Below are 144,179 nucleotides of genomic sequence, written 5' to 3'. Positions count from 1 at the left end.
GCAGGAAAAACACGTGATCTGAATTGCGCACACACGAAACACTAAGACGACTTAAAGGACACATGCAAAGGAAAAAAACATTTTTTTAAAGGCTTAGATGGAAAAAGGACGCCATAAAACGATTTTACAACGAAGAAAAAAATTTTTAGAGCTATATTTACGGCGCAAACCGAATTTGTAGTTGGCGCCCGCGGGCACCGCGGAAAAGTGGTCCGTATTTATCACGTGACTGGTCTCTATTTATCACGTGGTGCTTGCGTTCCTTCGGAAGCTTCCTATAACCTCTAAAAGTAACTTATTCATCTTTGTTTGAAGTATAACAAAAAACTAAGATGAACAAGTAACTTTTAGAGCCCAAAGGAAACTCCTGAAAAAGCGCAAGCAGACGTGATTGACCTGTGCGCCGGCCAGACGACGGCGACGGCGCCCCGAAGCAGACGAACGTGTGCGGCGGCGGCGACGGCGATGTGGAGAAACGCGTTGAAGCGGCGTTCGCACAAGGCTCAGCGTGCGGCGGCGACGCAGCGCGGCGGCGCGCGGGCCTACCACGTGACCAGCGGCGGCTCCCGCGAGCGCCGAATACAAGTTCGTATAGCGCCGTAAATATAGTTCTAAACATTTTTTTTCTTCGTTGTAAAATCGTCTAATGAGATCCTTTTTCCATCTAAGCTGTCTAAAAAAATTTTTTTTTTCCTTTGCATGTGTCCTTTAAAGGAGCTGTGCAACGATTTTAACGTTGAAGGAATTGGCATTTTCTGCTTTTGATATTGTTCACTGTGTCACAAATGGCAGAAAACACACCTCTTTTCATCGCAATGTTGCGATTCCGCCGCGTAATAGCGAGACAAAACTTGGAATATTTCCCGACCTGCAGCCACGAGCGGCGGCCATGAGAAACAAGCGGCGTGACGTCACTTGGGTCGTTGTAAGAAAGATAGCAAGTTGTGCGAATACCTGCTCGATAAAAGGTAACTCTTTTTACAAATCTTGTCGTTCCAACATATATATAAATGCGTCAACACCCTGGTATCATCGACAAAACTTTTATTATACGGAGTTTTAGTGGCGCCATCTATCCTAGGTCCACAAAACCGCAAACAGCCGCCAGAAGCCGGAGGGGGAGGGGGACAGCGCCACACTGGCAAGGACGGGTGGTCACGCGGTCGGCAGCGGATGAGTTCTCGCTGCTCGCTGATGGCTCTAAAGAGAGAACTTTTCCGGAACTCCGCGCCTACTCTAGTGACGTCACTGTGCACGTGACCCGGAAGACGATGCACGAGTTGAGAGGCGGCAAAAACCTGGATCTTTTTCATTTTTTTAAGTAAAAACTAGGGTATCCAGGCAAAATCTGTTTTCTGTAGTTCACTGCAGAAGTGTCAGGCATCAACTTCCACAATTATTTAAGCAAAGCCCTGAAATTGTTGCACAGCTCCTTTAAGCGATCTCGGAAGCAATGTGCTCGTAGCTCAGGGGGTAAAGTGTCGGGCTTCTGTGCGAGTTCGATTCCCAGTCGGCCGCCTTGTTTAGCGAATAAAAGGGGCATTTACCACGCAGCGATTCAAATTCAAAACACGTGACCGTCATGTGATCGGAGCGGAGCGCCATCTTTCGGATGCTGCACAAACCCTGTGCGACATCACGTGAGCGCCCTCTGTCGAACCCAGCGCGAACCCTGTGACATCACACGTGAGACGCGCCGCAATTCAAATCCTATAGCGCCCTCTGTCGAACGAAGCTCGGACCGTGACATCACGTGGTTGTTATCAGGTGATGACCGCAGCTGTCAACACCTGGTCTGTGGTTTGAGGTCTGAGGTTGGAGGTCTGAGGTGGTTGTTATTAGATGATGACCGCAGCTGTAAACACCTGGTCAACAACAAGCTTGTGGTTTGAGGTTTGCGCTCTGCGGTCATGGTAAGTGGCACGCGCCTGACACGCGACGCGGACGTGACTTCACACCTACACCGAGCACGTGACTCGAGGGCGGGACCTCGCTGAGCTCCGATTGGTCAGTGACCAATGGTCACTGGCTAATGACCTGTGGGCGGGGCTGTGGGCGGGGCCATCGATGCCCACTGCCTAGCATTGGTCACCGGGATGGGAGAGAAGGAAATGGCCCCGCCCTACTGTGATTGGTTGGATTGGGTTTGGCCCCGCCCTCCTCCGCTGTGATTGGTCGGATCGGGTTTGGCCCCGCCCTCCTGGGCTTTGAGTGACAGCTGTGCAAACTGGTACATGTTTCCTACTACTGGCGTACGCAATCCTGCCGCCGTACTTCTCTTAAAGGAGCACTGCAGTCGATTCTTAGATCGCCCTTTGTGGTGACAACTCAATCTAGACGCTCTAAGCATCTCGACAAACCCAAAATAATAGTCGTGCGTAGCTTATTTCCTCGTTAAAAGCGTGTTCAAATATCGCAACACGCCCTTTTTTCGGAAGAATTTTCTTCCGAGTGAAGCGGTCGACGAAGTGCGCTTGTCGGCGAGTTGAAAGCGATGGCTTCGCCCGCGGAGAAAAATGGGAGTCTTATCCGAATGTGTGCCTATCAGACTCTCTTCGAAACGGGTTATAATAAAATCATTCGGAATCTGCGAAAATTGTAGGTCCACACAATTTAATCCGCGATAGAAAAGAGTCCACATGTTTTTCTATTGCCCTGAGAAGAGTAGGCGGTTTTGTATTATAAGGCTTCGTATCTGTGGGAACTAACATGTTTTCAACAACACAAGATTTTTCCAATGACTTCAAAGCCCCTTTAAGTTCAAAGTGACGTAACGACATTCGGTTTATACCTTTTAAATACTGTTTTTGTGTCTTTTCGAGAAAAATATTTGTGTCTCCGTGGTGTGGCACCAAACATGGTTTACATTTAGACAATATAATAGACGAAAAACGTCGTCACAGTATACTGAAACCAAGTTTGTAATACAACCGTAATTTATTATCTTAATTTTTTACGAATTTGTTTGTCAGCGACAAAAAAATCTTTCATGACAGCCTTTGACAATTGAGTAAGTTTTCATACATTTTAATAGTCTATTCGAACACTGCATAGTTGTTAATTACAACTCAATACTTATTTGGTACCGATTGACTTCGTGCACATTTTATAAATAAGAATATGAATCATGAATACTAATGGATCATTTACATATAACCTTGCTATTAAATGATGATATGTACATGTTCTCGATTTAAAGTATATGCATCAAAAGTAAGCAGCTTGATTTTAGCATCTTTGCGTCTGTTCCGACCAAGAAACATTACGTATATTTCGAGGGCACCGAAGAAGAGACGAGGCGCCTCAGTCGGCTGCTATTCAGCGCGGCGGATGACCTAATAGCTTTACGAAGCACGTGCCACAGAAAGATTGGAAACGACCGCTGTGTTATGGTTGGTTAGGGCCGTCGGACATCCGAACTTCACATTGACCCTAATATTAACAATCAAAACGCGTATAAAAAAGAAAAGAAACCTGACTAAGTTGACGAATCTTGATTACCTGTTCGGTATAGTTTTATGTGGCACTTGAGTTATTTGGCACATGTTGGCCATATCTGAGGACGATGTTTAGAGCACATGCTCAGAACGAGCTCACATTAATAGTCTAAGACCGGCAATCTTGATGGTGCTGAATGCACGTGGCTGAAGAACTGTGGAAGTTCGCCGTCAGCACGTGCTCAGCACTAGCGCACACGACCATGACCGTCAGTGAATATTCGCTATAAGTAAACCAATTTCAAGACATTATTTCCGCCGCAAAACGGAATTAATCAACGTTTCTCAGCAGGGTGGGCACGATGGCATCGTCAAGATGACGCTTCTAAACCACTTCGTGTTTATTGCACAGCTGCTGCTTCTGCCGCTGCACCGGGATATGGGCGTCTCCGAGCACTATCAAGCGGGTGATCATCGCAGCGCCTTCGCCGTTCCAGCCGATAACGCGGAGCAAAGTGTGACGGATCAGGACAACCTTTTACTGTGGAACTTCAACGGACATTTGAATTATCCGCGGCCCATATCGACAGTGACATCATCTACTCCAGCGCCACTCGGCACTATAAAAGACTGGCAGCAATTTGCACTTCTTCGTGGGCACGGTGGCATCGTCAAGATGACGCTTCTAAATCACTTCGTGTTTATTGCACAGGTAGGGAAACAATAACCTTGTTGCCTCCGCCGTAACAATATTTGTCTCTTCCTGCTAACGAGTCCACGGAGCTGTTTGAGTGTGCTGTGTGAACTTGGAATGTTGCCGAAAAACCTACTTGTGTTGTGCGGTTACGTAAAAGTAAATCCCGGGCATACTCTAGAAACAAGATTGCAAAAACTAGATATTATCTCCGCTGACGTCAGGGAAATCAAATTGAGCCAAGCGGAAACAAAATCCAGACTAGATACCATAGACTTGCAAATTAAAAGCCTTGAAGGTCTGAGATCAGTTGTGATCCAAAACCAAGAGGGCAAAACAAATCGAATCTACTGTTGCATCACTCGTGTATAAGATTGATGACTTGGAAAATTGCAGTAAAAGAAATAATCTCAATATTTTCGGTCTTTCTGAGCTGCTAAACGAAGACCGCATCAAACTCGAAGAGCGAGTAATAAAGGAGGTCCTTGAGGACAAACTGTCCGTAAAAACCAATGGAATTGAATGCATACATAGCCTGGGAAAACCAACTGAAGGTAAAACTCGTCCAGTGATTCTCAAACTACTTGACTTCAGAGACAAGGTGAAAATTCTACGTTACTGTAATAGGTTAAAGAATGAACCATTATCAATCAGTGAGGACTACTCGAAACGAGTTCAGGGAATCAGAAAAAAACTGCTCGAAAGCTAGAAATCGAATAAGCTTGCCGGTGAAAAGGTCACTTTTTTGTACGACAAAGTTAAAATAAACGGAAAAGGGTATACTTGGGACGACGTTAAAAACGACAAGAGTTTGATAGCTGATGTTGCACAGGCTTCAAATCCATGACTAAAGCCTAGCCGTACCAATAATGATTGCGAATTTCGCCTGCTCAACTTAAACGCGAGGACTATCGTGAATAAAACTGATAAACTTGCAACTGCTGTTCTGAACGCCGAACCCGATATTGTTGTAATCACCGAAACGTGGCTGTCAGACAGTATACAATATAGCGAAATCACGCCTCCCAACTACAAAATCTTGCGAAAAGATAGGGGATCACGTGGCGGCGGAGTTGCGATTCTTGCTCGAAACGAAATTTTATGTACATTGCTGCCCGATTCCCAGAGAATTGAATGCTTATGGTGTAAAATCAGCTATGAGAACAGTTGCTGCTTCATTGCTGTGGCCTACAGGCCCCCAAACACAGCCCCAGAGTTCTTTCGTAATATGTATGATTATATACGTAAGAATCTTAACATGAGCAGTAAGATCATAATAGCAGGTGACTTTAATTTACCTCTAGTTGATTGGTCCTTTTCTAAACCCAGAAATTATACCATGGTTTTGACATTCTTTCAGAACTATGTTTTCATTCTAACCTAACTTAAATTGTTACCGAAAACACTCGTATTCAAGGCTCGACACAAACAATGCTTGATTTGGTTTTTGTTAGTGATCATTTTCTGAGCCACGAGTACAGCGTCGACGAAACTAAACGTATTTTCATGCTTTTCTCACCAACAATTTAGATGAAGGCACCGTTTTTTAATTTGAAAATATACATATACTCTAAGAGGAAAAGCCGGATTGCTTAGACCCTGCATTTAAACTCGGATTGTTTCTCATAACTATTGAAGCCCTACACTGGTTGCGAGTCTTTGAAAATAATAAACAGAATAATTTATTGGTACAGACAATGCACACGTTTGGATAAACAGACGCATCGAATCAGAGACTGGGTTGTTGCACGTCGCATGCCACAAATCACTTTCTTTTGTGTAAAATTATACTCGGAACACTTAATAATGTTTATCTTCATTCCATGTCTTCTAATATGTTCTTGTTAAGTGTTGTTTGTACTTTACTTTTCGTTCGAGGATCGCTCTCAAGTGAAAAATAAAATACAAACCACACTTTGCACGAAGGAAAGAATAAATATAGAATAAAGGCAAACATTATTAAATGTTACTTATAACCTTCCAGTAAAGAAATACACTCTTAAGGTCATCCGCCCTATAAAAAGTATGAAAAGAAAACATCGGCATTGACTTTAAATATTTAAATATGAATTTTGAAAAATAAAAGGAAACTGCCATAAAATAAAGAACAACTGGTAATTACCAAAATAAATATCGTACACACTAACACTAGGCCAAGTTTCTGGGACGTTCCGTGGCATAAAAAGCTTTCAACGAAATATCGAAATTCTAGTTGATTCGTGTGCTATTACACCCGGTCAATTACAGTCCTCGGGAAAATTACAATATTTTGTCAAGAAAAGCAAAAATTAATAACCAACAATCAATGACTTTGCAAACTCCGAAATGCTGGACAAATAGTGAAAAACCAACCATACGTGACGTGACTGCATTTAACTGCATTATAATTATAACCATACGTTATGCTTTATCGTTTTACTCGAACGAATATTGTGATCAAAACACAGATGTAGTAAAAATATCAAACAACAGTATACCCAATTTGTGTGTTAATATTTAAGAATGTATCCCCGACGTGCGAACTATATTTGCATCGCCTATTGGTGAAGGGGGTTTATTTATGTATTTTTTTGTACTCCGTCGTAGCTGCTGAGTGGGGGATCCAGGAGACAAAGCTGCATATCTGCAGCTCTTTCTCCGGCTTCCCATTTACCACATCTGTCTGTGCTGGGAATAAATTTTGTATTCTATTGTATTGTATTAGATTGCATTGTATAATTTTCTGACTGTAACCGAATAGATTCAATGAAAAAAAAAATGTATAACAGGGCAATAAAATTTACACGTGTCCAAAAGTTTAATTACTACTTTATGATATTTTATGATTGTGTCCTAAAACATTCTCTGGGAACATTGCGAGATTTGTTCTTGTCCAGTTGAAATTATAATTTTAGAGCATGCGCCAATGTCCAAGAAAGTTCACGACGAATATAACCGTCGGGGGATGCCCAAGGATGTCCAAAAATGATTGTACGACATTGTTACCCGCGGTATGTTATAAATTTAGCCAGCGCAGTAAAAGCGTTAGCTCGGAGTCTTTAGCGTGCATCACGTAGTAGTGATACACGATCGCACGCAGGTGCAGATAATGATAATAATTGGGTTGTGTGTATGTTTATACAGCCTAGAACTTGGTCTGCCTCACAGGGGCGGCGATTCTGCCAGCTGTAGATGAGCAATTTAGCCATTGCAGTACAACCGCTAGCCTGGGGTCTTTAACGTGCACCACGCAGTAGTGATACACGACCGCAAGCCGGTACGATGCTCATCCAGATCGAAGCGGGCAGGGGTGGGGATCGAGCCCAGGATCCCTGGGTTCTGGAGCGCGAGCTTTCGCTCCACGTGCTCCGAGCTGGTGTGCGCTAGCCCACTTGGCCACCAATCCCCCCAGGGCCCGTTACTTCAAATCTTTTATAAGTGGAAGGCCAGCGCGCGCGGACCGTATAATCACACTTTCAGCGTTCTACTCGATGTTCGGGTAATTTACTAATAGGTCAATTTTCAGTGGAGCCGAGTTGCAGGTTTTTCAATTTATGACGGTGTTATATACAGTTCTTTTATGCTGGCCAACCATGCTGCCGGTGTACCGCCCGCCTTTTTTTTTTTTTTAAATAACGGAAGTAAAAACAAACACGTTAGCCCTGAAACTTCCGGGGCTGGCTACTTTGCTTTGGGAGAGGGAAGAAAGGGGGAGAGAGAGTTTTAGTTCTGGAGGCAGCACTCAATGAAGCACTACTTTGGATGTAGATCTTGATGGCGCACAGCACTTTAGAGTTATTCACTCAGCACACTTGAGTTCAGTGTAATGCAGTCATGGCAGTCTACGTTAAATCACTTGTCGCGTATTGAAAGTTATGAACACGAAAGTGTATTTACAATGGAAATGGTATTGTAGACGATCAGGGATGGGCAGTATTTCAAATACAAGTATTTTAAATACGTATTTCAAATACTTGGTGTATTTTGCATTTGTATTTAATTACAAATTGGGTAATGTATTTGACGTGTGTTTTTAAATACTAAAACGTGGGTATTTCAAATAGAATTGTAATTAAATACAATTTTGTGGGCGAAAATACATCCCTCAAATTTATTGTCACTACTGTCCAGAGCAGTAAGAAAGCTACGTTCTGCATCGAATGCAGTGTCTCTCAATCAAGCACACGGGTTTAGTGCCTTTGTGATTACGGTGCTATTCCAGGGCAAGAATAGTGACGAAATCGACGTTCACAGGCAGACTGGTTAAATTAGTGCCTGTAACAACTTGTGATGCTTTCCAGCCTGATTTCCATCCATATTTTTGCCTGGAACATTCTAAATGCGCTGGTCGTCCAGATTTTCGTAACTGGTGCGAGTTGCAACAATAAAACATTCTCTAGCTAGTGCTGCGCGTCTTGGTCGTCTTGGCTCTCTGTTGGTCTATACCAAAATGTAATCGACAAAAAAAGCTGCTTGAAGCTCTGTAGTTTTTTCACCTATTACGTCCAAGCTGATTACATTTTTTTGTGGTTATATTTCTATTACGTTACTAGAGCCTCGCACACTAACTCCCGAGTCTGCAATGCAAAATTAAAATGAGATACCCAGAAACCCGTTGCAGGTGCACTGAAGTCGATGAAAGTTTTGAGGAATGTATTTGGAAAAGTATTTGGAGGAGACCAAATACATTTGGTTGTATTTGTATATTGTAGTTAAATGCTTTTTTGGAAATGTATTTAGATTTGTAATTAAATACATTTTTGACGAAGTATTTTGTATTTGTATCTCGATACACATTTGCATGTATTTTGCCCATCCATGTAGACGATCGATGAGCCCTGTATTTTGAAGAATTATTTCCAATGCAGCTATAGCCTTTTGCTTAAGACGCGGAGTGTCCCACGAACCCAAGACCCTCTCTAAGCTAAAGGGCTTGCTGTCTAATTCTTGAATATTATTTATCAATATCTGCCTGTCTTCGTCGAAAAGCTCACATTCATAAAATATATGACAGTTGTCTTCAGGCGCGTCGCAATGCTGACAGTTAGGGCTGGTGACGAGACCGAATTTGTGCCTTTGAATGTTTGTGTATGTGGCATTCAGGCGCAGGCGATGTAGAAGTGTTTCAAAATTTCTTGGCGAATTGCATGGAAGTGCATGGTGGAGAAAAGGGGCAATCGCATATAGCGGTTTGTAATGATATGCCGGTGATTGCCATAATTTTTGGAATTCCGGCTTTCCAAGTTGTCGAATAAGGGCTCGAGCGTCGGTTTTGGTAAATGGGACTACATCTGGTACTCCAGTCAGATGGCCTTGTGCCCCCGCCTTATCTGCTGCTTCTTTCCCTTGTAGTCCCGAATGGCCTGGAACCCACTGGAACACCACGTCGTGTCCACGACTCTTGGCTGTGGCGTGGGTAGCCAAAATTTCGAGGATCAAACAAGGGTTGGAAGAATTCGCAGTAGAATGCTTCCGAACCTGTAATGCAGCACGCGAGTCCGTAAAGATCACCCATTGAGTTGGAGCAATTTGATTTTCAATATGTTGTAGTGCCTGTTTTAGTCCATGGAGTTCAGCAGTCGTTGAGGAAACCCTGCGCAGTATCTTGAAAGCAAGAGTTTTATCCAAAGTTGGTATCACCACTGGAGATGCCGATGTTTCAGCGTATACAGAGCCATCCGTGTATACGTGTATATGATTAGGATATGTGTTATAGATGTGGTTCAAAACATGCTGTGTTATTACTGGTTGCGGCTGTACTTTTTTGTCAACAAGACCGGGTACATGGAGATTAATTTGTGGAATTGAAAGCGTCCAGGGTGGGCATAATGGAGCTTCATGAAATACAGCTGACGGTGGGATTTTTGGATATAATAGTTTTATAGATTTACCAAACCCGGAGCATGGTCGCGTGTGAGTTAAGTTAAGAAGATGGTGATGCTAATGACGGACTTTATATCGCAAATGTGTACGAAGGGTCTCCTGCGTGCGCATGATGGATATAGCAATGCGCTTGCTTCAGCAAGTATACCGGTTACTGATGTATTTCCAGGAACACCAAGAGAGGTTCTAATAGACTTGTTGATTCCTGCTTGGATACTTTTTGTGTTAGTTACTGAAAGTGAGTGCAAAACGGGCAGGCTATATCAAACTAGGCTGTTGATTAAGGCTTCGTGAAGTTTGAGCATGGGTGTGCAGGACCTCCCCCACGTTCTTCCAGTTAAGTAACGAAGGGTGTTGCACGCAGAGCCAAGCTTGTTTTTCATATAGTTAATATGTGGCGTCCAAGTTAAGTTCTTGTCGATTACAAATCTCAGGCCTTTGGTTGAGGGAACATAGGGTAAACAATTACCAGATAGAATCAATGGGAAACGTTTCATAGACATTCTTGTAAAGGCCATTGCGACTGTCTTTTCGGGTGATATGCACAAACCTCGGTTTCGCAGGTAATGGCTGACTTCAGCTAGAGCTCTCTGGAGCGTTCTCTGACTGACGTAACGGTTGGCGTTTGTGGACCATAAACAAAGATCGTCTGCGTATATAGAGAACCGAATTTCCTTGGGTAGTATCTTGGTTAGAGAAATAAGAGTTATATTGAAGAGCGTAGGGCTTAGGACTCCCCCCTGTGGGACTCCCCGCTCTGTGATATGTTCAGTAGTGTTGCCATCCAGAGTGGTCATGAAAATAGTACGGTGACTGAGATAGTCTTTTATCCAGCTAAAGATCTTACCACAAAAACCGTGTTCAGCCAATGAAGCCAATATAGCCTGATGTGTGACAGAATCGAAGGCCTTCTGAATGTCTAAAAAATAGCTAAGGTTGTTTTCCGATCAGCAATACCTTGTTCAACTGAACTGACGAGGTCAATTACACTGTCAGTGGCATAGCGTCCAGTTCGAAATCCTGACATCTCCTGAGGATACAACCTTGCTTTCTCGAGATACCATGTCATCCTTGACAGAACCATGCGCTCCATAATTTTGCATACGCAACTTGTAAGAACAATCGGTCGAAATGATCCAAGATCAATTGGTGACCTTCCGGGTTTTAAAATGGGGGTTACCTGGCCTCGCTTCCATGCACGTGGAAGCACACCAGTATTAAAGGACTCGCTATAATATTCCAGAATTCTGCGCTTCGAGTGCTCGTTTAGACGGGAGAGTGCGCTATAGGTTATAGTATCTGGACCAGGAGATGATTTCTTTTTAGAATCTTGCAGGGCTTGGGAAAGTTCCTCAACTGTGAAGGGCAAGTCTAAAGAAGGTTCTTTTGATAACGTGGAAACGATTGGGATAGTTTTTGGATCTATTATATGGCACCATGTTTGCACAATAAGACGGCAGAATGCCTCAGCGATTTCAATGTCGGAGGTACCATGATATAATGCAAGCGCTCGGAAGGGATAACGTTGCTGAGCCGGAGTTCGAATTCCACGCACTATCCTCCATAGTTGAGCAATATTTTTTTTTTGCATCCAGTGAGGCACAAAGTTCTCGCCATCGTCGTTTGCCTAGAGCGTCTAAATGCTTTCGCACCATCTTCTGGGCCCGGCGTGCATTACGAACATCATCGCGCTTTTTCGTTCGTCTGGCTTTCCTTTCTGCTTGTCTTCGAGTTCTTCTCAACCTTTCATATTCGATGTCAATTTCAGTACGATTGCAAGGCAGAGCTATGTTTCGTGTAGCCTGTTTGAGGCAATGTGTAATGAAATGTGCTAATTGTTCATTACTGGTAGCTGCTGTAATTAAGTTTTTTGAAAGTTCAGAGAATTTGACCCAATCAGTTACTAAAACGGAGCGTGATTTCTTATTGCTATCAAAACCACGGACAAAAATCAGGACGAATATGTGGTCACTGCCCCTTGCCTCAAGATCAGTTGACCAGGTTACGTTTTTTGCATAGTCAGCTGACACAAATGTTAAGTCAAGGACGCTGCTTACAGTTTCTCCTCTGTAGAAGGTTGGAGTGACAACGTTCAGCAGGACTAAATTTAGACGCTCTGCAACGTCATTGATTTGCCTTCCTCGCTTGTCGTTGCGAGTACTACCCCAAACTTCGTGATGGGCATTGAAGTCACCACATAATATATGTGGGGAAGGTGTGTTCTGTACAATATGCTCTAGCCGTTGAGAGTCGAATGGTGTCGTTGTCTGAATGTATGTAGAGATAACAGTGAAGTGACGTGACTTGCTCTTGACAATGGCACATACGTATTCATTTGTGTCGTGGGGTGTTACATCGTATATATTCTGCATAAGTGAGGTCCTTTCGTATTCCTAATAAAGATCGGCTGCCTCCAGATAGTCTTTGGAGGTGATAAATGAGTAGCCTGAAATTTTGAAATTTGCACCATCACCAATGTTAGCTTCGGAGATTGCCAATACAGGAAAACGATACTTCCGAACGAGTTGCCTAAACTCTGAAAGTTTCGATCGAAGACCATTACAATTCCACTGAAATACTGTTGTCGCACTTAAAGTCTCTTCAAAGAAGTTTGCCTGATCCAGATAGACAGGAAAGGTGTGATAAAGTCAAGTCCTTTCTCTGATAGTCTGGCCCGTTGGGAATCCTGAGTACTTAGAAACTGGCGCAGCATTTTGATGATCATTGTGAGTTAAATTTAGAAATGATTCGTCCTGCCCCTTTCCTTCAGCTGTCGTGGATTTTTACTCTGTATTCCTCTCTGTGCATATGAATTCGCTGCGGGGCTTTTTTTTGTTTTGTCTCTTCGCTAGGGCCTTGTTGTTGGGACGTAAGATTGATGCCATTGGAAGTTTCATGAGCGAGCCTTACGTTAGACATTTTTAAGGAGTCACTGTATGTACGCTTAGGAGCGTTTATGTGTTTTACACTAGGTACAGTTTGATTGACCTCTGTGGGAGAATCATTGATTAGCATGGCAACATCATCTGAGGGATCTTCTTGCAAGAACTGATACCTGTTTGACATTTCGTATCGCGCTGCCCCGTCAGTTCGCGTGGATGATAGCATAAAGCTCTGTTTACGGGCTTCCACGAGTTGTTTATGCTCGACCCGCTTAAGGCAGTTAAGAGCAAGAGCATCATGGCGGCTACCGCAGTTTACGCAGCTTGGCTCTTCTGAATGACAGGTGCTTCGACTGTGTTTCCCGCCACACCGACTGCACATTGCTTCTTTGAAGCAAGCTACAGTCTTGTGACCGTATCGGACACAGTTAGAGCATTGCAGCGGGCGCTCTTCGAACGGAAATACCTGATAGCGGACGCGTGATATTAGGGCATATTCAGGCAGTGTAGTTGACGCAAACCGGATTTTGACTGCACTAGAATTACCCAGTCTGCGCGCATGAATTATATGCGCCGGATCAGCGCGTAGTTCAGTTTTTAGTTGCGTGTCAGTGATATCTTGGTCCACACCCCTGATGACACCGACAGCAGCCAAGCGTGGACCGGGTTCATAAGCTTTCACTTGCACTTTGCATAGAGAGGTCACCTTGAGTAAAGACGTCGTAGCTTCTGAACTTCTGGTGTCGACTGCAATTAAATTGAGCCGCGTATTGGGGCGAATCAAGACGATAGAGTCCTGGCATTTTTCCTCGAGTGCCTTGGTAAGCCTTGTCGAATTGAGCTTAGTAATATTGACAGTTGGATCTGTTGGAATAAAGATGACTGTCAAACCTGTTTTTTGAAGTGGAGTTGACAATAGTTGTTTCTCTTGTGAGTCACCACTGGTCTCGAGTTGGCGGGGGCGTTTTCTTGACACAAAGGTGAATCCGCTTTCGTCGTCTATGTCCTTGTTTGAAGAATGATCCATAGTTTCGATGTTGTCTTGCGGCTCAGGCTGTGCGGGGGTGATTTGGTCTTGTAATGAGGAAACACTGGGGTTCAACTCCGTTTCATTCTCCGGAAGCTGGCCTGGTTCTGCCGAGTAGGCATGATCCTGGGTGCTTGGTGGTTGCTGAAGTGGCAGAGAATTATTCTGCTGACATTGATCCATGCCTTTTAATAATAATAAGAATAATAATATTAATACTCTTTATTTGCTCAGGAGACGCTGTGAGCGCGGAAGCGCTCTGCAGGTTTCCGCTTGCTGATATGTTGGTGTGTAGGATATTTAACTGAATAAATATTCCCGGAAACAAATTTCTGAACGTCAGCTCACTCAGTCGTCGCCGTCCTTTTCCCGCCCGCCTTTCACTGCTCACTTCTTTCTCATCGTTTCTAGGACTCAACTTCGTCGTCCTCTTTCGAACTCGGAAGGAAATTTCAACGAGGCTTTTCTTCACTTCATACAGCCACACATTAGAAAACTTACAAACAAGGGTTAATTTTGTTTTTCCTTGCCGATTATTTGTACCACGAGCAATAAAAATTGTTTTTTAAGCTGGAATGTATGCCGCGCTGCGTCGCGAAAACCAGGCAGCGCACATTTTCTGGGTCCCCCCATTTCGGGAACCTTTCCACGGAACCCACGTATACTCGCTACAGCCAGTAGGTGACATCAGCTACCACCCCATAATAAAACACGGAGCTATCACTCATCCAGCCCTCGTCAAACTTGGCTAGGTACTTGTAGGTACTATCGGGGAAAAATGAAATGCGAACAGAGGAGCTCGTGACTCGCGGTACAGGCTGCAGCGCCTGGAAGTGAGCCTAGGAGCGAGGGTGCGTGGCCTACTCCGACGTGTTCACGCCCCTCCTTCTGCGCTCCCCAAGCTTCAGCAGTACGCCTCTTAGTGCGCTGAAAGCTATCACCGCTCTCTTTGCTGGCTCAGCGCGTGCGGTGCAAAGAAGCTCGCCGCACTCGCCGAGCAGGCAAAGATAGCGGTGACAGCTTTCAGCGCACTGAGAGGCGCACTACCGAAGCTGGGGGAGCGCCAATCGAGGGGCGTGAACACATCGAAGTAGGCCACGCACCCTCGCCCCTAGGTTTACTTCCAGGCGGCGCAGCCTGTACCACGAGCCACGCGCTCCTCTGTTCGCACTTCATTTTTTCCCGATAGTACCTAGTAGGGAAGGGCGGTTAAATTTTAACCGCGGTTAAAGTTAACCGGCTTCGAGCAAACGGGCCCAGTTGCAGATGGACAATCGAACCCAGAGTCCCTGCAGGCTCTGCAGCGTGAGATCCGTGCTTTGAATGAAGCTCGCGCTAACGCATTTCTCCACGTGTTCTGATCTCCGGTGCGCCGACATAATCGGTCAATGATCTCCCACCGCACATGGTTTAGTCGATCCTGGGGAAGTAGCGCCATTGCCTTCCCTACCTGCTAGCCGGACATAAACGGATACTAACATACAGACGACCCAAACCTAGCAAGGCGATTGGCTAATCGGTCTATGTTGCCATGGAAATCGCCATCTTGGTCCATTTAAATCTTCGAAGCTTCCAGAGGGTCGTTCTAAACCAGTCGCGCCAAGATTACCATGGAGCATCATCGTACTATAGGCGTTCCTCGCCAATATAAAGGTCTTTGGCACTTCGCATGCAATCAACTTATTATTCATGCCCATCTCCATGGATCTCTTAGAATTGTATTGTTCTTCTTGCGTATTTCAATACAGTAAACTTATTTTTCAGTGCCTCCAAGCACCGACACAGCATCTGGTGGTGGTACAAAGGTGTACGCTTGTTTCGCCGGTGTGTGGTTAGCAATATCTCGGTATACAAAAAAACACTCCATAAAGCTACCCGTCACCAGCGAATCTAGATCGGCTCACCAAGAACGGAGGGGTCAAGGAGAAATAGCTCATTTCACGGACCAAGATGGCGACCACACGGGGAGCTTGGCGTTACTTTCCAGGGATCCAGTGACTTTAGTTTAGTCTAGAGCCAATAAATGAGATACGCGTAGAGTATCGGAACTCTTTCCCCGATATTATTGTGGGTGCCGCCAACTTTGCGCTTGGTACAAAATAGACGTAACTGCCGATAATCATGATTTAAAAGTGCGACTTTCTCTGCATTACATTCGGTGTTGAAAAGCTCATGTAATATATATTTGCTTTCTCGCTAACGGTATGTTTAATGTTTATAGTATAAACATTAATGGAGGACGAAAAAGCGTTTTCCGTGATTTCAGACACAGCTTCGGATAAGTGACAACCATGAATTTAAGCACCAATATCCGTAAGTGTATTTACTCTGAAGCGTAGCTTATTTAGTTGCTCTAGTTTAGCCCGACCGCACGGGCACAGAAAGAGAACGAATAGACCATTTGCAGTATTCCCAAGCGCCCGGCCCGCACTTAAGGAATCGTGGGAACGGTGTTCCTTCAGCCCTCTAGTGATCACTACTTCACGACCGGCTCCATGGTTACACACGTTTTGAGCGTAATTCGAGGTCACCCTGAACAAGCACCTGATATACCCCAAGGACCTGTCATATCACTTTTAAACTTGCTCGTCAACGTCAGCATTTTCTATACTGCGCATGCGGTCCACCTTTCAACCTGGCCAGAGCTGCAGAAATCTCTTACACTATTATCATTCTCGTGATTGCTGTTTGAGCAGAAATTGCTTAAAAAGCCGATAATTCGCAACAACAAAAACCAGGATTTAGCCCGGAGTCCGCGTAGCTGTTTATAACATTTTTAGCGTGTGTAACTTAATATCAGTATGATAATAATGTAAAAGATTTCTGCAACCCATCCAGGTTGAAGGGTGGACAGCATGCACAGTATCAAAAACGCTGAGATTGAGGAGAAATTTTAAAAGCGAAATGACAGGTCATTGGGGTATATCAGGCGCTTGTTCAGTGTGACTCCGAATCACGACCACTCGACCTCGACTATAACAATCAGATCCGATAGCCAGGCGGCGCTGCGAGCAGTTGAATGTCAAGGCCTGCCGGATCACACCCGCACTACCCTTCAGGACTACATGGCCACTCACCCTCAACTCCACGTTCGTCTCGAATGGGTTCCGGGCCATCAAGGCATTCCGGAGAATGAGCGTGCACACGCTCTGGCCCGCGCAAGCAATCCTCCGGGCCCTCCGAAGCCTTGGCCGGAACCATACAACCCCCAGAAGCTCGCGCCTCCAGTCACAGGGAACGAAGAGAACATCTCCGGCTGCTTCGGCACCAGCGATGCACCCTCTCATCACCCTCCACCATCTTCAACAGAGCAGACGCCAGCCTCATTCGCCAAGCACAAACTAACTAAGTCCCTACCCTGCGATCAATACAATCAGTACATACAAGGCCGCCCCGGACAGCCTTCGTGTCAGGTGTCCGGGGGATGCCCATCAAACGAACACACATACTGGATCTGTCCAAGAGCCACGAGCTCCCCCACTCACCCCACTCCTCTGAGCTTCCCTGCCCACCTCCCCTATTCCTGGGTAAACTGGGCCGCTCCTCCTCCTGACCTACAAAACGAGCTCTGGCCTCTCATACTTCTTCATGTGCGGGAGATCCTAGAGCCTCCGCAACGAAGAACCCTAACCCAAGTTGTAGAAGACGATTCCTCCTCCAATGCGGACGATTAAGACGGCTCGGACCTGAGCTTTTGAATAAAGTTTTCCTCCTCCTCCGAATCACGCTCAAAACCTGTGTAACCAAGAAGAGGGTTGAAATTGCCGATCATTAAGGGGATGAATAAACACCGTTCCCATGATTCTTTTAGCGCGGACAGGGGCACTTGGGGGATATAGCAAATGGTCTATTGCATGACCTCGCGCTCTTGGCGCTACCTCAGAGGCTTTTTCAGCCCGTAAGGTTGGCTGCGCTCTGATCTAAAAGGTAAAGCGGATCAAACATTCAGATCTTAGGTTTTACAAGCCAACCCAACTACAGTCTTCTGGCACAACCCAGCCAGTAAAAAATAAATAAAAAATATCGCGGGTTTGATTTGACCATTTCGAGACCTTTTGACGTGCAATTGAAATCTCAGATTGACCACTGTCAGGTTTTGGGCACTTCGGTCGGTATTCTAACCCGACAAATAGTGACTCATAGGCCAGTGTGTTGGTCCAAAGTCACTGAGACGTTTTGATGTTTTGTTGTTTTTTTGTAGTAACACGGCCATGTAAAAGCCACAAAGGTTTACTACAGGTTTCTCTTGAGCTAGTTTGTACATATGGGTAGGGTCAGCTGGTACCAGTATTAGCGGCGAGATGTTTTGGTGGCGCCCTCGTATGGTTACTTTTCGTGACGTCATTACCTTGCAAACAACGAGTTCGATGGTGCTTGTAATTAGCATGGTGGAAGCTTGAAATCATTGCGCTCTCAAAGCAACGCTGCCAACACCGTCAAAAATAAAGTTCTTACATTACACTTATTTCCGTCGATGACAAATCCTTTCCTGACGTCAAAGTCAGCATTCCACCAATCGTGTAAGGCCGATCACAGCGACGCTTTCGATCGCTCACGTCGCCAATAAAAGGCTCTGGCTGGTACATATTGGATAGGAGAGACAATACTCAGGGTGTGGCACGAGCCGTCAAATATTAATATCCTAATGGGTGCGGCGTGTGTATATGGGGAATTGTTTTATCACTAACTGCAGTAGCAAAAAAAAAAAAAAAAAAAACGTTCAGCTTTTCCACTCTCGTGAAGAAGGAAGAGCAGCGGACCTGTACTATGTGCCGCCATCTATGAGCGACGGCTACAACCAGACAACCGGCAAGCCGGTTGTCTGGTTGCTTATATATAGCGGTATACCTGTCGCGTATATATAGCGGTAGCTGTCCAGAAGGTTGTGTCGAGATTTATTTTTCTACGGACACGAATCTGGGAAAAATAGCACTTAACAGCTCCGCTGTAAAAGGAAAAACGGTCTACATTAGATGAAGACTTAAAGGGGCGGTGCAACGACATTAAATTGGAATATTTTTCACTTTACACGAGCTTGCTGGCACTAGTGGGACTCAAGGATACTCGCACGCAACACCACTGACCAAGAAACTCCTTTGTTGCGCTCTAATTTCGTGGACAAAACCGAGTGTTTTTATTCAATCTCTCCTTCGAAAAACCTGATGACGTAGCTGGGCGGTAGCAGTACCGCCCAGTGACGATATTTGAATACGGCTCATAGATTGGACCCGAGCATGGCGTGGACATTCGATTTGGGCTCGTGATAATCAATAGCTCGAGAAACATTCGGGTAGTGTCCTGTGTCCAATCGCTGCAATGACGACAACAGCCGAACCATAACAATGTCTGGAACTCAGCGCGTGTCCTGTGCCATGCCAACTCCAGCGCATGGCTATGATCAACGTTGGCGGCATATAATCGGCTCCAGATCACGGGGCCGCTTGTTCTGGCTGCGAGTTGAGGGGGTGAACTCTGCTCGTTTTTTTTTATTTTTTTTTTTTTTCTGCGACTTTGATTGCGTGTGGTGAAAAGGAACGGGTATTTCACAGATCATTAACGTCAGGGATTCGTCCTAAGCGGTATTTGAGCAAAATACAAATATAAGTGCATCGCCCCTTTAAGGCCGGTTCACACATACAGCGGAGCGCTCAATTAGCGTTTCATGAGCGCTGGAAGCAGCGCTCGTGTGGCAGCGACTTGCTCGTGACGGAGCGCTCGGCTAGCGCTTCAGAAGCGCTCTAGTATGCGCTCAGTTAGCGCTCCAGAAGCGCTTCAGTAGGCGCTCGGTTAGCGCTTCAGCAGCGCAGTGTAAGCGCTCTCACGCTCGTTGTGCCGTGCTTGGTGCTGCGGAACAGCGCGTGCACGGCGATTCCGTTGTTGTTTTTCTTTTTTCATTGAAAGAAGAGGAAGTAAAAGAGCCGCTCTCCAAGCAAAGGGTCTGGCAGACGAACCAGACCCTTTGCTTAATGATGGACTCTGAGCAACTAATTGATTGGGTACGACCTCATCTATTTCTATTCGATATGCATGCCACTGGGTTCAAAGACACGCAGTTAAAAAATAATTAAATTCGAAAGAGCTCTGTGTCTCGGACCCTCAGCCTGGGAACAAAGTTCGCCTGAAATCCTTCGGTTTCTCGGTGGCGAAAGATTACGCGCATCCAGAAAGCTCTTCTGGGCGTTAAGTCGTCTACACACATATGCACTAATTGTGCATGCAAGACCATTGCGTCCAACATGTCCGCCATGGTACTGTTGATGCACACCCAACCACAGGGACCGGAACCACAGTGCACGCGCTAACTGGCAGCGCCGCGGTACAAGAAGCGCTAACAAGGCGCTGCTGAAGCGCTAACAAGGCGCTGCTGAAGCGCTAACAAGGCGCTACTGAAGCGCTAACAAGGCGGTACTGAAGCGCTAACAAGGCGCTACTGGAGCGCTAACAAGGCGCTACTGAAGCGCTAACAAGGCGGTACTGAAGCGCTAACAAGGCGCTGCTGAAGCGCTAACAAGGCGCTACTGAAGAGCTAACAAAGGCGGTACTGAAGCGCTAACAAGGCGCTGCTGAAACGCTAACAAGGCGCTACTGAAGCGCTAACAAGGCGGTACTGAAGCGTTAACAAGGCGCTGCTGGAGCGCTAACAAGGCGTCACTAAAGCGCTAATCACGCGCTATATTTGAACGAAGTCACGCTCTAGGAAGCGCCACATGAGCGCTCGTTCGAGAGCTCACAAAGCGCTAACTAAGCGCTCCTCTGTATAAGTGAACAGGCCTAAAGAATTAAAGCAAGCAAGTTGATAGTCAGCAATGAGTATGTCTTTTCCTCTCTCGGTTTTTTCTACGTTGAAACTGTTCAGCTGACCCTATCCCACAAGAGCGGTTGTGAAACAAAATATAGTCGAACCATTCCGACAAGCACAGTTCGATTGCAAAGGTAATTTTTGAAATTGATAAAAAAAAATTCTATTGTTTTTTGCGTGGCGGAATTGCAACTGGCGGTATCGCTTCCATAAAGCCCATTGCATTTAGATCGCGGTAGGTATAGACGCTTTACACACGCGCCAAATTACAGCCGCCATTGCTGACCTTCTCTTCTCTTACCGAAATGCCGACCAACTGAAACAGTAGTTGACGATCCTCTACAAAGGCCGATGCTTTAGAAAAGGAGTTGAATCTAATGTGGCAATAACCTGGCCTGCTATGGTAATTATGAAGTGAAATAAACGAAACAAGAGGAAACAAAAACTGAAGGTCAGTTATGGCGGCGTCCATGCACAGCTGCTGCAAAGCGTGTATATGTGTATGGACGCACAGTAGAACGCGCGCAAAAGCAGCTGTGGTACACCAGCAGCCTCGCGCTTGTTGTTCTAACATCCCCTGCTCGCTCACTGCGGGCATCCAGGCATCTGACACCCTGACATCTGGGGCTTTTTCGGTTTTTTACGTGGCGTACCTAGCAGCACATGACGGCAAGTGCAGATCAAGCTATTCTTGGACATACGTCGCCATTTCTATTTTATATTAAGAAACTGCTGCCTGCTCAAACTGAATGGGGAAAGTTCGAGGTCTAATAAAATTCTTCACGTGTAATATATCGACATGGAATCTCTGGACAATATAATATCGAAAAGTGTTCTGTAAATTAATATCTCGTAATTTCGATTTGTTGACGTGATTCGATTCTTTAACGCGGAAAGATGCTTTCGATCTTATTTTTTTTATTTTAAGATCGGCATTATGTGTGCAGTACGTTGATTACTTTTCAATTTAGAGCATCAAACAAACCGTTTACGGAAATTATCGTGGACGATGGAACCTTATAACTGGATTTTTTCTTCATATTAGAGAGTGTGGTTTATTAAAAGCTGAATCACAAGGTAAATCAAAATAATCGTAATATAGAGAAAAAAAACCCCAGTTGAAAAATAGTTACTTCGTTTGACATTAACTTTATGACAGTGGGATACATAGAAAAAAGTTGTAAACCGTCAAAAAGGGGCCAAAACGTCATGCGCTGTGTGGTGGCACCTTAATAAACGATGTGAAGTAAGTTTTAAAAAACTCAAGCTGTAGAGCAACAAAAAAAAAATATGTGGAACATTGTCACCTAGCGTACTGTTGCATTATCGTGTCAAAAAGAAAAGAAAAAGGAATTTAGAAAAGACGCGTAGGATGTAAGACTCGAGGTGGTGAACTTATAGTTCTGTGTGATATGATTAAGTAATACCTCAATAATGTGTAAATATACAGTATTTAGAAACGAGGCAATTTGCAATACTCAATGGGTATAATAAATAAAATACAATCTGTAAAGATAATAGTATTTATACTAACATTTTACGGGTTTGAATTAGGAGAAGCAGGAAGGAGTAAGTACATTCACCAAAAAGCTAACGCCAAGATTATTTGATGAAGCGTTAAAAATAAGAATACTTTTAGACCTGACCCTGTCCCCTCACAATACACAAGGGCATTCAAGTGGCTATGAAAATGGCAATAGCTGGCATTTTTTTCAAACCAAAGACAACAGTACCTGGTTCTGCAGACGAAGAATACGCAGAACCAGCGAAACCAACCAAAAATAAGGAAGAAAAGTGCAACATAAAGAAGAGTAATTTTACGTCAACTTGCGAGTGATTGCGCCAGTGTGTCGACTGGAGCACAGCCGTCTTACACATGGTTGGAAACGACCCATCAAAGGGACGATACCCGGTACGACCTCAATCAGACGCCAACTTCATTGTGATTAAGATCAGGTAACATTAATAATTTTTTTTAACCCTGATGACAATTAACATTAAGGTCTTCGTATTAGATTTTCGTATTAAGTTGGCTATAAATCCTCCCGACGTTTTTTTACTTATTTATTTTATGGATTGACCCGCTTCCCCCCGAGGGAAGCGGGAGAATCAATAAAATAAATAAGAAAGAAACATCGGGATGATTTATGGCGAACTTAATATGGAAATAACACCGCGTAGTTCGTGCCTCCTCTCTACGCCGGGAGGAAGGTGACGCTCCTTAGTTTGGTGTGGTTCGATTTCAGTGTGCTTCTTGTCGTGTTTGTTCAAGGTTCTGAAAGGGATGTTTTATTTAATATACATAACCAACGAAACTGAGCCAGATTGTCAGAAGCCCAAATTGTTGATTTGTTTTATTTTTCTTAGAATCCATCATGTTCTTTGCTCGGCGGCGAAGATGATGCTGCACGAGAGTCACCAAATAATAACTTACAAGATAATAGTTCAAAACACTGACTAAACCTTTACTTAATGTCCAAGCGCATATACACACACACACACGAGTTAAATGTGCACCACTTGACTAGTTCGATCGCCAAAATTTTCTTTACATCTCAGGGGAAATGACGTCGCGATTCTAAAGAAACATGCAATCGTTTCTTTGCCTATATCACTGTCACAGAGTCAAGGTCAAATAATAAAAATAAAGCAATGATCCACTCTAAGAGTGAACAAAAAATACGTGAAAAATGAAACAAAAAACTAAGTTCGATCGGTAACTAGCGCCAGTGTTTTACGCCCGGTGTAAGTCAGCAGAGAGAGACGACTACACGTAGAGGATAAACAAGCAAAAGATTAAATTTAACAAAGTGAAAAATTAGCCGCGCGCGGCAATAGAGCACCCAGCGCAAACCACACTCCAGCTAAACGCTACGGAGACCTGCGAGCCAGAAACTACTACTAAATGGCTCGACGTTCATAAAACAGCATCAGCCAACAAAAGAGCGACGAAAACCTGACACTAACCAACAACGAGACCAAACGGAGATTCAACACGAACGCTATCGCTACACCCATGGAAAAAAAAAAAAAAACAGTCACGGCAGAAAATTGTACGGCGTATAAATCGTCCCAACGTTCAAGACTTCGTACTTAAGAGCCAGATAACGAAGTAGCGAAACCAAATAAAACCAGACTGAGCATTCCAGTAGGTGTTGAGTCCACAGCAGTTCTTAACTTGGAGTTGCCGGCTGAAGAACGACGTCTTGGAGTTTGGCGGTCCGGTCAGAAGCTCGATAAGATCGACACCGCGCACCACACAGCCGCGCACGCTCCAGCACAACAAACTCAAACACTGGCCAGACAGGCTGCGCAGAATCCGAAAATCATAAGTTCTATGACTCATGTGCATGGAGGAACCGCGTCGAGCAGCCAGCCGGCACGTTCGGGGCTCGACTACCTCCTTTGTTTCCAAATACTCTTTTTTAGCCTCTTCTACCGACCAACATACAAGTGGCTGACCTTTCTGGTCAGCCACTTTCCCAGAAAGACAAACCTACCCGGCATCGACCCAAAAACCTTTTAGATTTTTCCGACAACCAAACATACGTGCACATCCCTTCCCCCGTACGAGTCCAGAAACCTCAATTATCGCGATACACATAAAAGTACGAGGACTCCTAAGCACTTCTTATGAGTTGTGAATGCGAAAGCATGAATGTTGTTCTTCCGCTCCCTTAGTTTGTCTGTGACGTAGTGGCGTGGGCGGCCACGTTTCAGTACTGCCGAGGTTGCGACCGTCGGTCGAGCGCGCGCTCTCATGAGCCGCGCTGAGTTCGGCTGTATAACCCCCTCCGAGTTCGCCCGATCGGGCTCTGTGGCCAGGCGCCAGGCGGCGAGGCCAGCGAGGCTCGCATCGCCCCGCCGCACATCGCCGGGCCACCGCGTGCGCTGCGCCGCCATGAAGAGGGCTTCTATGGTGGCGGCTTTTGGAATCACGCCGCACGAAAGCGAATGGGAGCCTTCTTCCTCGGTGACGCGCGCCAGCCAATGGGAGCATAATCCATCACTTCGCTCCTGTTGGAGAAGTGAAGTTATCTGCCGTTTCGCGTGGCTTTTTGTGCGGCTTCAAAGCTGGAGCGCCTCAGGTCGCGGCTTCCACTCGCCTCTTTGGGACAGGGGAATTTGAGTGCCGTTCGGTGCGGCTCATGACGTCGTTCTGCTACATGGGATAGTTAATGCCTTCGCATTAAAAAAACTACAACCAAAACAGTTGGTAGACTGAGTAAAGCAGCCGCCTCCAAGAAGCGCGCTAGCCATCGGAAACATCTTTGATTAGGGAACAAAAGAGAAAAACGAGGATAGCTCGCCGATACTCAGTTAAAGCCCCTCTCTCCTGGGAAAAGTGGCGCCATTCTTTTTGTAGAAATGCTCGAGGCACGTGCCGCACGCCACTTCTGGGGAATTCATTGCGTCTGAAATACAGCTCAATGCGGCGCTGTGCCGCCATGATCTTCCCAAGGGCTGCACATTGCACCGTGCCTCGTGCATCGACGCACCTTGCGATACTTTTGAAACATGAAGGGGCTTCATACCGAGTATCCCGGCGGCGCCCTCCCGTGCCGAAGCGGCACGATACGCGGGTCAGCACACGCACCCCTCTGTCTGCGAGGTAAACGCCACAAACTGTGCCCCAGGATGAGACATAATCCTCGTCGCCCGCCAACAAAAACCAACCACCCAAACGAGCGAACCCGTTGGTGACCAAGAAAAGAATAACGTCTGGAAGAACGGAGATTAAAAGCGGCACCGCGGTCCCCAATCAATGACATAAAAAACGAATGAAGAAAAGCCTGAATTTGTGACACTACTCCAAACTTCAAGAATTTTTCAAGCGTGAAAATACCAACACAGCACGAATCCAGACCCATTGTAGCCAACGCAGCTGCTTAAAAAAATACAAAAAACACACACACACACCTCCAAGCGGTAAGGAACACACATTCAAACGAACAAGAGAGAGCGCTTCGACACCCCTGAAAACAGGACCCTACGAGGAAAAAGGAACAATAAATAACAAAAAAAAATTTCTCCTAAAGCCGATATCCATAATCGTCGCCAAAGTTTTCGTTGCCCTTTATGCACTGAACCCTGGAATCAAACTCTGAGATCTTCAGGCTCCAGCGCATGACCCGTGCGTTTGCGTGCCTGGTTTGATTTATATATAGGGTGTCACAAGTCACCAGGCTAGATCTAAAATGGAGCGTAAAAATCGGCGCCTCCATGAAGCAATCTAAACTTTTCGTCAAAAATGTGTTTCCAAATCGTTTTTTTTTTTTTTTTTTTTTTTTGTAAAGTTACAAAGATTAGCTCCCTTTCCGTAATAAATAGGGTAAAAAAACCTGCCCTGGTCAACGGCGGATGGCGATGCAGACGACCAAGTCGAGCTGCGAGGCGCATTCGGCGCACGCATTGATAGAGGGCGTCGGAAGCAGCGTCCGAAGGTGTAGCCGACCAGCGAAAGAAAGCAGACGACACGCGTACAAAATCCGTTGGCACCAAAAGCGTCGGCGTTATGCAAACACGTTTTCTTTTTTTACTCGAAGTGTGTTTTTTTTTCACATTAATTTTTATACCAAAGGTGTTTTACAAAAGATAATATTCATTTCAATGTGCAGCGGTGGCTGCGAGCAGTCTTGATAAGGAGCTAGCGCCATCTATCAATACGAGCGTCAAACACGCCCCGCCAGTCAACTTGGTCATCTGCGCCGCCGCCCGCCGTTGAACCAGGCAAATATTTGGCCCCATTTTTTAAACAAAGGGAGCTACGCTTTGTAATTTTACATAAAAAATACAGACCTGTGAAATATACATTTGACGAACATTTGGATCTCTACGTGCCGGTGTCAATTTTTACGGTCCATTGTAGATCTAGCCTGGTGACTTGGAACACCCTATATTGCAAGGGTTGGTGGTCAGTTTGAAGCAGGAATGCTCTTCCGTACAGATATGGCTTGAACTTCTCAATCCCCCGCACTAACGCCAAGCCCTACCGCTCAACAATTGCGTAAACTTCCTTTAGGGGCAGGAGCCACTGACTGCCATAGGGTACTGGGTGGAGGATCTTTCCGTGTTTTTAAAAGAGGAACGTCTCAATACTGCATGTGGTCGGAGACGTTCGTTTGGAGCATGAACATCTCTTGAAAATCGGGGAGCCTCCGAATGGGGGCCTCAGTGAGGGCCTTCTGAAGTTTCTAAAAGGCTGCCTTATGTGGGGAGACCCACGTCACGTGGTTCTTCTAGACCTTCTTGGTAAGATCGGTGAGCGGAGCAGACTAGACCTTCTTGGTAAGATCGGTGAGCGGATTTCGGCATAAGCCGGACTGAACTCTCAGTTTTAACCTGTGAGCCCGATGAATGTCCGCACTTGTCGTTCGGTCTCAAGTCGCTTCGCGGCCTGAATCTTCTGCACGTTTGTTGGCAACGGTGCAGCGTCTCACGAAACCATTAGGTGTCTAAGAACGAAACCTCTTCCAGTCCGATTTCGCAGTTTTGTAGGCCGGACGGTTAGTCCCGCCTGACAAATCCTTTCCATCCCTTCTGGAGGGTGTTGAGATGCTCAGTCCTCCAGCTTAGTCATCGGAAACAGGTATTGCTTCCGATGAGTATGTCGTCGCAGTGAAACGACACTCCCGACACATAACCCACAGGAGTCGCATCAACCGGGTAAACACCGCGGGGGCTTTTTTAAGGCCGAACGGCATTAACCGAAACTGGTACAGCCCGCTCGGCGTAGAAAACGCAGTAAGTGGGCGCGAGGCATGGGCTCGGAGTCCACTACAAGTGAATCGTTCAGCCGACGGCAATCGATGCACATTCGATGCGTCCCATCAGTCTTTTTCACGACAAGAACAGGTGAGTTGTACAGCGAGTTCGTACGTTCAATCATCGTTATTTTTAACACGTCATGAACTTCCTGTTTGATGACGCCTCGTACTGCAAATGCTATGCTTCGTTCGCACCGGTAGATCGGTAGAGGTCGTTCGACCACATCCGAGGAGATCGGTCCTTCCTGGAAGGTTCGAGAAGATGCTGTGGTACCCCTCCACTACCGCGTAGGCGTCCGGCTTTTGTTGAGCGCTAAGGCCTGTCCCCGACACAACGTCTTTCGAGCTATCGCTTGCTTTCATTCGCAGCAAACGGATATTCCGTTCACATTCCTCTTCTTCGAAAGTTACTGGGTTGGAGGCTTTGGCCGCGCTCCCACTGTGTGTCGCTCCTAGTACTTTTTCAGCAGGTTGCCGTGAAACAACTTTGTCGAGTGCCCCAGGTCTACCCCATAGTTCAATTCGCCTCTTTTTGGGGTGGTCGAAGACTACTGCATAATTCTATTGCATAAGCAATCCTAATGTGGTCCGTGGGGAGCAAGATAAGTACGCGGACCCCCATAACATGAACTCGGCTGCGGGCCTTCCGATCGAAGCCCCGACGGTAGCGGTCGCTGGCGTGTTTCAAGTTTTCATGCGCGATCTTGCAGGTTTCTTACAACTTGTTGTGGAGCTCGAAAACGAACGCGTAAGTCGTCTCAATTGGTTTCTCCGTCAAGCGACGCATAGGTCTAGAACTCGTTTAACACAGAGAGTGTTACCCGCACATTTCGTTCATAAAGAAGTTCGAACAGAGAAAAGCCCGGGCTTGTCTGAGCCACCTCTCGAAGGCGAACAGCAGTGGCGGAAAAGAGCAACCCCAGTTTGTCGTTTTTTTTTTTTTGTTTTTTTTAACACATACGCTTTAACATGGTTTTCAGCGGTCCATTGAACTTCTCGACGAGGCTATTTTCCATTGGGTGGTAGGGGGTGGTGAATAGCTGCGTCATGGACAGCAGCCGTGGCACTTCGCTCATGACGTCCGAAGTGAAAATGGAGCCGGAATCGCTCAGTACTTCTCGGGGAACTCCCGTTCTGGCGGACATCTCCATAAGTCTGTCCGCTACCCGTTCATTCAAAATCTCAGGTAAGGCCACGGCGTCTGGGTACCGCGTAGCGTAATCAACCATCGCCAGTATGTATTTCTTTCCCTTCCTGGTGGTCGGCGCCAGCGGCCCCACGATGTCAACGGCTACGCGTTGAAACGGCGTCCCGATGAGTGGCACACTTCCCAGCGGCATCTTCGCGACTTTCCCTTTTGGTGTTTTTTCGTTGGCTAGCGGTAGCAGGATTTGACAAAACGCGTCGCGTCCGCTTCGATGCCTGGCCAGGAAAATTATTCTTGGACACAATCCATCGTTTCCTGGGTGCCTTGGTGTCCGTGTCTCCGAACCTCCTCGGCGCGACCAGCTGGTGGTGTTCATTTGCTGTATTTGTTGTGTAAATCCAATATTGAATACCCTCCTTCATAACGAACTAGCAAGAATTTCTCTTCTTCTTGACAGCCATTTCCTTGCCCTCGTTTTGGAAACGACTCCGGACGCTCTCGTCCTGATGTTGTTCTGCCCTCACAGCTTAGGAGGAACGGTTTCACTCTGGATCTCCGGGACCTTTAGTGGCTTAGATCCAGCCGTCTAGCTGCCCTTCTTTTAAAGCCCGGTTTCCACGGCGGCACTAAGTTTATACTCGACTTCCTTTTTTGTGTCGTCTTCGGTGGTGATCCTGTCATCAGCTGCTTCAACATCCCACTTGAAATTAGGCTCTCCCGCTGCCAGAGTCCATGCGAATGTTTGCCAGAATTATGTCGTATAATGAGCTCTCCATGCACAGTGCCGTTACCTCGGTGCTGAAGAATGGAGCGTGCATCCACAACTTGGCTTCCGGGAGTACCTTGACAGTGCCATCGACCAGGTAAACCGCTTTAGACGTTCCCGCGAGGTCCTTATCTCCGATAAGGCTCCTGCGAACGACAACGGGTTTGCACCCGGTGTCGCGGAGGATCGTGACGACTCGCGTTCCTACTTTTCCAGTTCGTACTGGTACTCCATCTGTCAAGTGCTTCGCATCGGCCTCAATGGTCGAATTTACGATGGGGAGTCACTCCCCATTTTTCAGTTTCTCGTACCCGTTCTGGACAAGCCTGTCGTTCATCTGGGCGTTCTCAACAGCCACGCAGCAGAAAGCTTGAGAACGCCCATAGGGTCCTCCTTGGGAACCTTCCTGGCAGGAATTTGCGGTGTGGCCCGTCCGACCGCATTTCCAGCAGGCGGGAAACTTCGGGCCTTTCTCTCGGCAGTCAGCAGCCCGGTGTTTCACGCGGTTGTAGAGAAAGCATCTCAAGGGCGGCCGTCCTTCTCCCGCAGGTTCCTTGTCGACATGTAGTGAGACATCAGAGTTCGGTCTCTTCGCCTTGAAACCAAGAGACTGGGCATTTTGTTCTTCCAAGAACCGGACGGCCAAACCGGCCATGTCCTACAGAGCCTTAGATCCTCTCTCCTTGATGAAGATGGCGAGCTCCGGCGAGCACCTCCTAATGAATTGCAAGGTGAGCACTAGGTTCTGGACAGTGTCGCACTCCTTGACCGTCCCGGCAAGTTTGACCAAACGGTCGAATAGGCTCGCCAGGCGTGGTGCAAACTGTGCTCCCGCTTCCCTGTATTTTGGTTTGGCGTTCCAAAACAATTCGTGGAATCCCTCTGCAGTCAGACGGAACCGTCTCATTAATGCGTTCTCCAGGGCTTCGTAGTCAGCGGACTCCTCCGGTGTGACTCAAGAAATTACCGAAAACGCCTCGCCCATCGAGCACAAGGCGAGGATTGTAGCCCATTGGTAGCGAGGCCAGAGTTGTCCCAGGGCTAAACGCTTGAACCGAAGGAGATAGGCGCATAAGTAGTCCTCCTTCTCAACAGAGGCCGCCATCCAGCGTTGAGGGCTCGTAAGAAAGGCGCCGTGAAAGGCCAGAGCCCCGCTTGTATGACTCGCATTTTCTTCCTTAAGCCGAATCTTCAACTCTATCATTTCTTTTGGTTTGACTTACCGCTCGTCCTCCCAATTCATCTCATCTCTCTCCAAGTTCCGCGATTCCACCCCCTCGTAGCCCAGCTCTCTCCCAAGCGCGGTTAATTCTGCTCGCAACATGGTAGTAACAATAAATCTCACATTCAAAGCAAGAAACAAACGATTACTCAAATCGCCCGCCCTCGTTCTCCCTCGCGGCCCTCCTCCGCAGTGCGGTCGTCTTCCAAAGCTTACACCAGCCACCGGTCCTGTCGCGGACGCCTGTTTGTGAGAGTGGGGGTCAAATTAATAAAATAAAGCAATGATCCACTATGAGTGTAAACAAACAAAATACGTGAAAAGTAAAAAAAAAAGTACTAAGTTCGATTGGTGACTAGGGCTAGATCCACGCCCGGTGTAAAGTCGGTAAAAAGAGACGACGACACGTGCAGGATGAACAAACAAAGGATTAGATTTAAAAAACTAAAAAAGTTAGCCGCGCACGGCTATAGATCACCCAACACAAACCACACTACAGCTATACGCTACGGAGACTGCGAGCCTTTAGCTATTACTAAATGGCTCGACGCTTATAAAACAACACCGAGCCAACAAAACAATCACGAAAACCTGATACTAACTAACAAACAGAACAAACGGAGATTGAACACCAACGCTACCCCTACACACACGGGAAAAGCCCCAAAAAAGTCGCGACTGAAAGTAGCACGGCGTATAAATCGTCGCTACGTTCAACACTTCCTACTTCACAGCCAGAGGATGAAGTAGCGAAACCAAACAGAACGAGGCTTAGCTTTTCGGTAGGTGTCTAGTCCAGAGCATTTAGCAGCTTGGAGTTGTCGGTCGAAGAACGACGTCTCGGAGTCTGGTGATCCGGTCAGAAGCTCGATGAGCTGGACACCGCGCACCCCGCAGCCACTTACGCTTCAGCACAACAATCTCAAACACTGGCCAGACAGGCAGGGCCGAAGCCGAAAATGAGTAGTTCTGATACAGGCCTGCAATGGAGGAACCGCGTGGAGAAGCAACCCGGCCAGCTCCGGGGCTCGACTACCTCCTTTGTTCCCCAATCCCCTTTTATAGCCTCTTCTACCAACCAATATGCTGACCCCGTCGTTCGGGTCAGCCACATTTCCAGATAAAACAGAGCACCCGGTATCCATTCAACTGGCAAAACCTATTATATTTTTCCGACAACCAAACAATCGTATACATCCATTCGCGGTACGAGTCCGAAAAAAAAACAAAAAAAACATCAATTATCTTCGATACACATAAAACGAAAACCACGACAGACGGCAAACTGAGTAAAGCAGGCGCCTCCAAAAAGCACGCTAGCCAGCGGAAACATATGTTTCCAGTACGTCATCTGTTTTTTTTTTCTTTTTTTTTTGTTCTTTTCTGTTCATATAAGTACGAGCAGACGGTACAAAAGTGCTGAAGTTGTTTTCTGTAGGTGAGTGTCAGGGTTGGTTTTCGTTCAATATTTCAGTTTCTCCTATGGATGCCAGGAAGGTGCACCCAGTCGAATACGCCATTCTTGGTCTTTTAATTGGACTTAACTTCGGTGTAGGCCTGTACTTCTCCTTCGTGAAGACTGGCCCCAGAAAGACAACGTATGAGGTGTTCTTCGCAAGTCGAACCATCCACATATTTCCGCTGGCAGTGTCCATGTTGGCGTCCGTCATGTCAGGAAGTGGAGTGATCGGATTTGTCGCCCACTACTACGCCTATGGCCTGCACAACGTGTGGACTGAGTTGACCCTGATCATCATTCTTCCCATAATTGTCTGCGTTTTCATTCCTGTTGTCTACAATCTGAGGGTCACCTCTGTTTTTCAGGTATGACTGTCCGCTAAGATTGCTCTGCATTGCGTTTTTGTGATCTGGTGAAGGGGCTTTACTATAATATTATAGAATACTATAATGCAAAATTAATACTATAATAATAAATAACACTATATTAATATTATATTACTATATTGCTATAATACTATAATAACTATAACAAGCTCAACTCAAGCCCGTTAATCAGAAGGGACTTTTTTTTTCATTCCTTTGCGCGGAATATGGCCGCAACCCATTTCGAAAGTCGCATTGCGTGATTCTCTAATCAACAGTAAGGGTAAGCGACACGGGTCTTGTACCTTTAAAGTTTATTTTTATAATCATTTATCCGTTTTTTAATTACCGGTCTTATCTCCTTAAGCATGAATAATAAATGTGTGTACTAAAATGTCGATTTTCTGAGGAGAAATATAATCTTAAAGCTGTTAAGCACTTCTCAATTGGTAGATCTCTTCTACTGGAAACATACTCGGAGCAAAGGCGGTAGGCGGCGTAATAGGTTTCATATTGTTTAAGATAAGCACCTTCTTAAATGCGTTCTAGTTCCAGCTGTAGTGACCGACAACGAAGCGCAAAAAGGGTGTGCATTGCGAGCCTATGTTATTACCACTCCATGGGCAATGCGAATCCGACATTATACAATAAGAAAGCCATATGAAGAATTACGAAGCTAGAAGCGTAAATATAATAGGGCATGCCATGCAGTTCCTGAGCTGCCAGCAATTATAGCTGTTTTTTTGGGAAGGAAGGCGAGGGGGGAGGGGGGAAAGGGTAGGGGGAGGGGGCACCACGAGCGGAAAGGATTGCGAGTGGACTTTTCTTTTTATTTCCGGGGGCTGCACGAAGAATAATGAAAGTACAAAGTGAAACAATACCCAATAATTCTAAAAAAAAAAAATAAAAAAATCGGGGATAGGGATGCTTGCAACATACCTATCCCCGATTCGTCAGCCGTGGACCGTATGCGTTTCCACCGGGGTACCAGAAAGATGGCGTGTATACTAGCATTGCGCTAGGCTAAGGCACGCTGGGCGAGCGTGAAATGAAACTAACAAATATTTACTCATCTCCGTATTTAATGTCCGCGGTCGGGGACATTTCTACGGCCAAGTAGTGGCTGTCAAAAAAGCGTTGACAATAGAAAATGTTCAATATGAACCGAGTCCGCACGTACACGAAATCGGCGAAATCGTATACATTAGAGACAAACAAAAGCTTCTCTAATAGACGGGCCAAAAAAAAAATAAAGGAACAGAACAGTGTCTTTTGTGTTTGAAACCAGCTTATTCCAGTCATAAGCTGCCAAAAGAAATAATGTTTAAAATCTTCATTTCTATATCGGAACTGACGAAGCAATTTATCCGGTCTTTGCATTCTGTCACTACGTTTGTGAAGTGTTACACATCCGTTAAACATCAAACCAGACTTATCATTAAAAAAAAAAAATGGTGCGGAAATGTTAAATTTTTCGCTTTTCTACAACTTAATTTTGCGATGTACAAGGTTGCTAATTAAAGAGTGTGGTTCCATTTGAATTGGACCGAAATTGTCGAAAAGCGGAAGATTTTCCACACTTTTTTTTTTAAATTGCATGTAGTTGTTATATTTACGATAAACAAACGCATTTCTTTGAAAAATTACAACAAAACGGTAAAAACAAATTAAACCTGAAGTGCCAGAAGGTGAAATGCAAAGCTCAAGCGGCAAAATCTCAAGTGGCTGACATATTTTTACACTGCGGAAAATGCTAGACCATTTCTACGAATAAAATATTAATTGTTCGGCCTCTAGTTATTTCCGTATAAAATAGCGAACTTGCTAGGTCGAGCCATTTTGTCTCCAATTTGGATTTGGACCGTTGAAGATAATGGCAGAAAACAAGTGTCAGTACAGAGCTATAATACTAAGGTATATGGTGATATTTTTACTTGATAGCCCGTAAGTTCTAGAAATACTGTATATAAGCGTTGGGTGTAGTAGTTCGTTGTATTTTGGGGACAACATGTTAAAGAAATTCAATGTTAGCCGTGCCACTCAATCCTTGCTTCTACTACACTGGCTTCAAGGCAATGCTGGTGGCGACTTCAATAACAGTATATATTTTGGGGATATATTAATACGATTTATTTGATGTTATATATAAGGCTGGGCAATTGATCGATTACCCTTAAGATTAATCGATTAGGGATTTAATCGCAATCAAAATTGTGCGCCGGTTTTTTAATGGGAATAAAAAGGGGTCAATTAAATGCACGCACGGCTCTATCTTAGACGACGTGACCGAACTAGGGGAAACTCATAGTGCCCCCACCCCCTCAAAAGAAAAACGCTGCGTAGCGTGCATCCGGTCGTTCTCTCCCTAGCGGTTTTCCGTTCCCAGCCAGATGCTATGGACAAGGTTATATTCTCGAGCTCGCGAAACGTGACGTGTTTGAGGATATACATTACTGTTCTGCGAGGCCAGACAAACAGCCGGGGCCGCAATTGATCCCCGCGCGAACGCGAAGTGTCACGTGTTGAGGATCTATTACACAGCCTGCCCAGGCAAAACAAACAAGCAGGCAAACAAGCTGGGAAGCTAACAACACCATCGTTACTTGTTCCAGTATTCGGCCCGTAAACATGGACAAGTTCACGAGTATGAAAGGCAACCTCGCCGGAAAGTTTGGGTTTGAAGTAAACTCCAGCGGGTGAAGTCTTCAACTCGAAAAAAGTCCACTGCGAAATCTACAAAAAGGCGTTTTCGTACAGTGGAAGCGTAAGATCGCTTCAGTATCAGGAGCGAAGTACCCAAGTATGCCGCTGCAGCAAAGTTAATCCGCAAAAACGCGGACAAAAATTTACGCCCTCCCACGAGGCTCCTTTCTCTAAAAAAAGAAGAAAGCATCGACCAAGCCCCTACTTCTTGGCTTGTCTCTGCAAGCCGGCCACTGAACATTGCTGAAGTCCCAGAACTGAAGAATGTGCTTCAGAGAGTCTTAAGCTCTCCGTCCTACCAGCCGGCTTGGAGGTAATCCGTTACAAGTAACGGGATTACTTGTAATTAATTAATGTTCTACTCATTTACTGATTAATCCGTGACTTTTTTTTTAATATGTAACTTGTAGCGTAATTTCATTACTTTTTAGTAACGCACGTGTTACTGAAATTGCTCGTAACAATTTTTCAGTCCCGTAAAAGGGAGAAATAGAGCGGAAGAGGTGCGATGCAACGGCCTTCGCGCTTTTAGCATAGTAACACAAGACTCTCGTGAGTTGCTAGCGTGGGAAAGGAATGGAATTCACGGAAAGCACAAGAGCTCAGCCAGAACCCATTTCGGTACTCGTTCGTACTGTCAGCCAAGCTGAGCGGATTGGACTGTCTACATAAAGGCAACAAGCCTCGAATTCTCGGAAAACAAAGGGAGTGCTTCGAGCGCACAAAAAAGCAGAAAACTAATGGCCCATAAAGCCGTCACGTGGGGTTCGTAAGGCCTAAGTCCATGGACACTGGACCGTGATGCATACGTCGGCTCCCACCACCCTCACCCCTCCTCCTTTCTCGCCCACCCCTGTGCATTTTGTCCCCCCAAAACCAATTCGCGTTTTTTTATTATTTTTTATTTGTTTTTGTCACTCGAAATTGTTATTTGCCTGTCGATGTTTTTGCCTACACACGCCCACCCAGCAAACACGAAAAAAAGCTCTAATGAGTCCTTGTCCCCGCTCATCCTTGACAGCGCTGTTAAAACTACGTACCGGCTGGACCAACCTGTTATGTGGCGTCTTTCACTTGACGTCGCGCTAGCGGATGCGTAGGGCAAAAATATAAGGGGTGCGACGGCAGCGGTTCATTGGAAGAAAAAAAAATCTACCATCAACCTTGCTGTTAGTGTAAACTGTAACTTTTGACAGCAGGCAATAAGCTGGTCGGGGACCAAACCAAAACCACTGGGGACATTCAAGCTGAACCCCTTAAATCTACTTAGAAACGAGAATGCTCGTGTTGTCGTCAGAGGATTTTGTCTGCGGGGACTTAGACCGAAATTTAAGGGAAGGAAACGTAACCCGAGGTTTCTGAGAATAAACGGTGGCTGGCAATTAGTTCAGCTGAGAGATTGTTCATTGATATTTCGTGTGGTGTTGTGGTTCTGATAACTTAGGGGATCAAGAAAGATCAAGTGGGCCATTCCAACGAATAACAAAACAACTTTCATCAAGCGGAAGTCTTTAAAATGTACCCAGACGCAAGTACCGCATTTTGGTCTAACAGCCAGTCCATTTTAGTAGGTAAACCAGCCCCTGTTTAGGCAACAAGCCTCTGTTGCCTAAATCTCTGTGACAATTTTTTTCTGTGTTGCCGATATAGGCAACACAAAAAAAAACTATATCTTCAAGGGAATCCTGTTTTGAGGCTCGCCGATGCCAAACTCAGATTAATTCGAATGGTGTGCGTGCCTCCACCACCCAAGTGCATTCGTCGCAATTTCATGGGATTTAGTTCCATCCCGATTGGACAGCGCAAGGCTCGTCTCTCTTGAGCACCCGTTTAAATCCTTTAAATTTTTATAGATTCGTTCTCCTAAATTTATTAACCTAAATAATGCGTAGATAGTACTGAATGTGTTTTATTTTTGTTTTACTTTGATGGGGTCCAAAAGTTGTCCCTCTTAAACACGCAGTGTATAGTGTGCCTTTTTCGTGTATGTTTGGAGTAACGCAACAATAATCGAGTAAAGTAACGCAGTAATTTGTCGCTTACTTTTTACAGGAAATAATTTTACTTTTGAGGCCAAGTAATTGTAGCTGTAATTAATTATATTTTTAAAGTAACGGGCGCAAGTCTGCCTAGCAGCTGCCTTCGCGTCGCGCAGTGAGTACTAGTGTGGACAGCCTGTAAAACACCGAAGAGAGTGTCTTCCAGCAGAACTTTCGGCAACCAGCTTCATCAGCTGAACGGCTGACTCCTGGACCTCAGTTGCCACTGATCCCTACCTTGGCGTAACGGGGCATTGGATTGACGTCCACTTGGGGCTCTAATCCGCAAAGCTGTAGGTGAGACACGTACCGGAACGCCACACAGCAGAACAATGTGCCCGTGAGGTTTTGGAGGCTACTATGACGTGGGAGATTGATCAGAAGGTGAAAGCTGTGTGCACCGATAACGCGCCTAACATTTGTCTTAGTGTAGGGAGAGCGAGCTTCCAGAGCCTGAAATGCGCAACTCATACGCTGCAGCTGGGCATCCCAAGGCGCTCAGCATGACAGGAGTGGAACTCCTACTGGCCGCATGTCGCCGTACTGTGGATCATTTTAAGCACAGTTCGAACCACCAGGCCGCCCTTTCAAAGCACGCATCTCACCTGAAAAGGCAAAAAAAGCTTTAGCAAGATATTGCCACGCGTTGGAATAGCACCTACATTATTATAAACAGCCTGCTTGAACTGGAGGAGCGTTTGCGCCGCGCCATGGAGGACGACAGTGCAAGCAATGCGACTGTTCCCACCTAACAGACGCCGACTGGGACAAGCTAGAACAACTTCGGGAGGCTTTGAGACCTTTTTTTTGAGTTAAAGGAGCTCCGTGGAGGAGACAAGTATATAACATGATTCGTCCTCATTCCAGCCATAAAGCTGCTGAAGAATAAAATGAGAATGACTGTGACCGCGCCTACATCTGCCGCTTCAAGGCCATAATGGTTGATTCAATCAATGAGAGGCTAAGCACATGGCCGCGCTACAACGATTACGAGATGGCGACGAGTCTCGCCCTTCGGGTCAAAAGACCCTCGCTTGCATTCGCCAAGATCGCCGAGAACAATTGTGGCAAGGGCTTTCCCAGCTTGCACGTATATCACCGGGCACTCATCGCGACAACACACAAAAGAAAATAGGAAATACGCCTTCTCGGAGGAAAGTGAAGAAGCCACAGTCTCCTGCCAAGCGTCACTTCATAGTTCGATGCCAGAAGTAACAGACGATAACCTCGACCCGTTGGTGGGGGGCGCAGGGCTCTCTCCTTCCCGAGCTGGTGTCAATCGTTAAAAGGGTGATGTGCGTTCCAGCCAGTTTAACGCCGTCTGAGCCAGGGTGTCGAACCGAAATTTTTATCGGTTCGGTTCCGGTTCGGGTTCACGGTTTTCGGTTCGGTTCCGGTTCAGTTCCGGGGAGCCAAAAATAACGGTTCAAACCGGTTCCAACCGGTTTGAACCGGTTTGAACCGCTAAATTGAGAATATATTTTCCGCGTTCTTTTGGCAATATACACTATTTCCGTTGTGAAACGATTAACTATATAGTTTCTTCGATCGTCCGTGCAATTTACTTTGGTTCTTAGGTACCAAAAATATTAAATTCAGTTATTTAATTTTGACGCAAGAGTAGAAGAAAATCTACATTAACATACATAACGCCGTGTTCATACGACTCAATATCTATTTGTTTACGAGTAAAATATATTTTGCCTGAATCAATACGTTTAAGTACAAGAGTAAAGAGTTGAGCTTGTTGGTACACACCTGTAAATAGATCAGCTTCTAATTGAGAGTTATACTGTATTTTCTTGTCCTTTGTTCGTGTTAAAGTAAAATTCTAAAGTTCAAGCTGATCTATTTACACGGTATAAAATGTTGTCGCGAAGTGTGGTAGGTTGTCTAAAATACCCGTGATTGGTACAACTTTGTGTGTCAGTATTAAAAGTGAAATCGTGTCATTGAACTAAGGAATTAATTATATCACATAAAAATATGAAATGAGCATGCACCTTGTGACCATATATCATGAAATAAGGTTTACGAAATACACTTCACAATATATATATATATATATATATATATTTATGATGACGACCCAAGTGAGCTAAAAGCAATGAAATTTTCGAAATGTAACAAAGTTTTAGGATAACTCCTTTCAGTCTATCTTTTATAGAAACACCGAGCGGCAATCCAAATGCCTGTTGTTCTAACTAAACATTGTTTACACTCAGCACCGCATGCATGCGACTAATAATGGAGCAAGGAGTAATTGCAATTGTTCACTCTAATATATACGCACCTTCGCACTCAGATCGAATCTGGCCCAAAATAGCGCTCGCCCAAGTGAACATTTTCTTATACAGAATAAGCTGGCATAGCCTGGCTGTTGAGATTTGTTGTTGACAAGATGCCGGACAATTTAATTTGCAAATGAGCATCACCCTTGCTAATTGATGATTTTAACATGATAGCGTTAACGAGCTCATGTCGCAGAAAAACCGATGTCGGTGGCGTGACTGGAAAATCCTGATTGGTCGATAGGTTCATGACGTCAGAGCTACATACCCTAGCGCAAGAATTTCAAACAACCCACAATGCTTACGTGAAACGTGACATCACGCGTGGAATGAGGGTGATTAAAACATAATATGTAATGCGAAATAAAGGTCACCATATGTTTCAAATGATTTCACTTTTGAAAGTAATTCCTTTGCCTTAAAGAAAAAATTAAAAATTTTAGGCAGGATTCGAACCCACAACCCTTTAGTCGCGAGTCAGGCGCTTTTCACTAGGCCACGGGAGGCACGCTTGCGCGGCAAATGAGAATGCGATGTAAACGAGGCCCGTTGACGCGATCGTGTTCCACTTTTAAAGGCGAAGCTTAAGCGTCTTTCAAAATTATTTTTTGTTTAGTAAAACAAAGTAGTGTTTCACGTTCTACTCGACAAGGCAGCTACTTAATTGGACACTTTCTGACGGTTTGCGTGCGTAATCATCATAGTTCCACCGCGCGCCCCTGTTTACTTTCTTTTCGTTCAGCCCACAGACACATAAAACTAATTTTCACCAGATAAAAAAGGCAATAACAGGCTTCGATATGTTTGAGAAGTTATATGTGTGAGGAACACATAGTTATTCAAATTAGCTTCAAAATCAGAAATGTATGTAAGGCCGTCCCATATCACTTACAACATGCCTGTCAAGGATAAAAACGCCGGAAAAGATTGGCAGAACCGCTTTCAAATAATTTGGGGGCCATTGCTTTAGAGTGGTCATCCCTCTATTTATGTTGTCAAATATTCAATTAGTAATTAAATATATTTTATATTGATAAAAAAAAATTACTTTATAAAGTTCACATAACCGCTTGAGACCGACTTGGAAGGATGATACTCGAAACTACGCGAGCTGTGGAGTCTACGTAAGTGTTTTTCTGTTTGCTGATTGGCAGTGTGAAACATCGGGTTGCAGGGTACGCTAAAAAGGACTCTATGGTCACATGATGAATTGGAATTCAAATACACGAAATGTTCAAAAAGAGAGAGATAATTAATGTTATGTTTTCCAAATAATCCCTTCCAGAACGCCTTACTGCAAAACGAAATGCGTAAAGATGCACGCAATGATATTCACGATTTTACATAAATAGCGCGAAGGACAGACAAAGATTCTTGAAATCTTAGTACATTACATTTCATCAGCTTGCATGAGCTCGAAACTTCCGAAATACTGCCTCGGGAGGCAAATGTTATATTCGGTTTTACCTGCACTTGTTTTGAACCCCCACTTTACAGCACTATGCTAGAATCGTCATGCGTTCTAACATTTCTCTAGGCTGCCATATCTCATCGCGAGACTGCTATAAATACTTCACAAATTTACAATTAGGACATCTATGGCTAGTGTTGCGAACATCATATTTCACCAGAAAGCTGAGCTATTTAGCATGGTATGCACGTGACGTTATGACACTATAGGCTGGTGGTCATTCTGATTCCTTCTTGCTGAGAAAGTCGAATTTGACGGTGCAAACGGCACGCTGCAGGAGGTGCAAGCTCAGTGAAAGCAAAGTGTTTGAAAGGCTAGTATTATTATTCTTAGTGCATCATCGCGAGGAACGGTGCCAGCGTCTGGCACGACAAAACGTGCTTTTTGGCAGGAGCGCTTTTCCAATCAAAGTAGTTTCCGGGGTCACACTTTTTGGTCTGCTCCAAAGATGCAGGGAAGAGGAACCTTTACAACACAGCATGTTTCCAAAACTCCCCCCCCCCCCCCCGCCCCACACACAGAGGCACTTCTTTATACAGCGGTGCTGTTAAGGGCTAGTCATGCGTTACCGCCATCTATAAATGGCGACGGCAACCAGACAGCCGGCTTGCCAGTTGTTTAGTTGACACCGTCGCTCATAAATGGCGGCAACCCCTCCAGCCTTTCCACTCTGGCTTGCCGACTTGCGGCCGGCCATTACTTCATTCCCACCATAGTACAGCATTTCTGGCCTTCCTTCTTCACCAGAGTCGAAAGGCTGAAAGTATTCCTGAGGAATTGCCTCCTTCGTTTGTGTCTGTTAATTCGACAATTTTATTTGACACTTGTTAACCGCAACCTTTCATTGCTTTTATTTTGCACCCCGTGAAGTTTAAAGGGGTCATGATACGATATCGGGTTGGAATATGCATAACTTTTCCGAGGCGTACTGGTCCCCTGCTCCAAGTGTACTCGCACAGGCCACCACTGATTCAGAAGCTTCTTTGTCGCGGTGCAATTGCGAAAATTGAACGAGACTATTTCTTTTAGTCTTGCCTTCTCAAAGATTGATGTCGTAATTGTGGGATCAAAACCACCCGCTTGTCGACAGTCGAGCGCGACTCATGGATTGGGCAGGAGAACTGTGTGAGCACCGTACATCGGCTCGTAACAATCAATGCCTCGGCGGACACTTGGGTAGTGGCTCGTGTCCAACCACTGTGGTGATGAGAATAGTCGAACTCTAACAATGCCTGGAGCTCCAGCACGCGTTTTCTTCCTTTAAAACTCCAGCGCGGGGGTATAATTAACGTGGGCGGCATAAGATAGGCACCAGGCCACGTGGCCGCTTCTGGCTCCGAGTTGAGGGGATGAACGATGCTCATATTTCTCTAATTTTTTCGGCGACTACCATTGCCTAGAAAAAAGAGCAAAGCCAAGTTCAATCAGTTATTAACGTTAGGGACTGATCCTGAGTAGTATTTAGTAATGCATAGAAATATGTTATAGCTCATTTAAACAAAATACAGAGGGGTCGAAACTTGGGCAATAACTTGAGAACGACGCTCGTGTGAGACTTACAGCGACTGCCAACGTTCGGCTGTTCCTCTCAGGTCACTAAAATATCTTATTTTTTTCGGTATTCCTTCCGTACACACGTGTAGTTCTATGTAACGTCATATTAATAGGTCGCATTTAGTCATTTCAAAACTTCTATTCTCAGGGACATCTTTCGGATATACTTCAGCAACAACGAAAAAATGTTTCAATGCCTCAATAATGTAAAATTGGTCTTGCAACATTTCTTTTTGTACTTTCAATAAATAGTGTTAAGAAAAAACCCGTGACTTTGATAGGTTGCGGAAACATCCATTAGTTTTCCCCTAATAACAAATGCAGAAAAAATAAAGGACAGAGACGGCTGTCGGTATCTCCTCAACTCGCAATTTGAACAAGCGGCCACGTGATCTGACCCTAATTTTATACCGCCAGTGTTCATCGCAGTCATGCCCTAGGCTGCAAGGGTTTGCAAAGCAAAAGCTTGGGCTGAGCTTCAGATATTGTTACTGTTGGGCTATTGATTATCATATCTAATTGACATGAGCCGCTACCTGAATGTTTGGCCATGCTGATTGTCATGAACCCGAGCACTCGACTAGGGGTTATGAAAATCGCTTACGTCACGGTGTCACGTGACTCTCGGTGCGAAATCGTGATGTCATGTTACGTCATGCTGTCAACAAGGTTAATACATCTAGTGACTTTCTCAAATGAAATCGATTTAACGCAGTGAGTTACGTGACGTCACGAGGCCACGTGACATTACTTGACAACATGTAATGACACCATTACGTCACGTGACAACTTGACACATGGTTAATCATAGTGCCAACAAAGGTGCCATGAAAACCCACAATTTATCATACGTTGCAATTATGTATATGACGATTCGATCAACAGATAGAAATACAGCCGCCGACTGTTTATTCCCATATGTTCATTTTGCGATACTAGCAAAGAAGAAAAAAAATATTACCTTGAACCGTTTTGAACCGGTTACCGTTATATTTTTTTTCGGTTCGGTTCCGGTTCAGTTCCAAGATGGCGGCGAAGATTTCGGTTCGGTTCAGTTCCGGTTCGGCTAAAAATAACGGTTCTGTTCCGGTTTTCGGTTCGGTTCGGTTCCGGTTCGACACCCTGGTCTGAGCATCTATTCAGCGAAGGAGGCATGATCGTGATAAAACAAAGAAACTCGCTCCTGCCGGATAATGTGGACAAACTTCTTTGTCCTCGGAGGTGGAGCAAAAATATTTGTCTTTGATCGTTCAACCATGTGTATCCTCAATAGTAAATTTCATTTGCGCCGTGTACCAGAGGGTAAAAAAACTCTTCAAAGTCAAGACAAGTTGTTGCATTATTTTTAATGTATTATTTAAAAAGTAAACGAAACCGAATAATGGATTAATTACTTGATTAAAAGGTTGCCATTAATCGGTTTAAAATGTTTAATCGACGCCCAGCCCTAGAAACTTCATGTGTACAGAAATTTCATGTGCAGGCAAACCCCTGTTCAATAAAACACAAACAGGGGCGAAGCTGCTAAGAATAATGTAGAGCTTCCGATAAGCGTTCGAGAGGCAGCCGACCAGGGTTGTATAGTACCTACGTACAAGTAACTGGAAATTGGTATTTAGGTGCTTTGTTTTGTACCTGAGGTACAAACCTAGGTATTTTCTTTTCTGGGTATCTCAATCTGTGCCTTAGGTACATTTTCCACTAACTTGTAACTAAGTGAAGTTGCTTTTTACAGGTACTTTTTTATTCACTTCGACAAAATGGTAGAAACTATAAACCTTGAAGTATTAACACACTACCATGTGCCGCTGGGTATGACCTAGGAGGCACTGACTTGATCGAACGACGTTTTAGCGAACGAAGCCCTGCCCATGACGTTTGATAAAACGATACTTTAGCGAATGGCGGTGTTCGTTTGAGCGAACGGTAGATTAGCGATGCCGTTCTCGCAAACGCCAATTCATCGAATCGCTTCGGAACTCCGTTTAGGGAAAATAGCTATTTGCTTCCTTTATCTCAAACCGAAATCGACATCACTGCTTGTCTGAAGCTCCTCTGACAGGTATACAAGGGAGGAGATAACTTGCGAGATGGGCGAAGTTTCTTTTGCCTGTCTCTTTTCCAGGTGGTGGCTTCCTTCTGCCATCAATATAATATAAAATATAATTGAAAATAAATTATGAGTACAATCGTAAAGCAATTTAACATCGAGTATCTAATACAGTTTTCACTCAAAAAATCGGTCTCAAATTTTGCAGTTATCAAGACTGAAAAAGTTTAGAAAGAAAGAAGAAACGTTATTTTTCATTCCGGGGGAAAAACCCTTCACAAGCGAGTTTCGGCGGTTTTGGCGAGATATGGCAAACAGTGGAAGCTGTGACCTAGGTGAACCAGTTGGAGCATGGAGATAAGGCACGGGAGGACTAAACTGTGACGTGGAAATCGCAGTTACACCAATAAAGCATATTTATCGAAGTAATTTTCTTTTTGTGGATCCTTAATGTAAAAAGCTTTACTTCCAATATATTCTTACAAATTTGGAGAAAATAAATAAAATACTTTTTAAGTAACTGTACCTGCACCTAGATACATTTCTAAGCGAGTACCTAGTTACGTACCTGGGCACATTATCGTATGAGTAACTGTAACTGTATCTTAGGTACATTTTTGGAGAAACTTTTAAAACCCTAGCTGCAGCCGACGTTTCACCAGGATACTTGACTATTTGGTTAGAATTTGTTTACGGAGCAGACGACGTCATAAATAAAATATATACTGCTCTATACTTCTTAACATCCGACCGGAGTCGGCACAATTTCATTGGCAACAATATATTCCTTGCTCCTCACAGCTACGTAGAGCTGTCTTTCTTCAAAAGGAGTCGTTTTCAATATCAAGAGAGAAAGAGCTGTTCGATTTTGCAGTCATCGTGTAAGTTGTAACTTGTTGTGAATTGAAGTGAAACAAACGCAGGTTCGTTCTGATCAGCGCGAGTGATAGCGATGATTGTCAAATTTACCATGCCATACGCTTTGATGACTTGGTGTCTCCGACTGAGGCTGTGGACAGGTGTACCACCCCCAACGCAGAGGTCCAAATGCATCTGCAGTCATAACCACTGTGAATATTAACAGTTTTTCGCAAGACCACTGTATTGGAACGGAGTCAGAGCTACAAAGAGGAACTCTTTGTCGGCGGCTATCTGTTTTATGTTCGTTTACTCGTTTTCGTACTCGTCCGCTTAATGAAAATTTGCTGTCGTCGTTGAGTCCCTGATTTTATTAACATCCTTTTTCCTTAATGTTTACTTGAGTTCGTTTTAAATGAAAGATATGTGGCGCATTTATTTGAAAGTGACGCTTTTAAACGATTAGAATTTACGAAATCGTTCAAACGAAAACAATAAAAAGACAAACTTTTAGCGTTTTTTTACGTAATGTATAAATCGCGTGAATAGATCAATTTTTGATGCATTTTTTCAACCTCGAGGCTTTGCTTTTTGTTAATAACAGCGTATTTATTAGGTTTGTCTCTTCATTCAAACTTCATCGGTGTTATGTGTCTACATTCTGTCAATGAATGAAGCCCCGGTGGTGGTCGTAATTCTCCTAGCATTGGAACTGTGGAGTAATGCTTAGTCCAATATGCAATATACTTGAGGTAAATGAGCTTGCCAATTGGTCTCGTGAAAACATGGTCAATTAAATTCACGCTGGGTATAACTGTGGATATTCCGTCATTGGTGAATTGCTTTATTCCAGATGCTTTGTGAATGTATTCTTCGAGACATTTTTTTGTCGTTGATTTTGACATTGAAGTCACCACAAGCATCATGATCATTTCTCTGCATTTTGCACTGTCATACGCATGAGCCGAACGTATTACATTGGTTTACTGGATTAGCTTCAGGAAGAGAAACTTTCGTATATATTATTTGGTTGCATTGGTGCTAATGCAGATATTCGTCAAGGCAGATCTTACATCGTTGTACATCACAGTTACAACCCAAAAGTTTCCCACCAAGTCGCTTACTCTCTCTCCATCTAACACTACCGGTGTCAAGTTTAGTATGGAAGTTTTACGTTTTTGTAAATGGCCATGGCTCCATTGCGCAGATCGGGTCGTTTGTTTGAAACTACATGCTGAAACCTTCGAATCACCAGTGGTTCATCGGTTCACGTCCCAGTAAGCTCTAGAAGGCTTGCGACTGGAAGCAGAAAATCACCCTCAAGGTTGGTTATGTGTGCGTTGAGTGATTGTGTGTTGTGCGCTTTACCATTATTAAATCAGACTGCCTTGCTCTCTTGTCAGCGTCGTACACTTTGGCCATCACCGTGGGTAGACGCTTCCGGTTTAGTCTCTTCATTTCGTCGTCTTGGTGCTTGCCGGTCTGGCCATTACTGGGGCAGAAAGTAAAGCCATTGTGGTCGTTTGTAATGTATAGCCTGTCTAGTATTTTGGCATTCGATAGGACCACGTCTACTAGCTTTCGGGGTGGCATTTTTTGTAGCCATACGCCATATCGTCATAGGTTGAGCCTCGCGATTTGTGTGTCGTTATGGCATTGGCCTGGACTAATGGCAAGTTGGAGCGTTTACATGAGTTGTTATTACGCTTAATCCGCGTAATGGCGTCCGTGCATTTAATGATGAGCACCCAAGCTGACTTGACATCTTTTACGTTGAAATTCCTTTTGGCCATCATGCCCGTCTTTCCGTCCGCAAAGCTAAGCCATGTTTTTACGATCATGCCCGCCTGGACCATGTCCACATACTGTACCATTCCGATCTTGCCATTCTACAGTCCGTCGGATACGTAAATTTTGGCTGTGACCATACATGGTTTGGCGATGCTCAGACGTATAGTCGTATGCACGCCGCGAAACGCATCCACGTTTATCTCCTGTGCATTCATGGCGGCACGTTGGTTGATCTCATTATTCTTGGCACCGATGATCGTGTCGCCTCCATCTGGCACTACGCATTCTTCGTCGGTTATGCGACTATGGTTGTACGTATCGACATTACCCAGGCAGCACAAAATGAACGGCCGGGCAATGGCTGAAGCATTTTGGCCAGTCACATTTCCTCCGGCCTAAGGCTGGTCAAACTACTATGCCCGAACACGGCTGTGGGCCTTGGCCAAAGACTTGAGGGGACTGGCTGTTGGAGGCTGGCCGATGACCTGTAGCAGGACACAAGCCGAAGGCTAGCAAATAAAGACCGGCCAAAGACTTTGGTATGGACAGAGGCCAAAGGTTAGCATCCGTGCACTGGCCAATGCCATGTAGCCGAAAGCAAGCCGAAGTTGCGCAACAGGACATTGGCCAATCACCTGCGATTGAAAGCTGGCCGGAGTTTAGCAAATGGAGGCCGGCCGAAGACTTGTGTCAGGACACAGGCTGAAGGTTAGCATCTGGGCACTGGCCAATGCCGTGTGGCCGAAAGCAAGCCGAAGTTTAGCAAACAGGGCATCGGCCGGTGTCCTGTGATCAGAGGCAGGCCGGAGTTAAGCAACTGGGCATTAGCCGTACATTAGATGTCAGCTGCTAGGCGAAGAAGTTTGACCGGGCACAGGCCGATGACATGCAGCTGGACACAGGCCGATCCCTCGCAACTAATCATAGGCCGTACCTTTGCGATTGGGTGCTGGCCCTACAGCCGAGGTCGCACATTAGTGAGCGACTTGCAGTTAGGTGTTAGCCTTGCAATTAACTCATGGACGCACTGCAGAACAAGAGCCTGTGCCTGACATTTTGCCTGCACACTTTGCAGTAGCTGTGGATGCTGTATCAGTTAAGATCAACCACTTGAGATCAAATGTCGGGATGCACAAACTCACTGAGAACTGGTTTGTATTGTTAAAACAAAAAAGGCTGAGGATTTTCTGGGACTATTTTTATTTAACCTTTTCCATTTCTTCATCCTGCTTCTTGCTTCGCCCACCATCACGGTCGACAAATGACCACAGCCATCTCTTTGCGATATCTTGAACCGTCGCCTCGCTCAGGTCCGTATACTTCGCCTTGCTGGCAGCTGAGAAAATAAAAAGCATTGAGTTTAGACATAAAATTACAGTCAACAACGTTTATTGAACTCGCAAAAACTCTCTACCAGTCTGACATACTCAGTAATTCGATATAGACCGACACAATGTTTACTAACAAGCCCGCGTTTGCCCACACCAGGTGTGGGCACTGCGCACGCGCAGCAACCGAATTCGAGTGAACTGAGGCTTCTGCGCATGCGCAGTGCCGTCGACAGCACCACCGCAGCTGCGTGACGTCAGGGAGGTGTGTGTGTCTATAAAAGTTCTAATGATTTTGACAACAAACAAGAACGCCACATTTAGGAAAGTTGTTTGCTCTCAAAGGAGCGTCTGTATGTCATGAGGGACGCGTCACGCGGATAGTCAGTAGCCGTTTCTTCATTTTTCAAGGTCTCACCCGCTCACCCTCTCCCCACACCCTTTACAGAAGAGAATTTTTTCTTCTCTTCCGGGTGGTAGACACGGCCTCTTGAAAGAGAAAAGCCAGCTTGCTCTACAAGCTGGCTTTTTTATTTCAAGCGGCCTCATTGCCAGCAGGCGCACTGGGGGAAAGCCAGCTCTGCAAGCTGGCTTTCCCTCAAGGGCTTGTCTGCATTGAGTGAAAGCCAGCTTGCAGAGCAAAACGGCGCTCTTGGTAGTTCAATCTACACATGGGTAGCACGCGACGTCATTCAAAAAGCGCTACGATGACCACCAGGGAGGAGGGCAAGAAGAAGCTCGCCTCTTATCAGGGCCCCCTTTTGTGCCTCCCAAATCCGGTTCTACTCTACCACACACCAATTAGTCTTAGCTTCTCACTTGTGGGAATAAGATGCAGAAAATTGGTTACTAAGTAGTTGCCAGGTCATTACTCACTCAGAAATTCTAGTTTTGCAGGCACCTCCTCTCTTCTCCCCCCCCCCCCCCCAAAGCATTTTGACCTGCTTCAAATATGCTGACACATAGGCCAGCACAAAGCAGACAGACCACGAGTGCTGCATCAGCATACGGCTGGGGCTCGTGTTCTCACTGATCAGACCAAGAACTAGAGATGAAGCAAACATTTTCCAAACCTGAGTTCTGAAGAATTCAAAGATGCTAAACCTTTCTAACTTTGGCACTAACAAATATAACACTGAACCTATCATGTCAAAAAATTCGACTATTTTAGTCATTATTTCTCTACAGATTTGTCGAACTTCGAACCCGTGAAGTCCAAAAGTTTGACGAAGCTTAAACTTTTGATCTGAGGAACTTCGAACGAAACAGGATTCAATGCGTACCTACATGTTCAGAACACATAGCAACTGCTTCAACGCTTGAACCACGCTTGAACTGTGCAGATAACAATTGCTGTCGCAGGAGACTGACTCACAGCTCAAAGAGGCAAGCTAAGTGGCCGAGTGCCGACCTGCCCAGCAAATGCAGCAAGCTATCTGGTGGTAGCAACAGCTGTACCCATCTCTGTTTTCCGCAAGCTTTGTTTAAACTCAGTTAAACAGAGCTCACACATCAGAAAATTAAGAAATCACTCGAAACTGAAACTGGGACCCTCGTGCGATTTGAAGACTTCTAACTTTACAAACTTATACTTGGAACAAAACTCTTAATCTTCGAATAATTCTAACTTAAACCAAGAAATTTCAAATCTTCAAATATTTTTAGAATCAAAATTGCAAAAAAGAAAGAGGAAACTGTTGAACTCTACTTTTATCAACATCGAAAGCAACTTTGTAAATTCAAACCATGGCAATGTTCGAAAGTTGTTCACTTTGCAACCCTTTCTAACTCTACCAAGGACCCTGCCGAATGCAGATGCGGCACTCGTGTTCAATTTGTGCACTGCAGTGGCCTACCTATGCACTGTCAAATTTGAAGCATGCAGGCCTTGATATTTCAGATGTCTAGACCCCCTGGTGGCAATCAGTTCATCAAAGAATGTCTCACCGACAAATTGCTTTGTCGATAAAGACTGTCTGTTTCAGCAACACATCTTGCCACATTTCATAGATAGCTTCCTTTTCATGACAGCCTTGAAATTGATTTTTGTTAACATGAATATCGCCAGACCTCTTTAGGATCGAAGCTCGGCCAACAGCACCCGATATCCGCCCTTTTGATTGCTAGCATAGCTTTCTAAAAAGGCTCACTGCAAGTTCAAGCCCAAGAATAGATTTATTTCCCCCTTGCAAAGCAAGGGGTGACTGCACAAAGCGCGGCATGTTTGGAATTGTAGCTTGCTATCACGGTGCCAATCAAACATCGCAACAGTTAAGGTTGCGTAATGAGTGTTGATAAAATGTGCACTGATGAAAATGTTGTTTATCAAACATGCTAGATAAAACGATAGCACCATGGGCATCCTGCTGAAATTGCAAGGCATTAATATGAGGTTACTAATGTTGCTTCCTCCAAGAAAAGTTTGAACTAGTAGCTAGCCACGGCTAGCATTCCGCATCGACTGCTATCTGTGGACTGGATGCCGTGAAATTACAAAATTACCTATCTTTGGTGGTGCATGCAGAGTTGCAGAAATTATTAAAAAGCAAGCAACGACATCACACTTCAGCCAATCCCGATCCTCTGTTTACGTGCTCTTTAACAAGCCAAGATGTCATAAATGTTCTCACCCCTTCGGAGAAGTTCCCTGCATCCAGGTTGTGGTAGACGCGGCTCTCTTCAGCCCTGTAGGGAGCAGAAAAAAAAGACGGCCTCAAGTAAGCAGGAGTGCACAAGAGATAAAACCAAGAGCAAAATTGAATGTGTTCTAAAAGTGGGACCAGCTATATTAGCTTGAGATAGTTCATAATGAGCCCGAACTAACCTGATACATGATAAGCTGGCAGGACTGAACCTGAAGTAGAAGACATTCAAACACGAAAAAAGAGAAATGCTTAGACCGAATCAGAAAGAGTGAAACTGTTTTGTAGATACAGAAAACAATGCTACAAAAACTATAGGTATGTAAGCAGTGTTTTTTACAGTGCAGCCTTTGCAATGGCTCCCTGAAACAAAGGTAGGACTTATGAACTCTTACCCACATTTCTGATACTTCTCTGGCAATCCATTAAAAGGAATGCAGGACTGACGCTCAATTCATGCAGACTGCTTTTGTAATATCCTACCGCAAGAATGCACAACTCTGATGATAAAAATGTTTGGATTGAGGCCACATCTGTGGCCTCAGGCCTAGAGCCTAGAATAGGCCATATTGCTTAACCCAAAGCTACAGCATATCTAAGCACCATGTTCCCAAATGTTCTTGTGTTAGAGGTATGGTGAACAACTTTGGCACTTTTTTTATTTCTTATTTCAGAGTGCCATTTTCCGAGCTATCTAGAACAGCGAACAAAAAGCTCAATCGCATGGTCGTCTGAAATAAAAGCTTTCATAAATTTGTTTTTAGAGCCTTTTCAAAAGTTTGTACCAACACCCGGCCACCATTGCTTGCTCACATACTCTGAGCATGTAATGGACACGGCAGTTGCGTCAGCGTTCGGCGTGAACTTAGGTCATATTGCAAATGAGCGCTCTGTCAGAGTTCGTCGAGGACTCGGATCCAATCACAGGCTTCGTGATTGGATTCGAGTCCTCGCCGTGTCGATTGTACCACGTAAGTGAAAATAGATTATGTATATAATATTTGAAAGTATGAAAGATTGAGCCCAACAAAGTCAGAAATCAAAGACCACCAACAAGGCATTATAGACTACTGACATTTCTTGGGGACCCCATGGTCAACACCTGTTCACTTCATGGCTGAGAGAACTACCCTGGGCGCAGGCTGGGGACATTTTTGTCTGGAAGCTACGTTGGACAGCTAGTGCACTAGTACCCAGTTACACAGGCGCTCTCAGCTGCCATTGAGTCCAACGACAGTCGAGTCCATCGCGATAAGCCAAAGTTACATGGCAGCGCCAACCGTCATTGAGCCGCTAATGACAGTTGAGTTCGACTGAGCTCCCCCACCTCAGTTCAACCGAACGAACTTCCCCAACGGAGGTAAATTGGCACCTGTTCGCGGGACCGCTGCCAGCAACCATTGTTTGTGAGGCACTTACTGTTTCGAAATGCAGGGGGAGGCGTCTAGAAAGAATCGTAGCAGCAAAATTCTCGGGAAGGAATAAATTTAGGCGTCCGAGCTGCCAATAATAGCATCCCGGCTAGCCGGCAAGATTCCAAACGAGCAAAAATGGCGGAGGAACCTGCTGCATAAATAGACAAATAGTAGTGGGGCACCCATCATAGCGGGCAGTAGCTTGCACCACCTAGCCTAAAATATGTGCAACCTAGCCCCTGAATCTGCTTTGGTACTCGTGTAAATGCCGCTAAAAAGCAACAAGGTATCAAACATATAGTATGATCTACTTAAAATAAATAAAACGTGTGTCTCCGAGTAAATTACTATAAAAATTAGACTGATCACACGCCACAAGAACCAGTTTCGTGCTAGCTTTAACTGGGTTCTAGAGAGTTGAGTTGAGTTCAGTCAAAGTTGAGGCTGATAAATGTCGTAGACTCAACGATAGTTGAAAGTGTACGTGTAACTAGGGTAACTAGGGGACTGGCTTGCAAGGTTTCAAGGACAAGCAATTCTAACTGATGTGGTACAGTCTGCAGCAATATGAAATACCCACTCAGAGCGCATGGCCGAGGCGGTGGCCGAAAGGGGCGCAGTACATGATTCGGACAGTTCCATGTTGCTCAGAGGGGAGGCTCGCTCAAGGCTGAACCACTGTTGGTTGTTTCGGGCACTGCACAAAATTTTCCATCCAGAATTAAATGTTGCTAACTGACAGCTCTCAGCTGTCTGTATACATCTTTCGTGCTTTCATTCTTTCAATTTTAACTACTGAATTTTACAGTGTGCGTGCACTAACCAGACTGACCTACACTCAGTGATAAATCAAGATCAAAGAGCGAGGAAAACGAAGGTGGGAAAGGAGAAAACAGATGGGGTGTTGAAGGTGAGAGGACAAAAACCTCTTCTACCTTCAGTCTGCTTTCTCCTATCCAGCCTTCGTTTCCCTTGCCCTTTGTTACTGACCTGTTACTGACTATAACTATTTAGCAATTTTACAATTGCATAAGGAGCTAAAGTTATTCATGCAAGTTTTGATTCACATTGAATAATAATTAATAATGGACAGCCTTATACCGGGACACACTCTTTCTCTTGAGGCATCGTCCGAAGAGTCGCTGTCCATATGGCCAGCAGGCCTCCTCACCCTTTCCTGTCTTGGGGCTACATCCGGTCCGTCAGTCCAAATTGGGTGCTCAGGCAGCTGCGACCAGATGGTCTGAAGCGTGCTGCAGTGTGGCTGCATGAGAAACAATTATCTCAATTATACGCTCAATTAAAAAAAAAATCGCCAACCTAATGTAGGAGTGAAGAATCTTCACTGGGTGATTCGACCAAGTCAGTGTAATCTGTTCTTTCTCTAAAATTGCATTGAGGACCTGCTGCTTTTGCTTGTAAGGTGGCCAGTAGGAGACGACTTGCTCTAGCTTCCTCACCAGCCAACACTCCGAGACGACGTGTGCGCTCCCTTCATCTAAAGTGCATGACGTGGTAGCTATAGAGAAAAAGTGTGGAATATGCATTCTACCAGAATATTAGAACCTATTTTAGACAGCTTGGGCAATTTTGGGGGCCCCGCCAGCAACCACTAACAAACCACTACCAGATTTGTTTATTTTTGGATGGAGAAATCCGCTAAACAAATTTTTAAAAAAGGTACTTACAAATGCAGGTTTCTGATACAAGCATAATGCACTAAACTCACAAAAAACTGTAGCAGAGATCCAAAATAAATACATCTAGCAAAACAGGCACGTCTAACTTTCAGCGAGACGCAAAACGTCTGCACTTGACCCGCGGCGCGTGACATCTTTTCGCCGCACGATTTGAAAAAGGAGCTCACTGTCACTCACGAGACGTGACCACAGACTGAACAGTGAATACGCTACACTTAGGAGCGAAGCAAGAGGTCTGTTTAGGGCATAGGTTCATGATGATGTTGTTCAATTGATGTCGTGATGCTTCTGCTATCTATTTCAAGCCAAAATAAGAAGTCTTTAGCCACTTCACTGTCAGCCCCTGTTAATGTTGACACAGCAAGGCTGGGGTGCAAAGACCAGGCACCTAGCCAGGGGGGGGGGGACCATGGGGCCCCCCCGCAATCTTCCATTTTCCTGGGACCTCCTCCCCCCCCCCCCTCATACAGCATTTTGTCATGGGCGGGCACGCTCCTCCTCTCCTGCTCCTCCTCCTCCCTTTCCCCTCCCCTCCCCTCCCCCCCCCCCCAAAAAAAAAAAAAAAATCCTGGCTACGTGCCAAGCAAAGGCCCCTGTCGAAACTCCACTGCCCAACTACTCAGCTGCTTTGTTGTAACGCAAATGAACTTCTGCACGAGAAACACCAATCGAAAGTTAGACATGATGATTGAAAACCTGAGACTGTGGTTAAAAAATGGAAGAGATGCTCTCTGTCACTTTGTCTTTCTACTATGGTGCCTGGAACGCGTCTCCGACTGGTGTGTTTACCGTGTCCAAAAAAGTGGTCCCTCGATTTCCGCCTGATGACGTCATAAAAGTGTCATGCTGTCGCTGGTCGCGAACCTGGTGGCGTCCCAATAGTTGTGGTGTATGTGGCGACGCCTGTTCTGCTGCAGGTCGCTCTCCACTGCGACAGTCCACGGAAGCTACAGCAGCTGCAAGTTGGGACGCCGTGACGACAGCGACACTCGCGTTCGCTTGTGCTTTTCGCCAGCATTTCTATGGCCAACCGCCAGGATCGCGACAGTCAACAGCATGACACTCCGGCTTCTGTGACGTCATCTGTTGCCACTTCGGGATCACTTTTGATGTATGGGCGGGATAGGACGCTAAACACACCAGTCGTAGACGCGATCCAGGAACCATACTTTCTACATCACGTTTTTCCGTTTTAGAACCACAGACTCAGGTTTTCAATCGTCATGTATAACTTACACCAGCTCGCCCGCACTTTAACCGTTTTTTCATTGAAAGTTAGAAATGAACGAACTTCTGGGCGAGATCGAAACAATCGAAAGCTAACATTTTTGTAACGAGCAGCTGCAGACTGCCGCCGAAAAGCGGCGTGAGTGCAGTGCTGGGGAGTGGGTTAAGACACGCCTCCGTTATTCACTCAAATGGCGTTGTTCGCTAAAACGTCATTCACGCATATGATATAATCAATTACCAGTAAAAAATCAATTATAAAAAAAAAACATTATCAGTAAAATATTAATTATTAAAAAAAATCAATTATCGGTTTAAATAAAAAATAAAATATATTTAATTTCAGCGATAATTGTCAAAAATAAAATGTGTAAATATCACAAAAAGCTATTACCACTAAAAAATCAATTATAAAAAAGAGCACTATCACTAAAACATTAAGTATAAAAAAAAATCAATTATCGGTGGAAACAAATACTAAAATATATATTTATTTTCAGCGATGTCTAAAAGAAAATGTGCAAATATCGCAAAAAGCTTGACAAAAAAAAAAAAAAAGTATACCCACTGGGGATCGAACCCGGAACTTCTGCGTGAGAAGCAGACACTCTACCACTGAGCTACTGCCGGCTCGGATATTTGTACTCTTACAATTCGTGTTATACAAGAAACAACATGCCAGTTCGGCGTTCGCGACAGTTTTTCTTCGTACGTTTGTCATGACGGTTGCCGGCAAAATCCCCACTTCCCATTAACAATCATACAATCAGCAGAATCTATAAAGTGCACAAGAGCCGCTAACATGCCGCTGACATGCCGCCGACCGCCTGATTTTGCAATGACAAGCCAGTGGCCCGAGCTTCCCCGACCTTGCGAACCAAGCGGGCTGCGACGACAGCGTCATCACGCTCGCACGAACGGACGGGGCCGCCTCTCCGAAGCACCGCTAATGCAGAGCTTGTCAACTGAGCCGTTACTACTAACCCTATGCCCATTGTGTTCCAATCACTTTGCAAAACAAAACACCGAGTAGAAAATGGACTTACTCCTTGATCAGCGTATTCATGGCCTCTTGTCTCTGGACGCCGCCGCCTGCTATCTTGGGTGGCTTGAAATGTGCACAAACCGATAACAAAGCTTCTCAAATCGTCGAACCTTGAACGCCTTGAACCGCTTGAAGTTGAACTAGGCCTGATGAGTCCACCATCAGCCAGCTGCACCGGCCATTGCACCGGCATCAGCGCGACACGATCGAGTGGATGGGTGAATAATAAAATGATAAGTTCTCTTTTTGCAATGGGAGGTAGCTCGCGCCACCTGGCGGACAACTATCACCGCGCAGGGAATCTAGTCAGATTTTCGTGGATTTGGGCGAACATGAATATATTTTAATTAAAGCACCCGTCACTTCTCTTTTATGCAAGAGAGTCGCCAGTTTTCGTGTTCACCCTACGCAGTCGGTGTACAGGGTCGTGGGTATGCATAAACAAGTAATGGCGGAACTGGCGGAACTTGCTGGGACGAGATCACTTCCGGTTCACCTGCTTCATCTGTATGTTTTTACTCAGTGAGCAGGGATGAGCAGCGCGCCTTTTTTTTCTTTTTTTTTTTTAGTTTTTCTCGTTGGAAAATCGGAAAAGGTATGTCGAAGACCGGACAATTGACCTTGGACCGGACCTAAGATAGATCGGTGTATGTTTCTGGACCTTACGGAGCCAAGAAGAAGCACCGCATCTCGTTTTATTTGGCCTCCGTAGCCAAAGTTACGTAACCCTATGTGACGGGTCAGTGGAAATCTGTGTACACGTGAGACATTCAACGAAGTTAGACGCCCACAAATCAACCGAGGCATCGGCATGTGATTGTTTTGTGTTTTTCGTGCACGGGAGAGCGTGTGTGAGAACTGCATCGCATCGTCAACTGCGCGGCGTCGCGGTGAGTGTTCGAGCTGGGCAAAGCGAGACTACGCTACGCCTGTCGGACGTAGTTGAAGGAAGGTGCGCAGGATTGTGCAACTGGTGCTCGATCGTGCCGTAGAAGAAGCAAGCGGTGCGTTTTCGACGACGTGTAGAGATATCGTGATCGGGACAAAGCCGTCGCACTGTGTATAGTACGATTGTGCCGTTCGTTCCCCTCAAAAAGCTAGCGGCGTGTTTTCGACGACGAGTGGAGGTCTCGTGATTGTGACATCGTCGGCCTACCACGGCGGGAAGTGTGATTCGTTCGATGACGTTCTCTCGTTGTCTCGAAGAGTCGGATATGTGTTTTCCTCCATTTTTTCACCCAATATTTTTAACCATGGCTTAGTTAGGAGAGCTTTTTTTTTTTTTTTTTTTTTTTTTTTGCTTTGCACGCGCTGCCATTAGCCCAATGTGCTTTTTTTTTGTAGCCATTTGACGACGTCCTTACTGCTACCAGTCACCTTGAGGTTTCCTCAGGTGGAGAGAGACCCGACTTCTGACCCTGATTTCACCCAATATTTTGTGACTGTAGCTTATATAATTTGGTTTTTAAGTGATAGAACTTTTCTGTTATATTTGAAATAGCAATACTGCCAGCCAGGTTTTGGTTATGAAATACATGTGCTTATTGTGTGTTTGTTTTCAGGTTTTCTTGTTTTATCTTGGCCAGAAATCTGACTAAAGAAAAGCTGTTGTTATGAAGAATTGTGTAATTGGCAAAAGAATACCAGAGAAAGCTTTTTTTCATATTCTGGTTCATTTTTGTTGTGTACAACAAGTCCAGAATTCACTGCTCTGTTAAAGGCACAGTCATTTTTTAATGTTTTCGCATTTTGTACATATAATTTGTGTTCAAATAATAAAATATAATTTTTATCCAAATGAAGTTTTCTGAGCCAATTTTATAGTATGGAACGCGCCATGGCCTGGATTCCTCAAGTGTTAATCCCTTCTCCCAGTGTTACCTGGCCTGGGCAAACATGTAGCCACCTACATGTGACCAGACTTAATATTTGCAGAACAAGCGGAAGTCATTGCTTACCAGGCCTGTGGCTTAATACTGTATTGTAATGGGCAACGTAATGCCAGAGAGGTTTGGTGGTCCTGAATAAAAGCAGCACTCTGCATACCCATGTTCTATGGGACACTTTTTTTCTTTTGTTGACCAATTTGAAACAAGCCAAATAGGGTGACCATCTTTCGGATTGGTGGCCTGGGATAAAAGGAGCGGTCAGTACCCAGTCTTCTACCAGACAGTTTTTTTCATCATTGAATAAGTTACTGCCAGTCAACACTGGTCGGACATGTGCTGAGGATGTTTTTAGGACTGGTGGCCGGGGATAAAAAGTGTGGTCAGTAGCCAGGCTTCTACTGAACACTTTTTTGTCTACGTTGACCAAGTTGCTGCCGGTCAACATTGGCCGGAAAGGTGCTGAGGACATTTTTAGGACTGGTGGCCGGGGATGAAAAGAGTAGTGAGTCCCAGGCCTCTACCGGACACTTTTTTGTCTTCGTTGACCAGGTTGCTGCCAGTCAACATTGACCGGACAGGTGCTGAGGATATTTTTAGGACTGGTGGCCGGGGATGAAAAGAGTAGTGAGTCCCAGGCTTCTACCGGACACTTTTTTGTCTTCGTTGACCAGGTTGCTGCCAGTCAACATTGACCGGACAGGTGCTGAGGATATTTTTAGGACTGGTGGCCGGGGATGAAAAGAGTAGTGAGTCCCAGGCTTCTACCGGACACTTTTTTGTCTTCGTTGACCAGGTTGCTGCCAGTCAACATTGACCGGACAGGTGCTGAGGATATTTTTAGGACTGGTGGCCGGGGATGAAAAGAGGGATCAGTACTCTGCCTTCTACCGGGCACTTTTTTGTCTTCATTGACCAAGTTCATGCCGGTGAACATTGGCCGGATGAGTGCTGGTCACCTTTTTGAGGCGGGTGACCAGGGAGGAAACAAAGACTTGGTGGCCAAGCCCTTCCCGAACATATTTTGGTGATTGGTTGCCAATGGAAAAACTAAGACTCTGTGGCCGGGGACTTAATAGTGATCTTTTGGGGACCTTTGGCCAGCTGCTTTCCAGTGGCCGGGCTGGCCAGGCAGGTGCCGAGCAAAAATCAGGCATTGGCCAGTGTCGGGCCAAAATTTTGTGCTGCCTGGGTAGTGTTGGAGTAGAAGAGCTTAACCCGGTTAGAGCACAGTCGTTTGGCATCTTTCTTCGCCCCAAGTTTGCCCTGGGGCATTTCTACGTCCTCTGGCGTCAACGCTTTGCCGTCGCCTAGTCGTTCCAAGAATCAGGAGAATCTGGTATCCCTCTGTCGTACAGCTGTGGTGAACTCGTGGAATTCAGCTGTGCTCTGCGGCTTGTGCACAATAATTCCGGTAGATGTACCAGATGTATCTGGCATGTATACAGGCTTTGTTTCGGACAGGTGGTAACTTGCGCGAGTATCCTACTAGGTAAAAAATTGAAATTCAGCGAGTCGTTTTTGGAGCACACGGTCCCGAAATCATGAATTGTGCAGCTGGTCCGTACCGTAAAACTTTACGTGAAATTAGACATATTTTAGAGAACCGTAAAATTGGTTTAACCATGTAAACGATAATGATTATTGCGTTTGACCGGAAGCACCATTTTCTAGCAAACCTGTGAAACATTCTGCAGCGTACAAATCCGTGGCGGCTCGTGTTTCTTGCGTACGACTAAAGTAAACAAGACGGCCGACTTAACATTTACCGGCCCAAATTTCAAGACCTGTGAAGCTAGATAGAGTAAAACGTGTCCGAACGACCATCACCTTAAACTTGATCGACCGTTCACGTTGTGTGGCGTTGAACCAAATCATTTCGTCTGCTCCCGATCGCCACGACAGCTAGTTCACCAGCAGATCGCGAACATTTACTAGCACGTGTATTTACAGCATTCACGATCGCTTACGATTGTGAGCACTCCTCGAAATGATTTGGTTCAAAATCTGAAGTGAGGCAGAGTAACAAGATGGGAAATCGCCTCCCGCTGTTCTAAGCCTAACTCTCTTCTGGGTTGGCGAAGTCCGTCAATAAACCGACCGCGATATTTTATTACATGAGTTGTGAACGTTGCTGGCTGTGTTGCGGTGATGATTCCAGCGGTTGAAATGAGAAAGACGAAAGAGAGGAGCCTCCCGAAGCCCCCAACGACTCGCGCGAGCATGCGCAGTGGCGTCGTCGATGCGTTCAAGGACGGGCCGTTCGTGTGAAAACCACTCGCTAAAATTCCCTAATGTCAAACCCGCCAAACGGTTCGTTCCATTGTGCATTCTGCATTAACCACATCATTAGCGCCCGAAGGACCGTCGATCCCATCATGCTCACCTCGTGAACTGCAATGCTCTTGCACGGCCACTCGATTAGGACTCCCTCTTGATACAGTTAAACGCGCCCTATGTGAGTTTAGATCTCTGTAGCTCAGTCGGTTATCACCCACGGCTAGAATCTTGAGTGCAGACTTCGCAGTGGTTCCGCTGATGGCCGTGGCCTCTCTTACGGTTATCTCCATCATGGTGTATGCTTTCAATTCCGGGTCAGTATAGAGTCGATTGTACGTTTTGGCCACTAGCTTGATCGTGTATGAGTTGCCGGTTCTTGCGTAGCCTCTCACAAACACGAGTCGGTGTGGCTTCATGCAGCATAAAGAGGTGAATCATTTCCGAGATCAGCGATCGTAGTTCGATGTTGGTAGCCCTTACGCCTTTATAGTATTGGGCCGCGGGTATAAGTTCGCTTCCTGTTCTGACGGCTGCACGGTAGTGGTGCAAAACTATCGATACTACTATCGATAGTATCGATAGTCGCCACAAAATCTGACTATCGACAGTAAAAATAAAACTATCGATAGTACTATCGATAGTCGACTATCGAAAAACTATCGACAGTACTATCGATAATCGACTATCGAAAAACTATCGACAGTACTATGCATAGTCGACTATCGAAAACCTATGGATAGTACTATCGATAGTCGGCTATAGGAAAATTATCGTTAATCGACTATCGGGAAACTGTCTATAGCGAACTATCGTAAACATATCGATAATACTGTCGACGGTTTACTATCGATAGTTTTGCGACACTAGCAGTTTGCGTCCCTCCTCTTCTTTTTCTCGCTTAATTTTTTTCAAATGGGACACGTACCACAACTAGCCCAAGCACTGACCATCCCAACTTTGGTTCGGTTTTCAGTGATGACGAAGAAGGGAGTTTGGGCGGAGAGGAGGAAGGGAGGTTAGCGGCGATGTGGCAACTGTGTTCGCTTTAGTGGTGCAAAACGATCGATAGTATCGATAGCCGCCAGAAATTTCAGTATAAATTGTAAAAAAGATGATCGATAGCCCACTATCGAAAAACTATCGAAAGGCTATCGATAATACTATTGATAGTCGACTATCGACAGTCAATTCATCGATAGTTTTGCATCACTTCTGCATGTCTGCCTCCCTTCCTGGCGACGACGTGTTCATTGAAGTCTGCATTTTCTTCCAGCCGAAATGTTATAGTATCTTAAAAAAAAAATACTTGGACACAAACCCTCCACTAAAAATATTTATGTCGCGGGTAGATAAACATCGCATCGCGTCGTTTCTATAAAACTCTGGGTGCCTAATTTTTATTTCATCTTGAAAGTAGGCTCGAAAATCTCTCACGATATTTAAAAAATATCTCACGTTGGATTACCTGCTAGCGAACTGCGATGTTAGTGGCGTTTTCTTTTTTTGTTTTTTTTTCGCGCTTTTTTTAAGTTAGAAACAGACGCACAAAGCTCAGCTTGATGGAAACGAAACGATGGGATGTTTTGAGACACGCTCTACAATATTTTTACTAAAAGGTTTGCAAAAAATGACATTTTTTTTAAAGTTAGCTAGCTAACCTTTTAAGTTGCAGTCTGGCTCATTGTAAGACACATCTCCTCTTTGTCAATATGACTAAATAGGCCTGAGTTAATTTGGCTCACGCAGCGTGCGCCAAACCTTTTTTAAGTCTTGGCCCAAGCTAGCTAAAACACCCTTAGAACTTCAAGTGAACCCTTTCAATTTGATTCATGAATAAAGCCATTAGCTTTTCTTTCGAAAACCCTCCAATTGGTTTATATACTTTTGAGATTTTGGGTCGCATAAAATATCAGAGTATACCAGAATTGAACGAATTAAAGGCAAATGTGCCACAACCTTTGTTGCATGAGTGCAACATCTTGCTTAGTAAGCAGCACATGTTACGAAATTTTTGTGACAACTTTTTTATTGATAAACAAGCGTAATTTAATGTTAGATGTCACAATCAAATACCTATGTGCATTGACTAGTTCTAAAGCTGTAGGGTGAGCAATAAAGTCACGCGCGTCGCCAACCAAACGCGTGCGTAACCGACATAAAAAAAAAAGGTCTGGGTGACCGAGTGGTTACCGTTATTGGCTTTCGCGCGAAGGCCACGGGTTCGATTCCTAGGAAGGACGCGTCCTTTTTCTTCAATTTTTTTTAACGCGGCAACATAATGGACTCCTCATGGCGAGCCGCACTTATTGTCGCCCCAGCGTTTGATGCTGCTGTTTCGTCACCATCGACGCTAGCGTTTTTCTATATTGTTTTGGGCACACGTTCACCCCTTTAATCGTTTGGTTTGCTTCAGTCATCATGGCCTCATAAATTTTCATTCTCGACAATATAAAGAAGAAAATTTAATGTCTTGTAACGGTACCGGTTAGAGTTTATGGCTTTTTGGGGCAGTATGCATTTTTAAAGTAAACTAAATTTGGCGCCAATTCGTTTACGATCAAGCTGAAGCGCTGTGCGCTGAACACACTTCAAAACTAAAAGTCTAACACTAATGCCTGTCAACAGCAGTCCCGATGATAATGACAGAAAATTGAGTTTTCTTGAAGTTATTTTCTCCACAGACTTGTCTCGATTTGATTCCTGATAAGTTTGACAACGATGATCATGATGCCCATAGTAACCGGATAGAAGGCTTCGGCGGTAGCAGATTAAATAATTAAAGGTAATAAAAATTATAATTCAATATAAGGTATTTCGTGAGTTTAATCACGTAGCTTCAATACCTGATAATTATTGCTCGACTCCTCTCCACATAACAGGGTATTGCATGTGGCCCCTCATGTCCCCAGAAACACGTATTACATATTGATGTTTCTTTTATCAATATGAATGTGTCGTTTACAATAAAATAAAATCCAAATTCGTATTCAACTGACTGAAATATTTAAACTCGTCGTACTGCACTGAATCATTGCTTCGCATTATGGGAATTAAAACGCTGTATTTTTTTTTCTTCCTGGGAAGTATCTACGCATGCGGTACGGCAACGAGGTTGGACTTACGGCTTGCATCATCTATTTCGTCCTCAGTGTAAGTGCATCTTTTGTGTCAACATTCAATATTATAACACGCCGTTTACTGTATTTTGTTATTCAGCAAATCCTTGGTGCAGTGGCGCTATACACCGCAGCAACGGCAGTTTCAACAAGTAAGCTCATAACTGTTGTGTTGTAAAGTAACATTTCATTGCTTTTTATTGAAATGAATCAGCAGAGAAGATTCTGGTAGCTTTAAGACATTGGATCGATGCACGTGGACTCGAGAGGCATTGACATGTTAAAAAGTTGCAACTCCCACAAGCACAGATTTTCAAACCACAAGTGGAGTGCGGAAAGGAACGCATCTTCCTCTCGTAGATGAGTAGTCCTCAGCTAATACGTTTTATTGGAATGGTATTGTTACTTACAGTCTCATAATATCATGGAATACTCAGAAATGCCGGTAGGCGTTTTGGGTACAAAGAATAGTCTCGCACTTTGATGTAATATAAAGTATGGAAATAAAACACGTACGCTCTAAATGGACATTCAAAATAGAAATATATGTTAGAGGTGAAAATAGAAAACACGCGGCCAATATATTTTGACATCTTACTAGAAGTTGCAATATTACTTTCCATTATTCTGTTAGCACAACAAAATTTCACACATCCTGCTTCAACTCAAGGCATCGGAGCATCTCTCACAAGAGGACCCAGATGTGTCGTTCTTTGTTATTCGCTATCAATTCAGTACGAATTTAGAAAGACCAAAATGAATGCGAAATGCCACCCGAACCTTCAATCTCATTAAATCTTTTAGAGGGAACGGTTGTTTCTGAAAATTATGGCCTGTATAGCTGTAAAAGAGCGGAATTTGTTTAAGTGATTCATACCTGTATTGTTTACCTAATGCTCGTCGTCCTGTAAGTTTTCAGACTCTCCCTCGTAAGATGCAGCTTTGTCATCGGAATGACTGGGACGATATACACCTCCTTGGTGAGCGCCACATGTTTGACCAATATCTTTCTAGGTTCTTATCTGGGGAAGTTTATATTAACTATTTACAAATTCCCCACTTGCCCAAAAGCCGGAGGTGATTGAAAACCTTCAGCCTGCCTAAGGCGATCTCATGTTTTATGAATGGTAGATAACCATCCATGAGCGCCCTCGAGTTGTCTAAAGCAAATAAAATGAACACGTGTTTTTATTTAGATATTGTTTGCTATGGATTGTGTGATGTTATATCTTAGATGTGAAAACTGCTTCCAGTGCACTGAGTTGTATGCAAAATGAGGGGTTTGCCAAGGCTTTCACGTCGTGCTTGTGTTTATGCTGTGTCTTTGAGATCAAATGTAGCGCGGTTTCGCATTATACTGGATTTCTTGGCTAATGAAGCATATAATTGAAACGATGGCCAATTGCATCTGCGTAAGTTTGGGGAAATTATTTAGGACTACAGAACAAGCAGTGAAACCCAATACAAATGGAAAAGCTATCAACGATCCGTTTGTGCCTTGGTTGAGTTCATAGTTGCAAAATATGCCCTAAATACGATGACATGGCGGTGGTCAGGGCAGATTATATACACGTGCGTTGAAATCGGCAGCAACCCTTTCCTGTAAAATTCATAAATTCATGAAATCCGCTATTTAATGTCGATCGTCTAAAATCATTTAGAAGACAATAAACTGCCGTTTCAGGAATTGAAGAAAAACCTTTTCTTCCAAAAAGTTCCCGCTACATTGAGATGGCAAACTGGATGCATACGCCACGTGGCACCATATCCCCCCTAAACTTAGCGGTAAACCTAATGCACGTATAGATAACGTGACGTCAATATTTCCGCCAGATTTAGTGGGGAAATTGTATTGATCTACATGTCAAGAGTAGTCAGGTTACGTGATGTCAACTTCCCGTCAAGCTTAGCAAGGGATCGCAAGGTGTTTAAGTCACGTCACATCAAACTCCCCGTCAAGCTTGGCGCGGGAATTAAATTGGTGTAGAGGCCACGTGACATCAGGCAACATGACATCAATTTTCCGCTCTATTTATCGGGAAACTAGATTAGTGTATAGGTCTCGTAACATCATGTAACGTTTTACCAATGTTTAGTTTTATGTAGAGGGGAAAGTTAAGTGGTGTATAGGTAACATGACTTCAGGCCACGTAACATTAAATTTCCTGCTCAATTTAACAGGGGAAGCGAATTAATGCACAGGTCACAACAGGTCAAGTCACATTAAGTAAAGGGTCCCGCTAATGCTAGCGGGGAAACAAAATTGGTGTATAGATCCCGTTACATCAATTGACTATATAATCTAAGCACTACTTCAATTTTCCCGCCAAATTTAGCGAGAAATTCACAGACTCATGGACAGACAAATTGTTGGGATTGGGGGTACCGTCAGAAAGAAATTCGTGCTTTGAAATAAAATAAACACAGTATTGCATCCGATGTTTTCAAAGGCCGATAATTTCCACACATAATACCCAAAGACAAGGTAGCAGAGTTTTGTGGGCAGAATGAGTTTTTTGTAGGAATTTAGGAGCCCGGAAACACGAAGACACAAGTGTAGAACCAAGCCTGGCATTCCTTGAGGTGGGCCTGGGTATGGTGGTACTTAATACTCAAACATGGGCCAGAGCTAGGCTTCACTGCCCTACTAAATAAGCGGTGTGAAATTTGAACGGAGTGCAAGCTGGTAGACCCGTTGAGGTCGAAATGTAATTTGGAATACGGGTCCCCGTGTGACACGGTTACCTGTACAATACCGGCGCCCGTTTGATACGGGCACCGGTAGTTATGGGTACCCATTTGATACGGCACCCTCTTGAATAGGCCATTGAGATACTGGCCCAGATTTTTCGCTAGCCACAAATGGGTATCCTATGAAATCGGTCGACTCAGCACAGGCCAATAACGAGCCTGTGATAGTTTCTTCGGCAGACAAATTCGTTAGAGTAGTTTGGATAGGACAACTCTAACTAATTGAACTTGAACTTGACGTTAAACTTGACTCCTATTCACAAGCAAAAATGAACAGAAGGCAGATATGAATAAGCCATTGATGTATATGTTCCCTGCACTGCGCCAGCTTAATTCTATAAACGAGTTTGCCACGGCGAGTAGTGGCTGTGATTCGGCTTGAATTGTGGAGGTCTGAAGAGAATTAGAGGAAGCCGGACAAGGAAGGCGAACGCGGAACCGCGACTCGGAGAATATGAAGCCAACCGCAATGCCAGGGTCGAAAGGTCGCTACACACGCTCACAAATTCAAACATGCATGACACAAACAAGCGGGAGGACACGCGAGGTGTTTATTCCTTCGATAACGCGCGATAAATGAAACAATGTACTCCGTTTCACATTACCAAGGTATCGCATCAGACGCTACAAGCCATCGCAGCCAATTCAGAGCCGTACGAGTGGCACGATTGACCCTCGGGAAGGACACAGCAAACCTTAGTCGCATGACACATTTAGAGAGCTGGATTGGTTGAAATGGCTTGCATCGTCCGTATTGAAAAATGTTATTTGTATGAGGAAGTGCTGTGTCCAATAAACACATATAAATCACACAAGACTTATAAGAACCATATAAGAACCACATGAAAATTACAAAGGTAATATATAAGATATATAAAAAAATGAAGGCCGTTTACAATTCCCTGTAACGCCGGTTTAGAGCGCAGCTCTTGAGGAGGAGGATGGAAGCGTACTGAGGGATAGGTGACTCCTTGAGGTCACGTGACCTCAAGGGGGGTCGTGTGACGTCAGGGGGTCACGCGACCTCTGGGGGAGGGGTCACGTGACATCAGGGGGTCACGTGGCCTCGGGGGGTCACGTGGCTCAAGGGGGTCATGTGACTTCCGGGGGGGGGGGAGGTCGCGTGACCTGGGGGGTCACTTGACCTGGGGGTCACGTGACCTCGCGGTTACGCCGACGCCGACGCCAACGACGACGCCGACGCCGCTCAAGCCGGAAACGGGCCCCTAAGAGCTGCGCTCTAAAACATATAAGAACCACTTAAGAAACTTGTGAGAGGTTGAACACAAACAAATTATCATACAAATGGCTTTTTCACCAGGGATCCGCTGCAGTTTATCGCAAGGCGAAACAGAATAGAGTGAAGGCGAGGGGAAACAGAACTCAGGTTGTTGCTCTTTCCTGAGAGTATGGTGGGAGGTTTTAGGCAGAACGCATGTCTCCCATGTCCCAACGAATTCAAGTTAAACAAAATCGTATTTTTCGCGCACAATATGTGAAGAAACGAACGCGATAGCTGTAGCACGGTCGCCCAATGTGGGTGGAACGGTGTCGGCACATACCTGAAGACGAAGGTGCGACGTGGTTATTTCTCATAGCCGTAGTGGTTGCAGTCATAGATGCCACTGACGATCGGTTCACGAGTGCTCGGTAATGCTTTAAGTAAGTGGGAAAGCGCAGTGAAAGTTTCTAAAACCGTTCATAATTACGCGTAGCAACTGACTAGTATCCAAGTGGGACTTTCTGTAACGCGAGTAATGTTTGAAAACAAATGTTTGATGCAAACGAAAGGAAGACTCTCCCTCCGTCGTGCTGTTACTGGCGGGATGCCGGGGCTCCTCTCTATTCCCTCTCCGCGCTGCGCGGTCGATAGAAAAACCCGACTTCCCTTTTTTTCGTGCCAACAGAAGAGAAAAGAAAGGTTGCCCCTTTTCGTCCTCTCGCGCCAAGAAGGGAGAGAAGAGTCTTTCCATAGCGGCGAGGACAACCCAGGAGCTCGAAATTCCTGCAAATTGTCGTCCGCAAAGCTATCGCTTCAAAGAATGAAGTCCCCGGGAGTGGGAAAGCTTTATCTCTCTTTCTTTCTCCTTTTCACACCTAGCAGCGAAGCAGTGATATAACACAACAGAAAACTGATTTTATCAAACTGCTTACCGGTTTTACCAATCGGTGAGCAGTTTTAAATCGGTTCGCCACGCCGCTGTGGGATGTGAACAGCTCCGCGTACCACTAAGCTGAAACAAGCAAGCGGTTTCATCAAACCTGAGAGCAGTTTGTGCAAACCGTTGTCCCGTACGATCAAACCGGTGAACAGTTTAACTAGTCAGCTAAGTGAATGTTTGAACCTGTTACCGGTATGGTAGAATGGGTACCGTTTGAAACCTCTTCGGAAGTTTATTTTATTTTTTTTAGAAAGGCGACTGATAATTTGCAAGTGACATCATTGGGCGTCAATCCCTTAGCAAAGACTTTAGTTGTCTTTCACTGCTGGTTGTTCAGATGTCACTTGGCATCTTTGAACTCTAACTCCCAAGGAAATAGCCAAGTTAAGCTACATTGCTGATCGTTCTGTTATCACCAGACTTGTACTTAAGCCGTTACCTGCATTTAGTTATGTGTCTTGGTAAAACGGTCAAGTCCTCCATGACTTTTGCGTTATTACTGTCTTTGGGTATGTTTCACGATCTTTATTCCATTATTGTGAGCCGTATCATCACTAGGAAAGTTCGGCAAATATATTTAGCGTATTTAAATAAACGGATGCCTCCCTCTTCTTTAACAATTTCCGCGGAACCTAAGCATTTTTCTTTGTTCTTGGAATAATTAGTTGTTTGTACCCTTTCATTTCTCAGGGCGGACTAAGGGGTGTCGTCTGGACGGACTGTTTGCAGGCGGTACTAATGCTCGCTTCGCCTCTCACGGTCATTGGAAAGGTCATCTACGACGCCAATCACAAAAGCCTAAATTTGCGACCCATGAGCGACTTCGACATAAGACCATACATGCTAGAGTGAGTCAACGTTTTTAATGCTCCTCCAAATACCACCTGGGATTCAAGGCCCACGCCTTCAGCTCCCGAATGCTTTTAGTGAGTGGATTCATACAGAGTCATCTACCTGGCGTCAGCATCATCGCCAACGAGTGTTGCAGGGTCTCACAACGAACGCGACGTTTGCGCGCGGCGACGCCAAGACGAACGTTGTTTTACGCTTTACGTCATAGTTTGCTGCTTGGAGCATTTCTGGGATCCACTAACAATGTCTTATTTACGAGGCCTTGTCTTGTAGGTGGTATCATTAGTTTACATTGCAAAAGACAGCTGACTGTCTATGTTCCTGGGGTAGACTTCGAAACAAAAATCACTCCACGTTACAGGAGATTTTAAGCGAATTTATAATGACAGGCTGAAAAAAAAATGTTTAGATTGAGTTACGTGCATGAATTGTCACGCTCACTAGAGTTGCGCTAACTTTAGTTTTCGATAGAAGCCTTTTATTTTCTCTATGTGTGATTTACCAAGGATAAAGGGGGGTGCCTTTCTGCAGAAGCGTGTTTCGATGGCATACCATTTGTTGGGCGCACATATAAACTACCAGTTCTAGATGGCGAAACGTCCTCGTAAACTCACAGCAAAATATATGCCGGGCACTGTTTTTTTTTTCTTTGGGGGGGGGGGGGGGGGGGGGGGGGTCAGGTTTCTACTATCTCCATATAATTGTATCGCTAAAATAGTTAATTGCGGGGTTATTCTGCACGTTACAATTAATGCTATTTTTAGGTGAGTTGTGCTTTATATTTTGATAAAGGTGTAAAATATTTGGGTGTAGGGAACGCAATACTGTAATTAATATTTGAAAACTTTATCCTACCTTGCCCGCAGTTGTCTGCTCTAATGCGCGAAAAGAGGGGAGTATCACGATCTTTGATTATATTTTTAGTGAAAAAATCGGCCACCCATGAGTGGATTTTTTTCTTCTTTAGGATGCTTATAGCACGTATATTGAGCTGTCATCACAAATTATATTCTCAAAGTTCACTTAAGAGCTCCTCCGAAGCGCGACCTTACGAATTACCAGAAGAAAAATAGGCAGGCTGCTCTTTGTTAGATCGATGTGGCATCAATACGTAATTCAGCAATGGCGCAAATCAATTTCAGCTTTCGTATGTCTTATATTGACAAACGTGGCTTCTTAAGTGAAGTGTAGAGGGGAAAGCGTAATAAAGACAAAACAGGGATAAGCTAATGTTATCGATATTTTGTTTTGATTGTCATCAGGCGTGCGAGCCGCACAATGTACAAATTGTTACAACTTGTTTGTTAAAAAAAGATATTAGAGCTAACTAAACAAAACTATTATTTAATTTCTACTAAATATGTTATATTCAATGAGGGAAATCATGCACAGTTTATTGCATAATGAATATCCTCTACTGATTGCGCAAACTAGTTTTCAGTGAGCATTTATGCAAGTATTTTCTGAGCGACGTACGTGTACCTTGCCACGCACAATTTCCAACGATTTAGTTGTCTTATTATCCATCTTCAGGGATGCTTCAGCATCATTTTATATAATTGTTATTAAGTCATATTCTGAACGTTGCAACATAGAGAAATAATGAAATGAGATGTTTGGCAAATGGTCAAGCAAGTTAATGTTTCTTTTGTGCAAATATATTACACTTTTCTATCTGTTTCTACAAGTAGAGAACAACGCTCTTTGTGTAGTCTGTGTCAAACAAGTTTTAAGTAAACCGCAAGATGTTTGTTTATATCAGGTACGGCTTTGATCTCACAAAAGAAGAAAATGTGTGGGCTTTCCTGTTTGGCATGATGACCATGATGCTCACAAGGACGGGTATGGACCAAATGATGGTCCAGAGATTTCTTGCTGCCAGAACACTTGTCGAAGCACAGATGTGAGTATCCCAAATGACATGCTTTCCTAATTTTTCATGTCTTTTTTCTACTTGCTAACAAAGATGAAACAGGAGGAACGCGTAAACGACAGGTGGTTTAGTATTTATTAATTCTTGATCATCTACTAACCGCCTGGAATAAGAATTACATATTTGTGAACGTTTGAACAAATCAAGTCATTTCTCTGCTTTTTGTAGTAGTAAGGGTGATTTTAAATAATTTACGTAAATATGTTTCATTGCAGTAAGTTATAGGTCGAAAATACAACATAATTTAAACACGCAGTTTTGATTTATTAATTTGCAAATGCTATCTCTATAAAATGGGAACCCATTTCATGCTCATATCAGGTATGCCATTTGCGAATATCATATCTTGTGTTTTACAGAAAAGATTCTCCTGCTGTTTATACGTACATTAAAAAAACACTGTTAAATAATTGGTGAATGGATTGAAGACCTCCAACACGCCTATAAGTTTATTTATGTAATCATTACTTGAAAAGTCGGCTACGCTAATTTGGCGGCATAGACAATGCATAAGTGCCTGCTGAAATATTAATCAGCCTGTTGGCATCCTGGGTGTTATCAAGCTTAACTCGAATGCATTTTGAAAAAATCAACAAAATCACACACGAAAGTCAAGAACTTGCAAAATATTTGGAAAAGTTAATATTAAAAAAAACTATTTTAACCATCTATGTTAAGCGTATTATATGACAGACATTTACAGTGTCCTTTACTGCGTGCGTCCCTGTGAGTCTAGGCAGCTTATGTAGTGGTGCAACCTTCAAATTCCTGTGTTCAAACCAAGTTCCTGATTCAGTCCTTGAAAATATGTCCAGGGTTGCGATTGTTGGCATCCTACTCGTGATATTTGGATACACCGTGTTGTGCTTCATGGGTCTTGCACTTATATTCTGGTACCGGGACTGTGATCCGGTAGAATCCGGAAAAATCCACGGGTTCGATAAGGCAAGTACTTCAGATCACTGTCAGAGATGATGTTTTACCCAAAAATATTTCTTGACAGTTCAGCAGCGCAGTTTTCACTCCAAGAAAAGTTTAAGAGTGTAGACAGTGCACCCAGTAAAGGCGTGTTTTACCTTTTCAAGAAATGTTTCCGAAACAAGACATTTAATGTACCGTTAGTCTTTACGTAATATAGCCTGTATCTCCTCCTTTTATCTCCTTCATGTATCGTTGGAGCGACTTATATATGGCTCAAACTTTACTTAAGTGTATATAGTGCGACCAGACTTAACACAAGCATTCTTCTGGTGTAAGATAATTTTTTGGTATATTTTTTAAAGCTAGGATGCCTTTGAAGCCATATTCTTTACTATTTAAGTTTGGATTTTGCCGAGCTAACTGCAGCTATGTGAACTCCCCTTGTATGTCGATACTACTACCCGGATTAATGATTGCAGTAAGTTATCGGTCGAAAATACAACATAATTTAAACACGCAGTTTGATTTATTAATTTGCAAATGCTATCTCTATAATTGCCCAAGGGTTGTATTAGGAAGTATATTTGAGTGCATATACATTTAGGGTAACTGCAGTCTGTGAAGAAACAAATTCAAAACTAATTTAAGAGTCTACCAATTAACAGGAACAAAAACAAATTGGGAGCGACCTTTATCTCCGAAGTCCTTAATGCTTGCTAAATAGTATTTAAGGTCGGATCCTTTAAAGTTATTAAGAATAGACAACAATGATAATATTCTTTCGTTCGAGTGCCCTAAAACAACCACATCGGTCTTCCCCTTGGTGCACCAACACAAACAATAAAACAACCAAACAAACAAAAAAGGACTAAACGCACATAAAGTTAAAAGCCAAATGTAAGATTATCCAAATGGCGACGGTACATTGTAACTACGGTAGATATATCAAGGTGGGGTGGAGCGATGGCATTATATAATGACTGAATACAAGAGAGAGGTGAGGCATTGAACAGTGAGTGAACATAGAAGCAAACAATATGTCTGGCTAGACGTGAAGGAACATGAAAGTTCACCTTTTCAAGGAGTGCGGAGAATCAAATGCACCATTAGCCACCTTGTGCAGAAAAAGAGTCTCGAGCAGATCTCTTGGTAGACAGAAGTGAAAGCGAAAAGATTATAAGTATATTTTCATAATCATAGTAAAAGCGCCTCTCAAAGTATCTATTGAAAACAAATCGAATAAACTTTTTCTGATCATTTTTGATTGCTAAAGCATGTGTCTTAGATATCGAGCTCCATATGACAGAGGAAAACTCGAGTCGTGACCTTACTAGGGAATTAAAAATGTGGATCAATGAAAGGGGTTGTATAAAATTACGAGTCAAGCGAGATATGATTCATAGTGCTTTATAAGCATTTCCGACGAGTAAAGACACATGATTTTTTAAAGTTAAAGCACAGTCAACACACGGTCCAGGATCCTTTACCAGAGGTTCATGTTGTATTGGCGATCCCTCAACATAATAAGTAAAGTGAACAACAGCATGTCGCTGGCAGACGGAAAGCACCTTTGTTTTTGCGGGGTTAAGCAACAATTGATTTTTTTACACCATTGAAGAATGCTTGACACGTCATTTTTTAAGGTATCGCAATCTCACAAAATAACGTCGATCGCTTCGGGGGTAAAGAGCATTTATTTTAATCAAATTCCCTTATACAATGAGTGGGGAAACATTGATATTGTGACGTCAGGTCACGTGACGTAATTTGTTCCACTAAATATGGAGGGTGGACTAAATATTTGCACAGGTCACGTGACGTCGAATCACGTTAAATCAGCTTTCCCGCTAAATTTGGTGGAGTAAACTGAACTGATGTACAGGTCACATGGCACATGTATGTATATGATATATACAATTTGTGTATGCGTCACGTAACTTAACGTCACGTGACTATAAACCGATTCGGGCTTCCCGCTAAATTTAGTGGGAAATGTAAGGACGAACGAACGGGCGGACGGGCAAAGTTTTATGATTGGGGATTCCATTAAAAAAATAATTCAGCCTTTACTTTATAACTGTGCTCAATTTGACCGAGTAGTCTTAGTTTAAAGAACTGAGTCGCCCATTTAGACATAATATGAAGCTAACATTTAGAAATTGGTTTAAATATTACAGAGAGGTAATAACATTTAAAATTAAAATAATTAAACGTGTTATTAAGAGCACTACGGCAATAAAACTTGACAATGCCCCAGAGAAACAATTTGGCCCTGGAAATTCAGTTTGAAGAAATAAGCTCGTGACAATATTTCTTAGATGTAATCACGAAAATAATATCAATAGGGCGCTCAACGCCAAATCATTTCTTGGAAGCACTCAAGTGACGTATTTGGTTCATTCTGAATATTTGCACAAAAAAATCTAACTTCGGAAGCCAGCATTTTTTGAGTGCATATGTGTAAATTGAAATCATACAATGAATGTTATAAGATAATAAAACCATTTTTTACATCTCCGAAGGGTGTTTTTAAAAGCCATATGTACGTAATCAGTTATACCAACAAAATAAATTGAAAATTAACCACGATGTTTCTGCCAAAATCCGGCATGTTTTTCATTGTTCTTACAACTTTCAGATTGTTCCTCATTATGTGAATGAAAATTTTGCTGAGTTTACTGGACTCAGAGGCCTGTTCCTGACAGGTATAATTGGAGCTTCTACAAGGTTAGTGATGCACAACCTATAAGCAAGAATATAAAAAAAAGAAGTGTGTCTCTTTAGCCTCTGTAAAACGTTTTTTTACAAGCGCTTATAAAATAAAACAGAGTATAGCTCTAATTTTATTGGGATAACATCCCAATACAATAAAAATGTGTTCTTTTTATTCAGTGCCCAAAAATAGCCTGATGGTTCTGAGGTAAAAGTGAATTGGTGCATACTTAAAACTAGACTCATATAATGAGTTAACATATAGACACATACATATACAATAAAACGGTTGGTTTGCGACAGGTTAACGGCATGAATATATGTTTTTTTTTGTGCATGCAAATATGTTGTATTTAAGAGGCTATTTGAAATTTAAACCAACTCTCCAGTTCTCCCAATTTAATGATGAACTTAATATTTTCTAAAGAACACGCCAGAAAATTTGAGCTGCTTTCACGATGGCTCTAATCTGGTAAATTTGGAGTACTACTTCCGCCATAGTGAACAACCCAAATTCCGTTCTAAACCAAATTCACGAGCATATTTTTTTCTTTGAAATCTTTGCTAAGTAAAAAAAAGTGGTGGAAAGATTTCTTAAAGGGTTGCCTTTTCAGCCTCCCAGTTGTAAAAATGTGTATGCGATCTTTTCGCTGTACCAGACAATATTGTAACGGAATTGTGTTGCATGTTAAGTCATATATTCCAAAATATATTGAAAGGAGAGCAGAAAAATCTGTATCCGGTTAAATGGCATTTCCTGGCCACTCATAACGATTTTCACTCGGTGAATTGTTTCCATATCGCCTCGATGACAGATGTCAGTTGGAGCAATCTCATGAGCGTATATGAAAATTTTAATTCACCCAAAAACTTACGGCAAAATGTAGGAAAATGTTCAGATCTCTATTTGAACATCGATATATCACTATATGTGTTAATATGAAATGCAGAAGGCTGTCTATGAAATGCGTAGAATCCCAAAAGATCGGTGCAGTTTTTTGAATAAAATGAATGTTTCACTCATTGAGAAATCTTCACCAGTCTAAAAATATAATCAAGGCAGTGGAAAGTATAGATCTAAACTCCGGACCCAGTTCAGAAATTCCCCACACCATGTCTTCTATTGCTGCATTATGAGCCGCCTTGGTGACTCCGAGGCGAGAGCGCTGGCCTACGGATCCCCATGTGGCGGGTTCGAATCCCGGCCGAGGTGCCCGCAATCTGACGGAGGCTTGTTGCGGAGGAGGCGCCGTGTAACCGAGCTTTCGGTTGCACGTCAAAAGTTCCCCAGGTGGTCCAAATTAATCCTCAGTCCTCCGCAGGGGCGTGCCAAATGCCCGTCGTTGGTTTGGCACGTAAAACCCCCAAATTTGAAAATTGCTGCGTTTATGTTATTTCTAGTTTTAGGGAACAGTTACAGTAAAAAGTATCAAATTTGGCGAAGTGTCAGTTCTGTGTTTTAGCGTGTAAAACATTACTCTCAGTTACTTATTTTGGGTATAGGGTTTGCCAAGTGTTTTAAGCACTGCTTAAAACACTTGGCCTGTGTTTTAAACAGTGCTTCTGTTCCTGTGTTTATTAAGGAGTTTATATGTGTAGAGAGGGGGGAAATTGTTGGAGGCTGAAGGCTACTTGAAGAGTTTTCAGATTGGGGACGGAAGTGATATCAGCGGCACTTACAATTTATTGAGTAAATTCTTGTTAGAAAATTTCACACGTGCTCTGTGGTTCCCTACTCATGTCGGCATTCGTCTCTTGTTTGTAAGGCGAAGTAGAGCTCTAATGTTCAAAATATTCATGCCGATATGAACGTGGTCGAAAACGTATGTGTAAAATACGTGCATCTCATGCACTCATCTCGCGTGGGTGTTTTCCCATAAGTTTGAGCCACCATGTGCATTGACCGTTTTTAATGTTGACCAAAAAGGATGTTTAGTTCAATCAGAGATCGGCGAAAACACACAAAAACACTCCTATTCCTTTCCGGAAAAAAATTTCTGAACGGGCAACATTTAAACGAACACACAGAGCCCACAGTGGTTTCTGTGATTGCGCAAAGTTGGCATTTCGGGCACGTCCCCTAAAACAACTGCGTGACTGTGGCCTATAAATATTTACTGACAAATTAAGCATAGAGAGGATTCACCCAAATTATTTACCACGGACTACCGACGTCTTGAGTATGCAAGGAAAATGGCAGATCAGGCACATTGCGCAATAAGGCTTATAATAATTACTTTCGTCATAACTATAAATGCTAGGATTTTCAAACTTGAGAGCGTTTTTCCCTGTTCGTAATTACGCTCTTGAAGTAATGAATTTGTCAGCTGGGTGGAGCGCAAGTTTGGCAGCTTCTTTTGCAGGAGCTGTGGTGACTTCAGAACGCCGAGCTCTGATTGGCTTCGATTGAAGGATAGTAACTAGACCTCAAAGCAAGCTGTCTTTAGGTTTGTTTGTTTGTTTCTTTTATTTTATTTTTTGACACAATTGTCGCTGTCCTTCAATCGGAGCCAACGTTACTAGATTACCTTATTTGTGGAACTCCCGCGGAGGGGGGCACCCCACCGCACTCACTCCAGTTCGCCTTCCGTCGTTTGAAGCGCCATCTAGATTTTCGTTTCAAAACTGTTTGTTTCGGGGGGTACGGTGGAACGCCATCTAGACGGTGAGCTTCAAAGCAAACATATTGTATAGAATACACTTCAGTTCCCATAGCAGATGTCCGTAGCATCGAACGACGGGAGGCGATCTGTTTTGAGAAGGGGGCACTGCTTGTGCAAGCACCGTCTATGAGCAGTTCCGTAACTGAGCTAATCTAATAACATTGATCAGAGCCAATGAGAGCTTGGCGTTCTGACGTCTCCACAACTCATGTAGAAAAAGAAGACGATCTTACGCTCTGCATGGGTATGGCAGTGCGTTGGCATCGATTCGGCCAGATTTTTTGCTTCATAGTTTCAAAAACACAAAAATAATGCAACATGATTTTTTGCAGATTCTCTTAGCACATTATCTTAGCACATTTCAATAAACTTATACTGGAAAAGTCTGTAGAAAACCCAATATACCCAGTTTTAATTGATTTTCCAAATAATTAATCTTTAGTAGAATGGCCACATTCGAGCGTATCCAGTAAATTTGTTACGCTAACTGGAACCACAAGATGTAGCACAAATATAACAAAATGCAAGCCAACCTGCTGGCAAAGTTTGAAAATCCTAGCATTTGTATAAATGGGACGAAAATAAAATCGATATAAGGCATTACTAAGTAATGTGCCGAGGTTGCGAGCTTTCCAAACGCACTAAGGACGTCGGTAGTCTGTGGTAAATTCTAGACTCTTAACTCCAGCAGTTGTTTTAGGGCACGTAACCGAAACGCCTAGTTAGAGCAATCAGCAAAAAACGCTTCGGACGAGAGTGTTCTTTTGATTTTTTTTTTTTCCTATAGACGAAAATATTTTTTTTTCCTTTGAAAAACAAAATTTGGTTTTGTTTCGGCGGGAACTGAGTCAGTAAAATATTTTTTTTTCCATCAGAAAGAAAAATGATCACGGGAAATGATCGGCCGAACTTATCTGGAACCCTGTGGTCTTTATTATCTTCGCGGTAATGGCGAAACCGAATACGCAACAGTAGCATCTAAGAAGATAACGGGTCAATGGCAGGCCTATGCCGTTATTTCTCTCTCTTTTCTTTAGATACAGTGTGGTGACAACGGAGGTTATACAAGACATCCTTTTTTCTAATGAAAACAATATTATACAGGCTGTCCAAAAATACTGGTTTTTGTCGGGGTATTTCTGGAATCGTGTAGAGACACAATGTAAACCCGGATGTTGCCAACGCGGGAAGGCACAGAACCCATTGTCGACTTGGAACTTTAGAAGCAGAAAGAACAAAAGAGAGGGGACTCCCAGATTCACCAGTTCTCCAAGAAGCACAACGCTGCCGTTCCATTCAGCGTCAGTATAATTTCCCTTCAGCGTTGCCGGAGATGTATTCTCAATGAAGTCCGGAAACATGGCTGATGAAAACTTGGAGAGGCAGCCACTGCTCAAGTGCAACGACTACTAAAAAAAAAAGACAATAAATCATAAACCAAAAGCAGCTGTGCATTTATTTGTTCGTCAAAGTAACGAGAATAGTTACTGGCTACTTTTGAGAAGTAACACGTTCGTTTTGAGAATCGATAACCAGTAATGTATTTAGTTACTTTTTGAGCCAGTAACGAGTAATAGTATTTAGCTGCGGTTTTGAATAACGTGTACATGTCTGCCCCTACCTCAGTAAACAATTATTGGTTATTTTCTGAACATCTCGATTGGAAAATAGGGCCCTTTTTTCCCGTTTTCAGTACCTGGCGTCATTCAGCTGCGTGTATTTAAAAAATCCATAGGGCGCCATTTTCCCATTGCAACTTTAAGAAAACCAGTTATAAGCTACGAATGCGACAGCGGTTAGTGCTAAAACCTTGACATATGGTTCGGACCAGTAGCGATACATTCCGACGGAGAATGAGCGTTCCGTCGTGTATATAATATATACTTGTGGTTAGAAAACAAATCTGTAACTTTTGGAGGGGGGGGGGGGGGGGGGGGCATCCTGCACTACCAGAGCGTAAAAATAATCAGTCTAGGTTTTTTTTTTTTTATACAACGTAGGAAGTATCTCTAATTAAGAACACATACTGAGTTCTGAATATAAAACCCCTCTGTAAGTACGATTTTTTTTTTCAATTTACGAAATATGAAGAGTGTTGTTTATTGTGTACATACCGTCGCATTACCGGAAGGACAAAGCTTAAAAACTAAAATTACAGCTTGCTCTCTCCATATTCACTCTCCTCTAAAATTTCTCTATGAACCTTTGTTAAACACGAAATAACATCCCCATTTGCGTTTTTTTCTTTCAGCACCATTACTTCAATCATCAATTCCCAAGCTGCAGTACTTTACGTCGACGTGGTGTCCCAATACTTCAAGCTCACCGAGCAACTGGCCCTGAGAACAGTGCAGTTATTGGGTATATCAAGGATAAACGAAAAATTCATGTTTATTTACTAATTTAAATTTTTACAAGATGTCGGGGGTACAGGCGAGTAGCCACGGAAAAATGCGGTTTGACTGGGTCTGCATCCTCCCCTTCTCGACTCCCACACACACATGTGCACACGAGAATTATCACAAAATAATTTATCACAAAGCTATTTAAGAAATACTTAGAAAAGCACGTGGTATTTGCAAAGCGAACGCGCGACAAAATATGTGTTAAAAATAAAGCAAAAACACCATGACGAAAATAACTAACATAAGTAAAGTTGGGCAGTAACTGAAAAATTCAATTATATTTTAACGATCGACAGAATTGAGCAAATTACAACATGAGAGGCAGCAATTATTTTCTATAGTTAGAGCGAGCGTGAGAAATGTACCATGTTTCGCTGTGGCAAGTGTTATATGCTTCTCAGTTTATTATTAAATATAATAATGGTACAATCAATTGGATATTTTTTTCTGCGTAATATGGTTTGAGTTTTGTGCTTGTATAAATAAATTGAAAAATATACATATTCCAAAGCTTCTGAAAATCGGTTCTATGTGAGCATCATATTTTGAGTTAGAAATAGGGCGCACAGTTAACGTGACAGCAGTTAAGGTGAAAAAAAGCGATTTGTAATTTACCAATTTTATGTCGATGGGCAGAAAACAACTGGTATAGCGCCTTCTTAAGTTATCTATAGTCGGTGACAGGTTAAGAACTAGGTAGAGATTCGGTTCCAGCTCTCTGTGTTTGATAACACTTTGTGGTATACCCAGCCCAAATCCGCCGTAAGGCAATGAGGCACTAAGAATGTGCTGGAGACAGAGCTTTTACTGGGACCACCCACGATAAACTGATATATCGCATCAAATTGACATCCCTACACGAGGCACAAAAACGTCTTCATTGTTATTGCGTATGAATGACTACGAAAACATAACAAAACATTGACTTATGTTATTACAGTATAACCTGCCTAATCCTCAATTACTTTGTTGCAGCCCTCACCAGTGGAGTTATCATGACGCTATTCGGAATTTTGGTTCCGCATCTTGGCAGTGCCGCGAGGGTAAAAAAAATCATAACCCCCTTTAATTAAAAAAAAAAACTCGGTGTGGAATATGAATTTATTATTGGTGCGAATCTGATTAAAGCAAGCACCGCCAGTGGAGAGCGTCCAATTTCAGACAAATTCGAGCAGTTTATTATGACACATTTTGTGTTCAAATTTCTTGCAGAAATGTTTGACTTTCCTCTAAACATTTATCATTGTGGTTGGCGAAACCATTATGTTCAAGCTGCTCAGAAGGTTTCACATTTTCTGTTCACCCGCACTGATAGACTTTGAATATATTAATTATTTTGCGATTCCAGATCATTCTTGTTTTGTATGTTGGCCTATCTGGTCCCTTCGTTGGAATTGTTATTCTGGCCTTGGTGTTTCCATGGGCCAATGCTAAGGTAAAGTTATTACCATGTGCCTCATTTGTGCGCGTATTCTCGTGATCACTGTTAACTGATTTCATACGTTCTCTGCTATTTATCACGCATTGCTGATAATTCTAGATCATAGATAATGATACTACACCAAATGATACATGCCTTATTACATCTCTCAGATATTCGGTCTAAGAAATTTTTGAGCTATTTTTATATAAGAGTATTTTTGTGTAATACTCTCGCTATAAAATATTTATTACGTGACCACATCCACATTTTTGCGGAAACTGACCAAGCGTAAATATTACCGGTAGAACAGAAAGCCCCCGAAAACGAAAGATAACAAGAAGAAGTACACACATAAAGCGCTGAATAAGTTGAGAGTCAGCGCTTCGTGCTTACATGCATTTCGTTTTCTTATCCTTAGTTTTTTGGCGCTCTTTATTTTACCATTAACGTATGTGCCATGTCGCCTAACTTTCAGCCCTAACCCAGGGGTAAAAATTTTAATTTTCCGAATACAGCCTAAAAAAAAGCAAGTCAAATGAAAAAAAAACTTTTTTCTAGCATATCATAGCGTTTCCTTCCAGGGATGTGGCACTAAAACCTACTAAAACAAACATATAACTACTTATTTAAATATTAATGCAGAAGACACACAGCAAAAGTTGTCTGTTTACCTGAGAAAAAATATTTTTGTGAAAATAAGATTATTGCTATGAAATATGTCGCACACTCTTAGAAATAAATCAGAAGTGTTGAACACATTGAAACATTTAGATGTTAAAAGTAATAAATTCTAAGAGATATTCTTTAGAAAATATTTACTTTACTATTGTCTCGTCTAATTTACTTCGCGGCAAACAAAAAAAAATACAATGCAAAAGCATGTTTTATGATTATTAAGTTTAGGTTTCACATTGGATTGCACACAGCGCATAAGCCCTTTACAGCGGCACAGCCTTCCAGTATAATGCGGTGAACGTATATCTGAAGTATACGTCGATCGCATCATCAATTCAGTCGAAGTCAGGTGCTGAACGTGTTTGAGTAACGACATTCGTAATTCTGAGACAATGTATTCATAATTTATTAAGGTGACTCGTAAAATGTTTATTTCAATGAGGCAATGATTCTGAAAAGCATGAAGGGTTTGTTCCCGTCACAAACCTATCCGTGGTGCAACCTTATACGTAGAATATAAAACCATTTCCGAAATTCAGCCTGGCTATTTAGTGTATAGCATCTGTCATATGTCATTGGCCACATTTGAGTGTCTGGTGAAGAAAAAACTAGAGATACACCAAAGCGTATGACGAAGCCTCTGCATTTTAGACACCAGAACAATGTGATGACTGAGTTACGTTTACCATCAGTTTATTTCCAAACACTGAAACTTAAACGAATGAAGAAAGAGATGAATGTCGAAGAACACATTCCCACCTGCCACTAAAGCTCGAACTTCACGACGACAGAAGGATTACTATATGTTTACCACCATTACCATGCGATAAATGAGACCGATATTTGAACCAATGGATGGCCCTAAAATATTTAGATCTACTGTTGGCGTCGCATCAAAAAACAGTGTTTCGCCATCTGTATGTTTTAAATGTAAAACGCTTTGTCAGGTGCCAAACTGAAGAGCTTTGGTGACTATAAAATGTGTTATGCATTCGAAAATTTTTCAAATCTGTAGCAGAGGTGTAGGACATCAAAGAAGAGGCTTATCGATTGCGACACCCCAACTGCTCGTGCTGTGTACATGCACCGAGGAACTGAAGGAGAGGAGACAAGAGCGCTCGAGGACTTCACAACACCAAGCTTTTGTTGGAGTGATTACGGGTCGACATAAAGCCACCGGATCCCCGGGAAATAGCCCCATTGCCTTCCCTGCCAGTTAGCCGAGGACAAACAAATACTAACATACCGACGGCCAAAACATCTTACGGCGATAGGCTAATGGGTATCCGTTCCTATGACAATCACCATTTTAACCCCTTCAAATATCCGAAGCCTTGAGGGATCGTTCTAATCCAGTCGCACCAAAATTATCATGAAGCATCATCCCACTGAAGGCGTTTCTCGCCAATACAAACGTCTTTGGCACTGTGTACGCAATCAAATTATCAATCATGCGCATCTCCACGGAGCTCTTACAATTATATTATTCGTGAGTATTTCAAAACAGAAAAAATTATATTGCAATGCCTCCAAGCACTGACACCGCATGTAGTGGTGGTACGAACATGTAGAATGCTTGTTTCGCCGGTGTGTGGACACCAAAATCTCGGTACATAAGAAGCGTCTACCCGTTACCAAAGAATTTAGATCGGCTCACCAAGAATAGAGACTTTGAGGAGAAATTTCTCATTTCATGAGCCAATATGGCGACCATGCGATGGTCATGGTGCTACTTTCACACAATCTAGTTCCTCTAGATCGACCTAGACTCACTAGGTCGACCTAACGCTAGCTGCCTTTGACCGAGTTCAAAACATTACTTAAACTTACTCCAGGGTAAGGGTCTTGCACCTTGACGTTCGCAAACCTACCCGCGTCCAGCGTTGCTCTATCTGTGTTGTGACGTGACACGACCCGCGGGAGAAACTCGGGTCTATTTGAGTAACATGTGGAACACAGCAGTTATATCTCCTATACTGCACTTGCAAATGAAATGCAAGCAACTCCTGATACACGGGTCAAGCTGCTGGCTGCTTAGGTGAAAACTCAGCAAGGGCGGGGTATGGTGGAGCCAAAGAAGCCACAGTTGGGTTTTCATCTTCTTTCGAAGTACACATGACGGATCCGGAGTCGGAGAAGCCAATAGAAAGCAACCACACCCAAGAGATATAGTTTCGGCGCGAGGCACCGGGCTTCACGCGCGATACGGAACCCAGTAAGCACTGACACTGTACATACTGGAAGGCGAGCCCGGGTATCACTTGCTTCGTCGCCAGTTGTCATATCTCAGCATAGGAGATATAACTTCAGTAACTGATGAAAGATCAAATGGTATGGCCAGGGGCCAGTACGCGATAGTCAGGCGGTGTCTCGTCGCTCTGCCTGGTCTGTGGCGCGAGCTCCCCGAGACGCGCGTGGAAACAAAACAGAAACCTCTGGAGGCGTTATATCTGAATACACGACAAAATCCTTTGTCTCCATTGCAATCGTCAAACGCGTTCGAATGCGAGAGCCAAATTCCGGACGCCGGCCTTCCGCCTTCTAACGCGTTTGACGAGTCATCGAGAAACGGAGAGAGATTGGGGGACGAGAGTGTTCGGAGATGCCAGAACGCCGAGCTCCGGTTGCAATGATTAGTGGGGTAGACTTAAAGGATTTTTGTCTTCACCGCACTTGTCGAACGCATTAGAACGCGAAATGCCAGTGTCCGTTGTTTGGCTTTCGGATTCGAACGCGTTCGACGAGTGCAGTGGAGAAACAGGCATCTAGCGTTAGGTCTACCCACTAATCATTCTAACCAGGGACCAGAGTTCTGACAACCCCGGGAGCTCTGATCTCCTTATTTCTCTCAGTTTCTCGCCGCCTACCTCCTAGAAGACAAGCACTAAGCCCCCCCCCCCCCCCCAAACTTTAGCCTGTTAAGGTCCGCTTCAGACGGAGCAATTTTACCCAGCAACTTGACGTCGCAACACCAGCAACACCGGCCGCCCGCGTTCACACGCAGCAACCGAATCGCTCCGACTTGCCATCATCATCATTAAATTTCATTCTTCTTCCACTATTTAAACGCCCAGCTACGCGCTAAAAACGCGTTCTTACATCTTTCAATGGCTTTGAGAATACTAAATCATTTTTCTGAAACTGTTTATTTCCGAAAATGATCCATTCCAAGCCAGAACTAAGTCTTTAGCTGTCATCATCACCACCGCAGGGGTGTCACGTGAAAATATCGCGTCTCTGATTGGCTGCAGCCGCTTCAACCGTCTTCGAATTGCTCCGAGTTGCTCGCTTGTTCGAGCCGGATCCGATCTCAGCAATTCACGTCGATCTAGGGAAAGCTAGGGAACAACCCGCCAGCAATCTAAAAATTGCTGGAAAAGTTGCCCCGTCTGAAGCGGGCCTAACCACCTTGAGGCAACTCAGCATACTATTTACGAGGACGTCATCAGCGGGCATTGTCTTGTAGATAGTAATGGCTGCGCCCCTGTGACCGGCGAAGAACGGTGGCGGACGCGCGAGTGCGAGCGGAGAAATGGAGCAGATCTCTTCGACCATACCTCGTAGATGGCCACATAATTTTTTTTCCCGCATCACGGCACAAACATCACCCGCGAAGGCTAGTTTATGCGTGCTGCATCTCAAGCCTTCTATCCGCTCTGCCGTGGCACTCCTTCTTTGCAAAGTACGAAATTAGATCAGCTAAGAGCAAAATTTGGCAGGGAGATGCAGATAACAACACTATTCTGGTATATCCGTTTGTAATTAGTACTCAAAACGAAATCGTGTTTTCAAACAGTAAAATTATTCTGGTTGTCAATTACCGACCGCGTCCCACGCACAAGCTGTCTTTGTTTATGTGGGTACGAGAGAAATGCATTCAAGAAATATTGTACTGTATTGTATTGTATTTGATTTTATTGTGTGGTTCCTCGTAACGCTGTGCTCCATACTTATACCGCATGACTCTGTCCCGGTATGGAGGCGTGAGTGTGCATTTCCGCAAGGTTGAATGATTATGTTACTTTAAACTTAGTAAATGCCAGTTTTTTTTTTCTTTAAACTTCGCTTATTAGTCGCGTGGGATCTAATCTACGAAGTCCAATAAATGAAATAATTTAGAATGTCAACCGCTGAATATTTTTGCATACCTTTTATTTACTTTAATATCAGTTTTCATATTACCGGTTTTATAATTTGAATTATATTCTTGCCAGCAGATAAACAGAACTTTTCCATCTGAATTTAGCGTGGCTAAATTACAAATTTCAAATGGTGTAAACATTTCAAGCTGTTTTTATTTTCACAGCCCTGACAAAAGCTCTTAAAATTTCAGAACGGAAAGTGTCTGGTCATTTACAAACGATTTGACTCATTAAAAACAATTGCAATTTGTTGCCTTGTTTTAAAATTTAAGTAAACGTATAAATAGCCATTGATATCCCTAGGCCCCTAAGAGTTTGCTTCCCGTGACAATATGGCGCTTCTAGAGGAGAAAACAAACCAACCAACAGTGTTTTAAAAAGTAGAATGAAAAATATCATTAATTTGAGAGTGGCATTTAAATTCGTAGATCGCATCGTTGATGCTCCAAATAAGAACTGGATCCTTTAGCGTAGTGTAGCAATCATCTCTTAAGTAGCCAATTGTTTAAATTTTTGGTGCGTTCTGTTTTGAGGTCTTAGCTTAGTCGTACTAATCACGAAACTGAGGAAAAAAATGTACATCAGATTTTTATTCTTTAAGTCAAGAATTACCAGCTTGAAATCAACGGCAATATAAATAGTTCCGCGTTTTTGTATAACTACGAAAAACCCCTAAAAACAACCGCAGGTAAAATTTCTTTCAATTTGTACTCATCGGAATATTTCGGAATTTTGATGTGCCAGTGCCCCTCTCTCCTCGCCCCGCCCCACACGGCCCCCCTTCAAAAAAAAAAAGAAGAAGAAGAAAAAAATCAAAAAGACAATATTCCACAAATAAGTTTGATCAGCGCAGAGGGTCACAGTTATCTCTTGAATCTCGGACCAGTGTCAAAGGGGGTCTTACAACTTATCTCGTCAAGATTCATTCGGAAACAGGTAATTTGTACTTTCGGGTCACAACAAAAGCGATTGCTTTGGTTTCCAGTTTGGGCCATAATGTTTGTGTTTTAAGAGGAAGGAGAGGTTGAGTTTTTGTAACAGTGAATGTTATGGACCATAGTGATTGCATAAAATGTTTAGGAAGGCCAGTCAAAACATCTCTATTATATCATTTCGCACTCCACCTCGCGCGGCCGCGGGATAGGTTGACGGAATAGAATGGGAGAAATACGAGCTTTCCAGCGACTAGCTCAAGGAGTTTATTGAGATTAAGGTAATGGCACTAATCGAAGCGACACCTGTGTGCAACTTTTGTCGTGGACAAATTGGTATGCCAATGGGAACGGCACCAAGGCCGAATCCAGCTGAAAAAATGTTATTTAATTCAAGCGTGTTTATTTTTTCTCTAGCGTATGTTTACACCCAGGTATAAATATTTATTTGTTTATCTTTAAAAAGAAACGCTGAGTAATTAAAATTTTAATTTAATAAAATTAGCGATTAAATAAAAATAACCTTCAATAAACTCCCGACTGTAAGGCAAAAATAAAGAACGAAAACACGGAATCCTATATACAAATCTCGTTGAATACGCTAACAATCATGATATAATCGTCGGGTTAGAACATGTAGCCAATGAATAGTATTGAACCGAAGATAGATCGAATGTTTAAATTATTTTGCAAACTTATTTTTCTCGAGATTAGAGCTCATCTACAATGCAGTGTTGCGGAGTTGCCACTCCGGAGTTGGAATGATTCCGGAATCATTCCACATTTTCGCGACCCCGGAATGGAATGGGAATGGAATGGCGGCAACGCGCAGAGGAATGGAATTGGAATGGAATTAGATGCCTTTTGCCCGGAATGGAATGGGAATGGATCAGGCCAAGTTCTTTATATATATATATTTACATATATATATATTTTTTTTCTCTCTTCTTTTTACGTTTAGCTCTACCGAGCCAGTCAGGGAGTCGGTTCTTCAGAAATAAAATGAGCTGGAAGCTGCAAACCCGCGTAAGGCCCTAACAGACTTATATGCAAAAAAATGGAATACACAAAAAAAGCGACAAAACAAAGAACAGAGGGGGGGGGGAGGGGGGGGGGGGGCGGCGGTGGCGCCTTTCACCAGTGAAGTTCAACACATCCGAATGCGTCTGCGCCTGTAATATTGTATGGCTCAAGGGTACGTCATCAGCCGACGTGAACGTGACCCGCTGCTCTGGTGATCCGATACCCGGGAAGGAAGCCAGACATGGCCTCGCTCTGCGCACCCAGACTTCGTACACCTGCGACTCGTCTTGAGCGCGCTGTTTCTTGGAGAGCTCGCACCTGTGCCGGTCATCTCAGGTCGCAATCCACGAGGTCTCTGTTTGAATGATGCTAGGCGAAACTTGAAGACTGCCATTCATGCGTTGGAGGTGGAGAGTCGGCAGGAAGGACCGTGACAACAAGGATGCCACCGTATCGATTTTACAACCGTAACAGAAGATAAGACATGTGCTTCAGGATGCTTCAGGTGGTCGACTTTTCTCGAAAATTCCAAATGCAACTGCCTGCATGGTCTTCAACGAGGTCGCCTACAACAAAAGTATGTATTGTCCTTTCATACAGCAGCGTGGATAAAGTTTCATGTTCAAGGCAACACCTACAGATTCAAGAATACTAGTTCATCCCACCATGACGTCATGTGATCAGTGCTGACAGGAGCACCGTTATTGGACAGGGAAGTTTTGATGTTTTGATGGAATTTATTTTGGGGTCAAAGTCTTTTCGCATCACTGGTCAGCCAGACAGGATGCCAGGGAAGGGACCGCGGTCAATCCTTGATGGAACGTTTTTTAAACCCATTGACTTGAGGACTCTTCGTCTGGAACCACTACCTTCAAGACCAAGTGCCAAGCCCGCGGGAAAGTAATTTCGGGACCAAAAAAAAAAAAACAACTTCCACTTCAAACTTTAAGCTTCATCTCACTTGGCGTCTCAAAGAAATTTGAAAAATGTATTGCGTTATCAGTATTTATATTTCTGCCCCCCCCCCTAAAATGTATTCTTGTATTTGTATTTCCAAAGACTTTTTGCCTCTTTTTAAGATGCATTTCCGATACGTATCGCGATACATTTTACAGATATATTTGAGACTTGAGTATCAGTATCTTAGCAACTATTTTCATCTATCCCAGTATTTGTATTTCCAAATACATTTTTGAATATATCTGCCCAACCCTGCAACGTAATGCAACTGTGAAGTGTCACTTTTTACGTTTAGGAATTAGAGGAATGAAATGGAACGATTCAGCCATTCCAGGAGTGGGAATGGGCCCAGTGTCTCCATTCCTGGGAGTTGAAAGGAATGGAATTATCGAAAACTCTAATTCCCCGGAATGGAATTGGAATGGAATGGGGGTGCCCACTCCGCAACACTGCTACAATGTGCCCCCCCCCCCCCCCCCCCCCGAAGAACAAAGATTGAACGCCGAAATGACGCGTAAATGTAAACAACTTGGCGCATCGAGGCGTAATTTGTACCGGACATCTTTCACCGCTCCAGCTATCATAATAAAATGTAACTTATCTACGCCTAACTGAAATAAAATTATGCAAAACTGAATTTTCTGATGGTGGGGCGGCAGCTGTTGGAAGGAGAGCTAACTACGGCCATGTTTGCTCAGCTTATTCAGAGATGACGCCACCAATGAAGGCAAGCCGCGCAGTGCACTGCGCGGCTTGCCTGCTCTGTTCCCATGGTAACAGAGCACGGAACAGAGTGAGAGACTTCGCGCAGAACTCTCCTTCAATCGCGTTCCCCCAGTTCGTCTCCAATACCCGCGAAAACGCAAGTTGACGATTCAATTCTCGGCTGGCGTATTCCGCACGGCGAGAGTCACGCAATAGATAGTGAGAAATAAAGACGCTATATGATGCTTTACAAATCACTTGCTTATATTAACAATTATTTCTTGCTTCGTGCACCGTCTTTCGCCGTTTGGTTTTTTCAAGAAACACGAGAGGCGTATTTTCGCAGGCATTAGTAACAGCGAGCGCATCCAATGCCTGAGCCGTAGTCCTGCGCTACCTGCGCGTGCCTGTATTGGTGGCGCCATCTCCGACAGCCTCCGCTCCAACATTGAAAACAGAAACAAGGAAAAAAAAAAAAACGATTTTAGAAAGACGGTCGTATGCGAAACGTACCGCGCCGAAGAACATGCTCGTCTCACCAGCTGGCTTCGGCGCTGGCAAAGGCCAGGGCGCTATAGCGTAGTCATGAAAAATCTTTTGCTCCCACAAGCGCTTGCTCAAAGAAAGCGCTTCGGAAAACCAGGCGACCACTCCCGTACCTTTGCCGGCACTCAAAGCCAAATTTCTAGCTGAAGTGTACGTCAGCCATTTGGTTTGCGGTGAGAGACAGGCGGGCGACGACCACGTACTTGCGCAAGAAGAGCGTAAAACAATATTAACCCTTAGTTCAAACGTGTGGGTGATGATCGATGATCCTCAGCAGTAGGCCTCGACTGTTACTGACAACGCTACGAAATTGAGAAACAGCAGAGGAATCTCGACGTAACAAAGATGGCAGCACACAGAGTGTTGCCTGACGCTCGAACAATTTGCATATGGCCGTTTATCATCTTAGTTCTATTGGGAGTATACAATTGAAATTTTAGCATCTTATTGCACCAGTAAATTGAACCTTTAAAAGACGTATCTGAAAGAAAGAACAAGCTATGTTTCTTACTTTTGCGGGCCAATTTGGCCTGTAAATATATTTGGGAAATGCCGTATATTTACCTTAGTTCAGACACGCTTTATCTTTAAAGTGCAATCCGCACGGAGAATGAAACATTGCCGTTTTAAAAGCCATTTTATTTTTTCGTACAGTAAAAACATCTCAAATATGGTATTTAAACTATGCTGAGTTTATTGGATCATAATATTGCTTCGAGGAAGTGAAAGACGGCAGGTCGCGTGTGCTGTGGCAGCGACAGCGGTCAAAAGAGCACGGCTTCAAGATCGAATTAACCCGCCCCCCTCCCCCAAATTGAGTAGAAGTCTCGCCTCTCAATCCGTCAAACGCCCGAGCAATATATTGAAAAAAAAAAGAAACAGGTAATGTATGCATGCCCAGAGTATGGCGTTCGAACGCCCAACGCCGAATACCGGCATTTGACGCACGTAGGCTCGGCCCTACGCGAGGGAAAGGCGAGGCTCTTGTTTGCTCTGATTGGGAGGAGGCAGTGAGAAAAGACAAAGGCACCTAGCCTTTGCGCCTCCCACTAATCCTTCGAATCAGAGCTAGGCGCTCGGATGTCACTGCCGCTTTTCATCTTCTTCTCTACTGCAGTTTCTTACCATACTGTATACTGCAACAAAGCACTGCATTTTTTTACGTCTTAAGACATATACATTTTTTTTTGTGTTCACCCTTCCCCAACGTAAATACTTACTTTTGCTTTCTTACAGGGCACCGCGACCGCTGCCCTAATTTGTACTGTCCTACAGATGTGGCACAGTATTGGAAAGTCTCTCTCGGGAATTGAACCACCCAGGATGGCTGTAACAATTGATCGCTGCCCCCCTAATACCACCAGTATAATCAACACAAACGATTCCTTTCCTCCAACGTAAGCTTCACTACTATTTTGAAATATTTTTTAGTATAATTTAACAAGAAAATACAAGAGGACACTTAAGACTGTTTACGGGTACGAATGTGAAAGTATTGCTACACGCAGCGCATTCCTACAAGCAGTGGGCACCGCTGTCCTCCAAAGAGGAATGCCGGGTGGAGCGACATGGCTGCCAGCAGAGCGTAGAACACGCGATACCGTAGGGCACGGGTAGAGGGAGCGGGAATTTTCCGCTCCCCTTCACCCCTTCCCCCTTTAAAGCGCAGCTCTTAGGGGCCCGTTTCCGGCTTGAGCGGCGTCGCCGTCGCCGTCGGCGTCGGCGTAACCGCGCGGTGCATTATGGGATATGTCCCATAATGCACCGCGCGAGCCCCCCACCGTGGTCACGTGACCTCGTGGGGGGCACGTGACTTCCCCCGAGGTCACGTGACCCCCCGAAGTCACGTGACTCCCCTGAGGTCACGTGACCTCGAGGAGGGTCACGTTACCCCCGAGGTCACGTGACCCCCGAGGTCACGTGACCCCCTAAGGTCACGTGACCTCAGGGGGGTCACGCATCGTCATCGTCATCATCAGTGATGATGACGATGACGATGTGGATGCCGGTGACGTCATCAGTGATGATGACGATGACGATGTGGATGCCGGTTACGTCATCAGTGATGATGACGATGACGATGTGGATGCCGGTGACGTCACCAGTGACGATGACATCAGCGGGGGTCACGTGACCCCCGAGGTCACGTGACCCCCGCCGATGTCGCGTGACCCCCGATGCCGTCATCGTCACTGATGACGTCACCGGCATCCACATCCTCATCGTCATCATCACTGATGACGTCATTAGTGACGTCACTGATGACGTCACTGGCATCCGCATCGTCATCGTCATCATCACTGATGACGTTACCGACATCTGCATCGTCATCGTCATCATCACTGATGACGTTATCAGTGACGTCACTGATGTCGTCAGCGGCATCCGCATGGTCATCGTCATCATCACTGATGACGTCATTAGTGACGTCACTGATGACGTCATTAGTGACGTCACTGATGACGTCACCGACATTCGCATCGTCATCGTCATCATCACTGGTGAAGTCATCAGTGACGTCACTAATGACGTCATCGGTATCCGCATCGTCATCGTCACTGATGACGTCATCAGTGACGTCAGTGATGACATCTTCGGCATTGGGGGGTTACGTGACCTCCAAGGTCACGTGACCGTGACCCCCCCTGGTTAGTTGAACTTCCCCCCTCCCCAGTACCATTCCCTCCTCCTCCTCAAGAGCTGCGCTCTAATTCGGCGTTACATGGAGCTGTAAGCGGCTTTCACTTTTTTTCCGGCCACACCTGACACGTGACCCGAGAGGGGAGAGACAGCGGCGGCTGCGCGCGCCCCACCCTCTTCCTTTTGCCGGAGCACGGTCCAGAGCGCCAGGAGAGGGCTTCTTTGTAGGGTGGCGTTCCTTGGAACTAAGACGCGTCACATCCAATGGGACTTTAGTTGGCGTTTCGAGGAGCCAATGGCAATTTAGCTGCCGTTTTTCGCTGCCAGAGACAGAATTTAGTTGCCGTATTTTGCTGCTACAGAAAAACCGCCGGTTTCGCTTCATGGGACAGTTAATGCTTTCGCAATAAAACAGCCTCATCAGCTCGTTTAGTATGTATACAGTACAAAAGAAGACCAGGTATGTGTTTCCTCACCAGCTATATTTTTCTCTGTTGTTGAGGGGAGGTCAGCCTTCATCCTCCACTTTAAAGGAATGTTACCCCCGCGGGCCGTCGAGACATATCGCAAATTTCGGTAAATGCAAAGCAAGAGACAAATAGTGTTCTGGATGTGGGAAAGTCGGACATTTTCCTGCTGTCTGCAAGAGTACCGCCAGCCACACTAGCAAAGGTGTTACTACAAGAGAAGTTGCGAGCTTGAATGGCTCTGATGAGGACGTTCTTAGTATTCTTCACTTGCACGATAAACCGAAGAGCGGTTTCTACATTCCGGTTCAAGTCGAAGGAACAGCCGTATCATTCTTGGTTGACAGAGGGTCAGCAGTTTCCATCATGTCGGAAGATACGTAGAAGAGAAACTTCAGTTCTGCTTACCAGCTGCGAGGTACGTCCATGAGTTTGTTAGATTTTTCGCAACAGAAGATCGCCGTACCAGGCTACTTGAATGCTGCTGTCGGTTAGGAGCGCAAGGCTTCTGTACGCTTCTACGTTGTCCCCAACAGTACGTACATATTCGGCATCGCCGCCATCACTTCCTTGTTCCTTGAGATCAGCGGTAGCGCGTTGAAATGTTTCAACGCTACGTGCGTACCTTCCGGACTCGCTCGAAACTTGGTAAATGACTTCGCGCACCTTTTTGACGGAACCCTCGGTACCGCGAAGGAGTTCGCTCACAAGGTGAAGACGCGTCAAAAAGTCCAGCCTGTTTCTGCCAAGCTGCGAAGACTTCTTTTAGAGCGCAGCTCTTAGGCGCCCGTTTCCGGCTTCAGCGGCGTCGGCGTCGCCGTCGCCGTCGGCGTAACCAAGGTCACATCAAGGTCTTGTGACCCCCTAGGTCACGTGACCCCCTGTCACGTGACCTCCCAAGGTCACGTGATCCCTCCCAAGGTCACGTGACCCCCAAGGTCTCGTAACCCCCTGAGGTCTCGTGACCCCCGAGGTCACGTGACCCCCCGAGATCTCGTGGCCATCCCGGTCAGGTGGCCCCCCTCCCCGAGGTCACGCGACCCCCCTCCCCCCCCCGAGGTCACGTGGCCCCCTCCCCCCAAGGTCAGGTGACCCCCCCGGAGCATATTAAAGAATGAGGGGAGGAGGAGGAGCAGGAGAAGGAGGAGGAGGCGTCTACCCTCGCCTCAGTACCCTTCCCTCCTCCTCAAGAGCCGCGCTCCAATTCGGCGTTACAGGGAGTTGTAAACGGCTTTCACTTTTTTTCAGTCAGGGACGAAGTCTCTGAAGAGCTCCCGCGACTTCTACAGGCAGGTGTCATCGAAAGCATTGATGCGTCAGATTAGGTCACGCATAGCCAAAAGAGCGGGAAAGTTCGACTATGTGTCGATTAAAGAGAAGTAAACAAGGCCGTCGTAATTGACAGCTTTCCGTTGCCTCACACTGAGGAACTGCTACAAGCACTGGTCGGAGCGAAGTTCTTCTCGCGCCTGGATCTATCGAGCGCGTACCACGAGGTCCTTTTGTGCCCGGAAAGCCGAGACCTGACGGCGTTCATTACCCACGATGAACTTTTCAGGATCAACATGGTTTCTTTTAGTTTGGCCTCGGCTCCTCCTGCGTTCCAGAAAAGGATGACTACAACCCTAAAGGGATGGCAACAACTACACTGCTACCTGGATGACATCCTTGTTTGTGGAACTACCGAAGAGGAGCACTTCAAGAATCTTTATGAAGTTCTCCGGCGCATCAGCGAAGCGGGCTTGAAGATGAACGACAAGTGTTGCTTTAATGTTCGGGAACTGTAATTCTTGGGGCACGTTGTCAGCGAGCGGGAAATGCTACACATGCAAAGCCATTTGGACGCGATTGTCAAGGCTCAAGCACTTGCAGGCGTCACCATGTTACGTGGGCTACTACGCCAAGTACATACATCCCTCGGTATGCAGAGCTGGCAGAATCACTACGTAAAATTCATACTAAAATAGCAAAAAAAAAAAAAAAACGGGACAAAAAGACGGAGAAGTTTACAGGCCAAGCGCTTGTCCTCTGTGCTTTTTCGTCTTTGAGTCTTGTCTTCTTTGTGCTATTTTAATATGAATGTCAATTACCGACTTGACCAGCAGACCAAGCTTTTACAGGACGTGAGATACTAGGCAAGGGTGAACCTCTCCGCTGCATGGCTGCTCGGGAGGACAGTTTTTAGAGACTGAAGTCGTTACTTTCCTATGAGCCTCTCCAAATATTTGTCCCTAAGCTGCCCGTGGTCGTTACAACTGACGTCCCAGCATACGGCCTTGGAGCTTCTCTGCGGCAGAAAAAAAATGGAGACCTTGTTATCGTCTCCATTTCTTCTTGAACTCTTACGCCACAGGAACAGAAGTACTCTGTTGGAGAGCGTGAGGCGTTGGCCTGTATGTGGGCGTGCGAGCACTGGCGCGTTTTCGCACGGGGTAGGCTTTTTCCGCTGCACACCGACCGCCAGTCACAGTTAATACTGTAGGGCCCGCAGGGGACCGGCCAACGACCATTCAGGATTGCAAGATGACATGCTCGTTTTCCTGCATACAGCTTCACCATGGTTTTCAAGAGGAGAGGAGACAACTTTGTGGCAGATGCTCTTTCGCGTATTCCTCTTGATGCGCCCGGGGAAATTCGGAAAGACGAGGTCGTCTGTGCAATGTTTCGGCAGGACAACCGTCTGTAAGAAGTGATTGCTTTGCAACCGGCCCCTGGCCACCAAGAAATAAGCTGCATCTTGACCTGGTACCCTTTCACCGAGTAAAAGAAGAACTTTCCATGAGTGGAGACTTGCGGTTTCTCTGTGATCGGGTTGTTGTTTCTAACGTTCTTACTGTGAAGATTGTGGAACTAGCACACGAAGCTCACCTTGGAATAACAAGAACAAAACAGAGGGCTTGTGACACGTATTTGTGGCCTGAAATGAAGAAGCACATTGAAAGTGCTGTTAGGTCCAGTGGTGTTTGTCTAGTAGTTGACAAGTCTGCACAACCCGTGGTACATCCTCTATATCCAGCTGCATTTCCGTCTGTTCCCTGTGAAAAAGTGAGAGTAGACATTGTTGGGTCAATTTCCAATTCTCCAAGCGACTGCCGGCGCGCTGTAACACTGGGTGATTTTCCGAAAGTGGCCGGAAGTGTGTTTGACGGCTCTAGGTGACGTCGAGGAAGATCATCTCGTTTTTACGGGCAGCGTTCAGCCTGGAGGGCTACCCTACTAAACTTGTCAGTGAGGATGGCCCTCACCTTGTTTTTACTGAGTTGGTAGCTTTTCTGACACAACGGGAAATGCGACGCACCTTCTCTTCGGTGTACCATTGCCAGAGTAATGAACAGATCGAACGTTTCAACCGTGTATTCAAAGATGTCGTGCAAGTTAGTGTCCAGGAGCAGCGTCCCCTAAAGGAGGCGGTCGTGAGGTACCTAGGAGTCTATTGAACTCCTCACGCAGCAACAGGCGAGAAGCGAGCGTTCCCGCTGCATGGATGCCATCCAACGACGAGGCTGGACATCGTGGGGGGTCCATCCAAGGATTTCTTCAATCAACCTTCAAAGAGTCTGGGAGAGCTGCGACAACAAGTGGCTCAATACCAGCAGAAGTTCAAAAAGTATACGTGTGCTCGGCGGGGGGCCAGAGTCAGCATGGTGAGACCTGCAGATAAAGCACGAGTCAAGCTAGCAGGACACATTCCAAAATGTAGACTCAACTATTCTGCGCCCCTCAATGTGGTGAAATACCTAGAGAAGAATGCCTACCGTCTAGAAGACGGGGAAGTCTGGAACAGGAAGGGGCTCGTCGTCAGACCACCAAGCACCAAGCCACTTCCACAAGCCGCCCTGGGCCACATCCCATGTTTCTCAATATCATCAGTGACCCATTTATCAACAGCATATCCACCTTTTATGGTCACGCAACCACAATCACCACCCGCATCATTGTTTGAGACTGCGTTGCTCGCCTCTCCATCGACCTCGCCGGCACCGGGATGTCCCATCAGTTCAGTGGCTATGGAACCAAGACGGTCTGCCAGACAGAACTCCACACCACAAAGATTGCGGAATTTTGTTTTATATTAGTGTTCTTGTTTCGAGTGTTGCACATAGCATTTCCTTTTATTATTCTTGAATGGTTAGCTGCTGTGGCGGTGCTACTGCCGTATTTGTAGTCTGATAAAGAAGGGGATGGAATAAAGGTGGTTCTTCACCGGTACTGGAGCACGGCGGTTGACATAAGCTGCCGCAGCATACCACAAACATGAGCTAGCGGGGCTCCAACACCGTTCGTTCTCGTGAGAGCTGTGCGCGTCGCACATTCAGCCACCCGCGAGGCAATATATTGTATTGGGAGCATTCAACATAATAGCCATATTATAGACACAAATTAGTCTGAACCTATCCAAAAAGGCCTTAAAGACCAATATTTAAATAAATATTACATGTATAATGATCAATAAAATCTAAAACAAATACCTTGAATACGCCAGGTTCATAACAAATGCTCGCTCAATTAGATTGTATATGTGTTTCACTTGAAAATATTCAGCATAAATTAGGTTAATTTTCTTTTTCTAGAGTGAAAGAAGCAATGAGTGGAAATGCTGTAAGTGCGATGGCGAGTTGGTGGTAGCTAATCATATCGTTTAACACGCATCACTGTTGTGCACAAAAAAAAAAAGAGAAAAAAAAAACTTTAGTCGAAGGAACAGAAACAGAAGGGAGACGTGGAGACGTTCCCTTCTTTGTTCATTCGACTAAAAAGTTTTTTTTTCTTTCCTGCACCACAGTTTAGGTGTTACACGACATGAAAAGCAAGCCTTGCTGGCGTTCGACCAATCGACTTAAGAAATCAATAAACGTCTAGTCTTCGCCTTCTTACTAGAGAACATGGAACGACGTGAACGCAATGGTATCAAGTATATTTCTATTTACTATCAGACTCACTGCCATCGGCTGTATGCATAATATGCTTTCATTCGTCAAGCGACAAAAGCAATATCATTTAGTTGAATTCGTGGCAAAAATTATTTTTATTACTACCGTATTACACAATGTTCCAACATAACATCTCAAGAAGCTCTGGCTCCGGCACGGGATTGTTGCCGTCGGTCATGTATTTTCTACGCTTGTGCGTAAGATTTGTCAAAGGTAAGAAAAAAAAGCCAACGCCGGAGTCAGGGTCATATATTGCAAATAATGATTTGTAACGAGGTGCAAAATTAAACTTTCCGAAGAATGCTATATGCATATAATTAAAAACACGTGTACTTAACGCAGCTGACTGGTATGCATTTATGAGTAAAAAATGCCAAGAGTACGATCACCTGGTTGACTTCAAGGGAAAACACGAATCTTTAAGTGTGCTACACAGTGCAGCAAATCTAAATGTTTTCTCTGCAAACTTATTGTTTTCTTTTTATTTGCATAGTTGGAAAAACGGACGTTTTGCGGTTGGCAGTATTATAGAAGTGTTTAAGTCATGTTAGCGTTCTCTTTGGCGGCATAGAATGCCTTCCAGTTAACAGTTATCTATCTTGAATATCATAATTTTTTAAGTATTTAAGAGTCATGGGGTCATTAGTTTTCCGATTGACAGCAAAATAGTTGTCACTGAGAATAGTGTGCATGATTGCCATCTAGATAATACGGTGACAAACATTGAAACGTGTTTTAGATTTACTTCGTAGTCTATGCATGAATTCGTTTTTTCAAGTCTCTGCTGCATGACATGGGACCCGTGAACTATGCACAACAATAGATAGACCTCACTAAGCGTTCAACGCATTCGTGGTGCCGCCATAAGCTTAGTTCACAGGAGGCAGACGGCCGTGCATGCCAGGGCTTGTACCGTCTCGTGCTCTACACGCGCATAGATGAAGCGATGTTGTCGAAGGTGTAGAAACTAGAAAGTTCCCTCGATGCATTGCGGCAGCGGTGGCGTAGTCGAACTAACTGGTGAGAATGGTCTATTTAAAATAAATGAGGTCTATACGGTTCTAAAATTTGAGACTGGTTACTTGAAGTTCCATGCGTTGTCATACGAGTCAAATACCTAGGTTGGAGAATATATTTTTTTTGCAAAGCGAGAAAATTTGTTTATACATGCTTTGATCTGCCACCAAATGTTGCTCAAAATATTGTATTTATAAAGACGTATGTCGGCAGGAATGGTAGACGGTTAACATGGTAACACCTGGCAACAGTAAGATCCAGCAGTGCTACATATCGTCTTGCGCGTGCAATTGTTGTGAGTCGAACGAGAGTGGTCCTATTAAAGGGCATTTCATTTAATCTGCTTTAATCCTTATCTTGCTCGTTCAATTTAGCGGTTTCCCAAAATTCCTTTAGCGTTTTTTTTTTTTTTTTTTTTTTTTTTTTTTACTTTTTGAGTTGGCAACATTAATGCTACCGCTCTACTTAGAGCCTCCGAAACAAACCGGCTGAATGCCGGATTTGAGGGAAATATACTGTCATACAGTTATTGTAAGACGGCAGAGAAAATGTGTGGGGTTCAAAAATTTAAGATCAATTAGACTACCTATACTTTGATCTCTCCACATATCTCGTCAAGAAAACAAGCCTTAGAATGCTGGTTTAAAAATATGCAAAAATATAAGTATAGTTAATTAAAAACAAGCGATGTCGAATGAATCAGCTAAAATATTCTAACGTTTCGATGTTTTTCTGTGTTATGTTTCTAGATTATGGCCTTGCAGTCCTACCACTACAACGGTAGCTGGCACAAATTTGACACGCAACAGCTGGGGGCTATTTGCAAGCCAAGTCGTTACACTAAACCATTTGGCAGATATACAATTATTGAAGCAAGAAGAAAGATGTTCCGCGATTATCGCTGTTCCGTCCGTGTCCACCTCTGTTTTTTACACACGAAAGACTAAACAAATAGGACGGTGCCCGGATCATGACATCTTTCAACTCGCAGGAAGAAGAATTCCGTTCTCTTTGTTAACTCTTTCGTGTGTAAAACGTGAACCTTACTGATAAGCTCATTTTTTAATTATTTGTTTTTCTATATACTGCTGTTTTTTCAGACCTGAAACATTTCTCCTATACCGGCTTTCATCGTATTGGATCAGCTTTCTTGGCGCTACCATGACAATTTTCCTAGGCCTCGTCTTCAGTGTGGCAACAGGTACAGACAAGATTCAAAACTAGTTCCACTAGTAGGTTATATATTCTTAATATTACATTTTATCTTAATCTTCACCGAATTGGATCGCGTTAATACGAAGATAATCACCTGAAAATGCAAATGTTGCACATCTACAGAAATAAGGTTAACTAAAAAAAATAAAAATATGCTTTTGAACGCTGCTTGGCGGATCCCTAGGAATCTCGCAGAAGTAATGTGAACAAAAAAAAAATATTGTTGCTAACATAGAAATCGAACGAAAGCAGAACCCGAAGTAAATGTTTTATTGATGTAGTTGAGATTTTAAATAAAGCAAACAAGGTACTGTGGGGAAGAAAGAGCCTTGGCTCTTTCTTCGCCACAGTACCTTGTTTGCTTTATTTAAAAGGAAGAGGCTTCGATTGCCTCTTCCCGAGTTTTCGCCGCCTGCGGAACGCACGCCGCTTTTGAGTCGAAAAATTCGTCTGCTAAAGAGCCTTTGAGGAATACCTCGGCCGGCTCTCGGCGCCCGTATGCTCGTTCGTTGGCGGCGTTTGTTGCGCCATCTCTTGTCCACCGTGCAAAACGGCGCCGTGTTGATTGCAGACCGGTGGCGTCGCTGCGTTTCCATAGGAGCTAAGCCTTTTTCTTTCTTTACTTTTTCCTCAGGTAAGTTCGCTCTTTGCAAATTTTACGAAAAAAATTGCACCATCTGTGGGCAACGCTGCACAAAGTCGTAGCGCGATAGGTTAGGAAACCGAATTTTCCGGTCGATTTAAACAGCCTACCGTCTCCTTGTTTCACCCGGTAGATATTGCGCCAAACAAAGTTTCGTTTTGTGGAAAAATTGTTTTATATATACGTGTCCCAAAGAAGCCCTCAATTTTTTTTTTTTTCCCTCGCAATTTTTTTTTAGGGGTGAACGGCGTATAAACAATGCCAGATGCTGGGAGTAGTTGAAGTATCGCAATGTAACATTCGGACCACGTCCAACTTAACTGTAATGGCCATCATTTTTTTTTCGCCCAGGTAGTCAATAGGGAGTTTTCGTAGATCGTTTTCGCCGTCCCGCAACGCTCTCCGCAAACCGCTACGATACTCGGAACTCTGCAGTCAAGGCCATTCTTGACTGCAGAGTCAAGTCTGTACCTTATCTGTACCATATTCTTATAAAAAGAATAAGGTACAGACTCGTTGAGGAAAAAAGAATTTAAGATATTTTAGGTAGATATAGAAGAGAGGTTGTAACAATGCACTTCAAATGGTTTCCCAGAAGCCGTCGTATTTAGTTTATGCCACTACCGTGAGGTTTGTTTGTTCAAAAAATGATAACGGGATCGGGAAGACGGTGGCTTGGGTGTGCAAAGAAACATTAAAAAAAGAAACAATTTGTGAACTGTGCAGTTGGGGTAGTATATAAGATCTCGCTGTCGTGTCGAAACGTATATGTTGGGCAGTCAGGCAGATGCATTAATGATAGATTAAGGGAGCATGATCTGGCCATAAGATCGCCCTCCGGCAACTGGGCGGTGCTCTGTGCCAAATGCGGGTGTGCGCCACTCTTTACTCACACTGCCATTGCGACGCGGCACAGTAACCAAAGAACGAGGGAGATTATGGAGGCTTTTGTCATGTCACGATGCGAGGAGGGTATGCGTCTCAGTTCGCCGTCCATTGCCTTGTTTGGCAGCGAGATTGCTTACATGTGCCGTTACAATCCAATATTGTAATCACATTGATAAAATTGGTGGTATTTTGTGCTTTGGTAGTTTGAGGGCTTCATGTTTCTTTTTATTAAAAAAAAAAAAAAACAGTTGTAACTCAGCGCTTGTCGTATACATTCCTCTCATTCCTCCTTCGTCTACTCTTCGCGCATTTTTTTCTGTTGCTATGTGTTTTTGCACTTTTTTCTTTCGCACCCTGTTTTTTTCACAGTTGCCCAGATACCCATACGTATATGCACTGAGAGCGATGGAAATAAACTTTCAATTGGTAGTCAGTGCTGTCGTCTGTCTCGTCTTTGTTTTGTCCTTGTTTTGTCTTGCCATTTTAAACAAAAATGTACTTGGCTTGGTCATTCCTTCCTGTGTGATACGGAGCGGTGGTTAGTGCATTATTTATTCCTTTCGGATAATGGTTAATCTTTTCGCTTGACACAGCAATAGTTTAGTTGCTGGTCACAACCTCCCCTCCTAGTAGAAACGTTGCAAGCAGAGTTCGAAACTCTCGATTGACTTCTCCCGATGTAGCCGACTTTCTGTAGCACACATCGAGCTACTAGATGCATCTGTCTACGATAAGGAAAATTATCAGCCCTTTAAAAAACTAGCGTCGCAGTTAAACACTTCAATGAATATATTGTGACGAAGAAGAAGATGCGGCAAGACGACGCCGACGGTGGAAAAAAGAGGACGATGCCGGCGGTGCACGCTCTGAAGGACTAACCGCCATATCTGTGTTTCTAATTCTCTTCACTGTATAGTAAATCATTTTCATTATCAACGTAACATTTTGGTGGAGGTGGACACCATCCCCCTACCTCTCCGCTCCCCACGCTCGACCTCCGGAGCCGCCAGCTTCCGCCTCCGGAAGCTGATATCTCCATAGACACACCAGCTACTGAGTGTCACCCACCCTATCGAGCACCTTCCCGACCGTCGGATATCACTACGGACACCTCGTCGCCTGCGGACACTGAACCCCCACAAGACCCTCCCCCGCAAGCTCAAATGTCTCGTGACACCACATCCAGAGACGCCGGTCAAACTGCTCAAGCCCCTCCCTTGGGCCTCTCCAAACCGCGTGACCCAGGAAACTTCACTGGATCCGGTGAACAGGACGTTGAAGAATGGCTTCTTCTCTACGAGCGAATCAGCCAGCATAACAGATGGGATCCAACCATTATGCTTGCCAACGTTGTGTTTTACCTCAAGGACACTGCCCGCACATGGTTTCTCACACATGAGGAAACAATCACATCATGGGACATGTGCAAAGAGAAACTCCAGCATCTCTTTGGCGACCCCACTGGTGGCAAGCTGTCCGCTAAATGCAAACTCGCTTCGCGTGTGCAGTCACCTACGGAGTCGTACATGACGTACATACAGGACATCCTGTCCCTTTGCCAGAAAGCGGACCCCAACATGCCCGACTCGGAAAGGCTCCCCAACGTCCTGAAAGGTATCGCGGACGACGCATTCCAGCTCCTCGTCTTCAAAGACTGCACATCGATAGAGGACGTTGTCAAAGAGTGCCGACGCTTTGAAGAAGCAAAGAAACGACGAATCACCGCAAATTTTGTGCGCCTCCCCAACACGACACCAACATCCACATGTGAAGACACCAGCCTTCAATCGGACCACATAGCAAAGCTCATCCGCCGAGAACTTGAAGCCATGTTCCCTGTTAATACTTTCACCCGGCTTACTGAACAGCAAGAACCGGTCCTCCCGGTATCTGCCGTCCAAGCAGTCATAAGAGAGGAAATCAACCGACTTCATGTTCCAACATACGCACCTGGAAGTCGGAATTCTTTCACACGGTAGGATTATGACTCCCCTCCCCTCAACACTTCACCAAACCGGCGTGACCCTGCAGCATGGAGGACACCTGACAACAGACCTATATGTTTCCAATGCAACGCCGTTGGACAAATTGCACGATACTCCCGCAACCAGTGGAACAACCGCCCACGCACATTCGCATCGAACAGCTATCGGTCTTCGTTTGGTCACCAGTTTTATGAACCTCCCCGCCCCAACCCTCAAGATGAAGAACAGTTCACCACTCGTCCTACATACAACCGCTCGCCATCTCCACGTCGCCGCCAATCATTGTCCCCCACCCCCCGCCGCCCCATCTCCCCAGCCCATGTCGCCCCTCAATCGGAAAACTAAGCAATGCAGCTTCGAGAGGTGAAGCTGCTCATGAATCATTGGTAAGAAATCCTCTTCGCAAACGTTCATTGACCCCTCATAATCAGAGTTTTGTTACAATCGACAACATTGGAACAACAGCCCTCATCGATACTGGCGCCGCTATCTCCGTTATGAGGGAGGATCTGAGACGTCAGCTACGCAAGGTCTTAACGCCACCGGATTCCACGCCACTTCGTGGTGTGGACGGTTGTCTGATTCCTTCTCTTGGCATGTGCAGTGCACGTATTGCTCTGAAAAATAAGACCACGTCCGTCCTTTTTACCGTCATTCCGAATCGCCCCCATGCATTGATCCTTGGATGGGACTTCCTATCCGCCCACAACGCCCTTATTGATTGTGCAATGAGAGAAATTGAACTTAATGTTTCCGCTTCGAACGCAACTCAGGACCCCGTCATTTGCAAACTATGTTCTATGGGAACTTGCCGCATCCCACCATTAAAAGCAGTCCCCATCAAGCTGTCACCTGAAAGCCCTACAGCCGATGGCGACTACGTCGTGTCTTCAAACATGGACATTTTTTTCGCCAAGCAACTTAGTATTGCGCATTCAATTGTTTCTATCCATGATGATTCCACTTCTCTCTGGGTGGTCAATCTCGGGCATAGCCCGCAACTACTACCCAGAGGCACTTCTCTAGCCGTCACATCACCGTTGTTCGAAGAAACACTATCGGTTACTACCGAAAACGACCGACCAACTCTAAATTCAAGTCCGCCGTTGACCTCTGACCTCGTTCAACTGACCAACATGATTGATTCTGCGTTAGACGCGACGCAAAAACAACAGCTACATAGTCTTATCTCGAGATATCACGAAATCTTCGACTTGCCAGCTCATCCTCTTGGCCGATTATCCACCACCAAACACCGCATTGACACCGGGACCCACCCATCTTTACACCACAGGCCTTATCGAGTTTCGGTAAGCGAACGTCGCATAATACAAACCGAGGTGGACAAAATGCTTTCGCGAGACATCATACAGTTCTCTTCTAGTCCATGGTCCTCTCCTGTGGTTTTGGTTAAAAAGAAAGATGGGTCCTGGCGTTTTTGCGTCGATTACCGTAGGCTGAACAAAATAACCAAGAAAGATGTGTACCCATCGCCTCGCATCGATGACACCCTAGACTGTCTACACGATGCCAAGTACTTTTCTTCTATCGACCTTCGGTCAGGGTATTGGCAAATTAGTGTGGATGACAACGACAGGGAAAAGACCGCCTTCATTACTCCAGACGGCCTCTATGAATTTAAAGTCATGCCGTTCGGTCTGTGTAATGCCCCCGCTACTTTTGAGCGAATGATGGACCGCCTTTTAAAAGGTTTACGGTGGACAACCTGCCTCTGCCACTTGGACGACGTTATCATATTTTCCAGTTCGTTCTCATCCCATCTTGCACGCTTGGATCAAGTCTTGAACCTCTTCAAAGAAGCGGGTCTCCAACTCAATTCCTCGAAGTGTCAATTCGGCAGCTCCCAGATAAAGGTCTTAGGTCACTTGGTTGACATGCATGGAGTTCGACCAGACCCTGACAAGATAAAAGCCGTCCAACAGTTTCTGACACCTCAATCACCAAACGATGTCCGGAGTTTTCTTGGGCTGTGCTCCTACTTTCGACGCTTTATTCGCCAATTCGCTCAAAATGCTCGTCCCCTGACAAACCTCCTCAAGAAAAACCAGCCCTTCTCCTGGCAACCGGAACAACAAGCTGCTTTCACTCCTTTGAAAGACTCCTTAACGTCTAATCCTGTTTTAGGACATTTTGACGACTCTGCACCTGCTGAATTGCGCACGGACGCCAGCGGTCATGGAATTGGCGCTATTCTAGCTCAGCACCAATCTGGAGAGGAATGTGTAATAGCCTACGCCAGTCGTACACTCTCCCCAGCCGAACAAAACTACACGATAACCGAAAGGGAGTGTCTCGCTGTTGTATGGTCCATTACAAAATTTCGTCCTTACTTATTTGGCAGACAATTTTCTGTTATTACAGACCACCACGCCCTGTGCTGGCTTTCCTTGTTAAGAGACCCGATCGGCCGACTTGGACGGTGGGCTTTCCGTCTTCAGGAGTACGATTTTAAAGTCATATACAAATCTGGACGACTCCACCAAGATGCCGACTGCTTGTCTCGACACCCTGTCGACCCCATTGACCAAACAGCCGACGACAACGACCTCCCCGTACTTCATATTTCAACTTTTATGAACATCGCAGAAGAGCAGCGTCGTGACACAGCTCTACAGACCGTCATTGACAATGTCACTTCAGATTCGACTCAACCCTCCTCTAGGCTTTACACGGTTCACAATGGCATTCTTTACCGACATAATTTTCGGCAACATGGACCGTCTTTACTTTTGGTAATTCCCAAGCACCTTCAACATACAGTCCTAGACGACTTGCACGATGCCCCAACCGCCGGTCATTTGGGTGTCGCTCGCACCTACGCAAGGGTAAAGCATCGCTGCTACTGGCCCGATATGCACAGGAGCATTAAGCGTTACGTTTCATCCTGCGATTCCTGCCAGCGCCGCAAGACCCCATAATCCCGGCCCGCTGGTCTCCTGTAGCCCCTGCGTCCCACGGTCTGCCCATCTGACCGCGTCGGAGTAGACCTTCTTGGTCCGTTTCCGTCCTCCTCCACTGGAAACCGCTGGATCGCCGTGGCCGTTGATTACGCAACACGCTACGCCATAACAAGGCCGCTTTTGACTAGTAAGGCAGTGGACGTTGCGCAATTTATTTTAGAAGACGTAATTCTCAAGCACGGCGCACCTCGAGAACTTCTTTCCGACCGTGGGCGCCCTTTTGTGTCACAACTCGTCGCCGAAATTCTGCAGCTATGTGCCATCGTCCACCGAAAAACGACGGCCTACCACCCACAGTCCAACGGGCTGGTGCAACGCCTCAACCGGACACTTTCTGATATGCTGTCGATGTATATCTCGGCTGACCATCGCAACTGGGACACAGTTCTTCCTTATGTTACATTTGCGTACAACTCCTCCCGTCACGACACAACCGGTTTTTCGCCATTTTACCTACTATTCTATCGCGAGCCCAACCTTATGATTGACACCCTTCTTCCACTGCAAACCAACGCCGCACTTACAGATCACACCTCCGAAGCCATATGCCGCGCCGAAGAGGCACGCCAACTAGCACGGCTACGAACACTTGATTCGCAGGAACGACAGTGCGCCCGCTACAACCACCTACATAGTGCAGTTTCCTATTTGCCGGGCGACCTTGTTCTGGTATGGGCGCCTCAACGACGTGTTGGTCTCGCTCAGAAAATGTTTCCGCGCTACACCGGCCCCTATCGTGTCGTCGCACGAGCGAGTGACGTCACCTATGTGGTGGAACCATTACAACTCTCTCACGATACACGCCGCACTCAAGCCGACACCGTCCATGTTGTGCGACTCAAACCATACATGGTTCCAGCTAACGGCGAGACGCCGTTTTTGCCCGGAGGGGGATAATGTGACGAAGAAGAAGATGCGGCAAGACGACGCCGACGGTGGAAAAAAGAGGACGATGCCGGCGGTGCACGCTCTGAAGGACTAACCACAATATCTGTGTTTCTAATTCTCTTCACTGTATAGTAAATCATTTTCGTTATCAACGTAACAATATAAAAAGGGAGCTTGTGCGGCATGATACTCGTACGCCGACAGTCAGGAAAAGCATGACGCTAGCACTGCGCTCCTGGCTATGCGCACTCATTCCACGCGCTCATTGCGACATGCACATCACCACAAATTGTCTTTTTTTACCTAGGTGGACTCCGAAGCTACAGGAGCAACCTCCACCTCACAAGCCCCATACTTGTAAACCTTTGGCAGAGGCTTGGGATGCTCCCAGCCACTCAACAGGAATCGTGCCTACAATTGGAGGTAAAAACAAAGTTTTGTTTTGTTCACCATCATGAAAGACCCTTTCGCCGAGCCAAGGTGCTAACCACACCTTGGCCATAGGAACATAAAACGAATGTTTTTTTTTTTCTAATAACAACAAGCAACGTGGGCCACACTAGAGGGGTTATCTGGCGTTTCTTATTCTTTTATAGTCCACAATCTACCTAAAAAATGGCTAAACGCAGACACAAGCATCGGAAAAATAAAAAAATAGAAAAAATATTGGGTAAAATTATTATTTTTGCGAAGTTGTTGATTTTACAATTCTGCTCTTTACCGTGTTTTTCAAAGAGAAAGTATCTATAGGCAATAGCAATAATAGAAAAAAAAGAGGCATCAGCGGAAGGCAGGGGTTCTCTTTTTGAAATGTAGACTTTGTTCCCAACTGATTACAGTCAGTTCTATGGTGTCAAATTAATGTCTTGGAGGTTAGATCAAACATTCGCGCAACAGCACGAACCAGAAGATCTTCATAGTTATTTTTCAGACTGCCCGCGCGAACAACGAGCCTGCCTCCCACTGACGTCACGGCAATGAAAAGCGCGGGTATATTTGAATGTTGGCTCTGTCATCATTTTCAATTCCCAATTTCACAATAACTGGCTGAATTTCGCGATACTTAATAGCATAGCGGAAAGAGCAAAGGCCGGTCATTCCAAAAATTTAGCTAGTTGGTGTACCCCAACAAATCGCCGCAGTACCCCTTCAAGCGAGTCTAGCACATCGGCCTGAAACTTCCTTGTCAAATGGGTCATTCTTAGTGATTAACATGATACTTTAGTATGCTCGACGAAAGCTTTTCGCTGGACATTTTGCATATTGTCACTCAAGTATGTTCAATTTAAGAGTACTAGCTAGCCGATTACACGCCATTCTGTAATGAAAAAATACGGCCCTCGTAAGAAAAAAAAATAACATTGCGCACCTCACAAAATCTTAGACGAAGATGCTTATAACCAAGGGCTTGGACATGTAGCGCCTTATTCGACCATTCAAATGACTTTTAAGGGAAACAAACGGGGGATATCCAGTTCAAGCCTAGTGCCTACTGTGTTCCGGTATTTTTCTTGTAATGTAGAGCAAATGATGCGTATCTGAGCAAGTGAAGTGGAACGTTGTGTACATGGCTGTCGCTTATAAGGCAATTCCTTCAATTAAGGCTCAGACACGAATGCATTTTAATATATAAATGTATCTTAACTATATTGTTATAAGAATAGTGGCACTCAAAAAGAATCTCCCTTTTCTACAGAACAAAAAGCCGAGTCTGCTTGACGATTGATTGGAGTGCGAAATTCGCATTCATAGCCCAGAGCTCTATAGTTGTAATCAAGGACAAAATGTTATGTTCTAAGCATTTCAGTAGAAGATAACATATATAATTAAAAATGAGCTGATACCCATTACTTGTCACTTTACATGAAAACACTATCAATACACGTTTTCTAGAAAAATGGTCGGTCCCTCGAAATTGCAAAAACTATAATCTTCAAGCACCTCACTACAACATTTCAACATTTTTAAATAAATGGAATATTCAGAGTAGCAATGTTTTAACTTTTCCTAAAAATAAACTTCGCGTACACTTTGCTTAAAGCCATAAAAAAACTTTCTTTTGTCAAATTCATATGTTGGCTTCACGGTGTGGTAAACTGCGTAGTGTGAAAAATGTACTAATTTGTAATATCATACTTTACAGACTGTATTATAATTGTTTCATGAAGCTGCCACTGTCGTTGTTACGGAACCCCAGATCCCGTCAAGCTGCATATAGCAGCTTTTTCTCTGGAGGTCCCTCCATTACATATCTGGACAAATAAAGCTTCTTTAAATTCAATTGAAACAAGTGTCGTCTGGCCCATAAATTCCCCAGATTAAACATCTCCAATATGGGGTTTTAAAATCCCGTACAAGGTATTACTGCGATAGAAGAGAGTAGGACCTTTCGCAGGTTTCCCTACCGAAAAACCCAGTATAACTTATCACTATCTGGATTATGGAACTGAAAATTTGTTTCTGGAAACCGGAAATACAGATTACAGAGAAAGGAATAATTTTTGATAACATAAAATTCATATAGAGTCCAGAGAGAATCCAGATAGATTTCCAGTTCTATAATCCAGATACCGAAAGGTTTTAATGGGTTTCTCGGTAGGGTTCGCGGCGTGACCACAGATGTCACGCCGCGCATCACGTCACTTGTTACCTGGTGTCAGCAGGCACCATGACGCAACGTTGCCATGCCCAGTAACGTTTCACAGTGACACTACGCGACTCAATGACGTCAGTGGCACCGTACGTGACATGGTGTCCCTACCGAAAAAAACAACAGTGCAAACTGGATCATCGACCAGAAAATCTAACTAGATTTTTAGCTGGAAACCAGAAACCCTATTTGCTTGCAATTTTCTGCAATGGGGATTTCATGTTTCCAGTAAGAAATCCAATTACATTTTCTGTTCCATATTACAGGTTACACTGTGTTTTTCCCCTTAGGGATCATGGCGTCACGTGACAATACGTCGTGAGACGACACCATGACGGCACGTAAAAACAAATATAAAACTGCTGATAATGCATAAAATAAAAAAACGTGAAAGCCATTTACAACTCCCTGTAACACCGAATTAGAGCGCAGCTCTTGAGGAGGAGGAGGGAAGGGTACTGGGGGAGGGGTGAAGTGACCTGGGGGGTCACGTGACCTTGGGGGGGTCACGTGACCTTGGGGGTCACGTGACGATGCCGATGATGTCATCAGTGACGTCACTGATGACATCATCAGTGACGATGACGATGCGGACTCCGATGACGTCATCAGCGATGATGACGATGAAGATGCGAATGTCAGTGACGTCATCAGTGACGTCACTGATGACGTCATCCGTGATAATGACGATGACGATGCGGATGCCGGTGACGTCATCAGTGACGTCATTGATGACGTCATCCCTGATGATGACGATGACGATGCGGATGCCGGTGACGTCATCAGTGACGTCACTTATGACGTCATCAGTGATGATGACGATGCCCATGCGGATGCCGGTGACGTCACCAGTGACGTCATTGATGACGTCATCCCTGATGATGATTATGACGATGCGGATGCCGGTGACGTCATCAGTGACGTCACTTATGACGTCATCAGTGATGATGACGATGCCCATGCGGATGCCGGTGAGGTCATCAGTGACGTCACTGATGACGTCATCAGTGATGATGACGATGACGATGCGGATGCCGGTGACGTCATCAGTGACGATGACGTCATCGGGGAGGTCACGTGACCTCGGCGGGGGGTCACGTGACCCTGGGAGGTGGTCACGTGACCTCGGGGGGTGTCACGTGACTTGGGGGTCACGTGACCTCGGGGGTCACGTGAAATTGGGGTCACCTCGGGGGTCACGTGACCTTGGGATTACCTTGGGGGTCGCGTGACCTTGGGGTGACCTTGGTTACGCCGACGCCGACGCCGCTCAAGCCGGGAACGGGCCCCTAAGAGCTGCGCTCTAAAACAAAGCGTGTTTGCTCATGCCTTCAGAAAGGCACTCGGGCGATGAAACGAATAAAGCTAGGTGCGTGGTAAGAGTTGCGCACGATTCTAGACTAATTTAATAATTAATCACAAATGCAGAAAACAACTGTATTAGATGAACTAAATTTCAGAAAGGATTACAGAGATATTTGTATGCCAGTCATTGTTCAGGCCGGCGTTGAAGCGATCTTCTTCTTTCGAGTATCTTCGTTCAAACTTAAACTGATCCTCCGCACATACAAAAACACTCGACCAAGCCGTCCGCTCCCGGCAGGCGTCTTTCCAATTTCTCCCGCCGGCAGAGTGTGAGGCTGACAGCTGCAAGTCATAAAGCTGTCCACCGACCGAGAGGAAAATGGCTCACTCGCCGAAGCCGAAATCACTGCGGAGGTCCCGATGGTAGCATATAATTGGGGTTTAATGTACGTTGTTCGCGTATTGCAGACGCTACCGAAAAACCCAGCATAGCTTAGCACTATCTGGATTATGGAACTAAAATCTGTTTCTGAAAACCTGACATCAAGATTGCCGACAAAGGAATATATATATATATATACTTAAACTTGAAGTCCCAGATAGAGTTTAGATAGATTTCCACTTCCATAATTTAGATAGCAAAAGTTTATTCTGGGGTCCTTCGGTCGGGGAACACATTCCCGTCCCGTGGAACAAGCAGTGCTTGTCACTTTTCACGTTGAAAATTCCAGCGGGTACAGCAGTTGCACAGGACGCCTAAGGATCGTTCCGTTGGGAAGGAGCACCGAACACGAGGGCACATGGCCGTCTTGTACACGTTGCGCCCCCTCAATTCGCCCCACTCTCCACTGTATTTGTGGCGGTTTTTCCTCATGCACCAAGAACACACCTCTGTCTCTCAGACTGTTGACATGCGTCTCTGTCGATTGGTGTGCATAGCGGAATCGCAGAAGGTAGAACTTTTCCCACCCTCTCCAGAAACTATCCATCACTTTATCACGATGACACCAACTTCTGGAGAGCTCGCCTTTTGTTGAGTCTCCTATACTGCTAAGGCTTTTCGACAGCAAAGCCGTCAGACCCCTGCCCGGCAAAAAGTGCGCCGGAGACAGGACCGCTTGGTCAGGCAGGTCGTCATGGATCGTTACTGGTGGTCGGGTGTTCAGGACGGGCTCAACTTCATTCAAGATAGTGATCAGTTCTTCAAAGACGAGTCGATTTTTTCCGAGGATGACGCGCAGGCTTCACTGGATGGTTGTAACCATTAGTTTCCGTAAGCCGCCCCACCACATTAGTCTTTCCGCAATAAAGTTCCACTTGATTCGATTTTGCGAACAATGATCTTAAAACCGATCATTTCGGAAGGTGGGTCAAATATCAGAAAGGTACTTCGAAACTCTAATAAACGTAAGAGCATTGTCTGAATAGCTGACACCGGGCAGGACACTTGGGGCAGTGAAGCGCTGGAAAGCCATGATGAAGGCTTCTGCCGATGGGCTAGAGACCAGCGCCAGCTGCACGGCTCGAGTTACCGCACAGGTAAAAAGCTCGAAGTACGTTTTCCCGTTAGATTTATAAGTCTTCTCCGTTAGTTGACAAGCGAAATCGATGCCGACCACCTCGAAGGAGTCCGCTCGATTCACGCGATCCTTCGGCAACGGTGCAGTTGGCCCAGTAGTCAATTTCAGTGGAGCGAGTCGACAAATGTTGCACCGGTTCATGACCTTTTAGGTCAGCAGTCGTGCCCGCGGTACGTTTTTGCGCTCGCGGACTTAATTTAAAGTGTCGGGAAGCTTCCCAAACAATGTTTCCTAATGAGAGTCTCGTTTCAGAAGCTCCGTGAAAGGATGTTCGGGTAGGAGCAGGAGTGGGAGCTTCACTTCGACTGTCTTGTTCAGCTCCTGAAGTCGTCTCTCGGAAGCGCGACAGCCAATCGGGTTCAACAAAAGCGGTGACGGAGATAAGGCTAAGTCTGCTTTTCATTTTTTTTTTTTTTTAATTTTCGATTAGCGTCGTCAGTTCTTGTGAATAAGCCTCTTGTTACGTTCTTGCGATCCACCACATATCCGCTCGTACCAGTCCTTGAGCCGTCAGTGGGCCCTCCCACTAATCGCGTTGCCATCTGTAGAAAAGAGTCAAAGTACAGGCTAGCTGGTGGAAGTCAACCATTTCGTCGTTTACCCTGAGACTGGGGAGGTTTTTTGAAGAGCAGAAGTAACAGAAACAGACAGGTCTCTTTTGAGACCTGTCTGTTTCTGTTACTTCTGCTCTTCAAAAAAAAAAACCCAGTCTCAGGGTAAACGACGAAATGGTTGCCATCTGTAGTTCTTGAATAACAGCATGATTGATGCCGTAACCCTCAAGACCCGTTGCAGTGTGCCGTAGCGTTCCAGTACCAACAGCGATGTACCTGTCTTGGTTGCAGTTGGCACCGCATGATATTCCCGCTTCCCTTCCTTTTCAACCTGCAGGGACCCCAAAATGTCGTCAGAAATGGCGAAGTTTGGCCACGCCTCCTCAGCCTTGACAAGCCAAGTTGGACCCTCCATCATATTTCACTTGTTTGAAGGTCTTCTGCGCTGACTCCCCACATCATCAAATCTGCAGGATGTTCCATTCCAGCGCAACGTTTTCACATAGAAGGCACACCCCTCCCCTTTGCATGAATGAATGAATGAATTTGGAGTTTTCTGACGCAGCAGCAATTTAGGCCGTTGTGCGCCAAACACAGGGTGAGTAAATATCACAAGACTAAAGGTTTATTATTGCAGTGAATAAAAATACCAAATATCACTTGAAGAAAATTGTAGTTTAAAGTCGATGTAACCTCTCCCCCCTCCCCCCCCCCCCCCTCCTTTTTCAGCTTGTATCTCGATCACTTGGTTTGCCCCGATTGGTTTCCATTTTGCCGCTGACCTTCGAGTACAGTGAAGCCTGGTCGTACTGTCTGTCCAGTAGAACACGCCTTGAATGTTCATCACCTTCCCGAGGTACTAGCCTATCCATCTCTCAATTACCGTTGCCACTAACTCGAGTCGAGGGAGAGTTAGCCGCTTTATCGGCGCCACACGGGATCTTAAGAACAACAAGTTTACCTCGACCTTCCCTTCTTTTTACTTCAGCTCTCAAATAAGGAGAGGTGTTGTGTGCCACCGGCCGCGCGTCACAGAAGATGTGTAGTTGCAAAAAAACCCGCAGTTTCTCTCAGCTCCTTTATGAAGCATCGACGAATCAGCATCGTCTGAATCTGCGGAAGTTCGGTGCTCCATCGTCGCCATTCCTCTAGCCGCTAAACGGTCAAATCGTCGTCCCAGCCAAGCCCGCATTCCCAGATCCACTGGAAGAAAACCTTCACCCCTATCACCTAGGGTGCCAAGAGTCCCAACCGGTCTCAAACTCCAGACGCCGCACGGAGTACTAAGCGCTTCGTCCTCCCACTACGTAACGAGGTTGAGCACCATTTCCGCGTGAACAGCCAGCGTGTCCGTGTCCTCGCCAAAGCAGCCCAAGCACTCCCTTGGTTCGGAAAAGGCGGATGTCATTGATCTCTCGCGAAACGAATTTTGCAGCTATGTCGGCTTCGTTGACCACTTTCAGAGTGTCGTCCCCGCATCCTCTAATATGCGATTATTTTGGACCTGTAGCAGCGCCGCTTTCTTGATACTTGAGGCTCCAGACCAGCAGATCGTCAACGTAAAATTACTTTTGAAGATGCTCTTCCGTTGGTTTCAGGTCTCCATTCACACCGTTCAGGTGATGCATAAGCGTGGCGATAACCAGAAAGTGGCTGCTGGATGTCCCAAATGGCACTCTTGTCATCCTCTACTCAAAAAACGCGTGGCTTCGAACTCGACGTCGATGCATCTCTCTCCACCCAAATAAAGCGGGGTGCATGCCTGTCTTGGGGGCGAACCGATCTGTAAAAACGCCTTTTCTATGTCTGCCGTTAAGGCGATTGGCTGCGGACGAAAGCGCACTAAGATCCAGACTAGGTCAACGTTCAGGTTCGGTTCCTTGTCCAGGTGCTCTTTAAGTTACGCCGCTCCAGGTAGATGTGAAGAAGCGTCAACAACGACCCGTAGTTTCGTCGCCACCGATTCGTTGTGAATGACCGGATGGCGCGGCATGTAATACATCCGGGAGAGTGACAACTCGGCGTCGGGAGGCTTCGTTGGAACCCCCTATCCGTGTCCGGCTGTCATGTAGCCAGAAATGGAGTAATTGTACTCCGCCGAGAGGTACTGAATTCGTGAAATTCATTTCGTCAGACCTCCGAGACGTTTCAAAGCCAGTGTACCGGTATCGTTTCAGGTTTCCGGTGCTGGCTTTCTAGGGCAAATCTATATCCTATTGCTTCTCGGTTTTCTTGATTGTTTTGTTGAACTCGACCAGTAGTTTCTTGTGCTCCTCCGTCTTGCTGCATGGCCGATCAGCAATGCCGAGGCTCTCCATCTCCCTAAAACCCCGCAGCACGCCTCTAAAGTAATTGTTCTCCGCGGGTTCGACCCTCAAGATTCACACTATGCTGTTAGCGTTGCCACTGAGGAAGCTGTGGTAAGACACGTGGCCCTGAAAGGCGCACCCATAAATCGTGATTATAGCGACATGTTTTTGATTTTCTTCCCACCGCAGCACTTGGGCTCCTGTAACCCCCCACAGCTGATCGGATCCGACCAGCAGAGATATGCCTTCTCCTGCCGGAACTCTAAGAAACAAGAACGCATTCGCAGTGTGGCGTGTGTTTCCTCAACACGGCGAAAAAAAACGTGGTCAACGGGTACCGCGAACGACGTCCTTGCAAAAGAAGGGCGCCTCGACAGCCTCGACAACGCATTCTTCTTGACGGTACTTACTGCGCGTTCGTACATCAACCAAGCAGCCATCATCGTTGTGGTCGTGTCCAGCAGTGGCCAAGCGCGTTAAGTCGGAGGCTGGTCTTTCCTACGAACTCGAGGCCGACCTTGCGTGAAATATCCACGCGAATGAAGGCACGCTGGCTTCCTCCGTCGATGATGGCTTTCACGTAGCCGCTTGGTTTCCCCTCTACAGCTCAGGCCCGGAAAGTCTGAAGAAGAACCTTGCAATCGAATGGGACGTCGGTACAATTAGAGATAGCGTTTTGGACGGCAGTCAGAAGGTCATCTCGATTGTGTTTCCCTAGCGCGGGCTTCCAGTGGGGATCACACATCTATGTATCATGGCTATCGGAACATCCAGCTCATGACATTCTCCTACGATATTCCCTTGCTCGGTGCCCCCCCCCCCCCCCCCCGGTCATTGTGCATCTGAAGCACCGAAACCCCTCTGGTAGCTTTCTTTTCTTTGGGTCCAGTGCAAGGTCACAAGTGTATAGTTCTCTTGAATGCTTTGTTGACCCGCAGACGAAGCACTGGCCGTTGATGCTTGAGTGCAACAGTGTCGAAGCTGGCATTATTGGTTCATCACTCTTAGATGTCTGTGGCATCATACCGCTCGGCCACGACCCCGGCTCTTTTTCTGCTCTCGGTCTCGATATGAAGAACTCTAAGAATTTCGGCGAGGTCATCTTCGGCACCAGCGAATTGCAACCACGAAGGACGGATCTGTGCAGAGGAGAGCGAGTCGATCGAGCGGCCGGTGTAGTGTCGTGTTGCGTTTGGTGACGTTGGCTATCTCTCCGATGTTGCTGATGCCATGTAGACGGTGTTGCTTGACTGCCACACCACCAGTGGTAATCCAGCAAAATCTAATTCGATGGAGCCCTGAGGACAGTGTCCGACATCATTGTGCAGTAGGTTGCCGAGCCCACGCCGAGACCTCTCAGCCCTTCGGATACTGGTCTGCACATGGCAAATGATCCTCCCCAGTCCCCTTGTGTCCTTCGTGGGCCTCACAGGCGGGAAAGATGAGAACTTTGCCAGATGGTCTTGCATAATTCTTCGCCTATCGCTGAACCGCTGCGTAAGGATGTGGATGGCATCGTGGTTGCAGGCCTCCGTGTCCTGAAATTCTCAGATCGCGGCACTGGGAGGTCCGGTGACGAGTGTGCGAAAGCAGCGGAACTTATCCGATCGCGTGACGTTATTGTTGTTGTGAATAGCTCCACTGAACTATTCCCAGAAGCTCTGCCAACCACTGACCTTGTCGCTGAAGGTCTAGAGTCGCAACTTCGGGAGCTTCACTCCGCTTAACCTATTGGAAGAAGATATTTACTCCTCTACTGACGTTGTCGCCGATGTGGTATCATATAAAGACACCGGCGTTGGCAGTTCATTTTGGCATAGTGATGCTCTCTTGCAGCTAAACAGCACTAGCACTTAGGTGATATCTTCGCCGTATTCATCGACCGTCGTGCATTCCGCGACGAAGTCATCTACTGGCCTCAGGTCATCGATCTCAGCATTTAGGAACCGAAGTGTCAGGTTGCATGTGCTGAGCCGTTCTATCCAGGCAGGTTCCGTGGCCAGATAAAATACCGCTGTATCCAGCCCCGCCAACGCCTCGTTGATCAGCCTTGTGTTTCGTGTCCGTTTCACTCCACGTTTTTTTTTTAGCCGTTCCATCGTTGATCGTTCACAAACACGCGCACAGCTTCGTTACAACATCCTACTGAGGCAGTGAGAAATATTAAACCGCTCACCTCGTTCGATGTTCTGTCCCGGGTTTCGGGCCCAACGTTTCTGTGTCAAAAGTTGCGGGCAGTTCTAAACTGATTTAAATAGAAATAACACAAAAAAACTATATTACATCAAGTGGATTACAAAAACAATTCCAGAGATATTCGTATCACAGTCATTGTTCGGGACGGTGGCGCCGGAATCTTTCTCTTTCGAGTTCCATCGTTTAACTGATCTCCCACACCCACAAGACACTCAGCCATGCCGTTCCCTCCCGGCACACGTCTCCCCAATACTTCCCGTCGTTCCCTCAGCGGATTGACCTCGCAACCAGAGTATCTGGCTTGTAGCTGCAAGTCATAGAGCTGCCACTGATCGGGAAGAAACTGGACTCACCCGATGGATGGCAAAACCACTGCGGAGTGTTCCCCTAATTTACGTTGTCCGCGTATCGGGGAACAAGGTGGGTGTTAAGCCGGCGAAACCATGGCATTGAAATTAGGAGGGTTAAACGCTTGAAATCTATGTGGGCGATATTGAAGTGTTGTTCAGTCGCAACAAGGCAGTGTTAGTTTTTGCCCAATAACATTGCACAAGACGCGCTCAGGCAGTATACCCACGGCAGAGCACGGTTCATACATACAGATGCAGTTTCGTCGTTCCCTACATTTCAAACTTAGGTGCGTGGTTTTCGGCGCTCTTCTATTACCAAAAGGCAGTCCTATATTGTGTCCAATAGGCTCACGGTATGTTCTCTACTTAGTTCACACTCACTGCTTTTAAAACGCTATGGAATTTTCGCCTGGTGTGCTACTCAGTTCAATGAAAAACACCTATGTGGAGTGTATGGTGCGCGCTCACATCTTTACCGTTCATTTAGTCCATCTACTTCCTAATGACACCTAGGCGGCTGCGACGTCACACCTCAACTGTCGAAGTGTTTCACCTAACGTGTAGCGTATATTTTTACAAATTTTGATATCTGTATGAAGTCATGCTATTGATTTTTTTGTTATAATGCGATTAAACGTAAAGGTGCAAGCGAGCTGGGCAAAGAATGACGAAAATAATCCGCGGAGAAGGAGAACAAGACGGACAAAGGACAAACAGAAATTTCCAAATGCAGCTCGGTGACTGGTGCACGACCGAAAAAATCCGCCTGGTCCGGAATCGAACCCGGGACATCTGTTGGTGGAGCGCTCCACTGGAAATTGAGAGGTCCCGGGTTGGATTCCGGACCAGGCGGATTTTTGCGGTCGCGCATCAGTCACCTAGCGGCGTTTGGAGATTTTTGTTTGTCGTTTGTCCATCTTGTTCCCCTTCTCCAGAGATTTTTTTTTGTCCTGCTGTCACTGACTGTGTTGAAAATACCAAAAATTAATTATTATCATATCAAATACAGGAGTCAGAAAAATGACTCCGGTTTCATGAAGTACAAATCAATTATTAGATTTTCGTTTATGAGTACTGGGGTTTGCAAAAAAAAAGGAAAGTTTGAGTCTTACGGCGAATTCCTCTGGGCATTTTGGAGCGCGCCGGCATCGAAATTTCTGGAGCGCGCCTATTTCAGTGGGGGATCAGGATCAATACGGACGTGTTCCACTGTCGTTTTGGACCAGCTCCCTCTCCAGGTCTCAATACGGATCCGAGAAAAGTCGCTCCACGGATTTTGGGCGGATTAGACCGGAAGCAAGTCAGCCCTCGGCGCGCACAAGTGGCTCTTTCTCGCAGGGCATCTCGCCTCGGAAGTATTCGTAATGACCGCTCGCAAAGTGCCGCCCGTTTACTGCTCCTGCTGCTTGATGACAGCCCGCCGTCAAGTTGCTCCAGCAGCTTCTTCTCAGCAGTGACTCTTGTAGCAGCGACGACGAGGATTCCTTGTATGTCCCGCATAAACTCGACCACCTTTTCGGACCTTCGCAGACGTTCACGAATATTCCGATTAAGAGGGGATCGGGCCACGTGGCTACGCTGATGCACATCGCTTAAGGAGTATTCCCACAAAGGAGAAATATGCCACTTTCCTCCGCGGAGCTCGCATCACCGCGTGACAAACGTCATCCCTTCTTCACGTATCGCGGCGCCGTTCTCCTCCTTGGTGGCGTCGTGGAGGGTCGTCCAGTCAGCACTAACGCTCCGAGAATTACGAGGGTTACCCTCACGAGGATCACGAGGGTTACTCTCACGAGGGTTGCCCTCACTAGGGTCACGAGCGTTAGCCTCACGAGGGTCGCTAGAGTTAGTTACCCTCAAAAGGGTTACCCTCAAGAGGGTCACGAGGGTTACTCTCACGAGGGTCACGAGGGTTACCCTCACAAGGGTCACGAGGGTTATGAGTTACTCTCACGAGGGTCACGAGGGTTAGCCTCACAAGGGTTACTAGGGTTACCCTCACGAGGGCTACCCTCACGAAGGTCACGTGACCCTTTGAGGTCACGTGACCTTTTCTTAAGCCAGGCGACCCCAATGAGGTCATGTGACCCCCTGATGCCACGTGACCCCCCTCAGGGGACGCGACCTTTCCCTGAGGATACGTTACCCACCTGAGGTCACGTGACCTCAGGGAGTCCCTCAGTACCCTTACATCCTATTCCTCAGTACCCTTTTATCCTCCTCCTCAAGAGCTGCGCTCTAATCTGGCGTTACAGGGAATCGTAAACGGCCTTCTTTTTTCGTTTCTTGTTCTGCATACACAGCATCTTCTTTTACCAGGTAGAATGTCGTCATCATTCGTTTCTAGCAGCACTGTGGCCATCACGGCCTACCGCCGCGATGTTGTCGTGTGTGAGACCGCTAAATTCGTCTGGCAACACTAATATTGTCACGGCTGGTGACCAAAAATAACAAATAAACAGGAAGAAATAAACGTTTAATGTGGCGAACTTGTGCCAAAAATAAAAGAGTACAAAAGATAATAATAGAGCGTCGCGGGCGTCGAAGTCGGCGTGGTAGCAGAGTCGAACGCTGGGGCTAGACTGACTCCGCTCGCCTTGCGGAATCCCTTATGTACCCTCGTGGGTTTCTGGATCGTTCGGCGTAGAAGGTTCGGCGCGTGGAACATTCTAACCTCGAATCAGCAAGACGGTTCTCGAATTCACCAGAACCTTACATTACAGTGTCAACAAAAATGCGCCTCCGCGGCCAGGAATCGAACCCTGGCTTTCAGCGTGGGAAGCAAGCGCGATAACCGTTAGGCCACGCGCGCGCTGACTGCTTGGCCAGCGGCGCGCGCGGCATTACTCCCCCCTTTAAAAAGTGCATCGTCCCGATGCAATCTGAAAACAAAACAAATAAAAATAACGGTAAACTAAGAGTCATTTGGAACACATAAGGTCCACAGTCCTATCGAGCGTAGTACGGCTTCAGTCGCACGACGTGGACGACTTCCGGACGTGGAGGGCGGCGTGACGAAGTCCGTGTTCCGTCGGGCATCACTTCGTAGTTCAGATCGCCGAGTCGACGAAGCACTTTGTAGGGTTCAAAGTATCGTTTCAGCAATTCCTCACTGAGGCCGCGGCGACGGATAGGCGTCCATACCCACACCCTATCTCCGGGCTGGAAGTGGACGTCCCTGCGACGAAGGTTGTAGCGGCCGGCGTCGACGCGTTGTTGGTCTTAAATCAGGAGTCGGGCGAGCTGGCGAACTTCTTCGGCGCGTTGAGCAATCGCCTGGGCGTCGTTGCTCTCGTTGTCAGATGGCTCATGGGGCAGCATGGCGTCCAGCATGGTCGTTACCTTCCGACCATTTACCAGCTGGAAAGGGGTGAATCCAGTGGTCTCTTGAACCGCCGTATTGTAGGCGAACGTGACGTAGGGCAGCACCTCGTCCCACGTCTTGTGCTCTACGTCGACGTACATAGAGATCATATCGGCGATTGTCTTGTTGAGTCGCTCCGTCAGCCCGTTGGTCTGCGGGTGGTAGGCAGTTGTACGACGATGGCTGGTGTGACTGAGTCGGAGGATTTCTTGGGTCAGTTGTGCCATGAAGGATGATCCGCGATCTGTAATCAGAACTTCTGGATCGCCGTGCCGGAGGACGATGGACTCAATGAAAAACTTGGCAACTTCCACACCAGTCCCCGAAGGAAGAGCTTTCGTTTCGGCGTACCGCGTGAGATAATCTGTGGCGACGATGGTCCAGCGGTTCCCCGACGTCGAAGGCGGAAAAGGACCAAGTAGATCCATTCCGATCTGCTGGAAGGGTGCAGTTGGAGGAGAAATAGGCTGCAGGAGTCCGGCCGGCCTCGTCGGAGGTTTCTTGCGTCGCTGGCACTCGTGGCATGATCGTGTGTACAGGTGGACGGTCTTGGGGAGCTTGGGCCAGTAATACTTTTCACGAATACGGGCCAGTGTCCGGCTGTATCCAAGGTGTCCGGACGTCGGGTCGTCGTGACATGCTTGAAAAATCTCCCCTCGAAGGTCGGTCGGGATTACCAGCAGCCACGGCGAGTTGCTGTCCCCGAAGTTCTCTTTGTAGAGTACACCTTGTCGAATGGCGAAGGTCGGCACGGCTCGTGAGAAAACACGGGGTACGGTACCGCCGCGCCCTTCCAGGTGCTCGATTAAGGCTCGCAGCCCCGGATCGTCTCGTTGACGCCGTGCCATGTCATCGGTGTTCACTGCCCCTAGAAAGCACTCGTCATCATCGTCGTCGCTGCTGCCGGAAGGTGTTTCGACAGGGGCCCTGGACAGGCAGTCAGCGTCGCTGTGCTTGTGTCCTGACTTGTGAACCACAGTCATGTTGAACTCTTGTAGCCGGAGGCTCCATCGAGCGAGGCGTCCTGACGGGTCCTTGAGGTTCGCAAGCCAGCAGAGCGAGTGGTGGTCCGTGACTACGCGGAACGGGCTTCCGTACAAGTACGGACGAAACTTCGTGATTGCCCAGACGACCGCAAGGCATTCTTTCTCAGTCATGGAGTAATTTCTCTCTGCCTCGGACAGTGTCCGACTTGCGTAGGCGATGACTCGTTCGGTGCCTTCTTGTACTTGAACTAGTACCGCGCCAAGTCCTGCGTTACTTGCGTCAGTGTGAATCTCGGTGTCCGCATCCTGATCGAAATGTCCAAGAATCGGAGGCGTCTGGAGTCGTCGCTTCAGCGCGTCGAATGCCTCCCAAGCAGCACCAGAAAGTGAATTTCGATCGGCCGACGGTTGGCCAGTGTCTGGACAGCTTGGCCACTTTAAGTGCTTGGCCACCGGAGACATAAAAAAGGCCGGCAAGGGTCCGGCCACAAACTAGCTGTTTTAGAGCGCAGCTCTTAGGGGCCCGTTCCCGGCTTGAGCGGCGTCGCCGTCGGCGTCGGCGTAACCGCAACCCTCGTAACCCTCGTGAGGGTTACGAGGGTTACGAGGGTTAATCTCATGAGGGTTACCCTCACGAGGATCACGAGGGCCACGAAGGTTACCTACCCTCGTAACCCTCACGAGGGTTACGAGGGTTAGTTACCCTCAAAAGGGTTACCTTCACGAGGGTTACCCTCACGAGGGTTACTTACCCTTGTAACCCTCACGAGGGTTACGAGGGTTAGTAACCCTCGTGAGGGTAACCCTCGTGAAGGTAACCCTTTTGAGGGTTACGAGGGTTAGTAACCCTCGTGAGCGTAACCTTCACGAGGGTTACCCTCACGAGGGTCACGAGGGTTATGAGAGTTACCCTCACGAGGGTTACTCACCCTCGTAACCCTCAAGAGGGTTACGAGGGTTACTTACCCTCACGAGGGTCACGAGGGTTATGAGTTACCCTTACGAGGGTCACGAGAGTTACCCTCACGAGGGTCACGAGAGTTGCCCTCACAAGGGTTACTAGGGTTACCCTCACGAGGGTCACGATGGTTACCCAGGTCGTGACCCCCCCTGGGGTCACGTGACCTGGGGATACCCCCGAGGTCACGTGACCCCCCGTTGACGTCATAGGCACTGATGACGTCGTCAGTGACGTCACTGATGACGTCACCGGCATCCGCATCGTCATCGTCATCATCACTGATGACGTCATTAGTGACGTCACTGATGACGTCACCGGCATCCGCATCGTCATCATCATCACTGATGGCGTCATCAGTGACGCTACTGATGACGTCATCGGTATCGTCACGTGGCCCCAGGTCACGTGACCCCCCGACGTCACGTGACTCCCACAAGGTCACGTGACCCACAAGGTCACGTGACCCCCAAGGTCACGTGACCCCCCCGCCCTCCGAGGTCACTTGACCCACCCCCCAGTACCCTTCCCTCCTCCTCCTCAAGAGCTGCGCTCTAATTCGGCGTTACAGGGAGTTGTAAACGGCTTTCATTTTTTAGCTTGACCGCCGGAGACATAAACACTGCCGGCAAGCGCCTGGCCAGAAGTGCTCATTTTCAGCTTGGACGCCGGAGACATAAACACGGCCGGCAAGTGTTCGGCCAGCAGTGGTGATTTTCAGCTTGGCCGCCGGGGACATAAACACGATCGGCAAGTGTTTGGCCAGCAGTGGTGATTTTGAGCTTGGCCGCCGGGGACATAGACACGCCCGGCAAGTGTTTGGCCACAAGTGCTGATTTTCAGCTTGGCCGCCGGAGACATAAACACGGCCGGCAAGTGTTTGGTCAGTAGTGCTGGTTTTCAGCTTGGCCGCCGGGGACATAAACACGATCGGCAAGTGTTTGGCCACCTGTGCTGATTTCCACCTTGGCCGCCGGAAACATAAACACGGCCGGCGAGTGTTTGGCCAGTAGAGCTGGTTTTCAGCTTGGCCGCCGTGGAAATAAACATGGCCGACAAGTGTTCGGCCAAAAGTGCTGATTTTCAGTTTCGCCGCAGGGACACCCATAATCTAAACTTTCATCGCGTTGACGAAACTTTGTTATAACGGCGGGCAGCGAGAGAAGCATCACGAGCGAGTGGTTGGCAGAATATGAGTGCGTGCATCGCGCGAACACTGTTAGCGCAAGCAAACGATCACCGTTTTATTCAGTTTTGTTTTTTTTTCGTTAGACTTGAAAGGCTATTGTCTAACTAGCACTGTCGTGTGATATGTTCATTTGGAACATTATACTAGAAGTGGGAAAATATTGTGCCCGTCGTTGTTCTATGAAAATAAAATACGAAAGCAGCGCCGACGTCATCTTCGCGTTAACTATACCGCTCTGTCGCCGCGCGGCACTCTTAGTGCGAATGCCACATCCGCGATTTTTCGGTTACCGCTCCACGTATTTACTTCCCAACTGCACTCGAAGAAAAAAAAGTTGTAGTCGGGTGCATCGGGCGCAGATGCTCCCCTTTCCTGGAAGACGCACCCACCGTTACCCAGCCAGTGTACCTGTATACCGACCATAAGCCCCCTTCTCTACCTTAAAAACCTATAGGTGTATCAATGCACTCAGCTTAGTAAACCGCCACGCTAGCCATGCACCCCGATCAGCTTGAGCTTGAATCGGATAAGATTGGATATTTCAGACTTTGTGTTTTGGAAGAGCCTAAACAAGACGTCTCTCATATATTGATTAAACTTAAGCTAGTCTCAGTAATGTTTCATATAGGTGCTAGGATACTGATTTCCTGAGCCAAGGAAAGCTAAAAGCTTCGGTTAAAACCGCAACGGAAATGTTGTAAATCGAGCCACACGTAGAAGAAAAAGAAAATGAACATCTCGACCTAGATGTGCAGAACGCTGGTTTTGTTGTTAACAACGTGATTGTTGGCGGGTGGTGGGCAACGCCGTGACGCTATTGGCGCTATCGTGGTGATTGACGCCAGTGATGCTCGGCCGTACTACACAGTAAAAGTTTTTACACTTTTAAGGGTGTAAAATGGGTGTTGTAGCAACTTACACCCTCGGCTACACCTTTTTAACAACCTAAAACTAGGAATACGACCTGATAATTTTACCGAAAAAGGTGCTGTTTCGTGTTACACCCTACATTTAGTGAAGAACGTGAGAAGGGTGTAGAAGAGGGTGCTAAATAAATAATGTGAAATGGTTTTGGAAAGCTTATATATGGCTCTGTACATAATGTACAGGTAAGATTTCTGCTTGAAAAGCAACAGTTGTTAGCAGTCTAGTTTCTTATAATGTCAGTTGTAATTCATGCAAATAGCTGATAATTAAGTGCCTCTTTTGCATACAATTTTTATGTTTGAAAACAAAACTTTATATATGAGTTCATATTTAATTTTCTTACAAATCACTCCATGCTCAGAAATCGGAAAGTAGGGTGAAATGCTCTATACTAGCATTTTTTACAAATATTGATTGATGGAAGTGTACAGTAAAAAAATCAGTTAGTCTCGAGTTTATATCTGGCAACATAAAATCAAAATATTGTGAAAATGTTTGACAAATATTCATGACATGCTGCTAGAACCTGTCTCATGACCATGTCAACCCGAGTAAAATATTCATTTGAGAATATGGTGACATGCACAAAAACTCACACACATAAAGAGGCAAATCCCATAATAAACCAGGCCGAGACATCCCATAAAAATGGCCTATGGTCGTCTATGGGAAATTCAATGGGAGGCTATCACCCCCTGTAGCTTCGCATGGTCGGCCTTAAAAATTTATAGATACAGCTACAGCCAGCTATAGAAAAGTTTAGGGCCCTGTGTCTAAAGTCTCAGGGCTATGTTTCAATAACAACAACAACAATAATAATAATAATAATAATAATCAATAAGTTAGTGTTTTAACAGTGTCCAGGGACATCCAATTGTTCTTGCGGGCGCAGTGCAATAGAACGAACAAACAGACGCTTGCGCGCTCGCATACGCACACATACACGCGCGCTCGCAGTCGCACACATACACGCGCGCACGCACGTACACACGCATGCACACGCGCAAACCCTCGCCCGCGCGCAGACGCACACGCACGCACAACCGGAAACGCACACGCGCATGCACGTGGACGCATCCACACGCGTGCGCACAAACACACGCACGCGCCTGCACACACGCACACGCAAACAATTACGACGAAGGAAGCGTGGCTTGAGTTAGTTTCGGTTTCGTTTTACACAAAAAAGAAAAAACCTAAAGTTTAAATAAAACCTAAGATTTACTCACTTTTTGTAATGTTTTACATTATTATTTTAGTGAAATTCTTATTGTTACTAATATAATTTATTTTGCTTAGTATAGTTCTAAAAAAAATAGCAATAAATAAAAAGGAAAAGAGACTCTTGAAGACTGCGCAAGACCATCGCTATCGCAATCAGCTGCCGTTGGGCTCGTTTGAATGGTCGTTGAAATTCCAGAAGCTTCGGAAATCTCCTTTTTTTTACGTTTTAGCCGTTTTAGTGGATATTTTAAATATCTTCCTTACGAATACCGTGTTCAAGAATAACAATCGATAACTGAGAGCTGGGAGACGCTGCGTCTTGGCAACGCCCGTAAGTTCAGAACCGCCCATGCACGACTCGTGCAAACGCCGGTTAGCAACTTTCTTTTGTTTCTGCGAAGTGGGCTGCTGTTTCAAACTTTGTCGTGTACCGTGTGCTTGCTAAGCTATGCTTGATTCTAACTATGCTTCTGCCCTGTGTTATTTCGTTATTTGAAAAGGGCGTATCTTCTTGAAAACCTGTGGCTCGCTCCGCAGTGTGAGAAAGATTCCCGCGCGGCGGAACCTTGAGCATGTTCTTTGCGCCGTTGTGCGGCGCTCGTCCGACGACGCTTGTGCGGAGCGTTCAAGTGCCGTCGGACGGCAGTTCAAGCATTCAGTCGCCGTCCCAAAGTGTTAATCACAGGTCATGCTAGTTCTGACATCTTGTCCTAACAGCCGCTCGCCACCGATTTGTTTCATAAAGCGGGAGCGAGAAAAACGTTAGAAGAGTGAGCATGCAGCATGATTTTTTGCATAAGCTAATGCCTGTGCGTAGAGACGCGGGGTCTCTTCGTCATATTTCCGAGGGTAAAAGCGCTAAAAACAACGGACAAACAACGCCCTGTGTTGTTTGTTTCTTTTACTTGTCCACTGTTTTTAGAGGTTTCACCCTCGGAAATTAGGTCTCTTCGCGTTTACCGAACCGGCACACTTTTTAAGTTTACAATTTTGTGATGCAAAAAATAAAAGGAGTTTAGATGTCACGTTTTTTAGTAGTGGCGAAAGCCCTTACAAAAATCAGAGCAGCTAGAAAAAACAAAAACATAAAAAAAAGGCGGAAAAAATTAAAGGGGCTCTCCGGAGCTTTCTGTGATCGTCTGTTTATGTTGTTATATTGCATAGTAGGTGCAAGTTAATATGTATACAAAGTTTTAGATTACAAAACCGTTTATTAAGCAGGTGGCAGAAGAAATATATCGGGACTATTTTCTCTTGGAAGACGATCCCCCATTCCCTGCCCATCGCTAAAACTTGACCAATGGAAATGCTGCATCTCGCGGTGAATGCGAACGTTATTACTGCAACACTTTTTAAGCTTGTTGTAAATTAGAGTTCGAGAAAAACGTAAACTGATTGTGGTGCGGGAAACATAGTCCGCAATTATCGCTCCAATACCAGCGAACTATGTTTTCTCCCCGCAAGCTTGTTGCTAGTGGGCGATGCGTCGGCGCGTCGGCTCGCCTGCTTCCCGGGGCGTCTGCAGGCGTGCGTTTGCGGGACACATGTTCCTCCTTTCCGTGGATCCCGACGCCGAAGCCAGCTTTGCGATCCTTCCACGTCAACGAGTCAAACTTTTCCTTGTCATCTGTGGAATGCGACTGCGTATTGCAGTAGCAGCGCGACGGTGCGGTGCGACGAACGACGACTGCCGAGCACAAAGTCCGGGCCCCTTGACGACGGTCCGCGCGTGTTCAAGAGATTCCTCCGCGGGTCGGCGGTCGGCCGCGTTGGTGACGCGCAGTGACGCCGGAATCCTTCGCTTGCTATTGGCTGACGCGTAAAGAGATGCCCCTCCCGTTTTCCGGGCTCATCTCAGAAAGGGGGGCGTGCCGTGGACTTTGATAGCAATTTTAGTAGAGAAATCCGCCGCGCATGACCGTAATTTTATGATTTTTAGGATCCTTAGGGCCTGTAGATTGAGTTACCGCCATAAATAGATCATCGCATAACGATCCGGAGGGCCCCTTTAACTAATGTCAAACCTGAATATTTGATGGAGTTCAAAGACTACCACCACACCAACTCGCCCGGTTATTCTTTCTGTCAAAGAATAATAGTCAATAGTAATAAACAAATAAATGCCAACTATTAATTGGTTACAAAGACGTAATTGGTGCAGTGCAGCCCTACGCTACTCTACTCTTTTGATGATATCAGGTAATGTGTAAATGTATAGGGCAGTTCATAGCAACCATTTATGTCCGACCCATTATATTGAGTTTTTTCTTTCTATAAAAGTTATATGAAAAAAAGTGCTCTTCCTAAATTAAGCCGCACCACTGAATGTACAATAGCGTGTAACGTTTATGTATGTTCTCAGCGAAAGAAAAGGATGCATTAAAAAACGGCCAATCATTTTGTTTCCTCTCTGCTAGAGCTTCTTTCACGTACACGCAAAATGTGGGTGTCTACGTCTAAAAGAGTGGAATTGACATTTCCTGCAGGGCTGGAAGGCCTGACTCAGTTTGGCTAGCAGCTTGAAACCTATGGGAACCTGGGGAACTGAACCACAAGAGTGAGAGTGACACCCGCCTTGCACTTCCTGAGCGATGGCACCATGAGGAAGGGGGAGCTGCCCTAAAGTGAATGCAATAGCAGATGGGTCGTTCCAGTGAACCCCTATACAGATGATACCAAGCAGAAAATTATTAATAAATGTGTTATTAAAAACATGGAATGTGAATGGCACGGACAAGAAGGAGGAGATCAACACAGCGCTGTGTTGTGTTCAGATCCTCTGTTCCCATATTCTTCATGATTTCTTTTCAATAATTGGCTACTAACTAGTCCAATCATCACCACTAGTCAATAAAAGTATGCTGCTATTTATTACTATGCATTAACACTGTGCTTGCAGTTGAATCGTACAGTCATTTATTAATGGTCAAAAACAAAAAGGAGGGTGCAAGCTAGCTAAACAGGCTAAACACATAATTTATTAAAGACGGGTTCTCTGAAGGATGACACAAACGCAGAGAAGTATCAAACACAGCTGAGTATTAATGGGCAAAAAATGAATAGGCGACCCGAAAAAGAAAACGCAGGAGAAGACATGAAGTCAGTTTTTACAATTCCTCTTCTGCTTGCCACCACTTTACAAAGGGAATTCCTTCCTGGGCCTTACAACGTTTTACTGTTCACAACCCCTGACATACCCAAGGACAGTAAACATAAAAAAGCAACCTACTAACATTTTGGTAAATGTGGTTGGGCAAACAACAGGGAATGCCTTGAGCTTTCAACCTAGGAAAGAAAAAATTGCACAACATCAAGATAAAAAAAAAACAGACGGACGCATCACACCTGTTTCTAACAAAAATATAGGCCAAGAAGCTTCTTCCACTCAATGGCAAAACACAGGGAAGGCACTAATATATTTCTAGGTTTCATCATTGGTAGTGATTCTTTCAGTATACCCTTGTGGTCACTCTCTTTAGTCAAAATTGTTTCATCATCATCATTCATTAAATCATCATCACAGTTGTGTTCTTTAAAGGGGTACGGAAACAAAAATCGAAATATTCAAGTTTCGTTTGGAAGGGAATCAAGTATGAGGGATAATAACCGTAAATGATAATCGCACGTTTGTATTTCGAACGGCTGGCTATATTTTGCGTTCCAGACGGTGCACTCCAGCAAGCGCTCGAAGAGAAGCGAACGGAGAGCGCGATGCGTCAGGGGATATCCGGCGCAAGCAAAAGCAGAAAGAAAAGATTCCCCGCGTTCGTGGAGTAGCAAGGCAGGCGTGGTTATCAGCTTTGCCCTTGGTGGCGCTGGCAGCGTTGTGGTAGTGTCAATAGCGTCAGCGCGTTACAACCGAGCCGTTCAAAGTACCCGTGGCGTGACGAGCGTGTGGCTGGCCCACGTGGGCTGGCCCAAGGAGCACGTAGCTTCCACAACACTGTCAGCTTAGGGCTCAACGGGATGGGGAAAGCAACTTTTGTTCGAGTTTTAAGCGACGGCCTAATCTTTTAGGGGGAGAATGGCTGTTTCCGGTTGGACGAACGAGGGTCCGAGAATGAGGGGAGTCCTTCCTTTCCGTCTTCTTGGACCGTTTGGTACAATGCGCGATTTGTGAGTTGAGCCAGATGCGCGTAGGAGACAAGTGATAAGCGAAGCGTGGGTTGCCTGCAATCCCCTGAGACAAACAAAACATGTCACTTGATCTCCAAACAGGAAAGCTTTACATGCTTCGTTTGTGGCAGACCATGATGTTCACAATGGTTCAGCCGTGCAGTGCGATGCTTGGGGCCACTGCTTGCTCACTTAGAGTTCGAGAAAGGGGGGTGCCGTAGCACTTCCCAATTGCCCACGGGGTTATGATGTGGCCTGCAAGGAGCTCTTTTGTATTACTTCATGAAGTGAGTTGTGTTTAGTGTGACTCATTATTTCTTTATCACATGCCTCGTATGCGGTGATGTGGCAATCCCTCTAAGTGAAAAAAGTGTAAATGTGTTCAGTAAACATGATAAGCTGTAAATCATGTAATAATAATATAAGAATATGCAATACCATATATGATTTTTGTACAATTTACAAGTTCTGTTATGTGTATTGGACACATTCCAATGAAAGGTTCACTGGGGTCTATACTTCATTTCACCCTTCGTCCGAGCGCGGCGGACGCTACCAGCCAATCCAGCGTCGGGAGAGCGTCATGTGACCTTGTACTCCACATAACCAAAACGTCGCATGATACTCTCCCGGCGACAGATTGGCTGGGGTGGCGCAGCATCCACTGGGCCACCCCAGCAGGTGCCCATTTCATGCCAAGCACCCTTTACCAAGGGTGTTAGGAAGCACCCTTTATGAAGGCTGCTTGCCTGAACGCCATAAGGGTGTTAGCCCAGGGACAAACGGATTTACACCCTTAAATGTGTAAAAACTTTTACTGTGTACTCAAGGCTTCTCTTTCCCATTAGTGCCAGTAAGCTTGTGTAAACTGAAAAATATTGTAACTGAAGAGTAGACAGTTTTAGCAGATCGCTCCCATGACTCCGATAACGATACCCGATACTCCGCCACCGCCTCCCTTGCGCATGCATAGTATCGTTATCGGGGCTATCGGAGGTATCGGAACGATCTACTAAAACTCTCCATTGTTGCACTGTCCCTTCACCTAAAGTTACTACTTTTTATTTTTTATTTTTTACTGCTGCACTACCGGGGGATCTTAATGGTGGGACAACATACCATCCCTGAACCCACGACGACTGGAATGGTGGTCGCAAACCAGCGTCGTAAGACTTAGTACTCAAAAAAGTCCAATAAATATTGAGCAGACTTGCAGCAGCTTCGCATGTCATTACTATGTAAAAGTTTCTGGGGTTGAGTTCTCAAACTTGACCTCCCGGAACTCTTGACAGTCTTCTGAGGAACACCCAAATTTTCTGTCAGTCTGTGATAAGTTATGTATTAAGTGTATAACTACAGCCACTTTTGGCCAGTGACTGGCCGGAAGTCAATGGCTATTGGCTGGCCAAACGTGAATGGCCAGTGGCTGGCCGAAAGTGACTGGCCAAAGCTGAATGGCCATTCTCTGGCCTAAAGTGAATGGCCAGCCACTGGACAAGGGTGAATGGCCAGTCACTGGCCTAAAGTGAATAGCCAGTCACTGGCCTAAAGTGAATGGCCAGCGACTGGCATAAAGTGAATGGCAAGTCACCAGACGAGGACGAAAACACTGCTATTGCCGAGCACTTTGGCCAAGCTTGGGCCATCGAAAATCTGGTTGGCCATAGTACACTTGCCAGCGATGGCCCATTCACAACGTGCTGCTTGGGCTGCTGCTGTTCCTCGGCCCATTTGAACCTCTCGGCGTCCTTCGTGAGGTTTGTGAGCGGTGCGGAAATCCGTGTGAAATCCCGAACGAAGCGGGGATAGTAGGCGCAAAATCCAAGGAATCTTCGCACGGCCTTTTTGTCTGTCGGCGCTGGAAATGACGCGACGGCGCGAGTCTTCTCAGGGTCTGGGCGCACGCCTTCGTTGCTAACCACATGACCTAGAAACTTCAGTTCGTCATAGGCGAACCGACACTTTGACTACTTGAGGGTGAGTCCAGCGGTCCGTATGGCTTGAAGAACAGTTCGGAGTCGTCGCAAGTGCTCGTCGAAGTCGCTGGAAAACACCACGACGTCATCGAGGTAGACCAGACAGCTCTGCCACTTCAGTCCTGACAGTACGGTGTCCATAACACGCTGGAAAGTTGCTGGCGCCGTACATAGTCCGAAGGGCATTACCTTGAACTCGTACAGCCCATCCGGCGTGACGAAAGCTGTCTTCTCTCGGTCCCGTTCGTCGACTTCGATCTGCCAGTAGCCGCTCTTCAGGTCCACCGATGAGAAGTATCGAGAGTGGCGCAGCCGGTCTAACGTGTCGTCGATTCGGGGGAGTGGGTAGACGTCTTTCTTTGTCACCGCATTCAGCTGCCGGTAGTCCACGCAGAACCGAAGCGTTCCGTCCTTCTTCTTAACCAGTACGACTGGAGAGGCCCACGGACTGCTTGATGACAGGATTATGTCGTCGTTCAGCATCTCTTGAACTTGCTCCTGGATCACCTCCCTTTCTTTAACGGAGACTCTGTACGGCGATCGATGCGCAGGGCGCGCGTCGTCCTCGGTAATGATGCGGTGCTTCGCAACGGCTGTTTGGCGTACCTTCGACGACGTCGCAAAGCAGTCACGGTATTCGGCGAGGAGGTTAATCAGCTGCCGTCGTTTCGGGTCCGGAAGCTTAGGGTCGATGTCGAGTTGCGCTGGCGACGTACCGTCTTGCTGAGGTGGCGAGGATTCATCAGTAATGGCGGCGATTTCGGCGGAGTTTCGGAGATCCTCGACGTGGCCAACGGCTGCACCTTTTGTGAGGTGTTGCGTTTCATTCCGGAAGTTTGTCACGAGGACCACAGTGCGGCCATCCTGAAGTTCAGCTACTCCTCGTGCGATGCCTATTCCTCTTCCCAGGAGCAACTGGAGGTTACCTTCCAGAAGAACTTCGTTACGGGTAGCTGCATCGGTCACGACGGGTACGACAACACTTGATCGCGGCGGCAGATTCACGTGGTCGGCAGCGACTCGGACTGCGGCTGACGCAGTTTGGAGTTTCTCCGAAGGCGGAACAGGTGTCCGCAGCGTCAATCTGTTTTCTGCAAGGTCGATGACGGCGCCGTATTCACACAAAAAGTCCATGCCGAGAATGACGTCTCTGGAACAGTCTTGTAGAATGACGAATTCCACAGGACACGTCTCGCCGTGAGTTTCGACGCGAGCGGTGCACCTTCCGACAGGCGTGATGAGGTGTCCTCCGGCGGTTCGTATCTGCGGTCCATCCCACGGCGTCGTGACTTTTCGAAGGTGGCGAGAGAGCCTCCCACTCAATACTGAATAGTCTGCCCCGGTGTCAACGAGTGCCGATGCGTTTTGGCAATCGATAACAACGTTTAGGTTGTTGGACACCGTTGCAGGCGCGTCGATGCAATGCGAGGCGTCGAAAGAGTGGGAGCGCTCCGGCGTTCTTGGAGGCTGTTTGCTTCCGTCGTTTTCGGCAACGTCACCTCCAGGCGTTGCCGCACTCAGTTTTCCCGACGACGCAGGGGAGACAGGCTCTCTCGGCGGGATCGTGACGCTGGGGAGGCTGAACGTCGTGGCGAAGGGGAGCGGGCTTCACGGCGGAGAGACGACACTGGGGAGGGCGAACGTCGGAGGTACTCCTCGATGTCGCGAGGGCGTTCGCCGTACCTCGGGCGTGGGTCCTTCGGGTGGAACCCACGCAGGCCCATTTGCCGGTAGGGACAACGACGGTAGATATGGTCGGCCTCCCCGCAGTGGTAGCAGATGGGTCGTCGATCCGCTGTCCTCCACACGTCGGTTTTCCTTGGCGCCTGCTGTTCTCGGCGGTCGTACTGACGTACTTCGTCGTTGCGTCGGGGGTACGCCTGCGTTGATGGGTCTCGTCGTGGCGCCACCGGGTAGTGTTGAGCAGTTGGCGACGGTCCCCGGGCCACTGCGGCGTAGGTCAGCGTCGGCTCATCGGCTGCGGCCACGCTGGCAGGAGTCTCCGGTTGAATTGCGCGCTGAACTTCTTCGCGCACCACCTCGGCTATCGACAGCGAAGCCGGCTGGTTGGCAGCAGGCAGCAGCTTCCTGAGTTCTTCCCGGACGACGTCCCGGATGATGTCGCGGATGTCCGGGATGCTGCAGCTGGACGGCGAGAGGGCAGCGAAGCCGGGAAGTCTCTGGTAGTGTGAGGCCCGTGCGTGAAGGGCACGTTCGATGTTGGTGGCCTCAGTAATGAAGCCCTGGACAGTCGTAGGCGGGCTCCGCACGAGGCCCCCGAAGATGTTTTCTTTGACGCCGCGCATTAGGACCCGCAACGTTTTCTCTTCGGGAGCGTTGGGGTCGGCGCGGTTCATGAGGCGGAGAACGTCTTCGACGAAGCTTGTCACGCTCTCGTTTGGCTTTTGGTGTCTTGCTTGAAGGAGTTCCTCGGCACGCTGTCGTCGCTGCTGGTTGGCAAAGGTGCGTCGCAGCTCGGCCTGGAACTCTTCCCACGTCGAAATCGACGCTTCGTGGTTCTCGAACCAGGTGCGCGCCGTGCCTTCCAGAGCGAAGTAGACGTTCTGAAGGCACTGCTCTGGTGTCCACTGGTTATGGCGGGCCACTCGTTCGTAATGCTGTAGCCAATCTTCAACGTCCTCGTGGACCTCCCCGTGGAATGGCGTCGGAGTCCGGGGTGCGACGGGAAGGTATACGACGGCGGCGGCGGACGGGTTCTGCGACGACTGGTTGTCCATCGTTAGCCTCGTTGGCTGTCTGGTCCGGGGTGGCAGAAGTCCGTGTTCCGGGGGTAGACCTTGGGTGCGGCGACTGGATCGGGTCTCGATCTGGTCTTCGCTCGGTCCTCGGGAGGCTGGGTCCGGACTTGCACTGCGGGAACTCGGAGGGGAGCGCTGCACGGGCATGCGGGTACCCCGCACCTCCACCAAAATGTCACGGGTGGTGACCAAAAATAACAAATAAACAGGAAGAAATAAACGTTTAATGTGGCGAACTTGTGCCAAAAATAAAAGAGTACAAAAGATAATAATAGAGCGTCGCGGGCGTCGAAGTCGGCGTGGTAGCAGAGTCGAACGCTGGGGCTAGACTGACTCCGCTCGCCTTGCGGAATCCCTTATGTACCCTCGTGGGTTTCTGGATCGTTCGGCGTAGAAGGTTCGGCGCGTGGAACATTCTAACCCCGAATCAGCAAGACGGTTCTCGAATTCACCAGAACCTTACATTACAGTGTCAACAAAAATGCGCCTCCGCGGCCAGGAATCGAACCCTGGCTTTCAGCGTGGGAAGCAAGCGCGATAACCGTTAGGACACGCGCGCGCTGCCTGCTTGGCCAGCGGCGCGCGCGGCAATATCCCTCATGGCTCCCCGCCACTCCCCGCCGTTTGAATGAACGCAAAAGCTCCGGACGGAGTGTCGTGGGCTGTTGATGTCAAGACATCCAAACGCGGAGTTCTCCTTCGTGGAAATACGCCTTTATCGGCACACATCTTTCACATCATGTTTAACATCGCTCGGGCTTTGAACACGTGTTGTTAGCTTCACGACTGCGACAACATGTACTTCGACATCCGGGACAGCGGGATAGGGATCGCCAGGAAGGTGAATGACGGTAATCCCTTCCGTCGACGTCGACGTCGTGAAGTTGTCGGGACGTCGACGTGACGTCGAGTTGCGCCATGTTGACAACGACGTCGACGACCTGACAGCAAGCGTCTGTATGACGTCGCATTGACAAGGATGCCGTCATTTTGACGTCATCAGTGGCTCCGCACGTGCGGACTGCAACGACTTTCTGCTGCCCTGTTGAGTAAAGCGCAGCGATTGTTGTCTACACGCGCAGCCTCACAAGTTCCCATTGTCAAGCAGCGCTGTTCCAAACACTATCCACGCTCTCTTAAAGGTGAACGGTGGCGGAGCACCCGTTCGCGGCGCGTTTATTGCGCGTTTTCAAAACAGTAATTCGCCGTATTCGTAGCAAACACTCTTACCATGGGGGCTTAGGACACCGATCCCCCCCCCCCCCCCCCTTTTTTTTTTCAAGAGACTGGAAGCAGATAAACTCTGTTGTGTTCACCAGATCGAAGGCGATGATGCTGAGACCGAACTCCGGACTCTCTCCTCTTGGCGGCCCGGGAGGGATTTGAGCTGACTGTTGTCAAACTTTATCTATCACTTCTCATGCGTGCATTACAGAGTAAATCCATGCATCATAAAACGAATTCCAAGACCTTTGAAATTAAAGCCAAAAGCTTGGCTTTGTATGACTTGTAGGCTTACGTCGAATTCAATTGTTCTCCTTATTCTGCAGATTTTATGGTGTGTTTCTTTCACACAAAAAATGATCATGTTTTTAGGTACTTATTTATTTGTTAAAATATCGGTGTATTTGAAGAATACCTTCTTTGCGATCGCTAAAAGATATGTGAAAAAAACACCTCAGATAGACAAATGAATTTATGAAAGACTGAGTTTGAATTTCATTTACAATTTGGGCACACCCTTGTAATGCTTCACGCTTACCGTAATAACAGAGCGGTCTTAATCAAGCGATGGTGAGCCTACACAAATGATAAATGTTTTGTACTTTTTGAAGTAATCAAAGCATTTTGTTTTTGATTCAGCTGGCACTTTGTCCCGTGTGACGGCACCAATCCACGTCTTTCTCTCCTAACCTAGTGCTCCCTGTCGGAGACATGGTTGTATGATTTCTCGGTAATAAACTAAATAATGAGGGCACCACTACGGGAGGCCAAAGATAAGCTTTTGTGCACTAATTTGGGGCTGAAATAAGCTACAATGGGCCTAAACTAATATTTTAGAAGCTTAATCTAGGTCATTGTATCTCAGTGGATTCAACAAAATATAGCAACTCACCACAGGATGGTATGTTCGCACTCACTCGTGCGACGCCCACACAGCTTCGTACCGAAGCAAATGTTCAGCTGGGAATTCGCAAAATTGAAATTCTTAAAGGGATTATGACGACAATTTAAAAGTTCAGTTTAATGAATAAAATATATGTCGGGTGTCTTTCAGGTAACGTTGACGAAGCCTAAGCTCCACTTGAATGAATGACAAATTAATTTAACAAATTCTCCAAAAATCGCACTGGAACCAATGAGAGCGACGCCCGAAACTGCGAAAAAAAAATATTGTTTTCAAGTCACGTGGACCGTGACATCAATGTAGACTCGCTAGGTGGTTGGTCGAAAACTACAATGTTCGCTCCTTTCGTTTTCAATAGTGCGTTGTTAAAAAATAAACAGTTTTGTTTTAATTTACTAACAACGATAATTTTTGTTTAGAATGTATCACTGCAATCGATATAAAACACTATTCTAGCCCGCGGGCACGTGGACTGAAAAGGCGGAGGAGTGAAGCGCCTTCCAGGGACTGATTTGACAGACGTTTAGTGTGGCCGTGTGGCAACTAAGCAAGAAATTTTATTTTTAGAGCGCAGCTCTTAGGAACCCGTTCCCGGCTTGAGCGGCGTCGCCGTCGCCGTCGGCGTAACCAAGGTCACCCCAAGGTCACCGCAAGGTCAAGTGACCCCCGAGGTGTGACCACCAGAGGTCACGTGACCGTCCCAGGGTCACGTGACCCCCGAGGTCACGTGACCCCCCTGAAGTCACGTGACACGCCCCCCCCCCGAGGTCACGTGACCACCCCCAGGGTCACCTGACCCCCCGCCGAGGTCACGTGACCTCCCCGATGACGTCATCGTCACTGATGACGTCACCGGCATCCGCATCGTCATCGTCATCATCACTGATGACGTTATCAGTGACGTCACTGATTACCTCACCGGCATCCGCATCGTCATCATCGCTGATGACGTCATCAGTGACGTCACTGATTACGTCACCGGCATCCGCATCGTCATCGTCATCGTCACTGATGACGTCATCAGTGACATCACTGATTACCTCACCGGCACCCGCATCGTCATCGTCATCATCGCTGATGACGTCATTAGTGACGTCACTGATGACGTCACCGGCATCCGCATCGTCATCGTCATCATCATGAATGACGTCATCAGTGACGTCACTGATGACGTCACCGGCATCCGCATCGTCATCGTCATCGTCGTTGATGACGTCGTCGGAGTCCGCATCGTCATCGCAGTGATGTGATTGCTGCGCCAATTGCGCCAAACTGCGCCAAGGGGCTAACCCTGCTACATCCTGCTACATTTCGCAGAAATATGGGTAATCTGCGCCAAGCTTGCGCCAAAGGACTAATTTCGGTCGCCTTTCAAAACCGAAACTAAACTGAGTACCGTAATTGAGCATGCGGGTGCTAGGTGGCGCAAGAGACCGCCCGACAGAAAGTATGCTGCATCAATCGTCCATCCGGTCTCGGATGGTTTTTCCCGCCGTTCCTCATTTCGCGCTCTCGTGGGTCTCGTCTCGCATCCTCTTGAAAATATTTTAACAATAGATGCATGCGTATATGGACGCCCCGACGCTAGATTGCCGGGTACCAGCCATGCCGTCATGTTGTAAAACGAAACCACGTTTTTGCGCATTGGGAGTTGCTTGTGATCTAAAGCACTCGCTTCTGAAAGAAACGGCCGTGCCAAAACTCTTTTTGGTCCTTGCCTATACCAGTCAACGTGGTTATGACGTCGGGTGTTCCCGTCCACACATTGCTGCAGATATGGCGCTTTCTAAAATGAAACGTAAGGACCGCTGCAGGGTAATCAGCAATTCTGTCCTTGTTTACAATAAAACGCTACTACAAAAATCCCTCTAGCTCAAAGACTGTTGTGTCGAAGTACTGTTTACCTAGGTTTTCTGGGTAGAATTTCTTTTGAGAGGGACCCCGGTACATGAAAAGTCTGTCGCAAACGAAAGTTTAAGACAAGTTAGCTAAAGCAAAAAAAAGGCAATGTCTGCACGCTGAACCAGCACAGCGCGCTTGTTTATCTTGAGTTCAGTTGTTGCACAAAGCGCTCCAAGAACTTTTGACCCTGACTCGCGATGTCTTGCATTGATGCGCTCAGGTTTTTTTTTTTTTTTTTTTTTTTTATTGGCTTTATTGTCCTTGTTTTGTTCGCGCTTTTTAACCTTTTAAATTAGCTTGTGCCTCGCATACTGGCCTGGCAAGCATGCGCCGCTGGACTGTTTTTCTTTTTTTTTATGCTGGATTGTTACATTTTGCATACAATTTTGGGGACCAGATGGCGACGGAGCGGAGTGGCAGAGTTTCGGTTTCGATCGAACAGCCGTCTCCGCTCGCATAACGAAGCGCGTGCAACTGCAAGCTGCCGAAGTTGCCCTCACATGCATGCGAACATGATTGCACGACAGAGGTACCAGCCGGGACGCTTGCAATCCATTGCTTTACATTTGCTTGCTTCTGACGAAAATCTGCATGTTGGGGAGCAGTAAAACGGTGGGAGACGTTTTGGAATTGCTCGGCAACGCCTACAGCACTGTACACTTGTGGGATGTCTGAACGTCTCTTTGGAGGCATTGAAAGTGGACATTCATTACTTGCGGAAAGCTAAGCGAGGCTTGCAGCAGCCTTGCAGAAAGTTTCAACAAGCAAAAGGAAAAGCACCCACCAGTCGTACTGCACCTTTTTTATATGTACAGTTTCGTATTGCATTGCAGTAGTTACGTCTTTCATCAGTCGGAGACTGCTTCAATTTATGATATTATATAACTAGTGAAGTTTATGCTTTCATATTTACTGCTAAGTTGGTTATATTCAAATAAATTTAATATGTGCAATTTGGTTCTTATTTATCTATAGCGGGTATATATATGTCATTCAACTGAAGCATTGCAAAATATGTTGTGTCATTTGCATTTCAGTTAACAACTTGAAAGACTCCCTGGTCGTCTAACTTGACCATAATTTGTTTATTGTTGCGAGCAAAGTGCCCTTCCTTTGTCCAGCCCTTAAAACAAATATTTTTATTTTTATAAAAAAAATCTGCTCCAAAAGCCACTTTTTTTCTGCTCCGAAACACTGTTCTGGCTGCTCCAAAGGCCAATTTTGCTGCTCCAAAACACTGTTTTGGCTGCTCCAAAAGGTGCTCCAAAACGGCTTAGGCCAATCACATCACTGTCATCGTCACTGATGTTGTCATCAGAACGTCACTGATGACATCATCGGCATCGTCATGTGACCCCCAAGGTCCCGTGACCCCCCCCAGGTCACTTCACCCCCCCAGTGCCCTTCCCTCCTCCTCCTCCTCAAGAGCTGCGCTCTAATTCGGTGTTACGGGGAGTTGTAAACGGCTTTCACTTTTTTGATGAGAAAAACAGATGTGTCGCTTGATTGCGTTTTGCTCATTTTGTCGCTCGATTCTTGGTTATAGGCGCGATGGGAGCTGCAGAAAATGTTTCAGGCTGACGCGCTACAGTGTCCGGTACACCTCCGGATCCATGTACGAGAGTTTTTGTCAGATCTCCTGTAGTACGCCCCAGTCCCTCTGGATAATCGATTCAGTCTTTCATCCAATAGGGAATTTCGGCGCATGTTATGTACTGAAGGGCTGTACGCAAATATACGTAAGAGAAGACATCGGTAAACGCCCCTCCGCGAGCCCAGGACACCGTCGTTTTACGCCGAGCCTCCTACGTAGGACCATCCCTTCCCTCTTGGAATGCTTGGCTCAGCGCGGACTCCGCGGACCTCTAATGGGCCCTGGCGGGACAAGCACTCCTTTTCACAATGCCGTAGTTTTTGGCTTTTAACAATATTGTTCTCCTCCTCCTCCTTCTCGAGCGGGGCCATTTTTGTGTCATGTTTTGGGTTAGTAAAGTTGATGGCATCCGCGCTGAGCCGGTCACAGTGTTCTTTCTTACCTGGTAGGTAACAGCGGTACGCAATAATTATTGTTCTCCGTAACTCGATTGCGCCACTCGTAACCCAACTGGCAATTAACTATGTGGACAAAAAATAAGCTCCATACACACAGTTGTGTTCGAATGCGTTTTAATGCGTTTCGTCGACAAACGGCCGCGGGTCACCGGGTCACCCGTGCTTCAGCGCGTAGCATGGCAAACTCTTTAATGAGTAGATTGGCAAGCGGCATACGAATTACGAATGTCCTGGTTACTCGTAGCCGCAACGCGGTACAACGCTATCAAACAACGAAGCGTCACTAGAGCTCACCGCATCATCTACGCTCATGGCCACTAGAATCCACCGAAATAGACGGTTCACCCACTTCCGTTTCAAGAGGGACATGGAGGGAAAGCCGAACTTTAGTTTCGGTTTCGTTTATTTATTTTATACAAAATAGCATGTCTGATATAACTATGTAAAAAATATTCAGCACATTGCCACTTCGATACAGTTTCAGAAAACACAGTTTTAAAAAGAAGTTAAAAACCGTATTTATGGTTCCTTGAAGCCAAATATTTCCACCGCGAGGGTGGCGAGTTCATTTTCCTTATTTTGCAAGTTTTGACCCATAACGACCTACGGTGTAATTTTTAACACTGTCGTCAATTCCCACGTAAACAAAAAGTAAAAAAAAAAGAATAAAAAATGAGCGCGGTGAATTTTTGTGGTGATTGGCTTATCTGGCGGAAGGGCAATTTTTCGCATACGGAAGTGTGCATTTGTAACTTATGTTTCTTGGAAACCTTGTTGAAAAATCGGCGGCGTTCAATATGGCACAGGTTTATTTGCAGAAATATAATCACATATAGAGTTAATATACTGTAAGCGACTTAATTTTCGCGAGGACCTAATTTTCGCGGATTTCGCCAATCGCCTAGAATTCGCGAAAAATAGTTCCCGCGAACAATTCCTGTAAAATGTAAACATGGAATCTATATTAAGATCCCCCCGCGTCGCGAAAATTAGAACCCGCGAATTATTCGAAATATTCAGCTTTGAACTGAATCGCGAAATATTGAGCCTGCGGAAAATAAGTCGTTTACAGTAAACCATTAGACGCAGGGTGTTGAAACGAACCCGCACCCAAAACGCAACACGGATCAAAACTATGTAAAAATAGTCCAAAAGCCGGGAGATGTCATGATTAAAATAAGAACACCGACTTCACATAACCGACCCCCCCCCCCCCTTCACACACCGACCCCCCTTCACACACCGACCCCCCCCCCCCCCCCCCCCCTCCCGGAAGCTTATATGGACCTTCCCGATAAATAGGATTGCGTTGACCAAAGCTCTTTCATTCCTGTGTATGTACTGATGATGCCTCCCGCATGGGAGGCGAAA

General features: G+C 45.7%; 1 protein-coding gene across 1 annotated transcript; it reads left to right on the top strand.

Moving 5' to 3' along the window:
* Nucleotides 1–32,085: 32,085 nt before the first annotated feature.
* Nucleotides 32,086–101,037, top strand: LOC115309091 (putative sodium-dependent multivitamin transporter). Its single transcript, XM_029967263.3, has 15 exons — nucleotides 32,086–32,427; nucleotides 63,792–63,857; nucleotides 63,924–63,975; nucleotides 64,736–64,803; nucleotides 69,427–69,584; nucleotides 71,351–71,491; nucleotides 72,337–72,466; nucleotides 75,081–75,169; nucleotides 80,069–80,178; nucleotides 81,198–81,265; nucleotides 81,571–81,657; nucleotides 91,865–91,991; nucleotides 100,256–100,277; nucleotides 100,793–100,884; nucleotides 100,985–101,037. Exons 1-15 carry the CDS (start codon nucleotides 32,086–32,088, stop codon nucleotides 101,035–101,037), a joined length of 1,605 nt encoding a protein of 534 aa, XP_029823123.3.
* Nucleotides 101,038–144,179: the final 43,142 nt, after the last annotated feature.

This window comes from Ixodes scapularis, unplaced genomic scaffold, assembly GCF_016920785.2.
Source record: "Ixodes scapularis isolate PalLabHiFi unplaced genomic scaffold, ASM1692078v2 PGA_scaffold3__209_contigs__length_174095766, whole genome shotgun sequence".
Classification (NCBI taxonomy): Eukaryota; Metazoa; Arthropoda; class Arachnida; order Ixodida; family Ixodidae; genus Ixodes; species Ixodes scapularis.
Note: the sequence above shows the minus strand (reverse complement) of the source record. Positions and strands in the feature narration are given on the sequence as shown.

Excerpts from the sequence above, each read along its gene's own strand:
- LOC115309091 (XM_029967263.3), top strand. The coding sequence starts at position 32,086 with ATGGATGCCAGGAAGGTGCACCCAGTCGAATACGCCATTCTTGGTCTT. Across the intron at positions 69,585-71,350 it reads ATAAGACCATACATGCTAGA|GTACGGCTTTGATCTCACAA; the intron begins GTGAGTCAACGT and ends TGTTTATATCAG. Across the intron at positions 81,658-91,864 it reads TTCCATGGGCCAATGCTAAG|GGCACCGCGACCGCTGCCCT; the intron begins GTAAAGTTATTA and ends GCTTTCTTACAG.